The 144,179-nt window shown below is 40.2% G+C and overlaps 3 protein-coding genes and 2 long non-coding RNA genes across 9 annotated transcripts in view; 3 read left to right on the top strand and 2 right to left on the bottom strand.

The window, feature by feature from the left end:
* The window catches only part of DEPTOR (DEP domain containing MTOR interacting protein), a 75,103-nt gene extending 20,819 nt beyond the window's left edge, over nt 1–54,284 (bottom strand). Inside the window, exons 1-7 of one of the 2 annotated variants that reach the window (XM_084511459.1) lie at nt 54,153–54,284; nt 53,648–53,743; nt 25,808–25,986; nt 23,640–23,763; nt 16,992–17,170; nt 3,388–3,573; nt 2,636–2,770 (exon numbers count right to left, since the gene is read on the bottom strand). In XM_084511459.1, coding sequence (XP_084367585.1) covers nt 2,636–2,770; nt 3,388–3,573; nt 16,992–17,170; nt 23,640–23,763; nt 25,808–25,986; nt 53,648–53,733 — 889 coding nt within the window. In that variant the 5' untranslated portion in view covers nt 53,734–53,743; nt 54,153–54,284. Of the gene's footprint in view, nt 1–2,635; nt 2,771–3,387; nt 3,574–16,991; nt 17,171–23,639; nt 23,764–25,807; nt 25,987–53,647; nt 53,839–54,152 lie in introns of those variants that run through there. The other variant, XM_084511460.1, reaches the window with a different exon arrangement.
* Nucleotides 9,749–13,955, top strand: LOC311432880. Its single transcript, XR_014690399.1, has 2 exons — nt 9,749–9,930; nt 13,688–13,955. It is a non-coding gene; the product is annotated as an uncharacterized lncRNA (long non-coding RNA).
* Nucleotides 54,285–67,062: 12,778 nt separating the features above from the next.
* On the top strand, nt 67,063–80,222 carry DSCC1 (DNA replication and sister chromatid cohesion 1). 4 transcript variants are annotated; one of them, XM_084509953.1, is made up of 9 exons: nt 67,063–67,265; nt 68,659–68,827; nt 70,403–70,537; nt 73,324–73,414; nt 75,276–75,414; nt 76,141–76,193; nt 77,438–77,595; nt 78,151–78,299; nt 79,098–80,222. In XM_084509953.1, the coding sequence occupies exons 1-9, from the start codon at nt 67,093–67,095 to the stop codon at nt 79,204–79,206; spliced, it is 1,176 nt and encodes a 391-aa protein (XP_084366079.1). In that variant the 5' UTR covers nt 67,063–67,092; the 3' UTR covers nt 79,207–80,222. The 4 variants fall into 4 exon arrangements, with proteins under 4 accessions (XP_084366079.1, XP_084366080.1, XP_084366078.1 ...); XM_084509954.1 differs by having other exon boundaries at nt 67,064–67,265; nt 77,441–77,595; XM_084509952.1 differs by having other exon boundaries at nt 67,072–67,283; nt 77,441–77,595.
* A 1,576-nt stretch (nt 80,223–81,798) lies between these two features.
* On the top strand, nt 81,799–138,795 carry TAF2 (TATA-box binding protein associated factor 2). Its single transcript, XM_084509553.1, is given in 27 exon segments — nt 81,799–82,450; nt 83,952–84,006; nt 84,633–84,793; nt 90,851–90,969; nt 92,277–92,418; nt 92,779–93,010; nt 93,756–93,940; nt 94,516–94,629; nt 95,973–96,072; nt 97,671–97,740; nt 97,743–97,755; nt 102,260–102,395; nt 103,871–104,025; nt 106,026–106,140; nt 106,240–106,349; nt 106,986–107,051; nt 108,424–108,676; nt 112,400–112,540; nt 113,858–113,968; nt 115,581–115,774; nt 116,262–116,401; nt 120,529–120,598; nt 121,972–122,081; nt 124,374–124,603; nt 127,262–127,414; nt 127,841–127,946; nt 137,125–138,795. Coding segments are annotated over 27 exon segments (3,600 nt in total). The 5' UTR covers nt 81,799–82,397; the 3' UTR covers nt 137,391–138,795.
* On the bottom strand, nt 138,259–141,898 carry LOC311431743. The gene is made up of 2 exons (XR_014689623.1): nt 141,688–141,898; nt 138,259–140,070 (listed from the first exon to the last, which is right to left on the bottom strand). It is a non-coding gene; the product is annotated as an uncharacterized lncRNA (long non-coding RNA).
* Between the last annotated feature and the right edge of the window lie 2,281 nt (nt 141,899–144,179).

Genomic DNA, 144,179 nt, shown 5'->3' with positions numbered 1-144,179 from the left:
TATCTAATGCCCTCATATCCAGAGGTTCCCTGCTACTTTTCTGTATTATGAATTAATTTTCCCCTGAACAAAGTAAATGCAATGTTCTGTCAAATCAGATTGATACCATTCTGCATACTGTGTTTTTCTGTCTGTCAATGCTTTACAATACAGAGGGCAATGTAAAGCTGTATGTTCTTCACTACTTTTGCCTGCTTCACCTTTCAAATTATGACTGCTTTTCCTTTAGTGATAAATGATTTTCATGATGTCTGCCTTTTAAGTCACAGGTGGAATACAAAATTTCTCCCAGATGGTATTCTGAAACATTCATGAATTTCTTAATGACACTCCTGGGAGCGGAAAGAATTCTAGCACACAAACCAATAAGTATTTTTTTTCTTTCCCTTGGATTTTGACAAGCAGTCATTTAGCCAGAGTTACACTTTTCAGAGCATGCCCATTCAACTTAAAAAACCTGGATCATTATGCTCAGTCAACAAATGAGAATCAGATAAACCATGTACACAGGACTCCGTTGCATGCCACCCTTCATTATACCCTCAGAAATTTTGTTTGATGACTTTTTTCCTACATGACTGGTCAAGTCATGACCTGTTTGTTTTAAAAGTCCTTGCCTGTAACAGAACTCAGCTGACAAGATGCCTGTCTCCTGTTTATTACCACAAAATTCAGCAACGTGCTCTGGTTCTGGATAGCAGGAAACTATTGGTGAAAAAATCGCTTTATAGTCCAGCAGAGGTTTAAGAATTCCTCCATAACATTTACATCTGACAGCCTTATGTTAATCTCTGCAAGGTGGTGTGTGGATCTGTAGCTGTGCTACGGGAGAAATTACCCTAGGGGAAGTTGTGTTTAAAAAAAACAACAATAATTTATGGGAGGGCAACATCAGCCTATCCTTTTTCTTCCAGTGTTGTGTAATCAGCTGCATTAAAATAAACTTGTTCTCACTACTCATGGGTTGACACTTCATATATAATCAGAATCATAAATGAATGGAATACCTGGCATACTTCAGATAATGCACACATTTATGGACAGCACATGAATGCTGGTTTATCTGTCCCAGAAAATTTTCCAGGATGCAATTATGGTGTACTGGGGCCAGGGGCTCACCACACCAAACCTATCAGAGTGTCTCTAGGTAGTATACCTAAGACATATTTTGCCAAGATACGATGCTGTGGCACTTTTTATAGAGGGGCAAACACGGGAAGGTGACATTGAGCACCCAGCAGCAGCTTACTCTGAGTGTGCAATGACCAAGAGCACTGAGAGCACTCCCAAAAAATGAACAGCAGGTCCGGTGTATGGGGTTATGCTTCTGGTCATGCAACCACCCTCAGTCCTTCAGATGATTATAATTTAGACCCTCGTCCTCAGTTCCCAGCAGAGCCTAAAGAAAGGGAAGGAAATGTGCTAACAGCAGAAAGAGCATGTCCCTGTAACTACACCTGTGTTTCTGATGGCCACTCTGCACAACGGGGATGAAATGCACTTACTCATCTCCAGAGAGAATTGTCAGCGTTTTGAACAAGTCTCACATAGTGCTTGACGCACTCTCTAGCAGTCACTTGAAATGCCAGCATCCCTTTGAAGGAGAAGCTGACAGTCATCCACTGAAGCCTTCCGCAGATGTACAATGCTGCCCACACCATCAGCAGGGACGCAGCAGCGAGCTCCTTGCAGTGTGCTGATGTCTGTGCAAGATCACTGCTTTCCCACCTCCCTTTAGCAGGCTGGTGCAGGGCAAAGCAACCCCCTCGCATACCTTGCACAATGCTATAGGTTTCCCCTCCTCCAAACGAGCAAGAATCCCAAAAATGACCTCCTGCCCATCAGTTGTACACACCCCTCTACCCAGAGCAGAACTGGGAATTTGTACTAAATCCAAAATAATAAGGAGCACAAAGGGCAACATGGACTTTGAACTTCAGGGATTTTTCTGAGGGAAATAGAGAGGCTGAAACAACATCCATCCCAGTCTGTTTTCCCCTCCACAGATGTACAATAAGAAACAATTTTAACCAAGCTGTGGAAGAATGGGTGTGTTTAACCTTCCGGCATGGGATAGGAAATCCTTTCAAAAGGAAAATAAGCTTCACCACTGCTTTTACCTTCCCAAACAAACCAGTGCAAGACCTAAACAAACGAAAACATTGAAATGGTCTTTGAGAGGCTCAAACAATGCTTCCTCCGGTTTTGGATGCTGCTGTTTTCTGAGCTGTGCTATTTCACAGTGGCCACTGGACAGTTAAACCCTCCCATGACTTACGCTGAAGGAATGTCTCGAGGAGGAGGCTTGTATCGGCCCAGGGCTTGGCAGTGCAGAGGCGAAGCTGAGTCTCTGACTGCATGTCCTCCTCAGAGATAAATTGCAGCTCCAACCACAATTATAGGCTTGGTGCAGAGATTATGGGAGGCAGACGTCTGGCTTGCATTCAGCAGGACTTCAGGCTGGGTGATGCTAAAAGTTCCCCCCCGGCCTTAAAAAACCACGGTGCTGTGAATTTTTAATCTATCCTTGAAAAGATAAACCTAGACGTGACGTTAGGCATTCCTCATATCTCCTTGTCCCCAGACAAATGCCTGCTCCTGTCGCCTGTGCATCAGAAGTGACGCTGGTGCTTACCAGATTTGGGGTTGCAGAGCACGGGGGGGCTGCTGCTGAGCGTTGGGCTGCTGCTGAAGTACCCGCTGCTGCCACAGCTGCTCATGCTGCTCCTCCGCACCGCCGACACGATCTTTATCTCCTTGGTGGGACTCACTGCACGCCCCGAGAAAACACAGGGAGAAAGGGAACCGGTGTCCATTATTAAAGCATTTCTCCAGGTTCTTTAAGACACGAAGCCATGCTTTCACCTTCCTAAGGGGTAAGCGTGTTGTACACAGAAGGGTCACTGCGTGAGTATAACACCACAGCTAACACAACAGCTGAACTGCTCCCATAGCAGGATTTTCTAGGAGGCATTTCAGTACAGAGAAATAAGCTTTCCTACTTCCCATTTATTCTTTCATTTCCTGCTTGATAGCACTGTATAGCAAACACTGCAGGATCCCTTCCCCTCATTTTTCTCAAAACCAGCATAGAGTATATGGCAAATTACTCTGGGTTTAGGGGGATTTAAATCCATTCTGTTGGATCGTGGACACTAATTTTTGACCAGCAAGCGAGCTGTTATTTATACAGGAGCAAAAACTACCACAGAGAGCTAAAGATTTGGTAAACTGAGTGAAAGCACAATCCCTGTGAACAGGGATATGCAATACCCTGCTCTGTTTTTTTTCAGATAAACACTGAAATCCCTCTCACAAAAAGGATGCTAAGGATATTTAGCATCCCATGGAGTCACTCTACAGACAGCAGTAGAGTTGATGAGTCACCTGAGAGAAAACTGGTGTGTTTTCTGTTGTCATGGTTCTGCTTGCGCAGGCAAAAGGGGCTGTCGTGGCTTTCTGGCATCAGGCGAGACTTCTCAGTGAGCAGCTCCATCAGCCGCCGCCGCCGGCGGAAATTCATTCTGCACTGGTAGAGCAAGTTGCTGTCCATAAAATGGTGCTTGTTGGACACTGGAAAAAGAAACGGATAGATGTGATTGCTTGGTGGGACTGAAATCTGAGTGTACCTATCTGCCACATGTGCCCTCCCACCAGGAACACTTGCACCTCTTTCCTCCCAGATGCAGACTCAGAAATGGGGCAAGGTGGCTTCACACGGGTGGCTTCAACATGAATGCTTTTATAGGGTCGGTAACACAGGAGGAACCTCAGCAGCCACAGCTGCAAGGCATCTTTCAGAGCACCTTGATTAATGGCAAGCACTCCTTTTTGTCGAGTGGAAGTGGAAGCACTCCAACACTCTGTGACAGGCCACGTGACGCCCCTCTGGGTGCACGCTGTGTGCCATGCGGAGCTGTGCTCACCAGACTCACATCCCTCCTTCCCCTAAGCCTTGTGCCTCGATCTCAGGTGGCCCCGAGAAGCTGGCCGCCCTGCCTGCCTCCGTCAGAGCCATGGGGCAGCAGAAAAGGGAGACCTGTGCGTTTCCTCTGTCTTATCCACCACAGACACGGTGTCCCAGCCACTTCCTGCATCCCGCTTCCTCTCCTTTGCACGCATATACGCAAGGTTTGGGAACAGGCACCTGGCCAAAAATCATTTCTAACATAACCAGCAGAAGTCTTAATTACAACCTGTTTGGACTCTGAGAGCAGATCCCAGGTTGCTGGGGGACTGAGCGTGCCCACCGACTGCAGCCTGGCCGCAGGATCTGCGTGGCCGCTGTTGCTGCTTCTCAGTGGTGATGTAAAATGCAGCAGTTGGCCCGAGCTCTGTGCCAGGTCCCTGAAGAGCTCTGACTCCTGCAGGGCTGGACTGCAGAAAGCTCTCCTGAGCAGCCCCTGCGTTAGCACTGCAGGATCCTAAATAGCTGCAGGAGACGTTTTGGCTGCGGTCTCCCCGTCCTCACTCAGCTCTGATCACGTTCCACAGAAATGACTTCCCGCGGCTGATCGTTCCCGTGAAGGATCTACCTCCTGGATTTACCCCGTTTAGAAATTGCATTTCTTCCCAGATTGGCTCCCGAGGACTGGCGGGCTGGATGTATTTACAAGTAATGCATAAACAACACCACGGATACGCGCTCAGACAGCAGCCAAGCCTGACGCTTGGCAAACATGACAGGGACTCGGCCTCAGCCTCTGCTGCAGGCGCTGCACCAGGGCCTCGCTCTCAGCTCTGCCCAGCACCTGCGGTCCAAAAGCAGCAGAACCCAGGGTGCTGTGCCCAATCTGCAGCCCTCAACATGCTCTTTGATCTCATCCCTTCTTTCAAACCCCTCAACAGGCTCCTTCTTCCTCTCACCCCTTCTGAATACCTTAGGAGTTTGTAGCAGGAGCCTTGTGTGATAGCCTTGCAAAAAAGGCTGGATTTAAGCATGCACTTCCTCTGTCTTTTGACACCAGTGAGGAAGGAATAACCTCAAAGAGCCCAGACATCTCCTGCAGCAGCTTCTGGTCTCAGAGACCATGTTCATGCCAGGGAGGTGAAGTGACTTACACTTACTTCCTTAGAAGAGGCCAGCCTAGCCGTGATGCTCAGGGCTCAGCCCTCCACACGGGCACAGAAGCTGCCATATGGGGTCAGACTGTGAGTCCCTCTTGCAGAGGAGCCTAGAGAAGCCTGTCTCTTGCTTGCCTGGGCCACTGCCAGAGATGGGACACTGCACAGATGGACCTTCTGCCTTTGGGACACAGGGAATAATCAGGGCACAGGAGCTTCATGAACTGCATGTGCCTGTGCACCCTCCACGAGCCACATGGCTTTGCTAAGTCCCATTTAGCACCGCAAGCAATTCATCCCTGTGTCCTGACACCTTCATTACTGGAGGCACACGCTGCTACTGCGCTCATCGCTTCGGACATATATAGCATACGGTGCTATTAAGCAGCACTCGCTAACGATCACTATTTTTGAAGAACGGAAATCGAGGAGGAGAGATCTGGAGCCTTGCCTACATCCACAAAAGGATTTGCTGTCTGAGACAGAATTAATACGTTGGTGTTCCCAGCCATCACTCTCGTTTTCAGACCACTGCCACAAGTAAAAGTATTCTAATAATAGAATACCACAGGATTATAGAATAACCTGATACAAATAAAAACTAATTTTAAATGAATAAATAAATAAATATACTTTTTTTTTTTTTTTTGTGATGACATCTTAAAAGAGTTCACTGAAACTTAAAAAGAAAAGCACCACTTAGTCAGCATGCTACTGGGGTTCATAATCTTAAATGAAAGGGGACTCCTCAAATACTCACCTTGAAGCAGAATTACTAAATGTTTGCCATATAAGAAATATCATCATGGTTTCTGATTCAATTTAAATATTGTGACACCGCAGCTCTTAAGAAAAACAATTCTGTTCTGTTTGTGCCTTTAACTGAAGTGCCCTGACAGCCTTCAGAAATTATGATAATCAGAGATCAACACATGCTTGATTTGCAGACACCATAAAGCACTCAAATTCTGGACTAATTCTTGACCATGAAACCACAGAATATAACCTCTTTATACCATGATACTGCAGCATTTTAGAATAACAATATTTGTTTTGACTAAATATTGTAACATTACATGCTTGCAATAGTGAAACTTAGGTCTTATATTGAAGTAACTATTTTACTCCATGGAAGGGTGAATTTTTACGCAATAAATGAAGACAAGTGTAAAAGATAAGAACAATTACTGTATGTTGTAGAGTATTTGTACGTGGTTTGCGTGATGAATGGCTTGTAGCCCCAATGCTTATAAGAAGTAGCATTAATGCAGAATTCGGAGTGCTCAATGATTTTCATAGTTCTTCATTTCTCCTGATAGTTCACATTTTATGTGGGAATGTTAGAACAACATTCACAGTTTGAGCAAATAATGTATTTGTAGCATCATGTAAGTTTATGCATATTCCTTAATTAAAAGGTAATACTTATGTGCACTTAAGGAGAGGCTTAAAAAACAAACAGGCATACGTAGCTCAAACTGCCTCATTGTACGTACATCATCAAATGAAATATCTCACCAAACTGATTGGTGTGACCCATGGTCTTTTTGTTTGTTTGTTTGTTTGAATCATCAGCTTTCTGACTTATTCATGATGTAGGATGAAATGTCAAAATGTCCATGCTGGGACTCTGGGAGTGCATCTGGCCTGTTGTGGAAAAAGGGATATCCAGACTACAGATGAGAAGAGGTTGAGGAGGGGGAGACAGGCACCAGTGCAGTCTGTCTCTGACACACTCCTCAGATGGAGATGTCCCTGAGGAAAGCAACTGACACAAGGCACAAGTATGTGACTACTGGACATCAAGCACACACAGAAGTTGGTGTTGTCACACTCTGTGCACGACAGCCGAGAGGTAGCAGAGCAGGCAGTGGTGTTCATTTACCTGCTTCGACAGCCAGCATTTTGCTGAAATCAGCAGAGAAAAGTGGGAGTGAAAACATTTCCAAAGCTGACAGCAGAAAGCTCAGAGGGTTGCACAGACTTGCTCAGGAGGGATTTCTTTAAAGGTAATTCAGAGGTTGTTACCTCGAGTGTTGACTCAGAGCTGCAGCAGATAAACTTGTCGTGGCTGACAAGGCTCGTGCTCCAGGTTCCTGTGCCCCTCGTGGAAGCTGCTCCCTCCAGATGGGGACTGACTGAACTACTTACTCCTCAGTTACCTCACTGCCCTTCACAATGCGGCACAGAAAAGCAAACCCGCACCCATTTCGGTTTCTCTTAAAGTGTCAGGCTGCGGCTGGCAAGTATCAGGACCTGTTTCTATACATGATGAGGGTGATGTTGTAAAGAGGAAGGTGGGGTGATTTTATGGGTTTTTCATTCCAGTTTAATTCACCAGTGCTCATGTGGCAACATGTTCATGTTACGATGTGCACTTTATGAAACAGGGAGAAACTGTACCAAAGAGCACACGGTGGCTGGCAACCTCCAAAATCATAAAAATGCACAAGGAAAGTTCTGGTCCAAGAGGGAAAGGCATGAACATTAACTCCAGGTCATGGATGTCAAGTTTGCAGGTACAGTCACAACCCACCGGTCTGATCTCCCACATACACAGGGCACAAAATTTCACCCAGAAGCAGAACTAAAAAATTACCTTCTAATCTCACAAAAATACAGTTTGCTTTTACTCTGAAGCAGCCTGTAATGTCCGCTTTACTCTTCCCCTCACGAGTTGTCCCAATTACTTTCCCTGCCAGGCAATAAAGGCTTAACTTAAGGTTGAATGTGTTTAGCTTCTAATCTGTGGACTTTATAACACCTTTGTTGGAAAGTTACATAAGGTCTTGTCAGAAACCTTTGTATAGAAGTCTGTGAAGTTATGGAGCCGACTCTCAAACATATCTTTGATCAGCTGAATAAATAATACCCCATAAATTCAGGCTTATTCTTCACACTTCCTCCAGTTCTCCTCAGAGCTTCTTTATCCTTCCTAAAATCTGGATCTCAGAACATGCTCATTGTTATAGCCTCACGCCCCTTCTCTTACTTACAGTTGTCCTTTTGTACACCTCAGCCTACAGTAATAGTTACTACAACCATACTGTGCTAACACCATAAGCTGGGAACCATTTGTGTAGGTGCCTTGGGTGTCCTTCTTCCCCTGCACAGCATTGCATCATACCAACCAACAGGGCTGGTATTCCCATTTCCTAGGGGTGCTACACTCTATTCAGTTATACGAAAACATACCTCTTTTTGGATACCGACCGACAACAACAGGTTAATTTATACAGTCCAATTATTTGTTTACTGCCTCATTTATCCATAGAGTTTGAAAACTTCGTCAGCAAAGCTTTTTCATCAGCAAAGCTTTTAGATGATCATTCCATATTTGCTTTACTGTTAAGAAGAGAAAACTCAGTCTATTTATTTTGGCATTTCCCAGACTGTGAACACCTAATGTTGCAGCTTTGGCAGTTCTTGCGCCTGGCTGCTTCACAGTTTCTGTCCAAATGTATGAAATATAAACTGCAATGTCCACGCAAATCTTCTTTCAGCTTCCGATTCTGCCATAAAATCCTGGGAACTGCACAGGGCTAAAACAGCCTTTTCTTCTGCAAGGAGACTGATGCACAGCAGAGATAAAAATATTAGCTTTACATTGATTTCATGCAACTGAGGAGGCTTTAGAAAGTACAAAAGCCTATTTTAATAAATGGTGTGACTCATGCCTTAAAAATCGAGCCATTTTCATAACTGGCTCTTTCCCCAAATCCCTCCCACAACCTCAGTTCCCCGTGATTTTTAGGGCTGATAATCTGTGCACATCTCCAGCGTGGTGATTAGTGTTTTCTACCAGCCGAATGCTACAGATCCCCGCAGACCCCAGCTGATCTGCATGTCCCCAGAAACATGAAGCCATCATTTGCCGAGCCCGTGGTTATCTATGGCATGGCTGCTTTGTGTCAGGGAGCAGTGGGAAGGAGACAGAAGTTCCCTGAGGAGCCGATGAGCAGTTCTCAAGACAGCAGAAGACAAGATCAAGTGTGTGCTTGTTTGTTTGGGTGAGTGTGTGCGTGTGCTGGGGTTAAGAGGTGAGGTTAGAAAAGCATTAGCAAAGTACACAGAATTCTCAGCGCTGCTGTCAGGTCTTTTCCTACTTGAAGACCCAAGCAGCACTGAACCCTTCCCAGCAGCACACAGCACATTTCCAAGCCCTTCAGTGTAAGACAGCGATCCCAGTTTATCCTTAAGTAGACTATATCTTCATACTGAGGTACTTTGCTCTGTCAAAATAGAGTTAAGCCCAGCCCGAAGCTGCAGGTCCCTTCTGGACCTTCCCCACTACTGGCTGCAGAGGTCTGCCCCTTCCCATAGCACGTCTCAGAAGACCATACCAGTTTTGACCTCTGAAGTGACAGGAATTTACCTCAAAAGAGTTGACATTGTACTGAAAACAAGTGGAGGGTGATGAGAAACATCATCAGTGCTATGTGAAGCCCTCAGACCAGCTGTGGGGAGGGACGGGGGCTGCTGGTTGCCCTGAGGGAGGGCATGGCCAGGCCGGCAGGGCTCTGCCTCTCCTCCTGGCATGGCCTCAGCTCCAGCCCCGCGGCCTTTGCTACCTCACTCCCCTCTCCTGAGCAGAACTGGTGTTTAGAAGGGAAGGAAATAAAAAAAAAAAAAAAAAAAAAAAAAAACAACACTGCAAAACAACAGTTCCTTAAAAAAAAAAAAAAAAAAAAAAAAAAAAAAAAGAGCTTCTCTGCATGGATAGCACACAGCTTGCTGCACTGAGGAGATCAGCGCCTCGGGCCGTTTGCCAGCTTGGTTTCTGCCTCTTGCCAGAAAAGCAGTGGAAGTGCGCGGCCACTTTGGCTCGCGTGGGGCTTGGACAAGCCTGCGGGCTTGGAGGAGAAGGTGAGCTGCTCGTCCTGCAGAGCTTCTCGCTTTCAGCATGTCCTCGCCCCCGCTCAGCGCTGCCACCCCAGTCACACAGCACTACCACTCCTGCCCCACCACTCCTGCTCTCCTGCCCTTCACCAGCGCACGTGCAGCCGAGGGAGAATAAATGACACTTTAATCTGCACTGGACAATGCTTTTCCCACTCCTCTCAAAGGCTTCCTGTTTTTCTAAAGCTAATCTGGCTTCTGCAAATGCATTTTCATAATGGCACCTATTCAGATTAGTTTCCTTTTACACATTGATGAATTCCACCTGCTTGGGGCTCCCTCCCGTCAAGGCAGAGGGACTACAATGCCCAGAGAGCAGAGAGCCTTCCATCTCTGCCTCCTTGCACCATATAAACATGACACTTGCATTTCCACCTTTTATAAATGCGTATGTGCTGCGTAGACCGCAGATAAGCCCACCTGTGAATGCACTCACCCTGCATTTTAAACTCTTGGCACAGCAGCTGTACTATGTGGGATTGTTTTCACATTTGGATTACGAGGAGTTTGCTGGGAGCAGACAATGGATCTAAGTTTGAACTGCTCCAGTTTCCACTGAGCTTCTTGTATAAAACTGTAAGGCAGATCCTGACACTGAAATACGAAATCCAGAGAGCTGTTCCAGCTCATCCCAGCAAAGGGCAAAGCCAGTCAGCATGTCCTACAAGTGACAAGTGTCCAGGAAAACACTGGGATAGAGAGAACCGTGCCTCCTGAGCTATTGCAATGAAATGCAGTATATTCGTGTAGTGAAAAAACAGTCTAGACAACTTTTATTCTGCCTTCAAAGCATAAAGATTACAATACACAGGTGTCAAAAGTTCCTCGGGAAATGAAATACACCGAGTCTCCTGCTCCTATTAAAGCAGTGTGTTCTGCTCAGTGCATTAGCATTTCATTTTCACTGCCTTAAAATAGGTATGCAGAAAAATGTTTCTAAATACACTTTGTCTTTCCAGTAGGTTTGCAATCTATTTGCAGTCTATTTTCAAATACACACTCCTTATTCTAGAATGAAAAGCCAGTGTTGAATCACACTCATTTCAGCAGCCTTTTCAGTTTGTATATGAGGATTTATCATCTTTAATTTAGCAAGTTTACAGAACACAGCCAACTGCTTTTCTCTGCTTCCAAATAAAGTATGGAAAGTACAGTCTGTGGCAAGGGAAGCAGAAGATGAAAAGGCCCATCTGGGTATCTTTTTTATGTTGCAGCTGTTAAAAACTGAAACCCATTCTCTGACAGAAAAATAGAATTCGGTAGTTAATATGAAAAGGCATGTTCATATGTTATTTCCCTAATGTATAGACATGTGTGGCTCTTTCCAAAATAAGTAAATAAATAAAATAAATAAATTCCTGCTTTAGACAAAGACAATTACAAGGAGAGCATGATGAAGAGCTGACAGAATAGGAAGCTGGAATATTATACAGTCTTGTGTAAATTTCTTGCTCTCTTACTTTTCTACTGAGGTGAAATCATGAAAAACATGCAAAGTTGTCTGCAGGTTTAGCATAAGCAGCTGAATTACAGTATGTGAGGTTGCTGTCCATATTCATGGGGACTACCATGGAAAGACTGCCACACAAAAAAAAGCCTCAGTGACACTGCCTGGCATCATCGCAGGAGGAACCTGGTTAATAATAGAAACAAAGTTATGCTGGAGGACTTTGAGGACTAACTAGAGGCTTGTGTTTTACTGAAATAAATCAAGGCACCACCTGTAAAAGTAAAATCTTTTACAGTTTTTAGTACTATAGAATGGCCTATGGGACTATATAGACTGAATGCTTTTTGGACTATACAGAATGAATACTTCAATATCTCCAACAGCTGACATGCTCCAGGTTATTGTTATATTAACAATATAAATGGTATAAAAATCTGTGTGTTAACTTTGGAGGAGGAAATCTACGACCACTTCAGTCAAGGATTTAGGGGATGCTTCAATAACCCTTGTAAATTGCTCACCAAAGTTAGTGTTTCCAAGAAAAGGGTTTCCAAAGAGATATCTCAAATTAAGGAAGAAGTCAATATTTCACATAAATGGCAAATTTTCACTCGTGAAAGAAGAAATGTCAACTAATCATAAGGAATTGAGTATATAAAGTAAATTTAACACCTCATTACAATTTACAGAAATTTTAGGTGAGAAAGGAACACTTTTCAATAAAAGCAAAAGAAATAAATACATAGTTAGATATCTAATCTAATTCCACAATCTAAAGAACTTTCAACTGCATCGTATGTCTCGTTTAAAATTAAATGCAGTGATCATCCTGTTCAGGGCAATTCTGCTTCATAGAGGTATGCAGTTTTTGCAGAGAAGAGGGAAAGTTAAGTACATGTTTTAAGACTTCTCTGCAGAGACAGGGAGATAGCATGTGTCAATATTTACTGTTCTCATTAAGTCACTACAAAATGTTTGTTTTCATCTCTGGAAGTAATTTGCACAGTGGAGTTGTGCTGATAAAGGATTGATGCTTGAGAGGTGGCAAGCACCTGCTTCTGTGCTGAGCAGAACATGCGCATGCCTTGGGCTCACCAGGTCTAGCCAAGAGCAATTAGCTCAATTAAACTTTTTTAAGCTGAAAGATATTGTAACTGGAGGTTTGGGTAGAGGGGAAGGAGGAAGGACACAGATCATGTCAGGGACATCCTAACACATGTTTTCTATCATTATAAAATCCTAGCACTAATCAGATGTTTCAAGCAAGGTATCTGCTAGCCAGTCACTTGCCAGAGAGATTTTCCCACCCCTCAGTCATTCAGGAAAACAAAGTCCATGTCATTTTCGACACTCATCACAGATGTTCCTCTGCTGCTCTAGGGCTAGGAAGCTTCATCTGGAGCCGCTGTTGACTCATGCAGCAGGTGGGGAGCAGCGGGCAGCGATGTGAAGCACCCCTCGCTGAATCATGCTGCAATCTCTGTCTGGGGAAGGTGCTGGGCAGATGTCAGATCCAGCATGTCGGAGAGGAAATAACACAAAGCACATGTGCTCAAGAGCAAGAAGCAGCTTGGAAAATAGCAACAGTGAAAGAGACAGAATGTGACTTGGCACAAGAGGACGACTGCTGCTGCTCCGCCATGCACCTCTCGCAGGCACACACTGCGCTGCGTGCCCTGCAGGACAAGCACTCTGTATCTGCACACCACAAAATGCTGAAAAGGATTTCAAAATGTGTGGTGGCTGCCACAGAGGAAATGCAAATGCTCATCTTGAGAAGATGCTGAGAATGGATAAGTTACTCTTACTGGTATTAACCAGATTTTTAAAATGGGAAGTGTTTATCCCTCGATTTTCCAGACCTTAAACTTTTCTGCAAGACGTGCAGATGTGTCTTCATCCCCCAGATTCTGTACCCAGACAGTCCTGGAAGGAGGATGAGAGGACTTAATGTGTCAGTGGTTCTCTGCTGCTGGGGCTGTAGGTGCAGGGTAGGTGCTGCAGGAGATGCCATAACCAACTAGCATGTGCCAAAAACGATGCCAGAAAGAGCCCTGTGCATACTCTCATTCCTCCTTGGATATCTCGGTATCTCTGATTTCCAGACTGAGCAAGGGCTGTGCCTGTGTGTGGCTGCTCATGCTGTCCTCTGTCTACCCCTAGCCCACCCTCACTGTGGTCTGATCTACCCCAGTGCTGGCAGTCAGCTTTCTTCACCTCTTGCTGCATGTGAATTTTGACCACAGTAGTTAATCTGTCCCACTCTTTCCCTAGGAAGAAAAACTAGGAAAGATCCGGTCTCCATGGAGGAAATTCTTACCTGTTAATTCTACAAAGCTCTGTGTACCTCACTGTACTAGAAATGGGCTTTCACACAGCTGAGAAACGTGTTCCGTGCCCCTTTTGTCCTTGCTGTTCTTGAACGCACATAGCCCTGTTTATAATTCCTCCCACAGTCATCATTCCTATATTCTGGCAAAGCCCATCAGCGTTCACAATGTAGAATAATAACTACTGGCAATTACCCTGCCAATGCAAGCCATGAAGAAATGCGCAGTGCACAATACACTGCTACCTATAATGGTTTTATTCCACGGTACCTGGGGGCACCAGCCCCTAGGAAAGGACATCTGGCTCCTGTTTGTGAGAACAGCGGTTTGTGGGTTATGGTTTGTATGCGCCTGTGGAATTTCTGAAGGAAGCAATTCAGAACTTAAGCACATTTCATCATTTTCATTTATGGCAGGGGAAATATGCATAGTTATACATGCCCGAAGAGATCAGGAGGATTATTTTTAAACTGAAACCTTTGATGTTTTTACAGCATTTACACAATTCCTCTTAAACCAATGTTTTCCTTTTTAAAATTAGCATCAGTGTTTGTTTCCTGTGTGAAACCTGGTTTGTGTCTGACCAATTAAAGTGAAGACAAATGTGACAGGAAACTGTTTTGAATACAGTACCTCAGCTGCAAAATATAACTTTTCTGAGTAATTGAAATGAAAGTCAGTATCAGTAAAAATAAATCGCGCAATTCGGTTGTGGCTGGAAAATTACTACTGAGACTGGCAACTTGATACAACTATTTCTATTACTTTCTATTGCATTAGGTAAGGCAATAAATACTTAATAAGAATAGTAGAGCAAGGTTTATTTTATTCCACATTGTGCATATCAAACAATACTGCTAGCAAAAGATTGCCTTTAGGGCAGGAAAATGTTTCATTCTCTATGCCTGTTCGGTCGAGAGCCTTTCTGCTGGTTCTGCCAACAAGGATGCCAATTAGTGTCAAGTAACATTTTGGTACTGCTGATGCAATGCACAACAAAGGGAACATAGTATGGGGAAATGGACTTGCTGTACTAAGAGATCAAAAATACCACTTTTATTCTGGTAATTGGACCTAGGATTCAGTGAGAGGGAGAACAAGAGAACGCTACTCCTGCTATTTTATGGCTTACATCCCCAGTTTGGTACTGGAAAGTCTCATTTCAAGGTCGCCTGTTAGAGGAAGGTGACATTGTATAAACCTTCAAAACGCACAGATCGTAGCCAGATGCTCAGGTGAATCCCTCACCAGCTGTGTTAATTCAGCTTGCTCCGTCTCCAGTATTCCTAATGCCACCTAGACAAATTGCTTCTGTGCAATCCAGAGGAGAATGAAATCTGTTCAGAAGCGTGCACGAAGCATGTTCACTGGCAGAGATAAATGTCAGGGACATTATTCAGTTTTATTGTACTTCCAGCTTCCCCAGCAGGTCCCACTGATCTGCCTCTGCCCATATAAAAGCAGAATGAGGAAGATGATGGTACCTCAGAGAAAAGGCCACTTCACTCAGCAGTCAGTTCTCAGAATCCCTTTTTGTGGTCACTTCATGAGTTTCAGATCTAACAGAGTGTTTTGCATGTGATGCTGACATCCAAAGAGGATGGGCAGGGTATAAAACTGGCCAGAGCAACCCCAAATGGTAAGCAGGGACAGCATTGCTCAGGAACACTTCCAGAAACCCTGCTTGACAGGGGCAAAACGACTTCCCTGACAATGGCACTGCTGATCATTTGCCATAGTTTAATGAGAACAGTGTTTGATCTGCAATGATCAAACCTGACTTTCTTAGTTTTGCAGAGATTTCAATAGAAAAGTAAATCCAGCTTCACACCATGTATTAAGTTGTGACTATCTTCTCTGCAAAAATGCCAACATCAGCATAAACCTGTCTTTTTTTTTTTCTTTTTTTTTTTTAAAGGGAAGTTTACCATGTGTATAGTACACAGAAGATGCTCAGGTAAAAATAGGAATTAGATCACTGCTGCTATAAAGAGGAGGAGTGGAATATCTTCCCTTCGTCAAGCCCCAAGCAGTTGGCACCCTATAAATCATAGGAAGCACAGGGGTAATTAGAGAACTGGAAGCTGATTACTGTAAACATTCAGAAGTAGCTCCTAGTGAGTGGAAACTAAACATAATGCGAGCATGATCACAACCATGGAGGAACCATACAGGTCACTATGCCCCCAATTTTTTCTCTATTCCTAAAGACTGGGTTATCTCACAAAGCAACAAGCAAGAGAGTCAATCTAGCACCTTGTAGATTAACAGCCTGTTAATACTGTGAATGTTGTTCTCTGTCAGAATTAGTGTTGATTTGACAACACTCTGATCACAAGGATCTGATTACTTTCCTGCTTGCATTGAGCAACACTGCCAGCAGCTTCTGCCAGTAGGTTCTGCCACCTTCAAGCACCTCGTTTGTCACGCTTACAGGCGCTGCTGCTGCCTTTGTGATGGAAAACACCCAGCCAAAGAAGTTCAACCTGCACTGAGAATAGATGATGTCAGCACATGAATTTTTATGTTTTAATGTGGGTTTTAATGCAGGGGTGTTCATTTTGGCACTCTTGGGGCCACAGAGAGAAAAAACTGTCTCCTCCACCCTTAATACAGGGATCTTCTTAGTGAAGGTTCAGCCACAGAGAGCTGGGCCATGACAAAGTGTCAGATTCCTGCCTCAGAGGAGTCAAACCTCCAGGAGCAACACCACAACACTTGAGCTGAAAGCAATACCCTCCTTCTTACCCAAACATACCAGAGTGATTACACAACAGGACCAGGAGGGAAGCTTGTTTTCTGACATCAGATTGTGCTCTGCTCCTGTCCTCAAATACTGTATCTTCTTGAGATACGAGTAGGAAGATACATAGAAGGTGCCATTTTTCCTCAGAGAATGTAGCTTATTTGTGCTTCGAAGCCCTATCTGATCCTTACAAAGCTATTTACCTCAGTTATAATTACTGCTGATAAAAAGTTCTACAAGTTAATTACCCCAAACATAAGAACGTTGTTTTTCATCCATATCCTTACACAGTCATTATACAATCCCAAATTCTAGTTTTTGTCTCTATGTGAGGCAGAATTTTCAGAACTCAGACAAGTTTTGAAAAAGCCATCCTTTTGTCAAACAACTCCTACCTAAAGTTATCAAGAATGTGGACATACAATGCCTAGAAAGACAACATAACTTTACCTGAAGAAGGCACCACAAAAAGCATATCTGTTGCTACCCAGCAGTGTCTCACCATGCTGTATAATCCCATGCTCCAAAAGTCTGCGGCCAAGCTGCTCAGCTTCGGTCCTTGTCGTGGCCTCTCCTTCCTGGATGAGCCAGTCAATGAACTCTGATGCCACAAAGGTCCGCTCATACTTGACTCCTTCCTCTTCCCTGGCTTGCAGAAGAGTATTTTCAGAACTCATCAACCTGGTAGGGAAAAAAAATATATATATATATATAGGGAAAATGATGCTTCAAAAAAACAACTCTACATCTGTTCTGGCAAGTCTCACTGATACCAAGCAAACAGATGTGAACCTAACTTATTAAATCTTCTCTCAAGCTATCAATCTAAACTTACTATGGGAATTACAGCAGCTCAGTCAATAAATGTAGGCTTTATATACCTGTATGAAGTTAAAGCTTTCTCCTGTTCCCTAAAAGAAAACAAGTTTTTTTAGCTTTGCATTTCCCATATTTAGTTATTTAGCTTCCCTAAAAGTTAATGTATAATTGACCTCAAAATAAAATCAGCCTAAAAGCGCCAGGTTATAGTTAGTATGTTCAAAAATTCCTAATTAATTTTTACAGTCAGCAGGACTATGCCCCCAAGTCATTTAGATGGTTTTGAAAACTCTCCCTGTAAGGTTTAAAACAGCTGCAGAAAAATTCAAGGGGAAGGAAAAAAAGGCAGTTCTGTGGTCTGGATGGTGGGTAAATATTTGGCTCCCACCACTCCGCGATGCAGCTGCAGCCAGTGAAATCGTACACCTGGACACATTTTGACATTGGAGATCATCTCTATCTCAGTTTGCCCTGACACAAGAGTTAAGAACATTCGGAGGTGTCTCCAAATCTCTGCACAATTGGCACATGTGCAACTTAAAAACACTAGGAAAATTCTTCTCCATTCAAGGAGCCTAAACAAATGATGCAATATAAAAACAAAAGGAAACAAAAAAAGCCTCAGTATTTTGTTAATGCAAGAATGACGTTGACATTTTGGAGGAGAAGAAATGAGAACCACTCTTTTTTAATACAGAACTGCACTTTTTTGTTGGGAGACTGAGAAACACAGCCTCTTTATTCATTAATTTCATTATTATTCATAATTATTTACTATAGGCTAAAGGTAAGATTTTCAGAATAACAGTTGAAGAATGGCTTGTTTGAGTTTTTTCCCTTTAAGACTGTAAGTCTCCTGCCTCAGCAGCTATTGGGAAATTAAAGGCACAACTGGACCACAACATAAAAATTCCAAAAGCTTTGAATCTTTCCCCTTCTTGTCAGAAAATTGAATTTCAAATAAACCCATACAAAGGTGATCTCTTTCTTAAACTGCCAGTATGTCCAGAATTGATGGAGATCATGGAAAGTGCAATAAATATATAACATCACCTCCTTTGGGGGCTTCTGAATTCTGAAGTCGGGCATCAGCAATAGAGAACACAGAAGTTTCATTTGAAATTCCAGTGAAGAGGTTTGACGGGACCTGCTCCTTGTTATTTCACCTGAAGGATTTATTCCAGTGACTTTAATGAGAGCTAACCAGAAGCCAGGGCTGACTGGATCTGACTCCAGGCAGCAGATCATCAAACCAGTCAAAGGCTGCTCTGCCATGGCTGCAGCTGAGTGGCAGCTATAACGAACTGCTCCTGTCCGTGTTGGTGTGCCATTACCAACACCTCTGAGCTGAGTAAGGATGAAGAAAGTCAAAATTAGCTGAATTCAGGGATGGGGCCAAAAGCAAGAACGTGTATCATGGGGGACAAGATACTGGCTCCAGAACTCTTGCAAAGGTTTTATGCTTTTTCATATTTTGATTTCCCTACGTGTGCATGAAGGTTTAGCTCTCTGTCCCACATTAACCACATCTGATTTGGAGAGAGCTCCAAGACACCACCTTTATATGTCTCTCGTTCACCAAGCTTTTTCCCCTTAAGAAATAAAAAGCAAACCAAGAACTCGTGTCTTTTATACCATCTGCTGCATGGTTACCCAGAACTGGTTACCCAGGCTCTGCGGGCACCAAATAAAAAATCCTGAGGATTGTGTTAATTGTTCTTTGATGAGCTTATAATTAGTTGACCAGCTCACTGAAGCACCAGATAGAGAGGTCCTTGAAAAAGTGATGCTAATCATTACATTTCTACAGCCACAAAAGAAATCTGGAAAAATATCAAGTGGAAAAACACTCAGCTTGACATTTCACACCCTTCTGCATGTGCCCAGAATAGCACTGCAAAGGATTTGGACTTGTGAACAAACACACACAGCAAATTGACAGTTTTACAAACCCAGAAACAGCAATCCACTGCTAACTGAAGTAAATCACTGTAACGCCGCTGCTGTCAACAAAAGTGTACCAATTTCCACCAGCCAAAACCTGGCCTGTCATTAGCCAAAATTGGAAACTGCCTCTCACTCTTCCATTTTCTGTGTGTTTCAAAAAACACGAGACCATTAATGTCAAAACCTGTTATTTGCTACAACTTGTGTTATCCCACATCAAAGGAACGTATTTAGCCAAACACAAAACATTTCAGAAGATTTTTTTTTTTTTACTTTGTTTTATCTAAATAACTGCACCAAAGGATTAATTGAAATTAACCACTGCTGAGGTAAAATGAAAGTGGTTCAAAGGAAGCAGTCTCAAAATTATCTGAATGATTTCCTGAAATTAAAACCAGAAAATCACACTTTTCACTGTGAAATCTAATTGAAAGTTGAAGTTGAAGTCAATGTCATGAGATGACTCGTAGCTCCTAAAACTGACTGCACCAGAAACACAACAATCCTGCACGCCTGACCTAAACCTATGAGAACTGCAAACATAATAAAAATACGGTGCCTGCACAACTTGAATTTAAAAAAAAAAAAAAAAGAAAAAAGAAAAGAAAAAAAGAAACCCAACTATGAAAGGTCTGTGTTGGATTTATGTCAGACTTGCAGGGAGGGTTTTGTTGAACAGGAAACATGCTTATCTTATCCAATCTCTTTGGTCAGTCCTGCAGAGTATGAAAACTGATACCATCCCTGGGTCTAGTGAACTGTTCCAGAACTTTCAGGATGAATTAAAGAAGTAGGGAATCCATCAGGTTTCATCTCTAGTTATAAACCTGAAACTCAAAGCACGTTCACAGGAAGGATTACCAAAGTTTGCACTGATGTGCAGGGTATCTGAGCTGATTGATGATTTTCAGTGCAAATAAAGGGAGGAGACAGAGACTGATTTTAAATCTGCTAATCAGGCATGTTCAACCACCAAAGACATTCACGATAGGTGAGGGAGGTAGTGCCACAGGGAGGAGAGTACAGGGTACAAGGAGCCCTGTGGTCATGCAGAAGGGGGACAGGGAAAGGTTGCTCCTCAGCTTGGGGACAGTCCTGATGGCCCATGGGCACCTACCCCTCTCTGCTGTCTGAATGCTGGAAACTTGCCTAATGCATCCCCTCCTCTGTCCATGCAGCAGGCTGCTGAGCCTCCTAAATCATTTTGCTCCTTTTACCCATCAAGGGTAAAAATCTGCATGAAAGGTGTTGGATAATGTCTGCAGTGTTTGGCAAGGACAAACTACTCCAGCTCCTGAATGTAACCGTACTGCAGCCCTGATGTGATGGGCGGGGAAGGGCAGGAAATAGTATTACAATGCATGTCTTAAACAAGCAAATCCTAGTGAAGACCAGCTACACCTAAAAAACTTAAGACTGAAAACAAGTAAACCCAAACAGCCAAGGTATGCAGTCTTATCTTCTGTGAATACAAAATATTTCCAACGATGCATGGAGAATTTTTACTAGCTTTGACTGTCACAGACCGGTTTTGAAATGCCATGTATTTTTAAGCTACACTATATTTAGCACTTGGGGCTGGTTCTAAAAGTTTCTGAACCCGTTAGATACGTTGCCTAGGAGCAACCACCTCATGAGGATGAGTTATATTTAGATATAGGTGCTGCTTTGGGTATTAACTCCTTTCCCTTTATAAGCACCATTCTGCTGGTGTAGTGTAGGGTGAACTGAACACTAGAGCTTGGTTTGGGGACGGTTCTCCGAGCAGAGAAATGGGGATGGAAGCAGACACGCTGGCAGACAGAGCTTTTCCTACCATGGCTCATTTCACGCAGGAGACTGTTATCAGCCTCACCAAGAAAAAAAAATAAAATGATTTTGCTCACAGAAGCTAAAAACTGAAAACAAGATTGCAGTCTAGACACACCAATCAACTTCCTATAGCATGGGCTATGCCTGAGGGCAGTCTGTGTTAGAGACTAAAGGAGCAAATGCTCTGCTTCATAAAGCACAGGAGATTTCGGAGATGGGCAGTCCAACTATCTTTCCCAGTGTATCCAGTGAAGGATTTTGCCCAGTGGCATATTTTCTCGTGTTTTACCCGATTTATTTTTACTTTAATTAGTCACAGCCACAGAAATGAGCAACCTGATTTAGTGGGAGGTGTCCCTGCCCATGGCAGGGGGGTGGAACTGGGTGATCTTTAAGGTCCCTTCCAACCCGAACCATGCTGTGATTCTGTGACCCTAAATTTTACACGGCAGGTGCAACAAAAGGAGTGGCATTTACAGTTGTATTTTTTATATTTCAGATTAACTGCTGTTTCAGCAAATTGCCCTTTGAAGCCTCCTAACCTTGAAGACTGCATTTATCACCAGCTTTTTAACCTGGCTTTGTCCTGACACCTGGTACAGAGTTCAAGTGAAGACACCACAACCCTGGTTTGGGGAAAGCTGTAGAGCTGGCGAGTTGTTCCAAAGGCGCTTCCAACAACACACCCCGTCCCCTGGCAGCACTGAGCAGAGCAGTTGGCAGCCTTCCCTGGTTTTGCTGATCTTTTGCATCTGCCCTCTTGTGCAGGGGAAGCAAAAGGGATAGGCAATGGCACAGCATTTCGGGAAAACCCTGGGACACACCAGCAATAAGGGGCTGTTCAACAGGGGGTCATGACTGTGTTTTTAGCCTTCAGCTTAACATCTTCCTCTGTGCAGTTGCTGATTTATCACAGGAGGAAAACTAAATGACTCCAGCCAGAGGACTCAACGTCTCTCACCAAGAGGGAGTGTGGGCAGGATTGAGCCCAGAGCAATACTTGAAGCTTTTTGGTAAATAACACACCACAACTTTTGTGTTACTTTGCAGCACAAGCCAACATGCATTTTGTTCACTCTGCTTGAAAGTGCCACGTTACAATCCCTACATCCTGAATAAAATGTCATTAATTATAGATCGGGAAGTACGGTTAAGCTGCCTAGTTATTTGACGGAAGTAATCCAGTGGGATATTCAGTATCTCAGCACAATCATTAATTTCAAATCTTAATTAGATGTTCTTGGCTGGGGTTTATTTTTGCAACTGCTTTTAGTATAAGCTCTGATGCAGAAGCTTTGCAGACTGGAACAGTGAAGATTAATTTCACTCATTATTTAAAATCATAAGTCCTGGTGAAGCTGTAGAGATGGAGTTACAAGAAATATGTAGCCACTTGTTCAGTACATTTTGATGTACTAAGGTTTTGGGTCTTGGGATTACAATTTTAGATGACCAATCATCCGGCTGTGGCTCTTTTTTATAAAATAGAGTGAAAGGACTAAAATTTACATTGGGTTCTCACACAGGATGTGTTTACAAACCACAGACAACGTAACATAACAAATGCAATTTTGTTTTAAACAAAGCCATAGAATCATAGAAACACAGAATCATTTAGGTTGGAAAAGACCTCTAAGATCATCTTTACCTACCTTTAAACCTAGCACTGCCAAGTCCACCATTAAACCATGTCACTAACCACTACATCTACATTTGAACACCTCCAGGAATGGTGACTCAACTATTTCCCTGGGCAGCCCGTTCCAATGCTCCACAACCATTTCAGTGAAAAAAAAAATCCTAATATCCAACCTAAACCTCCCCTGGTGCAACTTAAGGCCATTTCCTCATCCTATCACTTAGTGCTTGGGAGAAGAGACTGATCCCCATCTCCCTATAGCCTCCCTAAAGGTCATTGTCGAGTGCAATAAGGTCTCCCCTGAACCTCTCTTTCTCTAAGCTAAAAGACCCCAGCTTCCCGAGATGTTCCTCATAAGATTTGTTGTCTAGAACCTTCACCATCTTCATTGCCCTTCTCTGGACTCTCTTGAGCACCTCGATGTCCTTCCTGTAGTGAGGGACCCAAAACTGAATACAGTACTCGAAGTGCGGCCTCACCAGAGCCGAGTACAAGAGGACAATCACTTCCCTGGTCCTGTTGGCCAAAGTATTTCTGATATAAGTCAGGATGCTGTTGGCCTTCCTGGCCACCTGAGCACACTGCTGGCTCATATTCAGCTGGCTATCGACCAATACCCCCAGGTTTCTTTCTGCTGGGCAGCTTTCCACCCTGTAGCACTGCTTGGGGTTGTTGTACCCCAAGTTCAGGACCAGCACTTACCCTCGTTGAACCTCCTACAGTTGGCCTCAGCCCAAAATGCTACAAGTCAACATGGTAGGAAAGAACAAGGGAAATGGGAAAGAGAGAAGGGTTACAAAGTCAAGACACAGGATTATGCAGGCCCATTACTGCTTGATTTGAAAATCTCTGACTATTCAAATGGATGAACAAGTATCATTTGCCTCCCATGGTACTATTATTGACAGATGATGGATGCTGAATGCAACGTACTTTTCATAGAGCCTTTGTCCTCTCATGAACACCTTCACCTCATTATCCAGCGGAAATGTCCCATCATCTTTTCTGAAGCGGTAGAAGAGTTTGACATCCTTGAATTCTTTATGCTCGTCACAAACTGAAATGTAAAGTGAAAAAAAAAAATCTTCATAGGGATGCTAAAGGGCTGAGAATCCATTTAGCAGGTATCACCGGTGAACTACAAAGCAAGCATGTGTGAAGCCTAGCCTCCTGTATTTCTTAGCATACAGCCACACACAGTTCTAATAAATGGTAAAAGACTGAAGAAAACTTTCAGACAGGTAACAAAATTTCTAGCTGAGAGGGACTGGTGTTCATCAGTTTCATGACTATTTCTAGGAATAGCAAAAAAAGCATCCTTCTGTTAGATACCTGGAAAACCTTTTGATGTAAACAGTTTGTTTAAAAAGATACCAGTGCAGAGCAACCAGTGATTTAAGGATTGGCAAACTTTCAATTGGCAAACCTAATGTTACTTGTATCATTTAAACAATGCTGTAGGAAAGCTGAGTCTCACTGCAGGAACAGTCAAAATCAAAGGCTTCTGCCCACTTAAAATTGTCTCAATCTCTCTGCCATGCCAGCTAGCAAATAGGAGGTACAACAGGAGCACACTGAGAAAAAATAAATAAGAATTTATAAGAGACCAGCTGATGACAGGTTCCTACAAATGGCAGAAGAGAGCTGCAGCAAGGGCATAAATTAATGGGAAAGCAACCCCAAGCAATGGGCTGTAGCAGAGCTGTCAGCCCACCCACATGGGCTCACGTACAGCAGGAGCTAGTACTGCTTGCACTTGATGCTGGTATTGAATGGATGCTCTGGGCTCCCTGCAGAACCCGATTAAACCTACCTGACTTTGCCCTCTCTCACTTCACTAACGATTTCATTAACTTCAAGCATAATGCATGAAAATTTTCAATAGACACCTGCTTTATGTGTAATAGATACGCACACACACGTATATAATTTGTATGAAAGTTACAGTGTGCTGTTGGATTCTGAGGTAGAAAACATTTAAAGGTTGTTAAAGTTTTAAACAAGCACTCAGAAATAAAATATCTATTGCTCAATTAAATTAAGTCACTCAGGCATCCATGCAACTCTTCACTGACATTTTCTCAATAGAGGATTAAGTAGTCAGATTTGAATACCCTGTAATTACTTTATTCTTTAACTATCTACCCTGAGTCCCAGTTTCCATAACAACCCAGAATTTTAATTTAATACCCAAGCAGAAGCTGTAGAAGAGGCACGCGTTCAGAAAGTGCATTTCTTCCGTTAATTAAGGTGTTGTGAATGCACTGCTGATAGCAGCAGTATCCCTGCACACACAATGACCCTTGCATAAAGTCAACAGTCATCTGTTAGCAGCTGCTTTATTTCCTATTAAAAAAGAAACAAATTGTACATTTAGTGCTTTTGAAATAGGCAATGATACTTCAAATAAAGGACTTGAATCTTCTTTGTTTTTGTGCTTTCCAGCCTCTTTGTACACTAAAAGGCAACTAAATGCTACCACTGATTTGGTAGCCTCCTTTTCATAAGTGTGAATTGTTATTCAAGACGCTAAATGGAACAGGTCTCAAACAGACAACGAGTTTAGGAGAAAATTAATCAGGGCACAGTCGGACATCTAACTTTCTTGCAGCTGTAGCAGCACAAATGTTTGTGCAGCTGGTGCGAGGAACAGAGCTGGAGAACAAATCCCTGCAAGAAAGACAACCTTTTTTTTTTTTTTTTTTTTTTTGCTGGCTTATTTTTCAAATGGGATTTTCAGCTGAAAGAGGAGGACAGGGCTGTGAAGAGGAGAGCAGGGAAGGGGGAGCAGCAGACAGCACCTGATGGTAGCAGCAGAGGGGGCAGGATCCAGCTGAGGATGCCAGGGAGGCAGGGAAGCATCAGCATGGTCTGCAGGGACTTCCCTCCTGTGCCAAAATGGGGAACACAACTCTATATCCTGACTGCCTCTCCATGTCCCTGGGGAAACAGAGGGACTTGTGGAGCAGCACCCTTCAAGCCAAATACCCCATTTCTGGCAAGGAAAGGACCCTACCTGTCCTATTCCTGAGTGGAGAAACAGGAGTGGGATTTCTCTTTGACTTACAACAGCTTTAGCTTAGAAGTGATATTGCACTTACCATGATGGATAATGCTGTGATCCAGTAACTTCTGGACAAGTTTAATTGCTGTCTCTCGGTCTGAGGCCTCCTTATGGTCAATCAGCCAGTCAATCAGCTCTTTGGCAACAAAGCAGTTGGGATACGTCTTGAGGTGGTGCCGCCGGTCCTTAATGACCTTCTCCTCGTGCAATCGGAGCCTGTGGGTCAAAAATCACCCTATGAATCCGCTGCTCAAAGAACCTCTGCTACCAGCAAAACTGGGAAAAGAGCTGAGCCAGTGCGCCCAAGCCTGGCTCACCCTGCAGCTGTTGGACACAAGGGGCAAAGAGCCTTCCACCCATGCTGGCAACCCCCACAAACCGATTGGTACCATTTCAAACCCCACCCTTGGGAAAACTGGCTTTCTGTCCAGTGGAAAAGACCAAAAAAAGAAGAACTGCAGAGCATATGAAGCACATTAAAAGGCTTCCTGTCTGTCAATTAAACTGTCAATAATTTGGAATTAATTTTCCCATGTTGCTGCTAATTTGTTCCATGTCACTCTTTTGTTTTTCACTACCACCGCCATAGACTTTTTTAAACCTCATGCGTTTTTTTAGATGCAGTATCTTCATCAATTGGGTAACTCCATTTTGCCTCCAGCTGCAAAAGTACAGCATTTATGATTTAAAATTCAGTCGCACAGCTGTTTCAACGTAATGTTATCTAGCACAAAAAAGTTGCCCCCTACTCTAAAGAAAAGGAAACCTATTCCTCACTCTGCAAACTCTTGGTAAATGTAATCTGCAAAATTCCCTCATCATAATGCAAGCAAGGAGGCTAGCTGATTTTGAGACACTTAGGTCAGAATGCAAAATCCTGGCTAGGTTAGTAAAGGCCTTTGGGTTTTGCATCTTTGTTTTTAGTCATTTTTTTCCAAACAAATATAATGAGTAACATCTGTGTCAATAAATTAATGGATAGTTGGTTTTTTTTGAAGTTGTTTAGCTTTCTGCTTTCTTGTTTATTTCTTTTTGGTTTTCATTAATAAATTCATTCATCCCATTTTTGCAGTGCCAGGTATGTACACAGCAGCTAGGAAGAAAACATTGAAGCCACAACTCTTGGGCTCCTACCACAAGCAAAAATATTGCCGTTCATTTCCAAGTGCCCTGGGTCCTACCATGTAAATACTCTCACTGACTTCAATGAAGTTCTGAGTGATGCTGCAATAACTGTAGGAGCAACAACTCTATTTTCTTTATGGCACAGCAGGGTGTTAACCAGGGCCACGGGAAACACAGAGTAGGAGTCCAGCCATGAGACCAATTGGCCTCTCAATGTGACTCCAGTGTGAAACAATTATTTCTCTTTAGAATCAAAGAAAGGGAGAAGAGTTGGCTGAAACTGGTGAAGACAGTGTTATTAGGGCAGTAGACAAACTTCTACCTAAAAATAGCAGCAAAGCAATGTTTTCGTTTTGCAGTGTTCAGCCTTGAACTACACTGGAATGTCCAATCCGTGATATGAATTCAAAGCCAGCTTCTGGAAGCATTAAAAAACGAATACTTTTTTTATTAAAAACATTAATAAATCAGATTAGTATTCTGGAAAGAAATACTGGTAAATATCACATGCATTGTGAAAATCTCTGAGCTAAAATATCTTTGCTTAAAGCATATTTTCCAGATGTGCTCTAGCAGCTGTTGCCATACTTCGAAAGAAAAGCCCACACAGCTCTAATTATAGAACATGCAATTATCAGTATTTCTGACTGTGCTTTACTTTCAAAACATATTTCGGGTTTTGCTAATGTTCATCAAGTCTTATGCTGCACAATGCTCTAGAAGAACAAAGATATGGAAAGGGCATATAATACATAGGTAGACAGCTCAACCCACCTCTCAGTCAAGTCTTACTGAATGGTGTTCATCTGATACAAAAGGGAACCCCGGTTCTATGAAATCCTTTGTACAAGCTCCATGCTGGGGTGTGCCAAGAGGGGTACGGTATTCTGTAAACAGGCCAGGAGCCAAGAGCACCAAAACCGAGTACTTGTGTCTTAAATTCTGGCTGAAGGCTTCCCTGCACTTGGTAGTCTCACGTATTTTAAGTTCTTTGTCCTGTCAAAAGATATGGGGTCCTTCTACAGCCTTCTTTCTTACTCAGAGCATTATAGGGTTTCTCTCAATAACCTTTTGCTTATATTCATGTAACTCGTAGAAATTTCATTATCTTAACTGTCTCCACCCACTGACTAAAGTGGATCCAAATTTGCTAAGAGGTTACAAAGTCATCAAGTCAAACAGAACATTATCACATAAAAGCTTCAAAAAAAAAAAAGAAAAAAATCTTTACGTACAATTTCCAAATGAAAGTGGGAACTTACTCTGCAGTGTATAGCCATCGTGTGCATACTGAATTATTTCCAGCTAATTTATTTGAAATAAAGAATGAAAAGAGAATTTGTTTTTTCTCCCCTGTGGCGTATGCTCTCCTCTCCGTCAGGCTCCCTCACCTCTACGAATCTGCTAAAAATCAGATTTTATGGAGGCGAAGTAGCTTAATAAACTGAAATTGTGCCTACAATTTATGCAGTACATAAATCAAAAGTTTAGGCCAGAACTCTAAAAACGTGTCGGTGTTCAGCCATATTTATCAGGAGCCAAATCAAATGGGATAAAAAGGGGAGAAAATGTAACAGAACACGATTATACACTGGAACCAAGGATCAAGTGAAGTGGTAAATTCTTTATCCCTTGGCATCTGGGAATGGGCTTTTCATCAAAAGACCTCAATGTTTTCCCTGAAAGTAATGTTACTCACTTTCCATCAGCTAGTCCGCGTTATGACTGGAATAGATATCCCTTGACACTAGGCACATTTCTCTCACTACAAGATGTTTCTCACAAGAGCTGCTCAGGAAAATCAGCTCCCTTACCAAACCTGAGCAGTCGGAGAGGAGAAGAGGCAGAAGAAAAAGGGTGAACGACAAAGGGCTATGGGGGAAACCTTGATTCAGCAACCCCTTGGACTGGAGTTGAACTCTAGAAAGCAATCTTGTGTACACCAGCACATCATCCATATATCATTCCCTACATTATTCAAGGTAAAATGCTGAATTTTGCACTTGGGACCATGGTCTCTGCTACCTGCGGGATACGATGTGAGAACTAAAGCACCTGAGCCATTCTCTGTGAACTGGAACAGGCACACACAACCCTTTAATATTTCCACCTTGATATCTCTGGCTCATATTTGTTCTTACAACAAACAGAGGCAGTCTGTATTTGCATGTGTGCATGCCAGAACAGTTTTCTTGGGGCCTTGTCTAAACAGGAGTTGGTGCTAATGAATAATATGCGGGGACTCTTGCCCCAGATAAAAGTGCCTTCCTCCTGTGGAGTGTGGAAAGGGCTAACCCAGAGCACTGTGCCCCTGTTTCGCAGTGAATGTGCTCAGGGCTAGTCAGGAACAACGTTACTTGGTGAGAAGCCATTAGGCATTTTCTTTACCGACTGTCAGAAAATCATGAAAATGGAAAAATCAAATTTTTTGCTTAAGGAACAAAGAATCAGGACCTCATTTGGGAAGAAACTGCTCTCACAGCTATATGGAATTTGTGTTTTGTTTTCCTCTAGGGAAAATAATGCTTTTTAAAGTCTGTTGCATCTTTCTCCGAACCAATGGGTAAGGATTTCGCAAAGGCAGTGACTGCACAAGAGTCTGAATTTGCTTTTAAAACCCACAGAAGGCCAATGTGCTGGCTAAAGACAGCACTGATGTCACCGACTGGACCACAGCTCAGATCTTTCACCCAGCTACTTCCCTCTGTTCAGTCTAGTAGTGTGTGCTTGGCTAACATCTGCCTTGCAGAACACCATCCAGTCCTGATTTCTACGCATGAACAGACAAAAAGCCTACTGCTCTTCTTGGTGGTTTTCTGAATAATTCATCTGCCATTCCCTGGTACATCCTATACTGTCCCTATGTTTATTGTAGCAAAGCTCAGTAAAAATGGGTAGGGAGTAGTTTGGATCCCGACACTTAATGGGAAGCATGGTATGAAGAGGAGGCTCAGGGTAGACCTCATTGCTCTCTACAACTGCCTGAAAGGAAGGTGTGGGGAGCTGGGGGTCGGCCTCTTCTCACAGGTAACCAGTGATAGCACTAGAGGGAATGGCCCCAAGTTGTGCCAGGGGAGGTTCAGGTTGGAAATGAGGAGACATTTCTGCTCAGAAAGAGCAGTCAGGCACTGGGATGGGTTGCCCAGGGAGGTGGTGGAGTCCCCGTCCCTGGGGGTGTTCAAGGAGAGGTTGGACGTGGTGCTTGGGGACATGGTTTAGTGGTGACATTGGTGGTAGGGGATGGTTGGACCAGGTGACCTTGGAGGGCTTTTCCAACCTTAATGACACTATGAGTCTATGATTCTATACGGCTTTGACATTGTGCTCTGCTCATTTACTTTTAATCAGTAAGAAGCAATCACACATATACATATGCACACACATTCAATCATGCACACCTATATGCATACATATATCATATATATATGTTTGCACATATATTTGTGTGTATATATACCTCATACGTATCACAGAACACATAATTGTAGAACTACTCTTTTTTTAATGAAAGAATACCAGTGAAGAGACCACTTAAAATGGCTATTCTTCGCAGAATTTACTAATTACCGAACAATGTACGCTGATGCTCTAATTAGCCATGGCATGAGGCACGTCCTGCCGCAGCCACGGCTGATGAGTCCCAGCACGCTGGCACAGTGCAGCTGCAGGACGCCCTCCTCCAGCCCAGGCAGTTGGCTGCAGTGACCGTGTCCGTACAGCCCAGCCCCGGCCCTGGCAGCCAGGACGTGTTCCACTTCTGCAGCTTTACCACCTCCAGGCGAACTCTGAGCTGAGCCACATCAGATCCCTTGGAAATTAATGGTGATGCACAGAAGGGAAAAGCACGGAAGGTGGTTTCTGCCATCTTCAAGCTCATTCACCGGTTTCATATGTCTGGAATTTCTGTCAAAGGAGATTTACTTATTTCCAAGCAAAGCAAGTCACAGCATCCTCTGGACTAAGTGGATAGAAAAAAAACATCTTGCCAAAGATGAGGATATTTGATGACAGTTCACGATGTTTCCACACCTCTTCTCAGATGACATCAGAAGTGCTGCACCAGTAAGTCGAATATCTCTTTTCTATTGAAAACAGAGCAGTTTTATATCCTCACAGAGGTCACAACCTTTGCTTTTTTTCTAAAGGAGTTTTCTCCATGTGTTTGCATGACCTGTCTACAGCACGAGGTAGGTCCTTACCAAAAGATGGCATTAGGAGCCAAATTCCCTCTGGAAGTTAACACACAGGTCAGCTGCAGGCTCAGTTCATTACAGACTAAGTGAGCATATGGCAATGTTTGCGCACATATACACACATAGGAAAATATAGAACGACGTGAAATACTTAAGAATTGTAATTCCCTTCACATTAAACTTCTGCCTTTTCACTGCCAGCATTAAAAAAAAAAAAAAAAAAGTAGGTCAGTGATGATATAAACTTTGTACACAGAGGCAATCACGAAGGTACTGTGCAAATGTGAAGTGTGTTGCTGGGACAAGCATTTCCAGATGGGCTTGCCAAGTCTCAGCTGAAGTGTCAGCGGTTCACTGCTGCTTGTTCCTCTTTCTATTTATGCTTCAGCTCTGCAATCGCCGAGTTCTGTTACTTGATATTCACAGGAGCTAAAACACCCTTTACAACACGGGGTCATACTGGAAATAGGATGGAGATATTTCTGATTTGGTGTCTGTGGTGGAGAAGAAACTCTACCATCTGAAATAGGGCTCGAAAGGGTGTCTTCACAGCATCTCCGGTTATCAGTTCTCATCACTGTGTCTATCTCTGTTTCTTTTTGCCCACAGCCATGCCGTCAACATGAGGAGATGCCAGAGCACTGAGCCAGATGGAGAGATTGCAGTCAAACCGCCTCTTGGCACATGGAGGAAAGCCCAAAGCTTCCAAAGAAATGACGATCCCACAGTGCTTCTGTGACTTCCAATAAGATAGCGGGGATGCCTCTTTTATGTCCTTGTTTATAAATTTGGAGGGTAATGAGGTCACTGAGCATGCCCAGGGAAGTCCTGAATACTCATAATGCCCTACTGACTTGGCCAGGGGTCAAAGCAAGCTCTGGAGAGCAGACCCAAGCATGGCGTAGGGTCTAGGATGAAATCAAAATGACATATCTTGGAGAGACTCTTTCCACTCACAAATTCAATCCAGAAATTCAGACCCATAGCCTCTGTGGTGATTACTCCAGACTGTGTGTCGAGGAAATGTGATCCGTGTGTTTGCATTGATCTGTCACAAAAGTACAGACTGCTTACAAAACCAAAGTTGCATTCTTAAGACTCAAAGGTGCAATTATCTGAGCTTGTATCTGGTCTTCATTTAAAAACAGCACATCATAACATTGTCGATCTGTTTAAACAGTGAATGCAAACAGGATCTTTAGACAACATTTACGTCAAGTTTTTGAATGTCTACGTAGGCATTTTTCTACGGTTTGACTCTGTAAGGGAAAGGAATGTGTGCAGAGGACTGCTGATGCCCTCCACTCTTGTCTTCGTGCTGTGATATACCCATGCCTGACGGTAGTCCAACAGTATCACCAGATCTGAACAAGATTTCGTCTCCTCTCTTCAGAGAAGCAGGGAAAGTCAGCATTTCACAAGACTACAGTACATGACACTATCCCCTCTGTCCACATGAAGCTGTAAAGCTGCTAATCTCCCTGCCTGCCAAGTCAGCCACTTTCATTTCACTTTTAATTAAAATGTACATACAAACATGACTAATACTTCTAACTGCCCATGCACTTTAACCTCCAGTGCTTCTGCCTCACTGGAAAGCATAAATCTGGGCTTTGCAAAGAAGAAAACATGAACTGCAGGCAAGTTCTTATTTCACCTGCCCCAGTCATAAGGAAAGTGGAAGTCTGCCCACTCCACCCCAGCTGGGGTGGAAGCTCTCAAAACTCAGGAGCTCACACTTCTCCTCCTCCACAAGCAGGTCAAATATAGTTGTGTGATCACAGAATCACAGAATTGCTTAGGTTGGAAAGGACTTTAAGATCATCAAGTCCAACCACCACCTAACACCACCAATCCCACCACTAAGCCATGTCCCTAATCTGTGTGTCAGTGCTATGTGGATCCCCAAAGAACCAGCCCACTGCAGTTTCAAAGTGCAGACCAGGAACCCCAGGACAGCTGTTTTGTTACAGACATCCCTTGTCTGGATTAACACGGTAACCAAAAGCCTAACAACTCTCCTGGACTTTTGCCAAAAATCACTCTCAATGAAGTATTTCACAGGCAGAACAGAGGAAGAAACAGTGTAGGACTCCTGGAAGGTCAGTTAAAAAAAAAAAAAATAATACTGAAATCTGTCAGAGAATGTGGACTTGTTATCTCAGTAGCATGGCCAGCAGAAGCAAATGTTCCTCTGAAATGCTGACTAGGGCAAATATGGGTTAAAAAGCCTAAGCCCTACAGCTATTACTGCTGTCACTGCCACTTGGAAACCTGGAGAGACTGACAGGAGAATGAGGATCAGGATGTGGGACTGCAGGGCTGTGGCACTGGAGTCAGTAGGAGAGGCTGCAGCAGGGACACGAGGGATCTGGGTGCCAGAAAGCGTGGCTGGGCCATAACCTCTCTCTTGGAAGCACGTTGTGTCCTAAGGGCTAAGGAACCAAAAAAAAAAAAACAACAGGCTGACATCCCTTAAGCACCAAGGCTGAGGTCTCTTTTACATTTACCACAGGGCAAAGCTGAATGTGACTGTGTGCAGGAGGTTTCAGAGCTCCTTAGGAACAAACTAGGCCTTCCTACCGCCCATCTCCCACTGCCCTAGGGAACAGCAGACCTGTAACACCCTCAAAGCCCAGCAGCACTGCACAGGCCTGCACTGCAGCCAGACATATTGCTATCTGACGACTTAACCCAAGAAATCAATGGGAGAACTGAAATTAGGTTTATCTCAGGTGCAGCTGTGGTACTTCTCCCACCCTGTCAGAGTGACAAATAGTTTTGCCAAGATGTTTTACTGCTTTGGGTACCCACGATCCCAAAGTCCTTGCAGGCCCGGCTGCTCTCAGCCTGAGCACCACAGATCTGCAGGTGGTACAGTGGCACAGCGATGGCTCCCCTAAATTTTACCCTCCTCAGAGGGGCACCATCTGTTTGCACCCCTCCCAGCAGTTACCAGCAACCCCCCGAAAGCAAATAAAAGATTTTTTGCCTTCATCATTAATAATGCTGCAGTGAGATCTCAATTGCTTTTAGCAATTTTTCTTCCCTCTCTACACAAAACTGCAACTAGCAGCTGGCGAGGTATCCAATTACTGGGCTGTGTAAGCATGAACGTCAGTAAGCATAAATAGCCAGTACCTGACAGGTAATAAAATGAGTAATAAACTACTTAGTGCTGTGTATCACTGATAGCAATCAGAATGTTATATTCGGGCTATGATTCAAGACTTTTTATTCACTTCCAAGAAATATGAAGTAGGTTCATCTTAAAATTATTATAGAAGCAATACTCTTTCACTATGTTGTATGAAAAACTTCCCACTTTGTCTCTTCGTGTTCTAAATGAATAGCCTCCTTTTTCATGTTTGGTGTAACAAGGCTTTATTTTTATTTTGAAGGAAGCTGTGAAAGCACTAACTGAAAAAATACTGAATAGAAGAGGCACTCTATACCGAAATGCTTTAAATAAAAATAATCTTACCGTATTTTGCTACTGATTCATGCTTTTTTTACCTCCTATGTCTGGCAATTCTGAAATACTGCAATATATAGGTTGCAGCCCTGACACAAGACATGATTTGGGTGATTTTCTTCCACTGTCACCCAGAAGTCTGTTGAAATCCGGTGGTTGACCACTAAATTATAAAATAAAGCTGCAAATGGTGCAAATTTTTAAACACAAGAAGTGTTTACATTCATTTGAGTGGATCACCCAAAAGTGGTTAAAAATGCAACTGGATGACCTTCATGGTGCAAGAAATTAAGATGCAGGTACAGGTAAGACTATAAAATGCAAGGTCATGAACTAACAGCAAAAAGTTCAGCTAAAACTGTCAACTTGGAAGCTGAAGGCAAGACAGAATAAGAATCAGTTGAGTATGCAGTAGATGAACTACCACCAAATACAAGCTATCGATGCCCTAAGACCATGCAAAAAACAAAGGCATTCATAGGTTGTAGTAACTGAGACGTTTCCAGGAATAATGGGAAGCTGTTCCTGTCACCGTACATGTACGTGATACTGCAAGAAACCATCTAAGCACTGTGTATCATTTGTGTCATCCTCATTTAAGAATGATAAGTCCAAAGAGACAGTGAAGCAGTGCTGTGCTGGTATGAGAAAAGATGAACAAGTCTCAGAAGCTGGAAAAAAAAAAACACACTGGCCTGGGAGTCTAGCCTTACCTAAACAAAGAGTAAGAGGAACATAACTGTGCCTATAATCTTTCAGGTCAGTTAAAAGCCAAGGGCTTAACTGATGTTGAGGGATGCTAAGATTAAAACTAGACAAAGTTTTTGAGCAAGATTTTCAGTTTGTTACTTGACGCAAGAACTCACCTAACTTTTAGAGAAGTGTGATAAATACATTAAAGGCTTCTGTATTGTAGCAGTCTGCAGAAGACCTTCCTGCATTTTATAATTACAGGACTTACCCTGATTTCTGTAAACAACCTTAGGAACACTATGGGTAGAATGAATATCAGAGGCTAGCTTTCGAATGCACTATACCAGGGTTCACCGACTTTTCAAAGCCCTCTTTCAACTGAAAAAAATAAAAATACAAATAAAATCTTGCCTTGTTTAAATTAAGCAGAAGTGATTATGCAGACAGAAACCATCTTAAAAGGGCTCGCTAACATTTTTATTAGTTTCCAGGAGATACAAGGGTATACCATCATAGAGGTCTGGCTTTCACATAAGAAAGGGCATGTGGTTTTGCTTAATGGGCTGATAGATGCAATTAGCCTTGTAGCACATTAATTTCGAAGTGTGTAATGTGAAGTGTGTATGCAGGAGGGTCCAAGAGTATTTGTGCATCAGGGAAGTATCTGTGAGACAGTGGGGGAGACAGGCTCTATCGACACCAAGCCCTGTAAGGTAACTGCAAAGTCAGATGTTAATAAGGCATCACGTCGTCTTAATTCCATTCTTGATAATGCACAATGATGTGAATGCAGCGTTATTCAATAGACTAAGGAATCCATATACGTGAATGTAAAGCACAGGAAGTTATGGCTCAATATGAGGGGGCACTTCTTTACTGAGAGGTGACAGAGCACTGGGACAGGCTGTCCAGAGAGCGTGTGGGGTCTTCTTCTCTGGAGATATCCCAAACCGGCCTGGATGCCATCCTGCACAATGTGCTCTAGGTGACCCTGCTCGGCAGGGGGGTCAGACCTCTTCAGAGGTCCCTGCCAACCTTGGCCATTCTGTGATTCTGTGAAATGCATATTTTGAGGTATGTAATCACACTTGACTCACAAAAAATGTTCTTTGTTGTTCTTAAAGAATAAACAGGTTATGTTTGAGGGTTTTGCTTGGGAGCTTCCCCACAAATCTGTGACACCTGCCGTTCTTCATCCGCTTGCCAAAGCACACGAGCTGTCGGTATGACAAGAAGCGTCCACATCTGTGAACATGTTTTCTTGTTTTTGGAGCACAATACTACTTGGTTTTCATTTTTACTGTGCAAATATACACCGGTCCTTATGTGGCTGACTGGAGGGCAGCTATTAAACTGGCCCATCACTAGTTTATAGTCAGCACCAAACTCATTGCATGTTTTCCAACAACATCTGAGGGAAATCCTACAAGCTTAGTGACAAACAGCTGTTTAAAAAAATGGTGTCTGCTGTGAGAAAATCCCATCAGTTGGCCAGCAGCACATATACAGGCCAGGGGTCAGGTCTGCACCCTTGCTCAATCAAAGCACAGAAGCCAGGAGGAACAGCCACGGCAGAGGGTCACTCTGCCAGCCCAAACCTACATTTGGATAAAGTCTCTACATGTCTGTACACTGTTGGCTTTCCTGTCTCCACATACAACACCCACTCGTCCCACTGAGACCCAAATCTTTTCTAGTTTGCAGGAACTTCCCAGCGCTCATCTGAGATCTCGAGAAGCTACCACAAACTGCCTGCCTGTACAGTCATTCTCACCCGGCTCTATTTAAGTCTGGAATTTGTCTCATTTTATATAGTGGCATATGATGTTTTATTTTAATTTATTTACTGAAATAATATAAAGTATGCAATTATTAACATAAATAAATCAAAACGTGACAGAAGCCTAAGTAGACTCATGTTACAGCCTTTTTCAGTTCCCTTAAGTTGTCATGTTTGCTTAAGAAAAACATTGCTTTAAGTGTAAAATATAAGCCAGTATGACCTTCACTGCCAGCTGGAGGCAACAAAGCAGTATAATCCTAATTAACATTCTGCTCATTTATATATGCTCTTCTTAAAGAGAAACCTGTAACATCCACTAAGGCTCAACAGGAAGTGACAAATGAAGAAGAAGAAATTAATCTCCTTCTCCAGAGAAAAATAAAAAATGTTTCGGAAAACTATCGATTGCTCCAGAGTACATTAAATTAGTTCCAAATGCATCTCTGCCAAATGGCAACAATGGTTTTACTCAACAATTCGGCAATATAACATTACTGCATCTATTTTTTTAAACAGAGAAATGATCACCCTCTGCCACAAATGTTTTAATTATAAAAAAAGATCCTATCTGCTTTAAATCCATTACATTGTATAGGCCATACAGACATGTAACGTGAACAATTATGTTACAGGAATTTAAGTGGATTAGTCAATGGCGTGCAGTTACTCATCCTTAAATTCTGGCACGCTAATGAAGAACTTCATTGCTAAGGAAAATGTATCAATAAAAACACATTTAAAGACTAATTATATTCAAAGGATTTCACTTTTACAAAAATCCCGGGAATGGTTTCTTTGGTTGAGCTCAGCGGTTTTCTACATCTGATATATGATATGAAAAGATACACAGCTGCTGCATAACCATTCCACGAACAGTTCCTTCTGTCAGTCTGCTATCAAGGAACTTGTCATGTTTGATTAAGCCTTGTTAAATGTTCACAAGTAGACGAGCTTTGAAAAGATAAATATTACAGAAGCATTTTTCCCCTGTTCTTAAAATGAAATGAAATTTTTTCCTTTAAAATAATAAATAAATAAGGAGCCCAGAGAAGTCCTGCTTGCTCCACTGAACGTCCTGCTCCCATTGCTGGACCATGTGTTTACCACTTCTCATTCTAGGCAAAATTATCTCTTCACACATGCAGAAAGCTCAGTGAACAGGTATTTATGCGCTCTGACAGTAAATTCAAGCCGTGACTTATTATTGCTTTAATAGCTCAGAATGTGCATCCTGATCCTTATTCACCACATCACAGCACTGGCTTTACATACAAGATCAGCCATAGCCGAATGCTGGTAGGATTAGATTACAACAATATGGTCATGTTTATAGAATCACAGCATCGTTAGGGTTGGAAAAGCCCTCCAATATCATCTGGTCCAACCATCTCCCTACCACCAATGTCACCCACTAACCCATGTCCCCAAGCACCACGTCCAGCCTCTTCTTGAACACCCCCAGGGACGGGGACTCCACCACCTCCCTGGGCAACCCGTCCCAGTGCCTGACTGCTCTTTCTGAGCAGAAATGTCTCCTCATTTTCAAGACTCTGGGTCAGGCCTGAATGTGAATCCAGAAGACATGCTGATCGTTCGGGACAGGCTTCACATGGGCAACATGAGAAGAGCAGGCAAGAGGCCAAGGCCTGCACTGTGCCTTCATGCAGACTTAGGTATTCGCCTCTCATCAGCATAAATGGTCCAGTGCTGTGTGTTACTCCTAAAACCAGTTTGTTTATTCATGAAAAGCACTGGCATCTCCTGTCCTGAAGAAAGGCCAGATCTGCGGGGAGCCAGGGTATGGTCCCTACTCAGATTGTAGGCACAACCACAGCAGGGCAGGTAGGCCACGGGCACCTCTCACCACAGCCACCCCAACACAAGGAGGCCTGCCAACAAGCCTGCCATGGTTTAGTCCTTTCCTCATCCTGGCTATTAAAGCACACCACAAACACTGCCAATTAGGTCTTCATTTGACTGTAATTACAATGGGCTTTCTGAATGCAGAATAATACAGGATTTTGGTCCACACGTACGTAGACTATATATGAACGTAGACTCATATATGAGCATATATGAACTGCTGAAACTGCAGAAGGTTTGTGGGCACTGAAAACATGAAATCACTGATCAGGTGGCCAACACCCCTCTGGGTGGGGGTTCCACAGGTCTATCATTTTCTGAGGTGAAATAATGATTTTTTGCCTGGAAAGATGTGCTGTGTACAGCCTTCAGACTGCAACGAAATGTCACAATACCAGTCCACTGGATGTCTTCCCCAGCCACTATATGTTTAAGGAAATTTTTCTTTCCATATTTATTGTGTTTCTCCTGAACAGTTTACGCAATCCCCTTTTCTTCCTCCTTTGCTCCAGTAATGTGTTTCCCCAGAGTACTGCTGTTCCTGGCCTCATACAAACTCAGATGTTCCATATTCATCAGAAAAGGAAGCAACATGAAGCACAAACATATTTCATGAGAAATTATGTAGAATACACTGTTTCAGCTGGTGTTGATTTACAGATTTAACAAAAGAGAAAAAAATCATATGCAGTTCTTAATATATTAGTTTGGAGCAGCTCTAGCCCCTCTGCAGCCAAACAGAGTGAATGCAAGCAATTATCTTGCAAACACCACTGTCTGATTCATTAGAGTAGGCCCACAGGATAGCATTTGGAAAAAACACTACTTTATAGAAAGCCAAAATAACTGGATTTCCCCCCATTACGAAATATTTTGAAGGATCCAGGCCTTGCAGCATTGTGATAAAGCAAAACAGTAAAACAGTACAAAGAGAAAGCATCACATCTCATTGCTTTGTGCATGTTTAATGTAATTATTAAAAAATAATAATAAAATCAGGATAATGATAGTGCACATGACTGATCTATTAGTATACCCTTCACCACATCTGTAAGGGCAAAGGAATACATCTCTTCACCTTCCAAACAGATTATCAGATGAGGCATGCCTCTCCAAGGGAAGAAAGCGTTAACAGCTCTAGTACCCTCCCTCCTTCCCTTACAGTGATTGTAATTCTATTTTCCACATGCAAAGCTGGAGCCATGGGACTGTGGAAAGATTGGGATCTATTTATGCACACAAATAAACAGCCGAATTGGGCACTTTGCACCACGTCTATGTGAGATGATCTGAGAGCACTCTAACTACTTGTCTCATCACCATGCAGGCAGTGAGAAAGGAGAAGCAGGTGGTTTGCCCTGGCATTACTGTTCCACTCGTAATGCCAACATGACATAGCCAGAGTGATTTCTGGCACTGAAGTGATCGACCAGCCTTCCAGCATGCATTACTCTGTACACAACCCCCATTCTTTTCTCTATTCTCATCCTTTGAGCACTGATATAAAACCTGAGTACAGCCTAAGTACATGTATTTTGTTTCTAATCCTAGTTTCTAACCCCGAGTTCTTCATATATTCTTTGTATTCACTTCAGAAAGCTCTCTTGGCAGTGGCGTGAGTTGCAATGTTGGCCCCTCATTAATCTCACGTGATCTGAGGAAAAAGTTCTGGTCTGACTTAAGACAGCGTGGTCAATGGAACCACGTTCTCACCTTCACATTCATCATTAAAATCCAGTTTTGGAAATCAACAGATTTCAAAGGTTCTTGGCAATTCATTTGGAAATAGGTATATTTCTAGTCCTTAAATTTGCCTGAAAAGCTGGACACAGGGAAAGAAGTGGTACTGTCAACCACCACAGCTGTTGTACAAACCAACCTAGCTGATGTTGCACTGAAGAAGGTTAGGAATTATTCTCACAAGCCCTCCCACCAGCACAACTGAGTGGATAATGACCGCTGGTTATCAGCCAGTAACAAAACCTTGATAGTATCAGTCACCACAGCTAAAATCGTATGACATGACACCATGTCTTCACAAAATAGAGAATAATTCAGGTTGGAAGGGAGGTCTGGAGGTCATCTGGTCCAACCTTCATTCAAAGCAAGTCAGGTTAGTATGTAAGTTACATATGTGTAAATCTTAGGTCAAGTCATAAGTTGAGTCAAGACTTGAATATCTCTAAAAATGGAGACTCCAGAGCTTCTCCAGGCCCCTATTCCATTTTTTGACTTATCCTCATGGTGATTATTTTTTTCCAGTTGTCTAATTAGACATTCCCATGCAAACTGGGCTCACTGCCTCTTGTCCTATCCCTGTGCACCTTGAGGTGGACTCTCCCTGTCTTTCCTACATTCATTCATTTACATAGGTAAATATATAATAATTCTCCAAATTGTACAATTTCTTTTGGAATTTGTGCATCATAACAGTACTTTTAGCTTCTTCACAACAATCTTGCTCTGTTTCCGCTGACCGAGCACCAAAATAGCAATTTAAGCAAGGAATTACACATTCCACATCCTACTAAAAATAGATTAATTTCAGCTAGAGGAAAGTATAAGTTAATTACCTCCTGAGCATCAGGAAACAATCAACAGCTTTCTATTATATCACTGTGATTTCTAAGCTATACAATTTTACACTTCTGCAGAAAAGGATGTGTGATTATCAAGAGAAGGATCTTTTCTGCAAGAAAGGAAAGGAAATTGTTCTCCTGCAGACAATCAACACTATAAATAATGCTTTGCTAGTATCTTTTCAGAAGTCATTTCCTTTATTTGCGATCCTAACGTTGAGTGATGTGTTGGCCACGTGCTGTCAGATTCTCTTCTCAAAGTGGATCTGCGTAATTGTTGGACTCTCTTTCCTCAGACAAGCTCTCACAACGTCAGCTTCCTGTGAATATTCTCGCAGCACTCATTTGAATTAAATTAAAAATCATTGTTTTTATGAACCATGTTGTAATTATGCCTCAAGTTTGGTGTGCCTGCTACATCAGAGCTGAGAACGGTTTGTGAAAACACAAAGGAATACGCAGGCCTGCTGTAAGCAGCCCCAGTGCTTTGAAGACACGGGTAACAATGTGAAGACCAACAGATCTGACAGAGGAAGGCTTCTTTTAACTGCTGCCAATAAACGCATTTGACCCAATATGCAAGAAAGTGGTGCAAACACAGAGCCAGCAGATTGTACAACAATTCAGCTGAAAAATAATGGGAACATTATGGCAATATACCAGTTTTGGCAATAGCTCTTAGCAAGAGAAGTGGTGAAATAAACACACAGAAAACCCAACGACTCAAGGTGAAAGACCTCTGTGCTAGATGGCAGCTGTGCTACTGAGGATGGGAGAATCTCCCCAAGCCAAGTAGATTTTATAAGATCCATAAAAGATAAATATGATAATGTGAGTCCTGCTTACAAGCAGAAGAACTTTGGTCTCTGCAGATTTCTCCTGCAATGCACCTCTAGGACAGCTACAACTCTCCCCCAGAAAGTTCAAATTCTCTTCCGAGTTCTCCTTCCCTATTATCTTATACCTCAAGGCTTGTTCTGTGCTCTGCCCTCGACAAACATTGTCTTGTCTGGCTCTTATCTGGCTGGAATGCCCTTGGAAAGATAATTTCCTCAGCTCTTCATCTCAATCACATTGCCCATTTCCCTGATTCCTTGCACTGCCTCCTCCTCCTCTTCTGTCACATCAGACATTATATTACTGTGCTTATCTTCACTTTCAAGCTTCCACCTTTGCTATCACCATCTCTCAGGCACTGTTGGCTTTTGCTCTCACTGGCCATCTAGCTCCAGCTTTGCCACTACGTTTTAAACCTTCAACCAAGCAGCTTTGTGCCTGTTGCCTCAATACACTCTCACCCAACCATCCACAGAGCTATCTGGATGTAGTCCCACAAATCCTGCCCAGCATTGCTGTCATCTCCACCAAAAACCTTGACAACTAAGCAGGTGGTGTGCTGAAGCTGCAGTTCTGTCACAATGACCAGCACTGATTCAAAACAATCATGTTGTCTTCTGGGCCGGTATTCATTTGCTATCTCTTTGTTTTACACTTGGACTATAGAGAATTTGGGAGCAAGGCCATCTTTCCATCTGCTGCATAGTGCCTTGCAATGCTCTGGGATGTGATCTTGGGGATCCCCGCTATAGAAGGGTTCTTTATTCTTTGTACTACTGAAAACCAGCAGCATGACTTTGGGCAGCCCACTAATGAGACAGGCCAAAAGGTACATTGTCCATCCAACCAGCAGCATATCATGCCCAGGGGATGTCTGTCAGCTGCAGGCTTATGTATAAAGTATGTGGATCAGGTATGAAATCTCTCATGTCCAACAAAAGTTATGACAAAACAGCTAGAGAAGCTGAGACTACACAGTCTTGAAGTATATTAAGTTTTAATTGTAAGAGGGGTCTACTACCAGGGACTGCACAGTTGTTGTTTTTCTTTTGTCAGTATAAAGATAGGAAAATACAGTCCCACTGTGATTTCAGGTACATCTCCAGGTTCTTTTGGAAATGAAAGCTCTGTGCAGCCTCTCAGGTTGGTGGGATGTAAGCTCACCCTGCCTCATAACCCACAGGAGTGTCCCATGGGCTCCCAGTCCTACCAGAGCAGCATCCCAGCTCTGGGCACAGAACTGAAGCTATACTCTAACAGGCAGATGGATCCATCCAACATCTCCGCCACCAGAAGGAGAAGGCCTTATTCCCCTTTTTTCTTCCTCTTTACTCTTTCTTTCTCCTCCATTTATCATCATTGTACAGTCCCAATCTCCCCCTTGTGCTGGCTCTGGCCCTCTCTGTGAATCATTTCAACTCACTAACCAGGCAGGAAACAATCTTTGCTCCTTGTTCAGTCACTTTTCTGCCAAGCCATTAAGTTAAATGCACTCAGGGAGAGGTTTGATGAGTTCTGGAGATGGCACAAGGTAAATAGAAGACAGATAGCTGGGGAACAAAAGACAAAAAGGGTGAAAAGGGTCCCCTGGTCTGACACAGCTGTATCATGGTGCAACCCCATGAGAAGTCTATTGGACTGTGGGGTCTTTGGAGCTCCTCACCCCTGGCCACAGGCCAGCTTTCTCTTTGCACTGTCATTGGCATTAGCGTGACACCACTGTAACCTGGCTGAGCTCCCCAGACTGCTCACCATGGAGTGAGATAAGCACTAAAGCAGGTCCACCAGCAAAGCAGAAGCACAGCTCCCCTGCCCTTTTCTGCTGCAGCAGCCAGACACACCAGCAAATGCTGCTGTAGGATCCACAGCATGACTGATAGCCCCTGGTGCTCTATGTAAGCCATAAAGCTCTCCTCTGCCTGCAAATCCCTGTGCCATAGTTGTGATACCCCATGTAATCACCCACACTGCTGCAAGGAAATGAAGAATTACAGCCTCACTATGCAAAAACCAGCTTCCACGTTTACTCTGAATTAGCAAGCACAATCAGGCATATTTTTTAATTATTTGTAAATGCACCTTTGAGATCTGAATGCACTTACTGGATTGAGGCACTCATAAGAAACAAATGATGAAGACTGTAAAATTACAGGGCTGGTAATTAAGATGGAGGTTGCACTCTGCAGCAGCACTGTCAGAGGTAGCACTGTGGTGTGCTGGCCATATAAACTGCACTGCCCAAATTTCAAAACGTATGAAATGCACATATCAGTGTTTGCCCCTATTCGTGCACTACACACTGACAGGAACACAGAAGGAAAAGTAGAAACCTTGAACAAGAAATAAACAGGTAGTTGCTGGGCCTACCCTGTAACACATGCATCAGGCTTTAAACCCAACCTTATTTTTACAGTCTTCTATTGGAGTTGGGAGTTTGAGGTGGGAATCAAGCAAATATCTGACCCACATTGTGTGTAGGAAAATTAGGCACTGAGAGGGTGGCCAAGCAAACCAGCAGCAGCTGCTGCCCTGTGCCACACGTCCCTGACCAGGCATTTCTGTCTGGTTCCCTCACGGGCACCGGCCTGACCACAGGCTGGGTCTGTTAAGAGAGTTAAACTTTTCTCCCCTGGCTTCAGCTGATGCAGTTCCCTGAACTTCTGATCCCGTGAATGCCAGCAAGAAGTGCAAGGGAAGCGATAAGAGTAGGGCAGCAGCAGCCTGCAGTTGGATCTGCTGTATCAGAAAACCACAGCCTTAAACCGTAGCAGGGTGAAACGGTGTAAGTCTGTTCCTCCGCCCGTACTTCTCCAGAAAGGGCTTTTTTGTGGTCATGTGGTAAATCGGTTTGTAAAACTGACCCAACTGAAATATCACCCATCAGAAAGCCCTGCTGATCACTGCCTTGGTGCAGGCCACCCTGTGGTGTTGGTTCAGAGATGCTTAAGCCAAAGGAAGGGAAGCACCAAGCAGGGAACCAGCAGGCAGAAAGAAATAAGATAGTGGTGACCCCTGCTTTCGTTGGCAATACCAGCTTGAAATTTTAGCCTTCATTATTTGCCTCTCTCCACATCTGTAGCTGCAGAGCTGTACCATGAAGCAGGGCCTAGCTAAGGAATGAAAAAATAGATGTCAGCAGTAGGAGAGATGAGATTACTGCTGCCTGAGGAGGCTCCTCTGACCTCACAGGTTTCGCCAGAGCCCGAGTGAGCCTGTGGGTTATCTTGTCCCTTTCTTTCAGCTCCCATGCAACTTATTCTCTCTACGCATCAGCATTTTCCAAAAATGAAGGAGCATAGCTGTACATTGTTATCACAGAATCACAGAACTGTAGGGGTTGGAAGGGACCTCCAGAGATCATCGGGTCCAACCCCCCTGCCAGAGCAGGTTCCCTAGAGAAGGCTGCCCAGGTAGGCGTCCAGATGGGCCTTGAATATCTCCAGAGAAGGAGACTCCACAACCTCCCTGGGCAGCCTGTCCCAGTGCTCTGTCACCCTCACCGTGAAGAAGCTCTTTCGCATGTTGGTGTGGAGCTTCCTGTGATCCATTTTGTGGCCATTGCCCCTAAATACACTTCCACTATATGTTATATTATACTTCCACTCCCAGTGTAGAGCACTCTCCTGGCAGTGCAGGTTTAAATATTCTAGCTTTCTTTAACCCAAAACTCATTGTTATTCTTCCTGCTGCAAGGAACAAAGGCATATTCACAATGCAGTCATTTCTCCTTAAGGCCACAAGAAAAATGTAAGGCAAAGGTCAAATCCCCAAACCATTACAAAAAAAAAAAAAAAAAAAAAAGTTGATATTTACAAAACTGATTAAGAATTCCTTCTCAGCTGTCCTTCTGCTGGCTGGCTGAGGCAAACTGCCTTCATAAAACTGTCTCACCATTATCTTTGCGGTACTAATAGTCTTAGTCAAACCACTGTAAGTAAGGATCCTTGTGACATTTTGCCTGAACAGGTTTAAGCTGTATTTAAATCCAATGGTTTACACATCAAAATTATTTAAAATATGTGGTTTACATGTCCTGCTCTTGGTTAAAGAAGAAAAACAATAGGCCGTGGCTACCATGAAGTGTGTGCTTCACCCAGTGAATGCCCATGGTTCTGCTGAGATCTCCAGCTTTGTAGCTCCTGTCATTATTTTAGCACCTCAGTGCAGTTTCTCTTGAGATTGTTTCTGTACTTTGTTTTCTGTGGCATTTTTATGGAGACTATTCTTCTTTCAAGCCCAGGTACAAATACCAAACCTGCTTATTTCTCATTTTTTTCTTATGACAACTTTCATTCCCTTTGCCAGTTCTTCATCAGTTTAACCTCTCCCCACAAAAGTTTGAGTATTCAAGCCCTGTATTCAAGCCTTGCCTTCAACACAAAAAAAATTATCTTCTAGTCAGCAGAAGTGCTCATGCAAACATGTGATGCCAGGAAGAAGGAGGCAAAAAGAGCTAACCACAATACAAGGGTTACAAATATTAAAAAAAAAAAAAAAAAGTGGCAAGAAGGGTCTAGCTTTTTAGAAGGGACTATCCATTTCTCAGAGCAGACCCTAACCTTTTGGTACCACCCAGGCCAGTGCCTGGATGCTTGGCTATGGGGATACAGAAGCCAATGCCAGGATCTCAGCTGGACTGTGAAGAAGGTAACTTGTGCTGCTGTGACAGCACCCTTCAAGTTCTTTAATTTTACATCAAAGAAGGCACGGAAATTCAAAAATGCTTACAATTCAGAAAGTACTGGCAGCTACAGATAAAAGAAATACCTCTCAGTTAACTCAAGATGCACAGGTTGCTGCCTGCTTCTTGTCCAATTCTCCATGAGGGAAAGCTGGCTGACCTCCCTCCTGGCTTCAGCCTGGGCTCTCACCCAGCAGTGGGACTTTGGAGGGGGAAAAGAGTATGTCCTTTCCTGAACACCATGCCCAGAGCTCCCTGCCATCCCATCCCAGCACACACTGTGTAACCTCTGCATCCCCAGAGATTATTTTTCTCTGCACTTTGGGAATGTCACTCGTGGGTTCCATGTCTGCTGCAAGAAACTGCCAACCAGCTGTGGCCAAGATTTGTGTCGCAAGGGCTTTATCTTTCCTCTGAGCACACAGTGCCTGCCCCTGCAGGGACTTGATAAATAGTTTGAATTCCTAGGCGCTATCACTACACAAATAGTAAATAATAACACCAAGCGATAGGAGCATTTCTCTGTCACGTTGCCAGCCTATGGCCACTGCCCCCACAGGAGCAGGGGTTGTGTAGTAAGTGCAGGATACGGCAAAGCCAGGTTGCCTGGGGCATATTAATCCTGCCCTCCCTGCATCAATATCAGAGCAGTTTCCTTCACCTGTTCATAGGCAGCTCCTCTAATCTAAAATAAATAAAACCCGCTCTTGCACATGGTTCAAATACAGTACCCTTGGCTTGCCTGCTGATCTCTGCTAACCTGAGACAAAAGTTAATGATTCACTCCCCCTGGAATGGAATACATCAAATATACAGCAGCAGCCACTCTTACAACATCCGCCTTACTGTGGACATAGAGCAAGAGATCGCTGTTTGCACATGCATCATTAACTGCTTTAACTCTGAGCTGTGTTCCAGGAGAGCTGCTGACTGGAGTGGCTCAATTAGCAACAGAGCTTAAGGGAAAGACCTGAGCAAACGGAAGCCTTACGTCTGGATTTCCAGAAATGCTGAATAACCAAAAATTTTACTGGAGAATACGAGAAATGGAGATTCCTGGCACTTGAACCATATGCATATATATATATATCATATATGTAGATATATATACATACATATATAAGCATGCACACATGCTTGATTAAAATTCCTTATATTCCTTATATATATATTATATATATATTATATTATATCTTATATTCCTTGTATATATACATATATATATATATATATATATATATATATATAAAACCATATATATATATATATATGGGAATATATATTCCCATATATATATGGGAATATATATGTATATATATAAGGAATATAAGGAATATATGGGGATATATATATATATATATATATATATATATATATGGGGCCTGATATCATCAAAATTAGCACAAATGGGCAACATTTCAAAGACATGAGAAGGTGCTTCAGGTATCAAAGATTCTAGAAAAAAAAAAAAAAATATCCATTTGAAAAATATCATGCTGTTTAAAAAATTACAATTAATTTACATTAGGCAAAATGCATAATTAAAAGTGTTGTGATAGCACAGAGATAGCAGGAAACTTCTTGGTGTCAAAGCACTTAATTTCACGACCTTCCTGACCTTCTCTTTGAAACCTTTTCTTTCAGCGTATTGCTCTGGTGGAATTTCACAGAGAAGACTGCCAATTTTTTGCTTGCTTGATTTTTGGAAAACAAATTAACGAAGGTGAAATTATTTGGGCAGAAAGCTTTGAAGCACTTCATTCCACAAAGATCTGATGATATAACCTCCTGTGTCCTATCTGCCCTCAAGTCAGCAGACATGAGCCTTCTCGAGTGAGACAAATGAGAAATATTTTGTTAGGGTTAGTTTTGAGGCCAATCATTAAGCTCTTTGCTAATGGAAATGCAGCTACTGGTGGAGAGCTAAGGTAGCTGCAGGAACATGGTGCAGGTGGGAGAAAAGCACATACAACATTGGATTGGCTTAGGCAGATCACAGAATCTAATCTTAATGAATTCTGTCTAAAAATACCGTATAAGTTTGTTTAATATCTGAAGACTGGTCTGGACCTGACTGCAGAGGAAGTGACCTCTAGGCAATTCTGCATCTTAAATCCTCACGTTCCTTTTAGTGCACAAGACCACACAGTTGCAGATGTGCATCACTACGATGTTGATATACATGTAGTTTCAAGCACAGTGACAGCACTAAACAAATTGTGTAGCTATATGATTAATACTGATATGATTAACTTCTGTGTTATAGCAATACATTAAAGGCATGGTTCTCTTGACTGCATTTCTCTTACTGCTATGCACCATGGGTGTTTTGCATCTTGGAATGCCAATGAACTTTTGAACCCTTCTGCAGTGAAAAAGGTTGACTATTTACTGCTCAGAATAAGAAAAAAATTTATGGACCTGTAGGCGCTATCATACTGGAGAAGTTAATGACTGTGAAAGTCATGCACTCCGATTTATTAAGAAGTTTTCTTAAAGCGATAATATTCCTGAAGTGGGACCCTTGGAACACCAGTGAAAACTGGTTCTGGCTTTTCTCAGCTTCAAAACCTACAGCTCTTCACCACATAAAACCTCTTCTGTAAAATGGAAGTCCTATACAAATTCTGATAATAAGGCAAACAAGTTTCTGTTAAACCCTTATCTTACATTTTGTCTTTCCAGGAAGAATGTAAGAAGAAAAGATTTTAAAGCATACTGAGTATACTGTACACTTCCCTAACCAAAAGCAAAGGAGATGAGAAACTATAAGTCTTACTTGCAGGAAGTCATTGGCTCTTTTTAAAAGTTTCCTAATTATTTACTAAAGCACTTAACAGAAGTGTGAATTGGGAAAGGTGTTGCTTCTCATACAGGCTGGTATCCAAAAATCTGCAGAGAAGAAACATTAAATGTCATTGAAGATAAACCTACTTCTGAGACCTGCATCATACATCCAATGGCAATTTCTGGTATACATAAATAATTAAATAAATAAATAGAAATAAAAAACAAGTGCCCTTTTAATAGTGCTGTTTGGTCAACCGAAGCCTGAAGACGCCCTGGATGACTAGGCACATTTTCTGTGAGAAACGAGGGACTCTTGGAAGACATAACAGATTTCAGTGACAATCTGGCATCGAGAAGCAATTAGCAGATGAGTGAGATATCAGACAACCATGACTTGTAAGACAGGCAGCCAGCAAGTATATCAAAACATGCCTGTTGAAACTGCTCTTGGTTGCCAGCTGTAACCAAGTTTATGCTCAAACTCCAACAGTGAGACTTCAATCCTTCCGCCGACCAGTGCCGGAGTGGGCACAGCGTGTTGCCTTCTGCTGGGAGGGAAATGAACGGGGAATTGCCCTGCTTCAGATAAAATTCCTCCTGACTTCAGTAGTGCCGCTGTACATCCCAGCTGTTACACACCTGTGACCAGTCAAAGTACCAGGGCTGTGACACTTCCCTTAGTGCACACCCATCGGGAATCTCCAGGGCGTTCACTCCCTGGGGTTGCACTTGGGCAGGTGTCTGAAGGCAAGGACTCAGTGGGATGGAGGCTTCCAAGCCCCATGCTCCTCCTGAGCACAAGTTTCTGCAGAGTAGAGGTCCTTACGGGTCACTTGTAACCTCTGGAGGACATCTTCATCACAGCCATCCTCTAAAGGACGAGATCACCACTGAATAGCTGAAGGGTTTTCGAAAACACAGCATAATATGGACACAATAGCACAGCAGAATAGGGACAAAAACTTATTTGGGTCTGTGGAAGCTCCCAGAGGGTCCCTTCTGAAGTGCCACACTGCTGAGATCAGGGAGTCTTCAGCTTTGTTTCACAGCCATCTGTCCAACAATTAAAAGGCCTGACAAGAGCCAAGCTTCAGAAGTCCTTGCTTTTAAAAATATGTTCCCATTAACGAAAAGGAAGAGCTGGTTAGGTATTTGCTTAGCCAGATACTGCCTTTAGAGGCAGAGGACCCTGCTAGATATTAGAATTTATCGTATTAGCTAACATGGAGCTCTGAGTCCAGCTTATTTTCCCATAAAAAATGCCACCAGGATTTACACCACAGCCTCATCTCCCACAAACAGCTAATGACCAAAGCTGGTGCATGAAAGCCTCATGCCAGCACCAGGCACTGCTACAATGCCTCCAGCCCATGCTGCATGAAGAGATCCCAGCCAGGGGGGCACAGACACACAGCAAACAGGCCACGGGAATGGGGCAGCACACGAGGCCGGGGCAATAGGAACGTTGTAGGGAATTTTAATCAAGCAGCCACCCTAAGCATCCGGGTTTAGACACATGCTATTTGGTCTACTACAAGAGAGCTTTCAATACTGATATTTTCTTGGTTCTGTGTAAGCAACACCGTGCTCGCAGTCTCATCTTACACTTTTCCTCCCAAGCTGTGTTCATCTTGCAGCACGGACACTTGCCCGCGTGCACTTTCACCCAAATGCACACGCAATCACCTGTCCCCCCGCATCACTCCCGCTCAGGGCTTAGCGAGCACGTGCAAGCATCACTAAGAATAGAGCACAGTACGTTTCCTTGAGTGCATGGGCGTGTTGGTTTTCTAGCATCTGTTTGTCTGCCCCAGAGGCTTCTGAGATAGCTGGTCTTTGATCCTGAAAACCTCCCATGGTTTCATTTGCCATTAACAATTATAGCCTTATTTTGGACAGAAAAAGGGGAATTTTAAGACATGGTCAGCTAAGACTTGCATAGTAGCCAGTTTTCTCTTATATTTTGCAGCTTTTATTGTCTGAAAAACTGAAGAAAACCAACCCTTTGTACAGAGCATCCCAACAGAGGAACAGAACCAGAATTAGGGGAAGAGAGATGATGTAGGGTGCATCCTACAGCTCGGTCCTTCCAGAATGGGAGATCCTGCTCCTTCTCCACCACCTCCTCTCCTTCCTCCTGGCTCCCCATGCCCACCACCTATCTTCTGTGGATGTTGGCAGCCATCAGATCAGCAAACTAGCCTGCCTGCCAGGTGGCCACATCAGATCCTCCCCTGGAAAGGTGTGAGAAGTATGCAAGCTGGCGGTGTGTGGGAGGTGGCACTGCAGAGCCAGGAGTGGGCAGCAGGAAGAGGGAAAGGGGGAGAGCAGATCTCCCCTTTTGGCAGCAGTGCGTGGGATGAGCTGCTCACGAAACCACAGTCCAAGGAGACTTCCTACGTATTTTTGAAGGAATGGCCACAGGTAACTTCATGGGTCGGGGAATAATTGTGTCTGTCGATTATCCTGCCCAAAAATAGCCCCATGTTTTATTACTTTAATAAATACAGTGACAAATGACATCCCTAATTGTGATGCTAATGAGCTGATTGTAGGAGCCAGATTTGTTGCAGTTCCTCAGTCTGCTCCTTAGGGGAAGATTGCAAAGCTTCTGCTTTTATATTTAACTACAAGAAACACAGAAAGACTTAAACTGACCTTACTAGCAGGTTTTTTGTATTAAAACTGAACAGTCAGCATTTAATGAGATAAACTAGAAACAGTGGGATTCTCACCAGGCACTTTGACAAACAACTCAGCACTAAGTCCACCCTGCAGAGCCAGCATGCCGATACATCCTTTCACCCAAGGTTTCATTTCAAGCTACTTTGATGAAAAATCGGAAGCTTGGAGGAGGCTCTGGTGTGTACTGGAGCCAGACCACAAAGATGCTTACTGCCTGACCACGGGTATCACTGGTGTGTACCACAAGGTGCCTGTGGTGCTTTCCATGGAGATGCCACCAGTAACAACATCAGTGTCTGCACTAGGAGCAAGGATGGCATCTTCCAAATCAAGCAGCGTTTCTATCGTTTTGCAGTGTTTGTCTGGCACCCGAGCAAAACATTTAAAGGAAAGTAAAGCAAAAGCTACTGATAAAATATGTTTACAATCTCTTTCTAGTGACACACACAGCACACGATAACAACGGGCTTTTTCCTCCTGAATCACAAGACGCTGCACCAGCGAACCGAACGGCTGAACATCTCTTTTCCCCTCCGTAGTGCACGGGTACAGATGGCACACTAAACACACCACAGAAATTACAAATTAACTGAGTCAGGCATTTCTGTTAACAGTTTCCGTGCTGCGCACAGCTCCGGGCGTGCAGCACCGAGCGCTGCTGCCGGCGGTGCCGGCGGGGATCCCCTTGCACCCGCTGGGGTGCAGGGCAGCGGGGGAGCAGAGAGCAGCCCTGTGGGGCATGGGTGTTATGGGACCACCAGAGAAAAGCAGGGGTGGTGTGGGACCACCGGAGAAATGCAGGAGTGGTGTGGGACCACTGCAGAGGTGCAGGGATGGTGCGGGACCACCGCAGAGGGACAGGGACGGTGCGGGACCACCGGAGAAACACAGGGGTGATGCGGAACCACCGCAGAAGTGCAGCGGCAGCATTTGACTCGTGATTTGGGTTTTCCTCCCTCCCCACTCCCCATTTCTCCCAGGCTGGGCTGCCGGCAGAAGGTGACCCCGAGGTGGGGGTGTCCAGCAGCAGCCCCCCGAGCCCCTCCGCTGACAGGGCGGCCCCCGGGATCCTGCAGGCAGCAGGGCAGGTGCTGGACTGCCGGACCTCCCCCGTCTCCCCCCTTTTGGGGACGCCCCCCCCGGCACCGGGGAAGGGGACAGGGCGCCTCTTACCGCAGCTGCTCGCCGGTGAGCAGGACCTCGGCCATGTGCTCCAGCTCCGCCGCTTTCTGCTGCATGCTGCTCATGCCCTCCTCCATCGCCGCCGGCCTAAGGGCACAGCACCAGGGCTTCAGCGCCGGGTCCCCGCAGCCCCCAGCCCCCTGTCCCCACCTGCAGGGGACAGGCAGGTCGCCGTCTCGCCTGGCTCCCCCCCCGGCAGTCCCTACACACACACACACACACACACACACCCAGCCCGCCCCGCTTTCCGTGTTATTGTGTCACGGGCGGGGAGAGAAAACGCAAAGGCAGCAGCGTCCCCCCCCGGCTGTCACACGGCGGGGGAGCCGCGGCTTCGTCCCCACAGCAAAGGGGACGGGCCCAGGGGGCTGCCAGCACACCCACGGGGAGCCCCCGAGCCCGGTTTGGCCCCTCAGGGGGCGATGCAGCCCCCCAGGATTAGCCCCATGTGGGTTGCTGACAGGACTTCCCCCCCCCCCCCTCCTGCTCGCCTCACCTCTTTGTCCCTCGGGCGGCGGAGGGGGAAAAGCCCTGAGGGGGATGAGGAGAATTTGCTGTCAGAATTCAGTCCCGGCGGTGGGAAGGCAAGTGGCAGGTCGTGAGCACCGCCGGTCAACATTTCTGAGAGAAAAATAAATAAATGAAGCACGCCGGGATGGACCAAAGTCCTGGATCGCTCGCCTCCTGCACGCCTTCACACACTGCGTGTGCATGGAAAATTTGCATGTGTTCGTATTACTGTCATCATTTCAAGACCATGACTACAGTTTCAGAACCAAAAATTAGGAGGGAACCAAATGGACCTGGTACAAATCAGGCTGGAAACAAAGAGGAGGAGGTGGCTCTATGCACAGCCCGCAGGAGACTGGGAGCATTTATTAGCAAAGGAGGCTCTGGGTATACAAGAACAGACTTGCAGTCAAGGAAAAAATGGACAAGTACTTGGAAAAGAAATGTACAGAGGGTTAGTAAGCAGACAGCAGCCACATCCAGCTCAGGAAATTCTCTGTGCTAAAAATAATTGAAAGCTAGGCAAAGTTTCATGTATGCTTTTTCTGCTGTTCCCTAACAACTGCTAAAGCCACTTGTGAGATGAGCACTGGACCAGATGGACCTTTGGTTCAACCCCGTGTTGTCATTTCAGTGAACGTCTTATCATCTCTGAAAGACCCCAGTGATCTGTGGATGGCAAAGGGAGCAAACCTGAATCTGCCTTTGTGCCATCTGTGGGATGGGCCAGGGAGGGAGGACACCTTGGGGTTGTAAGCACTACAGCTTGAACTTGCCTCCTGCGAATTCAGAAGACATCAGTTTAATCTGAATACTTGCAAATTCCCCCTAACTCCACTTAATCTAAAACATATAAAGTACACATTCACAGAGCTGGAGACAAAAGGGAATTGAAACAACCATCTCATCTGACCTTATCTTTAAGAAAAAGAATTTGCAGAGTAATTTTTATCAAGCGCTTGATCACATGACTGAGGCGAAGAAATTTCAAGAGAATGCTATTGTACATTGCAGACCATTTCTATGTATGCCCTCGGCTCCATCAGCTGGGTTTGGCTGATTGAGCTGTTCTCCACCTCTAAAAGGGGGAAATGCCACCTGCTCTGCTCTGCCTGCTCATCCTTGCCTGGTGCCTTTGGCTAATTTTCACACTTTTAGGACCTCTGCTGCAGTTCAATTCACTAAACAGGCAGCAAAGTCACAGAAAGTGGATTGCTCCTTCTGAGCTAGCGAGCAGAGCTGTGCTGTGGGATCCCAAGAGCGCTGGAGGTGACACAGGGACAGGGTAGGCCTGGGCTGCTGGGAGCAGGAACAAAAGAGGAGGAAGAAGGAGAGGAAGAAGCGGAAGGATCTGACCTTAGGCAGTGACAAGCTACCAGCTTGATTCAGGGTGCGTGTGGAACTGCAGCCTGAAATGTGTATCTCTCCTTGCATTTCGGATTATTCTTGCAGGTCAGTGCAATTTCCTGTACTGAATTATTTAATGGTTATACACTACCACGTTTGCCTTTGCGCGCTGATGTCCCCTTCGTAATTTGTTCCACATGTTCACACTGAGACTTCTTACAGCTACAGTGTGCTTAAGAAAAAGGGATTAGGCATCAGTCACCCCAAATCTGATGTCACTCCAAAACGGCTGACTAACATAAACCCAAAGGGTCATGGTTCAGTCAAGGGCCAGTAATAAGCTACATAAAATAACCCATTTGGGTGTTTGTAGCTTGTATGTTCTTAGTGTACAGACTGCTATAGAAACATAAGATTAGCAAAAGATTAAACTGTCTCGAGCCTCCCTCCCAGGACAGAATGGCCACCAAACAACAGCATGCACTGAGTCTGACATCCTGGCAGCAAAGGTGCTGAGCAGGGGAAAGAGACATCCCTCTGAGGGAACCTCCGGGAACCAGGTTGATTTTTATGTTTTATTTTCTTAATAAACATGGGAACAATTTCAGGAGTTGCTGTTTATTTTAGATATGAATGCATACTTGAATTTTACCTCAGCACGGCTGGAATTAAGTGATGTTAAGGTAGCAAGCTAACACTGAGGCGTTCCTCACCCAGGAGCATGGCAAAGCTTTGAGCTGGAGCCATGGGACATTTTAAAAGTCACCCTCCACAATATCAAGAGTAACAAGACCTGCATAGGTCTGGTGGAAAGTAGGCACCACACACATCAGGGGAAACTCAGGTGTCTTCCAGTGACGTGAGGCTCTCTGGAAGGCAGCACGGTCCTAGGCTGCACAAGGAGATGATGGCTTTCTGCAGGACACGATGTAGAACAGGGACTTTGTATCCGAGTCCTGATTTTAGAAAGTATCCTAGTCATTTGTATCAACTTTCTTATCTCATTGAGTAAATGTACAAATGGTGAAACATAAATGTTTACAGAGCGAAATAAGAATATTGCATACAGAACACTGTTTAAAGAATATTACATCTGTGACCTAACTTTTGACCTGATAAATTAATCTGAGATTCGATAAACTAATTCTTTAGTCCCACTAATTATTTTTCTGCAAGTTTAATTTAAAGCGAGACCTTCACATTAAAAATTTACCAATATTCATATACACACTTCTCATGCCTGCTCTAGCATTGTTTGCATAAGATTGTTTGTCTTTTCCTTGCTGGGATGAGTAGAGCTTTTGAAACAGGAAAATAACAGACAAATCATTAAGGCATTGATTATCTCATGCAAAAGATACTAAACCATTTCAAGGAGAAAAGGCATTAGCAGGTGAGCTGTTCGATTGGTTTACAGTTTGTTGTTTTTTTCTTCCTGACATCTTTTGTGTAAGAGCCAGCATTATGTAAACCTCAAATTGAAAAATACTTGGTTCTTCTCTTACTGAGGAAGACGTACAAAATCGGGTTTTGCCCTTTAAGTAGACCTTTTAATTAAGTAGCTCTTGCAACACTCCTGGAAAATGAGTGTGGGGGCTTTTTTCTATATTCCCATGCTTATTTGCAAAGAGAAGTCACTTGTCTTTGTGTTTCAGTTGGTTAACTTCCTTAGTACCAGGGGCCTGGCAAGGGAAACCAGAGGAACTACCAGGTATTGTCCAGCCTGCCCTCCTCTTTTCATGGTACGTACAATAGTATTTCCCATTCTTGGCAGTGCATAGATTACATTCAGTGCTGTTCATTTGCTGCTCCAAGTTCGAACAATTTAACTTGTCTGCTAGAAACTGGTCAGAAGAATCAGTGCTTGTGTGATTCAAAGGGCTGAATGCATCTGGCCAAGCTAATTTTAGTCTTGTGATAAACCACAGGAAAAGTTAGTAAGTTTTCAGGAAAAAAAAAAAAAAAAAAAAAAAAAAAGGCATGTTATAAACTTCTCTTTTTCTAATATAACATCCAAGTTCCTGCAAAATCCACCATGGTGAGATAACAGGAGGGTTGTATCACAATCCATCTAACATTTCCGCACTAGAGTGAGGCTTGTATCTGTTCAGATTCTTACATTTCATGTGTCACTGACTGTGCAATTGTTATAATAACAAGCTGAAGTGCACAGAAAAAGGCATTCTGATCCTGAGATATGCAGAGATGATCTGTAAGGGGTTTTCCAAGCCTGTCCTTGCTCAGTTTTTTAATTTTGTGGTAAATGTGCAAGTAGTGACTGGGCCAAAGACAGTGAGACCCCAGTGCAGGCTGATGGCTAAAACACTGCCATGAGATGGATGCACATTCTAGTGCTTGCTTCTGTCAACAGAGAAATATTTTATGCAAATGAACAGCTTTGAGAAAAGGAAAGAAAGAAAGAGAGAAATCTATGTCAGACCTGCAGACTCGATAACTCTGTTGATAATACACTTTGCTAAACTAGCTTTTTTTTTGTTACCCAATGTGTAGTTGTTTTCTACACTCTCAGTGATGCCATTTGTTTGTTTTTTTTTTTTACACTAGAGTCCTTCTATGTATCTGTTAGACCTGGAATTGTTTCCATTTTCTCTTATTTTGCATGTTTAGTAGTTTTGTAACAATTTCTAATTTTCAGCTAATTTTCTAATTTTCAGAATATTCCCCTGTCAAAAAGCACCCGTAAAACTGGTGGAAATCTAAAATCTTTGAAGATTTCATATGCATTTCCTTTAGTTCTTGTATTGTTTTTGTTTTGCTCTCTCTTATTTTATTCTGCATTTAACTGACAGTAATTGTGAACTCATTCAGCCTGCACTTTGCCTACGTCACATGTGTAGCCCAGGCTGTAGTACAAAACTTTTTCAGTATCCAGGTTATTGCACGGGCTGGGGGTGTGACTCAGCTGGCAAGTGCGCCTAACAGCTGAGAAGAAGCTTGTTTCTAAACCACATCCCAGGCATGAAGACAACACCTACTAGCTAAATGGTAAGAGACACCTTCTTAAGCTGTCTCCCAGCTGTATCTGTGCTGGTGTGCTCTGATATCTGGCTGCAAGATCAATAAGGTTTGCCTAAACCACCGTGGCCTGAACTGACAGTTTGACTCTGCACTGTAACCACCCTTGAACCCAGGCACTTTGTTTTTTTTCTCCCTTGAGAGGCAACACCTAAGGGCTGAGATCCAGTCTACAACATTGCTCCTTACTAGACCTTTTCTACCTTTTTCTGTTTCTCAGCCCCAGTTGCTGTTGGCTAACTGTTGCCATCCCTGGGGTGCCCATGATGGAGCACACGCTGCTGTAGGCAGCCTGGCTCCTCCCTGCCTGAGGGAGAGCACCGCAGGGATTAGGGGAGGTGGTGGCTGCAAGCAGGCGGCGTGCACCCATCTGTAGAGGTATTTTTCTGGTGGCTGGGACAGATGCAGACAGGCCGATGGGCTGCCAAACAGCTGCTGCTACGAGGTAGGTTCCTACCCCCCTCGGAGTGGTGAAGCATATAATAAAGACAAGCACTCTTTGTCGAGCAGTACTCCACAGAGCAGAGGTTTCAGCGCCGTCTCCATCGTTAACCACATCACATCCTGCCGTTAGGTAAGGCCGTGCAGCACGCAGACAGCCTGGTGCTGGGGAGCGTCCGCCAGTGAAGCTCTTCCTTGGGTTGGTGGGCCTCAGGCACAGGCACAGCACACTGCCCTCATGCCACCACCACCACAAGATGTCCAAAACGCTACAAAACCGTGGTGGCCCTCGCCTTTTCTGGGCTGGTCACCACCAGCAGCTATTCTGGCAGGCCTAAATCTGTTCTCTCGATGTCTGCGAAATAAACCGTTTCCAGTAGGTATGTGTATAATCACTCTGCCACCCAGTGGTCCTTTCAGGAAATTAACTGCGAAAATGCCACCCAAGTAACCGTGAATTGATGCTCGACAAAGGAAAAGGACTGTTACATGAAGCTAATAGCAATTGTAAAAGGGAAAAATCTTTAGACAATACAATATTTGCATAGGATTGCAAACACAAAAGCCCTTGACTCCATCATTTATTTCTTTCCAGAGTGAACTGGAGAGAAATAACTACCCAATGTAGTCAAAATAAAAAAAACTAAAGCCAGTAAAATACTAGATAAGTTAATATTCTTTTACAATTGTGCCTTGCAAGTAAGTGTTTGTCCTGTGTTCTCAAAGTATTTACTGATCTCTTGGAGTGCTGAAGCAATGAGATAAACTCACTAGAGCATGCCTCTAAAATAAATCAGATACTGCATTGTACTGAGATATTTCAAAATGACCAGATATGACCAGTCCTTTATTGCATTAAAAAGAAGGCACTTAAGGTGCTACAGAGCACCAGAAATGTTTACAAAGAAATAGTTTTGCTGCAGCTCTGCGTCAGGGAAACAGTACCAAAGGAACTGGTGGAAGGAGAACAAACAGACACAGCTGTGGTGAAGCAGAACCGTGCCAAGGTTTTCTCATAAGAACAAATTTTGGGCCTATTGAAATACAGGACCTGTTGACAATATTGCTAAAGCTGAGCTGTAGTAGGAGCATTGTCCTGCTCTCAACATCTCAGCAGGAAAAAAAAAAAAAAAAAAAAAAAAAAAAAGGCAAAAAGCATCAGAAAATCAGTCTGTAGTTGTTATGCCTGGAACAAAAACTTCACCAAGCTATGTTCAACTAGGAAAGTGGTGTGAAACAAGAAAAAAAGATAGGAAATAGATGTGGAAAGGAATGGGGAGGAGGGATAGTAAGAGCAGAAGTGGGACTTGAAGAAAAGAGGGGGAGAGAATCAGGCAGGGAGGAGAAGAAGCTGGAAGAAAGACAGTAGCAACAGAGCCAGGCTGAGACAGGAGGTGAGAAATACATTTCTTTATTTCCTTTGATATTTCTGTCATTCAAATCAATCTGGGGGGAAGATTCATCTAGCCCTCCAAGGAGGGCTTGAAGGTCAGTATCTCAGCTCAAGCCTCACACAGCATCTCATCTCAAGCAGTTCAAGAGGAGACCAGCCTCATTATCCACTTACCAATTTCCTGAGGAAATGCAGTCGTGTTAGGTAAGGTCCATGCCAAAAGTGGTCACACAGCTTCCAACACCTAGATGGGAGAAGATGAGATGACAAGGATCCCTCCTCACTTTATAGGCACTGAAATTATTTTCTGAGTCAAGAGTTATTGCAGATCTGGGAGGCCAACACATCTGATGAACAAAAACAGAGTTACTTCTGTTGGCCCAGTTACAGCTTATCCCATGATGCCAAATTGTTCAGTATCTCAAGACACTGGCATCCCTTGTGATACATTCAGTGCTAATCGTTACTCACAGAGCTGTAAGCAAATTCCAGTTACTCATTGGCACAGTGATTAAAATGGAAAAAAAAATAGCCCCATGACAATCTCTAGCATTTTGCAGCAGAAGAAAAAAAATGCAGATAGTTCAAATTTTGCGAATAAAATATTTATTGCAGAGATGTCCGCAGGGTTTTTTGTTTGCTTGTTTGTTTGTTTTTTGCAGTTTCTTGTCAAGCAGTCAAGCAGATGGTTTGGGACTAACAAGGACTAGGGACTAGATGGTCTCCTAAATATTTTGGGGCACAGGATGGGAAGAGAATAGCCTGCTCCAGAAAGAAAGCTGAAAATGACAGAATTGGTAGTTTTTGGAAGGCTACTCCCTGAAGTTTAATTATTCAACATGTATGAGGGTGATGCTAAAATACCATTATGGTCCTTGAGGCCACTGAGGATGAGGAGTGCTCCAGCAGGTGCTGCAGCTCACTGCCAACATATTCAGTGGACCATCAGAGGCAGATAGACCACACGGACGGTGATGTTAGAGAGTTGGGATTATCGTATGAAACAGCCACATGTTGCGTACAACGTTGTAAGGTAGATGAGAACCAAGGTTACATTGGATTAAATTCCAAGAATGCTTCCAAGTAATGAAACAAGATGTTAACAAACTTCTCAGCCTTTGATTTTTGAATTTCCATCCTGCTGTTTTTCACTGCTATTTTCCTGTGTCGATGTGCTTCTCTTGCATACTCTTCCATGAATGGAATATTGGATGCATCTTCCTGATTTATTTATTTATTATTAGTTTGCATAATACACTGTATTTCACCTATGTTTTTTACATTATTTGATATTCCTTTTTAATTTTAGACTCATACAGATGTAGCAGACCCGTTGTCTGCAGAAGTTTTGCTGGGATATACTTGTAATACTCAGCCCTAGCAGTGTCACAAAAACTAATAACACGTTAAGTGCAAAAAGCCACTTTCTGAGATTACTACTATGCAGATAGCAGTTAATCAAAAAGCAAAGCAATATAATAACTTGCCAGATGACAGAGAATTATGTTTATTATGTCACTATTACTAAGGTCTCCAGACTGAAATTTAGCCATAAAACACTCTATACAGTATTTAAAACAAAACAAAACAAAAAACTAACAAACAAAAAACATTTAATTCCATTTATCCATTATACTTTAAGTGTTATTGCTTGCAGCAACTTTTCTGTTCATGAATGCCAAATAAAGAGGTATACTGACCTCCTAGATACCAGTGATAACACTGTTCCAAATAATTCTAGAGGTGAGTTCATTATGTGATTAAATTCAAAGGGTACATGATAAAAGGATTGCTCTTAATTTTGCCAACAAGCAGTTGACCCTGAACAACAATTTTTGCAGTGGCAGATGTTCTCTGAAGATCTAGCCAGAAAATATAGATGAAGCAAAAGGCTTTCATGGTGTACTTATACAGTAAATGACATGTACACTTGATTTAAACTCTGTCCCTATAATTAATATGTTCATGAAAAAATCTGCCATGTTCTTTCATGCCGATGTTAGCAGAAATCACAGCACCTTGCCACCCCTTGCACCGGTGTTTACACTGTGAGGATGCTCTCTGTAACTATGAATGTCCTTGCTAGCTGGCTGAGACTGAGGAGAAGCTGTGAATGCTGGTTGGGTACCAACCTGCCCAGGTTTACCCCACCTTACCATGAATGACATCAGTGTGGCATGACTGACCCTCTTTGTTTGCAATTATATAGGGCTACGCTGGCCTGGTGAAGAAATAGGATAGCAAGGAAAGAGGTGTGTGAGCGCTAGCTGTCTTGTAAGCATGGGGTATGTGGGTTTTATGCTTGTTGCAGCTATGCACAGTGAACCTCTCAAACTGATTTTCTAAATGTATCAATGGTGTTCACTCCCCAGGTATTTCCGCATGTGCTCTCTGGCTTTCTGCTTGGCTGTTTATTCTGCAGTGTTTCCAGCACAGAATCAATTTTATGGCAGTGAGATACTCCAGGCCACTGTGTGGTTTACACAAATATTTAGGTTCGATTACATCTGTTTGTTCTCTCCTAATTTGAATGTAACTGTTTTGCATCTCCCTGGTGGCTTGTTAAGATGGATGAGAAAGTGCTTCTCTGAGTTAGCAATGAGCTACCTGGTTTCTCTACTAATTGGCTGAAATTTTCCGCTAGAGTCTTGGACTTCTCTCTTGCTTCATGATGCTTTGCTGGCTGACACCATCTATGACTGTTTTAGTGGGAGTTGATAATAGACTTTAATCAATGCTACAACATAGTACATGCAATTTTACACTGCAATTTTAGCTATTTATTAATTAAAAAGGAAAAAAATGAAAAAAAAAAAGGAGTAAAAGTAACTCAATAACCAACTACAATGGAGAGAGAAGAGTGGTTCAAGGGGTCTGAGTTTATTTAGGGTCCCAAGTTATAGCTAAAAACAGAATCTCGTGGTTAGTAGGGACAAGCATCACAAAAATCAGCCTTTGTGAATTTGTCCAACTCTTTTGTGGATCACACTCATTTTGACCTTCATAACATCCCACAAGTTCCACGATGTGTTCTATAGAAAGGTCTTTTTGCCTATTATCCATAACTTGTTCATTTCAGTGGTATTCCCCAGTTCTTACATTTGAGACAGAATAGATAGATTTTTTTTTCATTCATTCTCATTTGCATTCTTAATTGCTTATACATGTCTTGTATCTCCTTTCTCTATATTTGTCAAGCTGAACTGATCTAATCAATTTAATCTCTTTTTCTGCGAAAACCTGTCTGTACCTCTGATGTACTAGGAGGCTCTTTTCTTTATCTCCTGCAGTGGCTTACAGAAGACATGCTTTATTCAAGATAGGTGTGCACCATGGATTTATACAATGGCACAATTATATTTTGTGTGGTTTTCTTTGTTTGCTTGCTTTTCTTATTTTCCTAAGAAGGAGATCTCGTGCACTCACTGTAAATGGTTATTCTCCCAGTGTCTCAAGGAAGTTTATGACAGATGCTGAAATGGCATTCAGGGGTCTCCAGTCACACCTACAGATCCAGCACCCACGACCACCTTCTGTGTTGAAACATGATGGACGCATCCACTGACAGATATTTCAAACAATGAGAAACTGTTGCTTAATGGGCAAAAATGTAACATGCACACTAATTTAAAATATTGCAGATGGCATTTCAACCGAAGATATAAATCCTTGATTTAAGTTTTGTGAGGCTTGAATAAAGCAGTGCCTCTCGTGGAGTAATTCCTAGCAACTGTAATTCTGAATTGTGTAATTATCATCAGGCTGATAATTTGTTATGGTATTCAACTTCAGCACTGTGCCAGCTTTTCCAGTGCTGGCTGTTATCCTATCATCACAGCTACCTATGTTGTACTTTGAAGGTCACTCAGAAGTTTCTACTGTGTGCATCTTTCTTTGACATTTAAACACCACATTAATATGTTGCCCAATTTTCTCACACATTTTATTGTAGTTTCCAAGTTCCCAAGAAATCACACCTGGGATGCCATCCTCCCGATGCAGTGCCTGATAGTCTGACACTGGTGATGTGTAGTGTTATAGCAGATGTCATGTTGTCTCACAGTTCATTGTTTTATATCTTAGTTGTGGAGCTTTGGAGTTATTTGAACTTATTTTCTTCGCTTTGTCACAGCTGTCCTTGATTTATTTTGCTGTTCACATCCTTGACGTTTCAGCCCTGGGAAACATTATACAGTGCCAAGAACTTCAAAGGCAAGACTGTAATAATCTTCAACAATCCATTTAATGTTTTGCTAACTTCAGTCAATGCTAGTCAACCAGATTCTGTTAACACTAATTTCCATTAACATTAGTCAGTTGAAAAAGTACACCAAAGCTAATGTTGCTTGGTACTTGACTTACAGGCAGGACACATTCCTGCCTCCCCTCCCCAGCCCAGCTGAGGATGCAGGATGTTCAGCTCTTCAGTTCTACTTCTCTCTTACACTGAGACCTGTCACAAGAGGTGTACCTCTTGGCTGTAGACACACAGCAGTTACTTAAAGCCTCAACTGTGCACTGTGGAGGACTGGTGTGAACTGGTGATCAGTAAAGTAAAGGTAGTGATGATAGGTGAATTAATAGCTCTTCAACTCTTCCATTCTGCTACAGGTGAGTCTCACCTCTGCTTGTAATATCATAGAATCATAAAATCATTAAGGTTGGGAAAGACCTTCAAGATCATCTGGTCATATTTTACATGCTCCTGAACCTTGACAATTTCAGCTCACCATAGCACCTCAAACTGAAAACAGCACTCATTGAAGCTGCAGCAACTCCAGAGCAAGTAAATAATCCCACAGGACTGTTATAAAATAATTTCAGGATCCTAACAAACTCCCTTAGCATAACATGCATTTTCTTATAAATTGACAGCAACATTGACTATTCAGTGTCTCCTCATTCTCTCTTCAATCCACATTCATTAACTGATTTGTCTTTGTTTCAAGAAATTAACTTCAGGAGTTCAAACATAAAAAAAAAAAAAAAGTTTGTAATTCAAATATGAAAACTCCATAAATTTGTATGTAAGTTTCAGTTCCTTGATTTCTCTTGAATCTTTTATTATTATTATTATTATTATTATTATTATTATTATTATTATTATTATTATTATTATTATTTTATTCCACAGAGTGAAAAGTGAAAAGAAGAAGAAATGAGCATGCAAGTTAATTGAAAAAAGTTACACAAATTAAGGTAAAAATTAAAACCAACTTAACTGAGCAGCTATTTAAGCAGTAACTGTGTGAGCATTTACTTCATAGAACAGTGATTTTCTGGTTTAGCTTAGAGGTGTGTAAGAACAGACTTATATTGAAGCAAGATATAATAGGGGAGATTTAGATTAGAGGTTTGGAGGAAATTCTTCACTATGAGGGTGGAGAGGCACCAGAGCAGGCTGCCCAGAGAGGTTGTGGATGCCCCATCCCTGGAGGTGCTCAAGGCCAGGTTGGATGAGACCCTGAGCAACCTGATCTAGTGGGTGGCGTCCCTGCCCATGGCAGGGGGGTTGAAACTGGTCTTTGAGGTTCCTTCCAACCCAAGCCATGCTGTGATTCTGTGATTCTATGAAACTGAATTAAGACTGTACACATAACAGCTTGCACCTATCATCACTCAAGCACGGGACCTTCTGAAGGCAGACAGCGTCCAACTCTGTCATGTGTAACAGTCATCACTATGTGCCAGCTGGGTTCCCAACCCATTGGCTCTGTCCCATTGTCCGGGTCATTTGGTTCAGGCTTATTCTGAGTACAGTGAGGCTACACAGACAGAAGCATGAGTACAAAGGAGTACAAAGGAGTACAATTTCCAGCTGGATATGAGGGGGCACTTCTTCACTGGGAGGGTGACAAAGCACTGGAACAGGCTGCCCAGTGAGGCTGGGGAGTCTCCTTCTCTGGAGATATCCCAAACCCATCTGGATGCCATCCTGCACAACGTGCTCCAGGTGACCCTGCTTAGCAGGGGGGTTGGACCAGAAGATCTTCAGAGGTCCCTGCCAACCTCGGCCATTCTGTGGTTCCGTAAAGCAGTCAGTTAGCTAATGGACACAGTGCCAGAGGGGGGAGGCACACTGCCAGGGCATTAACATGCCCTGCAGTAACACCTCACCCAGCACAGAAGAACCAGGTGGTCCTGGGTGAGGTGGAGATGTGTCAGCCTCTGCTGCTCCACAGCGAGTTCCCAGTGTTGGTGAACAGCTGTCTCCTGACCTTTATTTTTCTTACACTTTAGGGTTTTCCTTCGTGCCACAGCATGAAACCCAGCTGGAGCTCAAATCGCAAGGGTTACACGAGCTGACCTTGGGTTGCCATGGTCTTCCCTGAGGGACAACTTGGCCACGGGAGAACTGGGTGCTTGCCCTCAGCAAACTTCCAGACCCCACAGCATGCGGGAAGGAGCACGAGTGGGTGACAGCAAGCCATGGGGCAGGATCGAGCATTCCCTCTGACACTGTGCCAAAATAGGACATTTTATGCATTTTTATGACATTTTATAGGCACAGAGAGAGAGATTTTACCTCTACCACTCAGTTATTGGGTGGGTTGAGTGACTTCCCTTCAGACCCGCCCGCCCCACCGATCGCTCCGGACGCGCCTCAACGACAACCACAGCATCAACCACCCAGCGGGCTCAGGGCGCCGGCTGCTTCCCGCCTCCCGCCGCTGCGAGAGAACGAGTGAGGGCGGGCGCAGCCGGCGCCATGCGGAGCCGGGCGGAGGTGGAGGCCACGCTGCGCAGCGCCAAGCTGAGCCCCGCAGAGCTGCTGCCGGCCGCGCAGTGCCTCAGCTTCGGGCCGGGCACAGCCGGCCCCGGGGAGTGCTGCCTGCTGCAGCTGGAGCCCGGCCTCTGCGCCCAGCTGGAGGCCGGAGCCAGGTACCGCATCCCCCTGAGGCGAGTGGGGTTGGGGGGATGGGAGGGAAGGGGGGGAGGTGAGCTAAGTTGGGCCCCCGGTGCGGTCAGGGTGGCTGAGTTAATGACAGAAAATTTAGGCAGCATTTGCTTTTTTTTTTGTTGTTGTTGTTGTTGTTGTTGTTGGGGAGTGCTTGCTTCTTTTGTTTTCTTTCCGCGTAGAAAAAAGTAGGTTTTAGGGAAGAAACGCTGCTGAGATTTTATCTGGAACAGGGAAGGGATTCCTGCCAGACGGCTAGAAATTTGGAAATCCTTAAAAGAGTCCTGCTGACTTCCCAGGTCCTCCTGCTGGAGCTTGAGGTGACAGAGCAGCTACCAGCCCCACAACCAGGCCAGCGAGGGAAGTTTTGGCGCATGCTGGGGTGGTTTTGTGACAGCCTCTACCTCGGCACCAACACCAGCGAATCAAGTTTTTGAGCCAGTTTTAAAATTTCTTCATCTATCAACTGCAGTACTAACCATACAATAAAAAATGTTTTAGGTGATGCAACGTTAGAGCTCCCCCTAAAGAAAAAGGTCCTCAGAGATGCCCGTCAGTGAGGCTGCTGGTGCTGGGTGGAAGATGGCTGGGGTGTGCCTGCGGTTGGGGGACCACTCGGGGCATCGCTGGGCTCTGGTCACACACCCAAGCTTTGGGAATCAAAATTAGCAATTCACTTAACTTGAAAGTGAGCACTTAGCTCCCCCAGACTACACTGAATTGTGGTCCTGCTTTGGTATTATCATGCCCTCACTAAGAGTCTCATTGTAGTCAAGTATGAGCTGAAGAAAGGGATTTGCCTTGATTCTTTATCTGGAAATTTTATAGAAGTCTTTTTTTTAAATTATTTTTTTAATTATTTTTTTTACTATTATTTTTCTTGTGTGTTTCCTGCTTGGAATCAGTTGCAAGAAAATATGTATGTTTGTCTGAGGGATATCTGAAGGATACAAACAATTTCTGATTGCTTCTTGTTTCTGTCCTCAATAAGGAGCAGCTCAAGCTATAATCTGTTTTCCGAGGTTAGTGAGCTGGTTCAGGCATTAAGCATTGCTAACTCAGTGATTTGGGGGATTTGTGTGAATAGGCAGGTGAGGAGGTTAGGCTGTGGTCTGCATAAAAGCGTTGAATACCTGTCTTTCAGAGTGGGAAAACTCAAAAAAGGAGAGGTAATGACAGTGTTAAGATATTTTAGATAAATTGACAATTATAACTTTACATTTTGGTACACTGTGACTGCTGCTACCAAATAGAACTGTAGTTTATAATGTCTTTACCAATGTTTAAATATAAAGAAAAAAAATCACGTGTTTAATAGGTGTTCATCCAGAACTAGAGGTAAAAATACATCTTTATTTTTGTGCTTTTTTTTTTCAGCCTGGTAATCCGTGGTGAAAAAGATGAACAAGCAGTGTTGTGCAGCAAAGATAAAACTTATGACATGAAAATAGCAGATACCTCAAATATGCTGCTGTTTATTCCTGGTTGTAAAATTCCAGAAGAGCTGAATGCAGATGAAGCATCTGGCAGTGTTATTCATTCACAAGTATGGCTTTCTGGTTTGTTTGTTGTTGTTTTTTTTTTTTTGTTGTTGTTTTTTTTTTTCTTTAATTCTCTAAACCCATATTCTCCATATTTTTTTGTATTTTATACAGGAGGCTTATGTGGAACCCTGGGTGGGATTCAGTTACCTAAACATAGACTTCCAATGCCTCTTTAGATGCTTTGTGGTCTAGCTACGAGCTGCCATTCCAGAATGACATGGATCTCCTGTACGTTCTTTGTATATCCACCAGTCTCAGGAGAATGTCTTCAAAAACACGCTTTATACACAAGGGGCATGCTATACCTTCGGGTGTCCAAATTGGCTCTAGGGCCCTTGTTTAGGCAACCAAATTTTATCTATAATATATGATAATTATTGTTTCTAAGAAGGTCAAACTTCGGTGTATTTTGAGTGTATAGTAATTACTTGTGGTAGATATTTAAATGTTATTAAAATTTTTCAAAGAATAATTAAAAGTTTTCAAAGAATATCTGATTTCTTAGTGTTAGCAGCTCTTCTTAAAATAGGCTGTTTGTAAACTGATTCTTATGAATGCTTTCCCCAAAAGGCAGATTATACCGTGTCACGCTTGAATATTATTTTTTAAGTACAGAAATATATTCAAAGGTTACTCTTTTTCAACTAGCATCTGGAAAGATTTGGTGGAGTGGATGATTTTGGAGTTCTGAGTTTAGAGGAGCAGAGAACAATGAATTCTCTAAAGTGTAGTTAATAAAATTCTGCCAAAAAAATAGTTAGGAAAACATTGTTACTAGTTCATTATTTGCTTTAATAGACATAATGACATCACTGAAGAGTAATCCTGCTTGTCCTTGGGTGAATGTAATAATCAAAACATCACCATTTCTTCTGTGAAGTCAGTGTTATTTCAAAGTTCAGGGGTCTTTTGCTGTTGTATTTTTAATGGTGAGCTCTTTACCAAATAAATAAATAATCTGATAAAGCATTCAGATTACTCTGAAGGTAAGGATTTATTAGATAGTGTTGTTGAATCAATTACACCCGAGCTTGTTGCTGGGTACTTTACATCTGTGTGTTGAATCAGAGTAAGAAATAGAGGTGTTCTGTTAGTTGTATGAAAGTGCAGCCTCCTGTCTCATTAATGTCTGTTTTACTTGAGCTTAATGATAGGATGAGTCATTAAGATAATAATAAAAAAAAAAAAAAAAAGGAAGTAGATCCCAAAATGGGAAGAATAAGGGAAGATGGAAACAGGAGGGGTTTTACGGCAGTAACATAACTTAGCATTAAGGGGAAATATTGACAAGGATTGTGCACGAATATATCCCATTATGACAGCCTATCATTTACATGCAGAGATGAGCTGGTCCATTTGTCATATGCACTACAAATATTTTTTATCATACAACTGTGGACTTCTATTCTTTGCTTCTGGTGGTAATTTTCTAAAGGAAAATATTATGGTGATGTTTCATTCACTTGTTAGTAGATTCTTTTTCTCAGCGACTAGATTAAAACGTTTTGATGATAATGTTTTGGTGAGCTCCTGTGAATCCAAGTGGTACATTAAAATGTCCCTGTGTTTTCCTGTAGATTGCTGGCTTCTCCAATAACTACTGGGAGTTGCGGAGATGTCGGCCTAAACTGAAGAAGCTGAGGAAGCTTCTGATGGAAGATCCATATGAAGGACCAGATAGTGGGAAAGATCAGACTTCAACAGTGTCACATGTAAGTCACTTTCTTGAAGTCAGTCATGGGCAAATAAAAGTAAAGAAACATTGTTAACTAGAAAAACAGCTTTGATGTTTCACAGTGCTGCTTTGAGTTAAGTTTTTAAGCCTACAAGTTGGTAATTATTAGCACTTCCACTGACTCGCAGGTAAGCTATCAGCTTTTCAGTAAGAAGAGGAAAAGGAAGGACACTGGAAGAGACTGGCAATTTCCCTTGTTATGTGGAGAGTTTCTTGAATACATTCTTCTGAACCTTCTCAAAACTCAGAGAGACTTATAGGGCTGCTGATGTGTAATATATAGCTTTTCCTTCTCTGGGGCTTCATGTGTGACATGCCTTGTCTGACCTAAGTATGAGGTCCAGGATGTCACGTACAAGTCATTGGCCAGTCAGTAGTTTATGATGACAAGAAGCAACAGGGAGTAGCAGAAAATAACAAAGATGATAAAAGGCAGAGAATGAGACTGATGCTAAAAAAAAAAAAAAGGAAAACAACTAAATTTTTTTCTTGCTCCTCTTTTATGTTTCCAGGAAATCCAATTTAAGATCGAACTAATGGAGATACCCACACCACTGTGTGCATGCACACAAACAGATGGTAGCTTCGATGCATTTTACACTGAGGGTTGGCTGAAGCTGATGTTAATAAACCATCTGTTTGTGCTTGAATGTACAAACACAAGTGTTACTTTTCTCCTTTAGAAATGGTGCTTCTCTTGATTTGTGGACTAATTCCTGAGCAGTTACAGAATTGCTCCTCCAGCATTGCCTTCTTGACCTTTCATTTCCCCACCAACTCTGTTCTAGGAAGGGATGTCAGAAGGGAAAATGATTAAATTATCAATATTTGTAATTTCTAGACAAAGGCTAGCAACACAAAAAGACGTTATATGCAACAATGTGTATTGGTAATATTAAATGAATACCATAAAAACACATCACTGTCTTTCTGAACACTAGTGCTCAGTTTGAAAACTGATCTGCATTTGTTCTGAAGGAGAATTTTTCATATATCAGCTTACTGGAGAGTAACTGGATGTATCAGATAAATGTAGAAAAATTTCATCTATGCCGTTGATGGAGCTGTAAATGAGTCAAAGTTCTGTATGGGACTGCTTCTGACTGGAATCCCAAAGAATCATCTAGTAAAGATTTCCATTCTGGTGTTTGCTTACACTTAGTGTTTTCCATCTGTTGGCAACAAATAAGCCACCTTTAATTTGTCTGAAAACAAATTGTTCAGTTTTAGTGGTTTAATGTGAACTTCTTATGGCTTTCAGTTGTTTGTACTGTGTCATACATGGAGAACTGTGGAGCCACTGGTTGTGGAGCCAAGGAACTGGTAGCATTGTAAGGAGGTACTGTAAGGAAGCCTGGCACACGGTGATGTGATTTAGCAAACTACATGAAAACTTAGAAACAAGCTAATACACAGTTTGCTCAGGATGCACCAAATCAAAAGCCTGGATTTTACAGTGAAGTAGCAAGCCGTACTCAAATGGTTGCATGTGTCTGAGTTAATGTATTTAATGTGTGCCCTAACCTTATCTGGAAATGGCTGTAATGGCCGTGATCCTAACCTAGTCCCTTTTTTTGCAAGAGTGATGCAGCTGATAAAAGCATCCTAGCTGAGAGCAGTGATTTCTTAAAAAGGCTGAGATAACGACTCGTAGAGCGCTAGCCTGGCCTAAGTGGACCAGAACCAAAGAACTGTGCAGGGTGTTAACTGAATGGCAGTTTTGAACTCAAACACCCATACTGATCTGGGGATATATTTGCCCTGAAGTGCTGTCAGTATTTATTTAAGTACTGCTTAACAGAGTAATCCCTTGCTGCAGTACTGATGTAAGTTCAGTGCTGCATAGCTTAATGGTGCTTCAACATGCTGTCTAATAGGAATGGCATAGCAAGAAGAGGAGACTCTTCTGTATTAAATTCTTTCCTAACGTACAGGGTATGTGCCAAACTTAGTGTTGGTTTGTTTTATGTGTGTTCCGGTAGCAAGTACAAATTCCAAATTTTGTTTTTCTGATAGGAAATGTTCTTAGGCTATAATTAATAAAATTATAATATTAATAAAAGTAAAAAATAAAAAAGACTGTCAGGTGAATAAAGGAAATAATTAAGCCCTGTTTCCTATGGGCTTATGCCTGGTGTTCTTTCCCTTTACTTTACTCCTCACAATACCTTCTGTTCCTCCCACATCTCGTAAATCTTTACCGGTATCCAGAGTGCTCTCCCATTTCACCAAGTAACTGGTTTCCAAGAAGCTGCGTGTGCTGTGGCTGCTTCTGTGCTACATCTGCTAATTGGCTGGCAGACATCAAAACACAACACACAACTCCTGAGGTCACACTGGGGGCTTCTCCTCAGTGGAGGTACTGAGTTCTGACCTCCAAAGGTGACGAGAGATTTTGAGTCTCTACACTTGTTTGAATATCACAGATTAAAATGTGATTTAATGAAGACAGAACACATTCCATTTTCATTCTTGCTGTGTTGCTTTACTTCTGATACCTACTTAAGCTAGTTTGACATCCTGGGAATACTTACACGTGGCACAAAGGCTTCCCTGTAGTTAGGCTGTTTTTTATATTGAGTAACTCATTGAGAAACTGTTGGAAGTGACAGGAAAAGTGTCAGAGAGTGGTAAGCCTTAGAAAATGCAGTTTTGGAAAATTGATTTATTTTTTTTTACCCAGTCTTTTATTATTTTGTATAATGCATTTATCCAAAGATGGAGTAAGGATAACCTGTTCTATCCTTTTTTTCCTTGTTGCAGTATACAACAGAAGATTTGTTAAGCGTGGTTCAAGCAAGTGAAGAAGAAATAATGCACCAGTTGGAGGTTTTAGATGCCTGTAAAATTGAAGGTATTTGTCTCTAAACAATATTCTTTACTTATGAGGAAATAACCCTGCTTTTTCCCCAAAAATATCTTCTTTCTCTAATAAGATAGATCTTTTCATTCCATATCCTTGTTTTTCTGCAAGTTAGTTCAAGGTCCTAAAATCTGCTTCCATATTTCCTATACCCTCTGCTGCTGTGAAAGTGATTAAAAAGGTAAAAGCGGGCAGGCATCAACCAGTCTGGCTCTTCCTCGGTGTTTAATCCAGCAGGCAACCAAGCACCGCACAGCTGTTTGATAACTCGGCCCAGCAGTGGAGTAGGGGAAATAAGTGGGGGGAATGAAGAAGTGAAACTTGTGGCTTGAGATAAGGACCTCTGAACAGAAACAAAAGGGCTGCAGAGTACACAAAGCAGGTTGCACAGTGCAGCTGCTCACCACCCACTGACCAATGACCATCCAGTCTGAAAGTACTGGCAGCCCCCAGACCCACTGCCCCCAGCTTTACTGCTGAGTGTGACATCAGGTGGTGTGGGATGTCCCTTTGGGCATTTGGGGCCAGCTGTCCTGGCTGTGTCCCCTCCAGCTCCTGGGGCACCCCCAGCCCCTTGCTGGCAGGGCAGCACAAGGAGCTGGGGAGTCCTTGGCTCTGGGGGAGTGCTGCTCTGCAACAACTGAAACAGTGGTGTGTTATCAGCATTGTTCTTATCCTATATCCAAAACACAGCTCCATACCAGCAAGAAAATAAACTCTGTCCCAGCTGAAACCAGGATACGAGTGTAGTTCCTTCTTTGATTCTACAGGCACTGTGATCAGTTTCCCACCCCTAGCATGAATATCTTTTGGGTGGTTGCCCCCTTCATGGATGAATGTGTACAGCTTTCTGTACATCTAGAGGCAAAAATAGTTGTTCCCTAGGTATACTCAGCCCTTTGACAGTCCTTTCTTCCTCCCAAACATGGCTGATTTCAGAAATCTCCCTGCTGTGTAAGGCAAGGGTGGAGGAGCAGGTGACTTACTTTGGGACAGCTCTTACTTGTCCTGTACTTGGCCAAGTCCAAACCTTCACCTCTATGCCAGGTGAGAACAGTCCTAGAGTCAGTGGGTCATGGTATGGGGTGGAACTGAGCTTTGGAATTTTAAGGTCCAAACCCCCAGTTTGGAACACGGACAACTTGCAGCAGGTTGCTCAGGAACTCACCTGTTTGAGTTTTGAGCATTTCCAAGGACAGAGATGACACAATCTCTCACTCCAAGCTGTTCTGGGCTTTGACTGTCTGCAAGGTGAATTTTTTTTCCTAGTACCCAGCTAGGATTTCTGTTATCAAAACTCGTGCTTGTTGCATTCAGTCTCACCCCTGAGCACTGCTTGGAAGCCTTCTGCTCTGTCTTCTCTATAGCGTCCCATTAGGAAGTTGAGGACAATCTCATGGATAACTTTGTCATTATTACCGCACAGCACTGTTGTACCAGGTCTGTGCTTTGTCTCCTCTGGTTTTCTGTGCTCTTGGTTGGACCCGAGCTGACGCTTCAAAGAACCAGCGCAGTCAGTTCTGTTCATACAATTCTGAGCCTGAATAATTATTTTTTCCAGCTCTGATCCATTTCAGGGTGGGATTGGTGTTGTTGTATCTGTGGCAGTTAATCTATACAAACAGCTACAAAAAATGAGTTCTTTTTACTGCTCCTTTACATTTAATCTTACTTTTCTGTTCTTCCTCTTAGACTGATCCTGAAAAGGTCGGAATGCTCTGTAGTTTGTAAAGGTGTGACCTAAACATCCTGCCTCCTGTAAAGTATCATCAGGGAAACAGAGCTAAGGTGTTAATGTTTCCTTCTCTCTCTCTCTCTTTTTTTTTTTTTTTTTTTTTTTTCTATTTGGAAGGCTTTTGGAGAGTTTTAGAATTTGACTATGAGATGAAACTCTTGAATCATGTGACTCAGCTGATAGACTCCGAATCCTGGTCTTTAAGTAAGGTTCCTTTACGTACATGTCTTGAGGAGCTTGGACCTCTGGAGCCCACGTAAGCAATTACTTTTAGTCCTTAAAATTGTGTATAATCATTATTAGTGAAATCACTATTAATTATTTATTAGAATTACATGTTTATAACTCTGGTTTCCAGTTACCAGGGTGTTAATGATAAACTTTCTTTGGCTCTAAAATACATAAGGGCATTAATAGTTCTCTGCTGTATCTACCCAGGAAAACGTTACTGTTAGCATTTTTGGAGGCATAGATTAGTTCCAAACCCATTGTCTAGTTAGTTTGCTGATTGAAGTAAGCCGCAACCATGATCTGTCTCCTTGTTTCTTTTAAATATGTTTTTGTGATGTTGTATTTCTAGTGTAATACTAAATTCAGTTTGTAAGAGCTGACTTTTAGGCTGACATCAAAAGTCATGAAATAATTTAGGGTTACCATTTAAACCAAATCTCAGGTTTACAGTAGGGAGTGTTCTTACGTTTATTTGGCTTGCAAAAAAAAAAAAAAAGCTTTTGGTGTTACATCTGCAGTTAGGTTATAATGTCCCATCCTCCATTCTCCTTGTTTTTTACTGTAATTGTTTACAACTTCTTGGTAACTGTTCTTACTATGTCCTAATGAAACTGGTTAGGCAAACTCAGAAGAACAGTTCAAAGTGTGTTCACAGATATTTTTGAAACTGTATTGGTTTTGATATGAATAGGAAATGGTGACATACAAAGGCAAATGCAAGTTTTAAAGCTTTTTTTTTTTTTCCATGCAGAGAGATGATAGAACATATCCTTTTAAGCTATGGAAGGAAATACACTGATGATGGTAAGGTTGGGAAATCGCATATGTTTTAATTTTAAAAATAAAATAGTTACTCTTTAGTAACTGAAGATTTTGCAAGGATGGCCCAAATATTAATTTGCTACAGTGCCAGTAAAAGTAGGAGGCAAACAGTGAACCAAAAAATAAAAAAATAAAAACAGTAAAATTGTTAAGAGAAATATCATAGGAAAATGGACCGATGAACTGTATGAGACACTAGAGGAAACTTAGGAACTAACAGAGGTACCTAAAGAGATATATTAGGTGTCTACAAGCAATACTTTAGTGACTGAAAACAGGTTTCTTGCAAAATTTAGGTGGAATTTTTCTTATATTCTGTCTAAAGATTCCATTGAGAATTTATATTCCATTTTATATTTATAAACCAATTTATATTCCACTAGGAGGTCTTGGATGTCCTGTGTTTTAAGCAATTGGTTGTGCTGTTGTGAACAGTCCATAGAATGTGAATTTGGCTTGCCTGAAGCAGACACTTAGACTTAGTCCCCTGAACTGCACAGCAAGATCCATTGCTTGTACTGCCTACATCTCCACTGCTTGTCTCACATACATACGTAACAGTTCAGTGCCTTCACCTAAATTCTTCCCTGTAGCTGTTTTCATCTCACCTTTGACTGAAGTACACAGGGGAGCAGTTGTAGCGATACAGATTCTTTTTTTTTTTTTTTTTATATTAAGGCACGTTGCACAAAGAATAGTTTTGAATTACAGGGAGTGCAGATGACTGAAAAGGTGGAACATAGTGTTCATGCCTGATGTTCAGAGAATTTTAGCCAAGAAAATGAAAATAGATTCTCTTCATTCCCTTTGTCATACCATAATATAAAGATGATTAAGGAAATAAGTTTTGTTTAATTGTTCAAGTACTGGCAGCAAACGCTAATACAAGCCAGTAGGAATGAAAACTGTAGGAGAAAGTGTCCCTGTGGAGAAGGGAAAAGATGATGATGGTGGGGGGAGGTCATAAATACAGTGAGTGATATGAATGAATGCAGCAGCCAGATAGTGCTGCACACACACACAGTGATCTGCATAATTTGTTCTCAAGAATGGGAAGACAACAATCATTTTTCTGAAGTAATACAGAGTCAGGTTACTCCCCCAGAAAAATAAAAACAGAATAGCTGGTTTGTAGAAGACTGTAGAACAGAATGGATATTTGAGGCTGTTCTCTGTTCTGTTATCAAAAAGCAAGAACCCACCATACTGTGTCTTTTGTTTCTCAGCAGGGGAGGTTTATTTTGAAATGCGTGAAGATAAAATATGCAGAGCCATAGCACAAATGCTTTTGCAAAATGCAGTTAAATTCAATCTGGCCGAGTTTCAAGAAGTCTGGCAACAAAGTGTCCCTGAGGGGATGACAACAAGGCTTGATCAGCTTAAGGTAAAAACATAAAGAAGGGTGGAGTCTTCCATGAGTAGGCACAGCCAAGTGTCACATCTAGATTTTATCAATTGACAGGGACTGGTTGTATTATTTCTGCCAGCTTGTCAGTATTACTTCTGACATCCTCTGTGAGTGTCAATAGTGTGGAATCACGGTGATTCAGGCTTCTGTAAGTCTAACATGTTTCGCTATTTGAAGAGAAGTTGCAGCTGTGCAGTTACTACTGGTAAATGTAACTAAAGCAGAACCTGTTGCAGACTAGACTCTAGTGATGGCCTCTACGGTGGCAAGCACTAGGAAAATCCTTTTGCTGAAAGGAGGTGGGGAGGTGTCAGAATTAGATGGATTTCCTTGCCCTTCTTGTCATAAGGGAAATGAGAAATATTGCCAATAAAACAGCACCATTATGGTATTTTTTCACTTTGCTGCTGTCAGTGCAGTTCTAGAAGACTTTGGAGATGCAGAGGGCAACTTGTTATGGATTGTTGCTAAAACAAATAAATTAAATTGTTTTGATTTAATTAACACTTTCTCTCTGGTGCTGATCTACAGGGCTTGGCTCTTGTGGATAAAAACTCAAGACCAGAGACCATCTTCTTGCTAAAAGTAGAAGACTTACCTGAAGATAATCAGGAAAGATTCAACAGCTTATTCAGCGTACGGGAAAAGTGGACAGAAGAGGATATAACCCCTTATATACAGTAAGGATTCATTAAAATCCGATTGCACTAAAAAAAAAGTGAGGTAGAATTATTACGATATAAATAGTGTTAATATTCTTCCCTTTTTGCATGGCTGATTTCTTATCAGCTATGACTACCTTAAGTACTTTGTTTTGTTTTAAACTACTACAAGTTTTATATGAATAAAATTCCCTCTCCTGGGAACTGGTAGCTATATTTATTGGATTTTAACTTTTTAATCTTACCAAATTTAAACAGGAGATAATTCTGACCGACTTGATTGAGACAAAATTAACTTAAAGGATAAGTATCCTGAAATTTATAGTTAGTCTCCATATTTACAAGTGAAGATCTACAGAGCAGGAGAGCTTTGTATACTGCATCCTTTGCTCTTTTGTCATCAACTACAATACTATCTGGAAGGCCCAGTCAGGATACACGTGAGCAGACGTAGATGATAAACCAGATTTAACTGTGTTAATTCTTTAGGAGGATCTCTAAATTTAGTCTGACTTTAATAACTAGTTCAAAAACTGTTTTGCTAGATTGCAAGCCTTCTAGAGAACAGCAGTAATAAACAAAAAAAAAAGAACTACCAAATCCAATTCCTTGTTTCTCAAGTAAATCGTGTTTCTTCCTGCTGATTAAATTTCACAGTTCTAAACTTTAGATAAGCATTGTGACAGTTACTCCTGTGCTTTTTTTTTTCTTCAATACCCTAGTCCAGCTTGTTCCTATATTTACAAGCATTTCATTGAATCATTGTGTGTGAGAACACCTCTAATATCAATACCATCTGCTTTATTTCCTTTGTAGAGACTTATGTTCAGAGAAGCAGACAGTTGGTGCGCTTCTGACAAAATACGCTCGCTCCTCAATGCAGAATGGTGTTAAAGTTTATAATTCCAGAAGACCCATCTCATAACAAACACTGTTTTAAAAACTGAGACTTCTGAGTGGAGTAACAACGCTGTTTCATCCTGCCTTCGGGGGAAGGAGTTGTCAGCAAATGTTATGTCGCATTCTTGAGTTGAAGCAACTGAGTTTCTGTAAAAAGTTCTGTTTTCTGCACAGCTATGTAGAATGTGAAGGAACTTGCCTCTCCTAAAGCATAGTGTCTGCAGCCCATTCCTACTTTACTTCTCCCACCTTCTTTTTCCTTTACGTTATAGTTATGGCAGGAGCTACTTTTTGAGTGTACTTCAGCTGTCTATCCATAAACCAAAGACTATCATTAAAAATTAAAACCATATTAATAATAATTGAATTAATTGAATTGTATCACATAGATTTCAACAGCAAAACAGAATGCTTAATCTTTTGTCCATTACTGAGCGTTCTTAAACATGCAGATTTTGTTGCTGTGTTGACATTTTGTGTACTACATGCCTTGACAAGCTCAGGAATGAATTATTCCTGACTGAGGCTACGCTGGTCATTCTTTTGGAAACTTGTTCTTTTGTAGTCATACCTTTGTGAATAAGATTGGCACAAACCCTTGACATTTTAACACTTGGCAAAATTGCCTTTTAAATATTACAAAGAAAATACCGCATAACAATCAGGTTTGTAAAATCAAGTTTGAAGATGTAAGAGAATTGTTTTGTGAAGTTTCTATAAACTGCTGTTAGAATGTAGCTGATCTAAAATTATTTTTTTATGGAATACTACCTTTGCTTTAAAAAGAACTTGTAAATCTTTGTAATAGAACTTTTTAAAATTTTGATAGGGAAAGTAACTGCACATAACAATTGTGCCTTGAAAACATAATGTTTTGAATATTCCTTTGTTTGGAACGATGAAACAGAAATCTGCTATGATATTTGCCATAAAATAGAGTGCCTGAAATTGAAGTTTCTTGATTATTAAAAAAAAAAAAAAAAGTTTGCATTAGTCAGTGAACCAGTTTAGTATTAAATATTTTTCAAATATTTTTAACTATTGTGGTGTTTGTTTTTTCACACAAAAAATTTTCTGCATCAAAATCAGATGTAAGGTATAAAAAAAATCTTGGAATATATAGCTTACTAAATGTATGGTGAGCAGTGGAGGGGGAAAGAAGCTAAAAAGTATAAATGCTAACATGGATTTTGCATCCTTGGGATTTTGTTACAGATTAAAAAAAAAAAAAAGCTGAATAAAAAAACTACTTGATTGATTCCCTGTGTTTCGCATTTCTGTAGTGTACGTGTGTGCTGTTGGCCCAGCTGCACAGAGACTCAGCTGGGCTTGCTTCCTGGAAGAATTGCCTTGTTCACTATTTGGTTTCAATGATGTGGTACTTTCTGTTAACAGCACCAGAAGGTTCCTTCTCAGAGTTGAACAGAAATATGAACTTGAAAGCTTTTGAAATAACTTCAGTTGCATCACTTAAGTTGTTTAGTTGAAACACACAAGACAATTAGTAGGTTCATAATCTGTGATACAACAGTATATATTTACAATTGATCTTGTGAAATTTATAAGATTAGAGGTATTACATGAGTAGTGCTGTATCATAATACTTAGGGTAATGATTCAGTTTTATATAAATTGGTTTTCCATGTGAGATTCACAATGAGTTGATGCTTTCTGAATTTCAAGAACTCCTACTAAAGAAAGGTGAAAAGAATAACCTAAATAAAATAGCTTCTTTGATATAAGAGCTTACTTCAACGTAAAATAAATGATGCAAAACTTGCTTATAATAGAACAAATGTAGGTTATGGAGAAGTTTCATGGTGTGTCCAAATAATTCTAACTAAAAGCCCTCCACAGTACCAACTGGAGCATGAAGGAAGACAGTGCCAGGAAATCTTTTTTTTTTTGCTCTGTGGTAAGTCTGCAAGTTTTCAGCAGCATTGTTATTGTCTTAAACTGTTTGTTTGTTTGTTTGTTTGTTTTGATTCAAAAGCAAGGACTGCAGTGCTTTATTATCTTCCTGTTAGTGTTGGGTATACCACTGAGTGGTTTAACTTAAGTTCACCTTAAATAAATTAAGTGCAGCTATACTTTGTGCATTTCAAGTAGATTTAGATTTCTGTCAAGCGTTGGAATTTCCCTAGTGAAAGCACAGATAGGGAGAGGTTTTAGCAAGCAGCCAGAGTGTTTGGAGGGTGATGCTGCTGTTTTTGTGCGGCTGGAGCTGTGACCCCGGGGAGGTTTGGCAGTTGCAGCTGGCACCTTACTGCCCCACAGCGCTGCCTCACAAAGCTCCCAGCCAGCATCACCTGGCTGTGGATTTACAAGAGAGGAGCCAGACAACAGCTATAGGCTCAATTTCTGTTGCAGCACACCCCACGCTGCGAGTCGGAGCCAAAAACAAGCCCCATTCTTGCTGTGGTGATGACTGCAGCGTGACGAGCCCTGTGTTGGACAGCAGGGCGGGAAAGCTACGAGCGGGCGCCGCCATCTTGCGGGGCAGGGCGAGCCGCTGCGCATGCGCTCGCCTCAGCCTCGGGGCTGCTGAGGGGTGAGGGGCAGCGCGCATGCGCTGTAGGCCATGCCGCGACCCCCCCCCCTTACCCCTCTGGGGTTATTTCTCGGCTTTTGTTCTCTTCATTTTTATTATTTTTCTCCTTCAATAATGTCCGTTTCCTGCAGGCGCGGCGGCGCCGCTTCGGGAAAACGAGCCGCTTTTGCGCTCGCGGAGGGAGCCGGCCGTGACCTTTCAACCGGCGGGGGTTAAAGGCTGCCGACAAAATGGCGGCGGCTGCTGAGGCGGGGAGCGGCGGGGCGCGGCGGCGGCGCTGCTGAGGGGGCTCCGCCTGCAGCCCCTCGGCTCCCTCTCGGCTTGCAGCCCCCCCCTCGGCCGTGTTCTCTCCACAGAAAGGTCCCCGGGTCCCGGCTCAGCTCCGTCCTTCTCGTGGGAAGCAAGCAAGCGGCGCCCCCGGAGCGGTATCGGTGTGCGAGGGGTGCGTGTGCCGCCTGCGGGAGGCTCTGCGGGCAGGCTGGATGCCGCTCGGGGGGTAACCGCGCTGCGGGGGCCGGCCGAAGATGCTCGACTCCGGAGGCGCCGATCCGCTGCGGAGATGAGCCCTGGGGAGCGGCGGGAGGCGACGAGACGAAGGGCCCATCGAGCGGGGATGGTGCTGCTGGCGGTCTGACAGCAGTGTGCGTCTGGTGCTGCTCTTCAGGATGAATAGGAAGAAAGGAGACAAAGGATTCGAGAGCCCGAGACCGTATAAATTATAAGTATCCGGTTTTAAAAAATTGTTGTGCTTGAGATCAGCGTGCGTTTTGAAGCAGTCCTCAGGGTGCTTGTCCACCTGAAAAGGTTGGAGCTCTGGCTTACAGCGTAGCTTGCTCTCAGAAAACATGTTGTGGGTTTATGTCCTACTGCGTGATCTTGTAGCCAAAGAATCTGTAAGCCCCCAGTCTCACCATACAAACATACTGAACTTCTGCTCTTCAGAGCTTAGAGATCCTTCCACGCAGCGTCAGCACTACAGATCATGCCGTCAAATTTCATTCTTCCTGCTGTGTCAAGCCGTAATAGTCTTGCAGGCCTTTTCCATATACGAACACACTTACATTTATAAATAAAAGCAAACATCTGTGCCAAGCAAATTATTATGTTTACACTGTTGTTATTTGGTTTGCAACCTAGCTGTAAAGAAATTGGTTGCAGATTTCAGAGGATCTTTGCCTGTATTTTATAAAGGAATCATGAAGTTATTAAATCTGCAACAGGAACGTATTTTTAAATAGAATTACTGATGTTAGTGTATACACTTTAATGGGTATGTAGGCTATTTGAATCCATCATTGGATGCTGGCTTGTTTTATTTTCTTGTAGGATTTTTTTATTAAGCTTTGTTAGTTGAAGCCAAGTCATTTTTTAATACATAGAGTACTTGAGTATGTTCATCTAATGTGTGACATGGCGTAAAAGTTGCGTTACAAGGTTATATCGTGAGTCAGTACTCTGAAGTCCTGTGAAGATACCATCTAGTACAGAAAAAAAATTAGCAATAACTTCCCAAGTTTTAAAAAAAGTTGGAATTACTATTTTATCTCTCATTTGGAAAATCAGTTTTATTTACCAGTGGTTCTAAAACACAATTCAAAACACAATTCACAACTTAAGTAAATGCATTTGACTTGTTTAAAATACTATCTTGATTAATATATTACCTTTATTTAAAATATTATCTTTTATACTAATAGTAAAAATGCATGCTTTTTTTTTTTTTTTTAATGTATAGTACCCACTTATATGAATTATGTATGAGAAGCAGCTTCCCAGATAGATGTTCCACACATCTCTGATCGCAAATGTTACGGCTGCATGCCACTTCCACTGCTGAGCATCACTGAAGTGTTAGAACTTGATTCCAAACCATTAGTAATACCATATTTTTGCATACTGCTATGTGATGTTCAAAAGCCGTGCTGTTATCTTCTATTATTAGTAATGTTCGTTCTTACGCTACATTTTGATTTTATTGTAATTCTTCTGACTTTGCGTGTTACTTATATTCATTATTTGTTTTGGACCACTTATGTGAGAGACCTAGGCCATCATTAATTCTCCTTTTACAAGTATATGCTCTACGTGGAATAGAATGTATCTATACATGCATGTATACCATATGATCTCCTGTTTTTATAAATGGGTTGAAAGATTATTTAAAATACTTGTAATTATGCAAAACCTTACTTATTTACTTTTTTTTTTTCTTCCAGCACGACTCACCAGGTAGTTTGTATCAACAACATAAATTTTCAGAGAAAATCTGTTGTAGTAAGTATTGTTTTTAATAAAATACAGAAGTAGAAATGGAAAGTCTGGATTTTCTTCATGATTTTAGAGAGAACAACTGCACACATAAGCTGATAATGTTCTTCGGCTTCTTTATGTTTTATGCTTTCTCAACTGGTGCTTTTTGTAAGTCTGTCATTCCTAGAGGTGCCTAAGATTGGATGCCTTGTAATAGTGAATACTTTAACTTCTGTGAGGAAGGGTCTTGAGTTGCTGAGGCTTTTTGTGAATTTAGGTGTATGACTACATAAATTCTGCCTAGGTTTTAAGAGTTGTTGTCTCATACTTAGATGCCAAAACCTAAAACATGGTGATGGAAAAAAAGGATGGTAGTAACTTGAAATCTAGGCAGTAGAGGCAAATGATTTCCTGTAAAGTAAGTATTTTGAAGTTCTATTTTTTTAATTATTTCACAACTGGGGAAATTCACCTGTTAAATTATATGAAAAAATATTTTTAGACATCTACAAGGGAAAGACAATTTCATTTTTAAATATAGCATTAGCTTTTACCTGCGATTTTTCTCTGAAAACGCATTAGGTTTTTAATATCTTTACATTGTGAACTGGTAAAGTCTTTATAGAAGGTTTTGATTTATGTTTTCATAGGGTTATGTGGAACTGACAATATTTCCCACGGTTGCAAACCTGAATAGAATCAAACTAAACAGTAAACAGTGCCGCATTTACAGAGTAAGAGTCAATGACTTAGAAGCAGCTTTCATCTATAACGATCCAACGCTGGAGGTTTGTCACCATGAGTCAAAGCAGTAAGTGATGTATTTAAAACTTTGCAGATGGAGTGTTTTCTCTTGTTGTGAAGCATGACCTATTTTATACTGGCTAGTTTTACCTGGTGATTTCCTGATAACAACATAAGTTTCTATCAAAACTTCTGTTAGTGTGACTTATTTTGGGGGAAGTTTTTTGACTATAATTTTGACTCTTAAGTTATTCTTTAGAATTTCTTTCTCTAATGTTTCTTTGTATGGTTTTGTCAAGTATCAGATTTTTTTAATTTTTTTTAAGTACTTTATGGGAAAGAAGTGGTAGGAATCCACTAGTAGTCTCTCGGTGCTTTATGAAATTGTCTTTTTTTTTTTTCCCCCCATGGCAAGAGAATATCTTTGGCTGAAATGTTTTTATCTTTGATAGATTTCAGATATAAGCTTCATCTATGGACATCTTATGTGCTTATTTATTTAAAGAGAAAATGGTGACATTATTGTGCCAATAACACCTGTTCATACTCTTGTAGAGAATGTTTTACAGTGGTGTGAGAACATTCATACGAGAGTTGCGTGTGATAAGACTGTCTTTTTTTTTTTTTTCTAACTTCAGCACAGTTGGTTAGGTTGCGGCAGTATAATATTCTTTAGTCAAAAGCTACTATATTCTGATAAAAAATCACAATTTTTGCAGGAAAAAATTATCATGTGCAATGTCAGATTTGGATGGTCTTTCCCATCTTTAAACCAGTGAATATGGGATCAAAGTTCATGGAAATATTTCCCAATTCCCTAACGAGTTTTTCTAAACATTGTTTCTGATGTTACTAAATATCTCCAAGTAATTTTGCATAGCGTTAGTTTATTGCTTTCAAACAAACAATATGAATAAGGCAAATCATGCAACCATATCAGGTTAATTACTGGATTACTAAATTAAGAAGCTTATTACTATCCATCAGACATTTCTTGTGTACCATGGTGTCCCCAGAGTGATTGCTCTGAGAGATCTGCTGGCCAAGAAGATAGAGAAAGCTCAGTGAGCAGCTTCAGAGGTGATACCACCTTCATTAACTCACATGTCTGATGAAGACAGATCTGAGCTAGCTAACCTACAGTTCTGCTGCTTGGATTTTTGCAAACAGTGATGTTCTCAAACTATGTAGCTATACTTATGTATCTATATATGTATCTAAACTTATGTATCTATAAGAGGGTTGTCTACTCATTGCCTTAATGACTAGAGCCTTTGAGATGTTTCTCATCCCGTCTTATTTTTCAGGTTAAGCCTGATTTTTAAATCTTCTGAAAACTAGAGTATTAGGAGAACTTCTGTTCTTAAGTTCTTGGGGTTCAAGTGCTATTTTCTCGTAGAACTGTAAAATATCTTGAGTTGGAAGGGACCCACGAGGATTATCAAGTCCAGCTTCTGGCTCTGCACAGATCACCTGAAAATCAAACCAAGTTTTATACCAAGTTACCCATCTATGGACTAGAACTGCTTACATCTGACACTCTATTCCTTTATTCATCGTATATGCAAGAGTTTCAGAAATTCAGTTTGCTAATATAATGTTGACTTACATAAGACACTGAACTAGATCTCAGTTCTGAAATTTTGTCCTGATGCTGAAGCACTTGAGTCTATTAAGTAGCTCTTGTCAGTTTTGTGACTTGATTTTGTTGTTGCTGGTTGTATTATTAAGTCAGAAATTTAAAATCTTCATCAGGCAAAGCAGGGAAGATTCTAATTGTTCTGAACAGCTAGAAGGTAGACATCAAAAGTTTAAAATAACCTCGGTCAAACATTCTTTATTAGTATCATAGATTAGGGTCTAAGTCCTAAAATGTTATCAGAATTATAACTTGAAAATTTGAAAGAAGTTTCAAATTTTCTCACTATCTGATATTGAAGAGCAAATTTAAAAACATAGTTTTCCACTTGTTTTGAGGAAATTATATGGGAAGAAACTGATAAAAATCTGATTCTTTTGTTATTCAGTAAGAGAACATAATGGCTAAATGTGTTCACAAAGTTAATTAAGTCTTTATTGAAACTTACGTTCGTGTTTTCACTTTTTTGATTGGCTCAGTTGGGTGAAGTTTGCAGAAGCATTAAAGGACTTTCATTTGAAGCACTCCATTTTGTTAAGTAAGGGGCTGGGGGCGATAACCAGTGAATCCTGAATGACATACTAGGACAAGGCATGCAAAGTGAAACACTCACAAAGGGTGAGAGCAGCCCGTGGTTTTCACTGGTGCAGGTTTTTACATTGCCATAAGAACTTGCAGAAAGACTCTATTAAATAACTCCAGTGTTATTCATAGATTTGAAAGACAGAGGTCACCAAATGTTCTTCACAAACAGCTAGTATGCATCTTGGCAACCTGTTCATTTAAAATCAGTAGATTTAAAACTTTACTTTCCTGTGATGTGTAGCAAATAAAAATTAGTTTAACTGTTAAGGTTTTATGTCCAAATACTTTCTAGTTTTTAATGATGCTTTTGGTTTGTTAGATGCTGATTTCTAGAAGAAAAATATAAACTATGTAGAAGAAGTTCTTACTTTAATGTTCTTACCTTAATTGTCAAAGATAAAGTATTTTGAAGAAGTCTTGCTCCCCTAATTAGCAACAGAATTCAATTAAAAATGAAAAATTCTGTATTTTAAGCCACTGTAATTATTTCTATGGGAAGACTTGCTCCAGCATCTGTGACTTGAGATGTTATGCTCACTGATACGAGGTGAAGGTCAAGTGAAGTGGTTAAATGTTTGTTGTTTATGGTGTACGAATTTAGGCATGCAAGAACTTTAAGAGGGTTGAGAAAGTCAAGATTAAAGAGAGCTTTATCTATGAAATACAGTTAAAGCCAGCTGAAATTGTTTCTGACTCATTATGAAGAAATTCTCTGCTGTTTTTGTGTGACATTTTCTGTCAGATCAGTTTTGTGTTCTAGATCTGGAATCCAACTTTTTTTTTCAGTTTAAGGTATATTGTTATACTCTGTTATCTCCTTCTGCAAAAGTTATTGACATGCTTTCTGTCACTGTATAGTGTTGGTGTAGTAGAAGGTGGGACAATTTTTTTAATCTTTTATGTTGTCACTTCTGCTGGGTAACAAAAACTTATTAAAAAGATAATTAGAAGTTAGTAATTTTTGTAGAAAATGTTAGAAAACTTCAATGAGTACATTAAGTATATTTTCAGCTTTGATGCCATTGCTAGTTTGTCCATGGGTCCCAAAACATCATTCAGGTAACATCTGAAAGCCTTTTAAGTGTTATGTGTCAGTCTTCAATCTTGTAATTTCTTCCCGAGTTGTCAGGACATCACAGCTTTTGATGTTGTTATAGATGGATGAGCTTAAGATGGTCAGTTCTGGCCTGACTGAACAGAGTCTGGATGGGTATAAAACACTTGGTATAGTTTTTCCTTGTGTACACAAGGTGGCAGAGAATCCCGTTTAGCTCATACATTTAAGGAGGAGTTGGAAATCTTGCAGAGACTGCTTCCAGCCTGCAAACAGTGTTAGAGCATGTCTGCATGGGTCTCTTCTTAGGGCTGTTGCTGTAGTGTGACACATCTCTTGTCCTCTTCTTCCCTCTTTCCCTTGTAAATTTTCGCTCTCTTGACTCTGTCAATATAAGGAAACCGTGGTAAGCTGTACATTTGTGCAGCATAACGTTACATAGCGTTGCTGCCACTAGTAGGAGGGATGCTATAAAACATTAATGTGGAGGTATTTGGAATCGATGAGTAGCTTTAAAAAAAAATCTCTACAAGATCACTCCTTTCCAGTCAGTCAACTAGCATGCACTTGGGCTGTAACTAATAGGCTTTTGTGTCAATTCTGATAATAAAATGCGTCTCTACCAGGAAAAAACATGAATGCATATTAGTTTTTCATTGTTGATCTGTGCTTACAACTAGGAAAACTTACGTTTATTTCTTGGACTGTAACTTTTGGCTTGTGCTCTGTTTTTGTTAAAATGGCCACATGCGGTTTGTTGAGAATAGTTTTACCTATGAAAAGATTAATTCGTGGTACTGAGTCTTTAATGGATTCCTTTTACAATGAATCACCCCTTTGAACTGGAACACTTCACGAAAATAGAAATATCAGAGTAGACCATTTCCCATTAAATGTTAAGCCCTGTGGAGTCTACCTTTTGTGTCATAAAATCATAACCTTTTCCTGTCTATGAACCCATTGATGTTTAAAATATAACCACAAGTTCATCACAAGACTTAAACTTGGAAAAAATTCTTACAGATATATTAGAAAAGGAGTCCCGTAGAACCAGTTTACATTGAAATGAAAAACTTTGAGACTGGAGAATCTAACAGAAATGTTACTGATGTTTTCTGTTGCTAGTTCTTTTTAATTGCTAAGATAGTTTTCAGTCATACAGTGTTTTTAAAGACTTTTTTTCCAATGATAATTGTTTGCCTTCCTAGGATGCTGTTAAAAGTCAGCTTAAAGCCGCATCGTTTGGGGTGGTTCTGATGTCCCTGCCAGTGTCCTGTGCCTCAGCATGAGGACTCCTCTGAGCCCTCAGTATATCAAATCAGGGAGCTAGACCAACCCAAAGTGGACTGCCAAAAATGACTTTTTTTTCCCTGTTTAGCACTTCGAGTTGCATCACTTCAGGGTCAGATGAACTGTAGTATCCTTAATGAGGGAGGGAACAGGAATGAGTGGCAAAGATGGGGAGACAGAGCGTCAGCTTGAGTTTCATCTGGTTTGAATTGTTCTGGAACCATACTCAAAGCTACAGCAAGTTCAACCTTGTGTTTTTAGAACTTGTTGGTGTTACATTGTCTTATACCCTATCTTTAGGTGCACTTCAGCTATGAAAAAAGAAATCATGGCTATGTATTAAAACTTGGGATTTGGGTGTTTCTCTGTTAGCATGCTCCCATTTACTATTAATGTCCTATTTTCAGCAGCTTCCAAGCAAAGTAGACAAGTTTAGTGTTCCTGACATTCCCAGTCCTGGTAGTGGTGCCAGGGAATGTGTGCGCTATGATTGCCAAAGATCAAGAATTGCATGAAAATATGTTCTCAATATATTTCAGTACTTAGCTACATTTTTCAGATGGGGAAGGCTGGGAATATAAGCATGGCATTTGACTTACCTAGCCTTGCAGGATGATCCTGGCTTAGTTAATTACCCCTTACTCTTCCAAGTAAGGTAACATAATTTGGGTTGAACGCTGTTCTCTCTGTGGGTGGTGAACAGAGAGTGGTTAGATGAAAGAAAGTAAAATCCTGAAATGAGATCATGTCTGCTCTGCGTGGACTTCAGATTCCATGGAAGGATGGAGCCCACAGCCACAAGTTAATTCACTCCATTGTGGTGCAGCAGTGCCGCAGATAGCGTTACACTTGATTGTAGCTCTGCCCTCGCAGTTGCTGTTTTCTCCTGTGGTACACAGCTAAATGCTCAGGATTCTTCTGAAAGGAAAGGTGATGAGTAACTGAAACACTTTCTCCTGGGGTAGAAATCAAATTTTTGAAGAACTGTTTACTAGAGGATTGGAGTTAAGATAGATGTCATGCCCATGTTTTATGGAGTTTAAAAATCCATTCTGAAAAACTATGAAAGCGCTTGCATAAAGATAAAAAAGCGAGGTTATTTCTGAGCTTGATGGTGAATCTTCCAGTATCTGAATGTAATAATACTGAATAATAATAAGATAGCATTCTGCTTTTATCAGCTGCAGAAGTGGACACGTGCATTTTCCTGCTCATTTCAGTAGAAAACAGTTCGAAGTCACAACTGAGGTAATGGTATTACTTTGGAATGAGATGTGCAGTCATTTAAGAGCGAATAGTCACTTAACGAGCTGCATCCTGACTACAGAAGTTTGTGTCTGCATCCTAAATAAATGAATGACTGTAACTTCTTAAAAATTGTTTCTGGGGGCTAAAAGGTGCTTTTCCTTTTACCCCCTTCTCCTTTAAAAACAGAACAAAATACTTAGTTAAACATGCACCGTGAAATTGCGTATAGAAATCATATCACTTTAAAAGTTGTGGGGTTTTCTGTAGCTCAGCGTATACTTTAAGAATTAAATGGCTATTTCTGACAGGAGGAACCTCAACTATTTTTCCAATGCCTATGCTGCCGCAGTCAGTGCTGTGGACCCAGATGCTGGAAACGGTGAACTCTGCATTAAGGTTCCCTCGGAGTTGTGGAAACATGTTGACGGTAAAGTAAAGAGACCATACAGCGAAAGCTGAACTTTAAGATGCCACAGAACTGTTAGCTATGAGTTTCCATAGAAGGATAGTAGATTTAAATAAATAGAAATAGCATTACATTATTTTATGAGATGGTGATTACTGTTTTCTTTTTCCTCATACATCTTTCCATCTGAAGGCTGAAAAATACCTTCATGCTTCTTGGTAGTATGGAGAAATAGTTGCAACACCCTTTACAAACAAACTGGGGTGGTCATGAGCCCAAAAGTATACATGGGGATGTGGGTATAATGGAGTAAATTGGGTGCTAAATTATAACCATTTAAAGCTGCTTACAATATACATGAGTCAGCAAAGAAAATAATTTACAAGGATTTGTCTGCTTACATGTTGTTTATAAAGCTGTGTTACTTTTTCCCATCTCACTTTCAAGAATGTTCTTTTAAGATTGATTCCATAGTGACAAGGGATCAACTTTATAATCTGGCATACTGGAACAACTGTTATAATAAGTCACTCTCCAATTAGTTTCTTATATTCATTTTCTGTTGTGGTTTTTATCTATTTCTCCTGTTGATTTGTGGGAATATGGAGGAAAAATCAACTGTCACAAAGCTGCATCGTGCAGTGTTGTCAGTTATATCTTACCAGGAAAGACACTTTTGTTACTTTAGTTTATGTTTAAGTTCCTGTTGTGTCACTTGCAAGCCTAGAAGGGAAAAATATTCAAACAGGTTTATTTTTTCTTTCCCAAGCTTGAATGTCAAAATATGGTGAGACTTGTTGGCTAAATTTCACCATATGCTTGAATTTCTTTTCTTGCCAATCTATTCATAGGTAAGATTTCTGTGGAACTAAACTAAAGCAAGGACACTTCAGTTACAGGAAAAGCTTTAACAATACTGAGAAGTTTTAAGAAACTGCAAATGGCAATAACATGTCTTTTAAGAATGTGCCTGTTACGTGCAGTTTTTGTAAAGAATTATTTCAGCAAGGTACAAATGAGATCATGCTAAGGGTGTAATAAGTGTATAAAGATTCTTCATTATCCAGGAATAGGGAGATTAAGTGTAACTCCAATTGCCATTTTTATCAAGTAATACAAATTCTTATAAATTCAAATTCTGTAAGCTAAGCCTAAGAGGTCTCAGTTTTGTAAGGTTGTCTTTTGTGCTCTGTAAAGTGAACCTGTACGCCCATGAGAATGAAGTAAACATCAACTCGAAAGACCAATAGTCTAAAACTGAATCATTATTCTAAAATAACTTTCATGAAAGTTATATATTTACTCTCATTTCTGTCTTGGTGCTACAGAGTTAAAAGTCCTAAAGGTGCATATAAATTTTTCTCTGGACCAGCCAAAAGGAGGTCTTCATTTTGTGGTACCTAACATGGAGGGCAGCATGGCAGAAAGAGGTGCTCATGTCTTTTCATGTGGTTATCAAAATTCTACAAGGTAAGAACACTGAATGCTAGGCTATATTTCCTATTTAATCTCAAAGTGTAGAAAATAGAGTTTCCCTGAGTTCTTGTAATGTTGAACGTTCAAAAACTTAATTTGTTCTTGAAGGGAGTTCACCAGTGTGAAAAGGCATCTAATGATTAGTAGTAATTAGGATTTCTAGTCATTATAGCTCAGCAGGAGGTAGTGGCAAGGAAATTTGCAGTGCTCTGTAAAGTTAGTAATACTGCCATGTAGTGGGAGTATGTCAGCATTCACAGTGTTTGAGGATGTAGTTTGGAACCTGAGAGAAAAATTATCTGTGCAATAGAAACATAATTGTTAACCATTTTTCCCCCACCCTGATTTCCCTAGGTTTTGGTTTCCTTGTGTGGATTCATATTCTGAGCTGTGTACCTGGAAACTTGAGTATACTGTGGATGCTGCAATGGTGGCTGTTTCAAACGGAGATTTGGTGGAAACTGTATATACCCACGATATGAGAAAGAAGACTTTTCATTACATGCTGGCTATTCCAACTGCAGCTTCTAACATCTCCTTGGCCATAGGACCTTTTGAAATACTTGTTGATCCATACATGCATGAGGTAATTGTCTTCAGTGAGGTCTTCTTGTTTTGTAAAGAGCTAGTTACTATTTTTATGTTGATACCTGTGCATATTGATCAAATACAGTTATGTCTAGATACTGTCTCTGTTCATACAGTTACATAGTAAAACTTGTCTAGCAATGCCTGTATTTAAATTTTTCCAAAGTAAAGCCTTTGAATGAATAATTCCTGAATTCATGGGGCTGATTTAGTTGACGTTGATAACAACATACATCTCAAAATAGGTTTAAATCCATCCTGTTGACAGTAGATGAAAATGAATTCTACACAGTTAAATAGTCTTCTGAACTGAGTTGGACACAAGGTTTTCATTCGTACCAGATCATTGCCATAATGCTGAAGTCCAGTGACTGAAATTTACAGCTGTAGTTTCAGATTGGGTAGGGATGGACTTGGTAAGTTACCAGGCTGGCATAAAGACTCCCCTTTTGAAAGCATAATAGGAAAATATTCGGAAATAGTTATGCTTTATTTGATCCAAAGGCAAACATTAGATTTTTGTCGTCAGTCGTGGCATTCTGTTAAATTTTACTGGTGGGAAATGCTCATTTGTGACAGATAATAGCTGTTTAAAAACAAAAAAAAAATCAGTCATCACATCAATTATCACAGCTTGAAAATACTGTTGTCTGATTTGTGGCAGCTGTATTTTTTTGTTACATAAATATCAAGTTCATTATGAACATATTCATCAATCCCATACCAAATTTTTTCCTTTGTAGGTGACTCACTTTTGCTTACCACAACTACTCCCATTGCTCAAACATACCACATCATACCTTCATGAGGTATTTGAATTTTACGAGGAGATTCTTACCTGCCGCTATCCGTACTCCTGCTTCAAGACTGTTTTTATTGATGAAGCATATGTTGAAGTAGCTGCATATGCATCCATGAGTATTTTCAGGTTAGTATTTGAGAAAATTACACTTTCTAAATCCACAAGCTTAGAAACTGTAGGTCCAAGACTGTTGAGAAATATTTGGTGCTCTTTTTGTTTTTATAGCTTGAGTTTTGGGCTCCCTAGTTTGAAAAAGCTGGATTTTGTTGACATTACAGGCTTTTAACACCATTTCCAATTACATGTATTATAAGGATGTTGGATTTGAATCTTAAATTGGCAGAGGTTTTCTTTCTGAATTCCATGCATGAAATATTTGAGATTGACCTAAGTGCAGACGTTTGATAATGTTCTGTTTTCCTTCAGCTGAGAGAAGGTACTGTGAACCATAAAGAGTTTCACCAGCTCAATTACTTTGACTCTACAGAAAAAGTTGTGTATATGCATGCAAATAGCAAGAGATCTGTCTAGATAAAGGTTATTAAATAAGGATCTTGATATGTCCTTGGAAAGCTAGTCAAAGAATTATTTGTTTTGGCTCTTAAAATAAGGTCTTTGTTTTGCTGTAGTTGTTTTTTTTTTTTTTTTTTTTGTTTCTGAGCTTGTGCTTATATTGTGTTACTCTTTTTATGGCGGTCCAGCACAAATCTCTTGCACAGCGCAATGATTATAGATGAAACTCCACTGACGAGGAGATGCTTAGCACAGGCCCTGGCCCAGCAGTTTTTTGGATGTTTTATATCCAGAATGTCCTGGTAAGTACTTTACTTTTGTACTCTCTAGAAAATGGGGAAAAATTAGGAAACTAAACTTTTAATTTGCATGTTGTATTTTAGCAGAATAAGTGAAAAAGTAGCTGTAGAATAAAAGGAAGAGCAATAAAGCCAGCTTAATAAATGAAAATCCAAGAGGATGTGGGGTTTTCGTTGTGTTTTTTTTTTTTTTTTTTAATTATTATTATTTGAAAGGGGAATATGAGATATAGGTTCAAAAGACTGTAGTGGTTGAACTTGTCTTCTCTTAGAGGTTGTTGTTACTGACTGTCATAGTGTGCTATGCCACCTGTAAATTTATAGAGGAGACTCTTGTATCATCAGTGAATTTCTCAGATACTCTGGATGAAGAAATGTAACCTGTATAGGAAGTACTTGTTGGGCAGAGAAGTAATAAGTAATGGAGAAGCACAGGAGAGGGGAATACAGATGTAGTGCCAAAGGGACAAATTCACTGGGTTGGTAAACTCCCTGTAACTCCATCCCTCAGAAGGTCGCCCACAGTTGTCTCATGTAATTCTGATCAGTATTTATTTTGAAGTCTTTTGCATACACTTTATATTTCAGGCACAAGGGGCTTACTACTTTTTTGTGGTAAAAGCGTATGTTCCAGAGTATTCTTGGCTTCTTAAAAATAAAAAAATAAAGTTAATTGATGCTTATACTAGTAGAATTTCTCTTGCTCTGATGCTTATTACTGGTAATAAGCATCATACATTACCATGTAACCATGGTTAAGACAGTTTTGTCTCTTGACTCCATTTTGTGTCCTTCTGTTCACCTTCCTCATCAAATGAACTACCTGTCATTTTTAAGCTTCATTTTCTAGCTCATGTTCATGTTCTGTTTTTTCCCCCTGTTTTTCTCTCCTTTAAAGAGGTATTTAAAGAGGTAATTAAATGAGTGTCCACCAAATTGTGAGATACGTACTTTGTCCACTTGCTCTCCACATGTTCTCCATTGCATTGATATGGTTATCAAGAAATTAAGATAGTCATGCTAATCGTGTAGATTAACAATTGTTTTACTTTAGTATCTATCCACTTCTACCATTTAATTGTTTCTATTTCAGCTGAAATACTTTGCTTTTATGTTTTAATCTGGGCTTCTGTGGTACAAGTTCAGTTTTCACTGGCTCTTCAGTTTTATCGGTCCCAACCAGATGCCAAGTTACATAAATTGGTTCACAGCTCATCAGATCTCTATTGACTTAGAGAAGTTATATAACTTGATGAAACTTGTGGCTTTTTTGAGCTGGTCAAAAATGCCATCCCTTACAAAATGCCTTCTGAAGTGCCATAATTCCTGCTGCTTTCTTATTATAGGTCAGATGAATGGGTGCTGAAGGGAATCTCTGGTTATATTTATGGCCTTTGGATGAAAAAAACCTTTGGTGTTAATGAATATCGCCATTGGATTAAACAGGTAATAACAGTAGCATTTTCTAAATCTTTTCACATCAAAGATGCATTATGAAAATAGAATGTAACATAGTTTTGCGTTACAATCTAAAGAAATTGTAACAAAACTTAGAGCTAAAATATTTTCACTACTTGCTGCAAGGAGAAACACCAAGCATATTAACCAAAATATGTTTCCATGACTGGCTTACCAATAATAATTTTCATTGTCTCTCTCTGCAGTTAGTTTTCCTATTTTTCTTTTGATTTCTGCTCAAAGACAGAAAAGGTCAAAAGGAAGAGTACTTCTTTTTTAGCACTCACAGTAGAATATGGGATTCACGAGGAGGTCTGTTTGGTGAATTAATGTTGCTATACTGTGATGGCCTTTTCCTATACCTCAGAAGGGCTCTGGTGTTAGCTTGGAGTAGTAGTGGATCAGGTATCTTTAGCCTTGTTTAAGTCCTAGCTTTATAATAAGCTTTTGATGTCCATGGTGACATTTTCTTATTTCCATTAAGATTTTTGTTTTCCATTGAGAGTCACCTATCTTGAAAAAGAAAGTTCTGTCTATAGCTTACATTTCTAAATGTAATGCTGTGAGACAGGGACTCATTAGCCATAACGGCAGTGAGTCCCCATTCTTTGTCAGTGACACTCATTCGTAGAAAGATTTTCCTCCTCTTATCACATTTTCTTACTGTCCCTCTTTTCCAAATTGGAGTCCTAGCCCCATGGGCTTCATTTATGTCCCTTCCTCACACAGGAACCCCATAAGCCATCCTTATCTAAGACATTTATCCCAGCCCTGCGTTGTGCTATAGAGAACAACAGAACTGGATGTCTTAAAGTCCAGTGCTGCATGTTGGTGTGTTTCTGAGTATAAGTTGCTCACGTTCTTTCCCTGTGGGTTAAGTGCTTCCATGGAGAACTGAGAGGTGCTGCTGTCATAAGGGTGCCAGTTGATACAAATCAATACATGCCAAAATGTCAGCACTTGGGAACTCTGTGCCTAACATCGGGTTGCAGTCAGACACTCTCCCTGTGCTAAAACCGACCCGATTCGATCCAAAAGCCATGCTGACTGTTGGATGATAGCGAGCCCACGCAAACATCCTGCCTTGAAGTGTGCTTGTTAACATGGGCACAGCAGCACACAAATTCAGACACAGAGCCTGCTTCTGTCTGCCTTGGATGTACTTCAGGGTGAGGTGAGCTTTTATACATTGCAGTCTACTGCGCTGGTATAGCCAGTATTACTTTGCACTGCACGTAAGTGGTGAACACTTCCATCAGTCAGAGGAAACTTACTCAGTGAGCAATAATATTCTTTAGGTATGTTATAGTTAAATATTGTTGTGTGTTGACCCCCTATCCAGACCCAGAACAAGTACATGTATTAATTGCTAATTTCTACTATTTTGTTATTGCTTGCCATGCTGAGGAAGATCTCTGATTTTAAAATACTACTTTGCATTTGTAAAAAAAAAAAAAAAAAAAAAAAAAAAAAAAAAGTTTCTTTATGAGGTATGGCTTGAACAATGATGTTACAAGCTTTCATGTTTTCAACTAATTTCTCTACTTTCCAAAATTATTCTCACTTACGTATGTTGTACTTTTTAGGAGTTAGATCAAATAGTGGCGTACGAACTGAAGACTGGTGGAGTTCTGCTGCATCCAATATTCGGAGGAGGAAAGAGAAAGACAAGTATGTTTATTTAAGCAGCAAGTCATTACAGGGTATGTTTTTATGGGGCCATTAATATATGCCTTGGGTGTGTTGTGCGGCATAAGGCCAAAGGCTGAAGAACTGCAGCTGCCCAAGGCATCTATTACCAGTCTCATAAAGTACATCTTGAGTATATTGGGTCACTGTTGTTTTATTTTTCTTTCGCTTTAAATCCTGAAGGGAATAAAATACAATGAATGTTTTTAATACTGTTATGAAACTACTTTTTAGTAAGAGGATGAGAGTGAAGATGGAGCCAGAATTTTGGCCTGAGCTATTTATAGAGTAGTTAGTAATCTTTAGGCTGCTTAAGGTATTACCAGTTTTCTTCTTTTTTGCTGTTTTTGTGTCCACTGTCAGTTACTACCTCAGTTACTACCTTAAAATCTTGCATGAAAATTGTCTTATCAATTGGGGGGGGGAAATATTAGATCAGTTGTCCATGAAGCACCACTGATAACTGTGAACAGTCTGAGTTGGTGTTTTCATTAGTAACTGTAGCTTCAGTAGTGCTAGCTTAGGAACCTTCTCCTTACCTGTTCTGTGCTACTCCTGCACTACCCACTCAATAGCATTGGTCAAAATTGGAAATTTTGGAGTTTGGAAAGCAGATCAGTAAGTTGGTCCAGGTGTCAGTGACACATTTTTGTCGTGTTTTCCTTATCTTAGATAAGTTAATCTAGTTATGACACAGCCTTACAAAAAGGTGCTCTTTGGAAACTCATGAGCAGCATGTGCAAAACAAATGGAGAATGTGTAGATGGAGTGCCAGAATACATCAACTTAAGTTCTTACTGCAGCAGAAGCCCCCGTTAGGAAAATCTGACCTAAATTTTTTGCAGCAGTGGTTCTCTTGCTTTTGGGTACAAATCCTGTTGTGTTTTTTCTTTCCATTCAAAATGAAAACTCTGGATTTAAGATTGAACCAAGTATACAGATAACCCACTTAAATATGAATAACGATCTGGTTTAGGGAGAAGAAGAAAGAAGGAAATGTTCTTTCAAATCAGGAATAGGTGTTGGCCAGTTTCCCAGCCAGGTGAATCCTCAACAACTGCTCATGACAGATCTTGATTTAGTTCACTGCCCTATTTCAAAGCAGTGAAGCAGACAAGTACCTAGGTGGCCTTGTTGCATATACCACTGAAAACTAAGTCACAGCTAATGGCATCAATTTTAGGCATATTGGTCATGATGTCCTTTTTTTCTTTCTTAAGGAAAATGTGGGGTAATGAGTTAGGTCTTGGCAGACTTTTTAATTGGCAGAGTTACAACTTGGCAGCGTATTCCCTCACAGAGAAACTAAATCTAGGCTAATGGGATCAGAATAAACTAGGGAAAAGGCTACATTAATATAAATGTACTATAAGAAAAGTTACTTTGTAAGTGTTAATTTTAGTATTTAATTGTATTTAATTGGAACCAAATAATTGACCAATTCCTGTTCTAATCCCCTTAAATTTATGTTTCCTCTGTGTGATGTATCATGGTTAGAAATTGTCTTCCCATGTGTATCTTGCTGCTTCTCTCTATTATGGCTTGATAATTGTAACATCACTTAAATATAAATTACAACTTGCTGTTTCTTATAGATTGCAAAGTCTCCTTGCACTTAAATTAAGTATGTGTTCCTGCCTCTGGGAAATGATTCGTATTTAGGGAGGAAATTTTCATAATGGTGATGTCTAGAGCATTTTTCTTCAACATATATTTTGCATTTCTTTGTTCTGATTGTTATGATAATGTTTCCTGCCAAACATATTTACATTATAGCAGTCCCAATTCGTAATTATATAAAGATAAACTAGATTGGACAATAATCTCATTTTCACCTGAATTAGAATATGGAAAGAAATCATTGGAAAAAACTTTTCAGGTAAATTAATTTTTGTACAAAACAGGTATCACAAATTCTGTTTATATATGTACTGCAATACAAACACTGCTCTCCAGAACTTTGGTGGCTTTGTTTGTTTGTTTGTTTGTTTTTGAGAAAAAAGTCCCAAAGCCTGGGAAAATGAAGGAACGGAAACTGCAGGTTAACTGCTGTATGGCATTGAAGCTTCGAAGTGAAGTGTTGTGCTTGTTATCTCTTCATTTGGTGTTCTTGCATTTTTGGTTGTCTTCAGTCTTTGACTGTGATGGTACCACCCTGCTGTAAAAAAAATAAAAGCCTCAAGAAGTGTATAAAGATGCATTTCAAGTGGAAGAAGCAGATTGACAGGTTTGCACTGAATGACTGGACTGTGCTCAAGAGCACAAGGGTTATAAATTTCCATGGAAGAGCTACTAGCTCGCTTGTCAGTTTGAGAAAGGTCCTAGGCCCATATTGCTAATTTGAATTCTTATTTGTTGCCAATCCAGTAACAGCTTTAAAAGTCTAATGGTTAAAGAAAAATACAAAGGGAAGAAAAGTATTTAAACTGAATAAACTACAAAACGCAACTCTCAAATGCAATCGAACTGGTCTGTTTTAATCTGCAGTTAAATAATGTGCCGAAATCAATCAACGCTTAGTGAATTTAAGAAGGCCAAGAATGTGGTCCTGGCTCAGTTATAATTTTTAAGAAAAGAATTTTACCAAAGTCAATCAAGTGTATAATTTGAAGCTGGATACAAAGTTTTATACTGAGACCAAATTATTATATAATGTCTGAGCCACAACCTCAGTGCCATTCTTGCATTTCAATTTCATGGCTGCTAACCCTTCTTTACCCTAGAATACAGAAGTGTCCAAAATTGCAGGACAATTTTGATAAGGGAGACTTCAATAATTGCTAACCAAAAAGAAACAGCAAGTAGTAATGTTAACTTTGTTCTTATCCATATAGTGAGTGTACCTGATATTCATACAGATGTTCACGAGTAAAGTAAAGGGAATCTCCAAGTAAATAAAAGGGTTGGAAAAAAAGGCTAAGGTGTTACGGCTGTCTTGGTCCATGCTATCTTCTGAAACCTTAACAGTTGCAGACAAGAATCCAGATACTGATCTTCTCTGTTGTTAGAAAGCTTCCTACTGCCATACGCCTTACAAGTGCATGGAAAGGCTCGTCAAAAATACATTTTTAATAGGTCTATGAACTTCCTGGAAGATCTGTCTTTTTCTCAGGTAGCTGAGCATACCTACTCAGGTAGGTATGAAAGATCAGGATTACACCTCTTGTCTTTGATAGTTAAAATTCACAAATTATTTAATTCTGTCTTGCGATGTCTCCTAAAGTCTTTGGACAAATCTCTTGCCTTGTCCATCTTAAAATGGTTCCTTTAGGTAATCTATAAGTGAGAATCCTTGGAAAATCCCATTTTGAACCCTGGAGTTTTAAGTGGCTGGCATTTGCTACAGCACAATGCCTAATTTGTCATTTACCAACCAGCATAAAATAAGTCTGGATTTCTGTTTCTTAAGAAGTTGGCCCGGCATGGTGTGGGTCCATTTTTTTTTTTTTAAGGTATTTGTTATTAGTTCATGAGAAAAAAAAACTCAAGTGTGAAGAAGAAAAGAAAAACTACAAGGAAAAAAAAAAAAAAGCAAAACTCAATACTGTTTCCACAGCCTTGGTTCATCACTAAAATAAACTCAGAATTATCTTCTCAAATAATTGAAAAAGGGCAAAAACATCTTACTTTTCTAGGGAGATGCAATATTAAAGTTACTTTTCTACTTTGAAACTGAGCTAAAGTTTGGAAAGTTCTTGTTCTGAAGTGTGAAACTTTTACTTTATAGTGCATCAAAATTAGGTCATTTGGTGCTTTACTGCTGTACAGCCACTAAGGGTATCCAGAAATCAGTCCTGCTTTGAAAAGTTTCAGGGTGTCAGTGGCTGTCTTCTGATATGGAATGAAATTAGACTGTTTTAAGTATTTTGCTTATAGACACAAAGGGTATGTATGAAGGAGCACCACAGGAAATTACGGAAATAGTGTGGCAGTGGTAGCACGATGCTCTGCATAGTCTGCCTTGGTATGATAGCTAATTTAGAAGGCATCTATTTGCCAAACTATTGAAAGCATAAAGTTGCTAACTAAAATTAAATGTGATGACTCAGGGCAATTGATCATGAAAGTCTTTTTTGAATCTTAAAGCTCCTACTGTATTTAATTGCAAAAGTTATTTGCTTAAATGTAAAATATTAACTATGTACAAGCACTTGAAAGTGGAAGTGGAACAGGGAGAATGCAATTTGAGTAATTTCCAAAGTCAAGTCATAGATTCCCTGCTCTGTTTTTCAGTGCTACCAGTATTTTGAGAAGTTACTGTGCAGCGTGTATTACCTGTCATTATTCTCTATACAGTACTTACTGTATTCCAGCTACATGCACCCCAGTAACCTTTCTTGTGCAGTCATTTCAAGTGTCAGAATTTACATCTTTAAAGCAGTAGAAGAGATCTTAACGTTGGTGTGCCTGTAATCTTAGTTTTTAAGTTATATTTTAGTTTTCATTCCTTAAAATGAAAAAAACAAAGTTGTTTTTTATTTTTCAGCCCTGCGTCACATTTGCACTTTTCTATCAAGCACCCTCATACACTCTCCTGGGAGTATTACACTATGTTCCAGTGTAAAGCACATCTTGTTATGAGACTGATTGAGAACAGGATCAGCATGGAGTTCATGTTACAGGTAGGTAATTAAATGTTTATGAGGAGTATAGATAACTTGTCTTCATTTGCAATTTCTATTCATAAAATAAAGTTAAGAAAGCAAATCAGCTTTTCATAGGATTCCGTTTATATTTTAAGTAGTAATTTAAGCAGCATGGAACTAACATAAAATGTTGATCATTGTGTTAGGATAAGGTAAGCTATTATTCTTAATCATAACTAGTAATATTAGGGTATTTCATTGCTTTGGGTAAATGACTGGTTATTAACACTGAGAACCCGTTTAACTAGTAGTTTTGCTACGGTAACTAGTGTCACCATAAGCTAATGTAGTCAGATATTAATGATGAAAGTAAAGAGAATCTTGCTTCTGTTCTTTCCACTGCATAACATTTTCAGTGCTAGAGGGAGCATAGATCTTTGTATTAGAAGAAACAGTTGAATTGAAGATTGTCATTTTATTTTGAAATATTAAACTTCTGCAGAATTGTAGTTTCTTTAAATGTTTTGTGACATGCCTTAAAAAGATAGGGTGTTATGAAGAAGCACCAAACTAGATACTAGGTGACACTTCTTCCTTTCAGCATCTGATTCCTGTTTTTTAAAGATAACAAGTATGTGGATGTGCTAAAACTTCTTATAAGCAGCTGTTATCAGGTTGAAAATACAGCAGATTTAAACCTTTCCTTGGATAAATTTTAATTATTCTTTACATTATTTTTTTTTGAGAAAAGGGATACTAGGAAGTTTAACAGAGAACCTCATGACTTCTGTTTCTAAAAAGCAGATTTACTTAGTGATCTGTTTTGCTATAGATAATTATTAAAAGCTTATGGACTTATAATGGACATTGTGTAAGACTATGGTAAGGAAGTGTGTGAAGTGTTGGCTTAAGTTATAAAAGAAAAAAAAAAGGTATACTTGTAACTCCTAAAAAGTTGGTTATTTGAGAAAGCTCAGGTAAAAAGAAGTGATTTAAAAGTACCTTGCTAATTTGGTAAATGAAGGTCACATGTGCTTGCAGTAACTAACTTCATAAATTGCCTGGTTTTTGAAGTGTAGTTCATTAGAGATGGGTAGAACTAGAAAATGGCTGCCAAAAATTGTTTTGGTACACTTCATGTTCATTTCTATTTGTGAAAAAGCTGCCTAAATTGTACCTGCAGCAATTATGAGCAAAGATGACATTTTTAGTTTATTTTTGTTAAAACACCCTTCATGTAACGAAGCTGGGGGTTCATCTCTTTTCTCAGCATCATGGATAGTTTGCCTCAAGTAAAGATGCATTCATGTCTGCAAATCACAGTTTCTGATATGGACAAGCAAATAATTTTCTGAAATATTTTTATTTTGAAAAATTTTTTTTGAAGTCAGTTACCAAGGAATGAGTTTTATTGGCCTTTAGTTACAATTCAATTGCAACTAATCAGGAAAGAAAGGCTTATTTTGTATGTTGAAGAGCTTAATGAAAGAAATTACTTTTTATCATTTTAGGTTTTCAACAAGTTGTTGAGTCTGGCCAGCACTGCTTCATCTCAGAAGTTCCAGTCACACATGTGGAGTCAGATGTTGGTTTCCACATCTGGGTTTTTGAAATCTATCTCAAATGTCTCTGGCAAAGACATCCAACCTTTAATAAAGCAGTGGGTGTATCCTTTTTATTCTTGGTTTGGATTGTTAATATGGAGAATGAATTTGTTTTTTAATTGGCACTACAAAAGGAATGTGAAGAAAGATATTTCATGTCTTTGCTTTAAACATTTAAGTACATTATTCTTTGAATTAGAAATAGATCTGAGTCACAGGTTCATAGTCCTTTTATAGTCATTTAGAGTTTGCTAGCTCTTTTGGGTGTTCTTTACCAGAAGGAATTGCTGCGATTTTAAGTATTATTTTGAAGGAAGCACAAAAACTCTGGTGGAATTCAAGGCCAAATTACACTAAAGGAATTCCAGAGGACACTGCCCATAGAAATATGCTGAAGTCTGACATGGAAAATGCTATAGTCTGGTGCATTTTTAGATGTGATTTCCAGTAAATCACCATGGAATGCGTAACCTAAAGCACGGATTGATGGTTTAAAATAAACTAGTATTTAACAGCTTGGTAGCTTGTGTTGGTGTTAGACCTTCAGGTCTAACTCAAATAAAAATCTGAGTGTTGATGCTTCAAATTGCAGTGATGTTAATCAAGAAATAGGGTTTATTGTTTTGGATTGATGTGAAGGTAAACTTAAATTTGCTTCATTTAACAGGTTTAATTGGCACTTTTAATTAAAGTGACTGCAGGTTAAAACAATACAGGACTGTAGCAAAGCCATACCTGACTTATAACGGAAAGCAAAAATAGATATTTATATGTAGAGTGTTTGAATTGACTTTTGCCATGCATCACATTCATGAATCTATCTAACTAAAAAAATCAATGTATGATTTTTATAGAATAATAGGAGAAGTTAGTATTATATCTAAAAGTGTACATACAGTGTGAATATCCATTATGCTAGCTTCCGTACTTAACTGCTGTGCAAAGCACTTGCAGAAAATAGGTATTTTATCTGTATACATTCACGTTCTACCAATTTTACCATTACTATCTGAGTTGGGTGAGTCTTAGATTTCCACCTTGTAAGCCCTCAGCTGCTGTTTGCATTGTTTGGGAGGATATCTTACTGCTGCTAACTAATCACTGTCTTAGCTCTGCTTACTGCTTGCTGTGTTGTTGCTGAGTTCCAACTTTCTGGCAAGGAAACCACTAAAATGCCTTAAGTTGTACCCAATGGCAATGTCACGGACCTTTATGAAGGCAACCACCATGAACAGAACCAGTCTGTCTGAGCTATCTATTTAGCAAAATGCATGTATTTGGGAAGAAAAGTTAATGTGTGATAGGAAACCTCCTTGAAACAGAACAGGTTTCTTTCCTTGCTTTTGCCATATGTCATCAGGCACTTGTTGGGAGCATGCCCTAGCCTAAAACACTTCTTCCTAGTGTTGTAGTTTTATTATAAACAAACTGTAGTAATGGCTGTCAAAATAATAATGAATGGCGAAGCTATTCAATGAACAGTTTACCTGAAATTATTGCCTGTAATAAAATTTGGAATGAGATAACTATTTTTTATTGGTCACGTTGTGTAGCTTCATATATATGTGACCTATTCTGTATACATCTGAACAACATGTGCAATGACCCATTTTTGAAAAACTGCAATAAAATAATTAAGTGCAACACAGGTAGAAAACAGAAGATCACTACGTTTTCCTCTTAATTTGGTTTAACTGATCAAAACAAGTCATATTGAAATTACTAAACACTTACTCAGTAACTTTCTCTGAGAGCACCTCAGGGACATTGGAATGGGGGGAGGTCCAGTGTAGTTTTTCATGATGAATTTTTTCTTCCTAGATAATTTTCACTGTACTTTTTTTTTTCCTGTGTGTACATGAATGTACATTAAAGAACCGTTTAAAGAAAAAAAATGGAAATGCTTATGAAGGAACATATTTCCACTTCCTGTTTTCTTGGGATAGGAGATTTTAGAGTTAAAAAAGCATAAAGCAAGTGTAAAAAGTAAATGAAAACCTTGGGAGTTATATTTGTTTATAGTTACTGCATTGTGCCGCAGAATTCCTATACTGCTTTTTAGAGATCAGAGTGGAGTGGTCAAATTTTACGGCAGCTTTGCATTTAATAGAAAACGGAATGTTTTGGAATTGGAAATAAAACAAGACTACACATCTCCTGGGACTCAGAAATATGTGGTGAGGTCAATTTTCCATATTTTACCTATACATCTAAGTGTGATATGAACATTAATAAACATTATTTTTAACATTAATAACAATCTTTTGAACTTTAAGGGTCCTCTTAAAGTAACAGTGCAAGAACTTGATGGGTCATTTAACCATACATTGCAGATTGAAGAAAACAGTCTTAAGCATGATATACCTTGCCATTCTAAAAGCAGAAGGTAAGAAATACATAAACTGTAAACATTTTTACTGTGGATACATGAAAATGTGTAGGGCATTGATAATAAATAGTTGCTTTTTAAATTTTATAACTACATTTTGTTGATTCTACTGAATAAGATTTACCTGTGATGTAAGGGGAGAGAATAGAATTTACTGCTTTTTGTGAACAGCAAGAAACCTTATGTTTTATATGCAGTTCTGAATAAAGGTCTTAAATTTTGTAAAAAGTTTTATAGAGAACTTGTTTGTAAAGGAGAACAAGTTCAATGAAGCCCTTTGCTTCATCAAATTTTTCAAAAAGCCATCGAATGGGATTTCTCTCCAAGGGGTAGACAGGGAAGAGAAGTATCTCTTCTCTCAAGAGAAGTATCAATAGTATCAATCCTTGATAGTGAGGATATATGGATAAAGCACATACATAGTTTTCCTTTTCTGTTAGAGTCCCCAGTGGATTATTTTCTGAACTAATGTACAGCTTAACTTATTTTTTTTTTTTACCTGTTAAGAATTTTTTTTTTTGGTGTGGTAAAATACACAGTACTCTAGCAAACTTAATCTCCATTTTTAAGCATATCTTAGCTAGTATGGTAATCTCTAAATACTGACTTTATTTACTATTTTTTTCTATATAGAAATAAGAAAAAAAAGATTCCACTGATGAATGGAGAGGAGGTGGACATGGACCTTTCTGCTATGGAGTAAGTTAGATAGCTGAAGTTTCTCAGTGTGACACTGAGCCATATCACCCTTATCTGAAGCATGTTGTTTGAAGAATTTGACAGTAAAGTTGGACTTTATTATATGACTGGCAGATTTCAAGACAAAAGTCAGTGTTTTTTGTTGAACCTTGATGAAGACCATTTAACTTAACTCCATAACTTCTTTATCTCAGTACTCTTTGGTTAATTTTAAAGGAATCTTTTTAGATTACAAATGAATGCTGAAATGCTTCATATCAAAAAGAATATATTTGGGGTAGACAGGACATTAATTTCAGAGGAACTCTTTAGCTCTATGGAAGCAAACTCTTGCACAGAGTAAATATGCATTTTACCCTCCTTGAGCTGGAGCTGGTGTTTCTCAGGAAGGTGTTTGTAGGTGTTGGTGCTTTGTTTGCTTGCTGATGAAAGTAAATTATCTTTTCTTGAAAACTAAACGGTGTCTCATTGTAGAAGGATAGTTTGCTCATCTCCTTTAAAGTGCTGGAGATTACTAGTAAATAAAACCTTATCTAAAAATGCCCAGAAATAATTTTATAGAGGGGATATAGTCATTGAGCAGGTCACTGTTATAATTTCTATATTAACAGACATGAATAAATGATTTTTAGATTGTTTTTAGGAGCATTTAGCATCTAGCTCCTATTTGTGCTTCCTGTTCCCATGAATGACTTGTACTGTAATGGTGCTGTCTGAATACTAAGTATAAAACACTTGTGCAGAATACAACTGAATACAAAGAATGCAAGAAAATTCTTCTTTGGGACTAAAATTTTAACCCTGCTTGATGATACTTCTGGTTTTATGATTGTTTGTCCTGACAGTTGTCTGCAATTGCATGGTTACCCTTGTCAGCTTTCAACACGATAGCATGTTTGTGTTTGTAAAGTACTTTCATGTCTGTTGATGAAAGCCTTATGCAAAGCTTTAGGTGGTTACCATGGGTTTTTGATTTTTTTTTTTTTCTGGTAGTCTTCAAGTGTAGAAGGTGATAAAGTGTGCTGCTCAGCCACGACAGTACCTGAGGAAGAAGATTTAAGTACACTGAGATTATACAATAGTTTACCATGAACTCACACCTGTTGTTTAAAAATAGTGAAACTACTGCATTTACTGACATATTTAAGTTTTGGACAGATTGCCCTGGAGGGCTGTAGAGTTGCCATCCTAGGAGTGGGAGACTGGATCAGGTGACTTTCAAAAGTCACTTCTAACTTAAATTCATGTATGGTTCTTGGACTCTAAATAATTCAAACATAACTCATAACAAGTCAGAACATCTAGAACATCTTTTTGATTTCTGGAGTCTTGAAATGCTGTAAACTATTAATGTTTCTCGTGTCTGTCTTAGTGCTGATTCCCCTTTGCTCTGGATAAGAATAGACCCTGATATGTCAGTACTGAGGAAGGTAGAATTTGAACAGTCTGATTTCATGTGGCAGTATCAGCTTCGATATGAGCGAGACGTGGTTGCACAAGAAGAAGCCATTCTGGCATTGGAAAAGTTCCCCACGCCAGCATCACGGCTTGCACTCACTGATATACTAGAACAGGAACAGTGCTTCTACCGAGTGAGAATGCTGGCCTGCTTCTGCCTTGCAAAGGTGAGGTTGTGTGGATGGGAATAAGGAAAGAAATGTGCTAGACATTGTAAACATTTGAAAATGGGTCAAAACTCACCACAGTTCTTAAATTGGCTTGATATTTAGCCTCTTAAAAGGGTTTGCCAAGTATTTTTAACTTGACTGATTTGAAAGGAAAGCTGTATTATTTTAGTCTGTAAATGGAGACTGCAGAAGGCTTTCATAATTGTCAAAATTGAGATGTCAGACATGAAAACCACAAGGGATTTTTCCAGATTTCATTAAGTGGCAGAAATAAAAGACTTTTGTTCATTTTTTTTCTGAGCCAAAATTCATTTTTTTTTTTTTTTTATTTTACTGGGAAGTTCCTTGGCTTCTCTGAGAAATTTGAAGTTTCAAAATTCATCTATCTGTCTAATGCAAATTCAGATTACTGCTGTATGTTGTTTCAAGTTGAATAGGGGCACAAAGTAAACAGTGTTGGTCTGCAATTAAATATCTATAAAGCCAGGTCGTTGCCATTAAAAAAGGAAGATATTTCTTGTTTAGACACAAAATTAGTATTAAGAATTAAACATAGAGATCCCTGTAAAACACTTGGATGGAAACACAAAAGAGTAAGAAATTTTGAAAAGGCATGTTACTAACATGCTTTGCATAAAGGCATGCTACTGACAGTTTGTAGAGGTTGAATTGCTGGTATATAGCTTCCTCTCTGCTGGGTACCTGTTAAGAGTAATTCAGTACCTGTACAGAAATAAACGCTTTGGGAATATTTTAAAAATCAAAATCCAAGAAATGCTTGTGATGGTGTATTTTAATATTATGAAACACTGAATATGAGCCAGCAGTGTGCTCAGGTGGCCAAGAAGGCCAACAGCATCCTGGCTTGTATCAGAAACAGCGTGACCAGCAGGGCTAGGGAGGTGATCGTCCCCCTGTACTCAGCTCTGGTGAGGCCGCACCTCGAGTACTGTGTTCAGTTTTGGGCCCCTCGCTACAAGAAGGACATGGAGGTGCTTGAGCGGGTGCAGAGAAGGGCGACGAAGCTGGTGAGGGGCCTGGAGAACAAGTCCTACGAGGAGCGGCTGAGGGAGCTGGGCTTGTTCAGCCTGGAGAAGAGGAGGCTCAGGGGCGACCTTATCGCTCTTTTTAGGTACCTCAAGGGAGGCTGTAGCGAGGTGGGGGTTGGCCTGTTCTCCCACGTGCCTGGTGACAGGACGAGGGGGAATGGGTTTAAGCTGAGCCAGGGGAGTTTTAGGTTAGATGTTAGGAAGAACTTCTTCACTGAAAGGGTTGTGAGGCACTGGAACAGGCTGCCCAGGGAAGTGGTGGAGTCACCATCCCTGGAAGTCTTCAAAAGACGTTTAGATGTAGAGCTTAGGGATATGGTTTAGTGGAGGGCTGTTAGCGTTAGGTTGGAGGTTGGACTCAATGACCTTGAGGTCTCTTCCAACCTAGGAAATTCTGTGATTCTGTGATTCTGTGATTCTGACTGATAAATAGTGCTGCCAGTGTATGTACTAGGAGCAATACTGCTGCTACCTGACTTAACATATGTCATAATGAATTTATTTGGAATAATTAAAAGTTTAGGTGCCTTCCACCGGTCAATAATAAAAGAGCAGCTGTTAACAATGCTGAAATGTTTTCTTTCTTTGAATTCACAGGCAGTTGGGCTACAGATAATTATAGCTATTTTTTCAGTTGTATTTTTATGAAATTGTATGCAAAAAATGGAATCTAGAGATAAGATGGTTGACTCAGAAAATAATCCTAAATCTATGTGAACACTACAGTTGTGTTATTAAATCAATGTGAAGGGGTGTGGAAGGACATGGTTGTTTACCCATGCTACGTAGGAGAAAAGTGTAAAATATTCTGTTAGTGGTTCCAACGTCAGGCTGTTAGTAAGAATCACTTCCTATTAACTCAGTTTAATTTTCACAGCTTGTAAATATTCAAGATTTGTAGTCTTTATTGGAAAAAGTCAAGTCCTCCATGTTTTGTTAGTGGGAGGGTTATTTTGTGTTAATTTGCAACTTCTGGCTGGATAGTGGTTATTTAGGTGAAACGTTCTTGGTGTACTAACATGGATACAGAAAAAGTGATAGTGTAATAAATTCAGTTTTATGATCTCATTTTCTAATGTACGACATGTAAAACAGCACTTCAGTCAGGTGTCCATGTAAAATATTAAATCCTCATTGATGTATAGATGCATGTGTGCATGTGCAAATACACGCATAGACCACTGAGAAGTTCATGGCAAATGACCCTGCAGAGAAAGGAGAAAATAATAAAGTTAAGATATTAAGTCCTGGGAGCATACAGGCTGATTTTCAGTCTATAGGTTTGGGTCTACTGCAGTGCCAGTGATGTTCTGTAAGGTTTAAAAAACAAATGGGGAAAAAAAAAAAACTCAAAACAATGAGGAGTTTTGTAGCTCTGCGTTATAGTTATATTTTAGGTCAAATAAGTTGCTAGTTCTTATGATATACTGAATTGATAGATGCAGCAATAGAGTATACCTTTTTAAGCAATATTAATGCAAGACAGGCTTCCTGCTACATAAATTTCACATTTTCAATTCTAAGTTCTTCTTCATGGTTTCTGAGTAGCCTTTAGAATTAAACTTCCTTTGTAGGAAAATTTGTTATGTATATTACACAAGAAGCTATACTTGCATCTGTAGTTAAAAGACTTCTGTTACTGCAAGTCTAGTCTGCCTGCACTATTTTTTTCCCTTTAACTTTCCTTTGAAGGCTGACTTAAAAGGAAAATGTCTTTCAATAATGAAGCCCACATCTTACATAAAAGAGAAGGTGAAATTAATTGCTGCCCATCTTTAAGTAGCCTCTAGCTTTTCTTTCTCTTACTGCATATGTAATAGTCTTTGGAATAAGGTAAACTAATTTAAAAGGAGATAATCACATTCATTTTCATTCATGTGAAAATGGTATTTTCTTTAGTTTGTGGAAGGTCTGTAACACTGGAAAACCCTAAATTTTAGTGTGTGTTGGCCCCATTTGTTAAAAAGCACTCAGATATTCTTCTCTGCACGCTTGCATTGTTCCATACAACAAATATATAGAATCCCCAGGGTGCTAGAAAGGCAGAAAGACAGTTTTGTCCTTGTAGAACCTTGCTTCCTTACACCAAAACAGATCATAGCAATAGATTTGTCACCCTGCAGTCTTGCCGTGAATTAAGGTTATTTGAAGAATATTCTATTCTTCGTTCTATGAAGATTAAAGCTGAGAGATGGCTGACTTGCCTTTCGCTTTAGGGGTGGTCTTTTAGGCTTAGGGTGGCTGAGACCTAGTTAAAGTCTAGGCTGAGGTTACTGGCAGGGTAAATTTGGGAAGTTGGTATTGTAAAAGCTTCTTCCATCACTGGCTTCTGTAGAGTCAGAAAACTTGGCTTAATAAAAACAGAGTATTTGCCTAAAATATAAAAGAGAAAATAATTAAGAACAGAAGCTTATCATGGAAAGGTAATTAGTTGCTGACATCTTCCAAGTGAAACAATTTTACAAAAACTTACCTTTAATGTAGACAAGATGTATTGGGGATGGCAGGGAAAACTTAGATAATGTATTACGTTGTTGAAAATAGGTACACGTTTGAAGGGCAGTATATTTTTGGCAATTGTTTTATTATGGGAAATTTGTATTTCTTTACAGCCAACCCGAACTTACAGTGGTGATGTTAATGTGACTTGCCTTTTCTCCTAATTATATAGATTGCAAATTCCATGGTAAGTACATGGACAGGACCACCAGCCATGAAGTCACTTTTTACCCGAATGTTTTGCTGTAAGACTTGTCCAAACATTGTGAAGACCAACAACTTCATGAACTTTCAAAGCTACTTCCTGCAAAAGGTAAAATTTATTTTTCTGATGAACTTTTTAAATTAAATGTCAAAATACAGAAATGTTCCTACAGATGACAACTGTAAGAATGTGAATAGCACAGTCCCATTTTACCCAGTCATTACAAACCCCAAATAACTAGTTCTTTCTTACTTGGTATCTGTTCGTTTCATCTTTGTCAAAAAACACTTAACAAAACTTAGCAATTTTTTTCTGAGTAGCTGAAGTTAAATTAGCAATTCCTTCAGGAGAGTGGAGTACATATAATAATTAGTTGTATATATTTGTGAGCTCGTTCTTGCATACAATTTATTGCACAATAACAAAGCTAATCATTTTTAGGTGAATTGATCAACTGTTTTCACTATTGGCATTTGTTTCATACTACAAATAAAATCTCATAAAGCTTATCTTAAATTAGTTGGCCTTTTAGCTGAAGGCTCTAAGGCTCTACATAATCCTTCTTGCCCTCTCCTTTCCATTAGTTGTCAACATCAAGTGCAAGTGTTGCTGCAGTTTGCTTTTTTTTTTTTTTTTTTTTTACTGGGACCTGTAGTTGTTAGTTGTACAGTGAGTAGCATTTAAAATAAGTGTCAGTGGTTTTCTCTCAAGGTTTACTTTGTAATTATTGGATGATTGAGTTACAGACCTCATATTTCTGATTATGGAGACAACCTAAATTTTATTTCTCTGTCCAAAACTGTTTCATCCTCCTCCCCACCATGTTTGTGCTTGGATTGCCTTCTGTGTTGTTCTGCTCCTTGTCTCATTCTTCATTCTTTACCACTAAATCTTAGGCTTTTCTCCCGAAGACATCTAATCCCATGTCCCAAATTTATAGTTCAAGGGTGCCTAGAGACCTACTTAGATATTTCTTTTAGAATGAGCTAGTGAGACTAATATCTAATAATTCTTTAGATTCCACTGACTGTTTTGGGTGTATACCTCTTGATGGTAATGGAAGCTTAGACATCAGGTTCACATGTAAACACTCAAATGAGGTGTCAGACTCAGAATGAATTCCACTGTCATTTTCTCTGCTTCACTGTTTTCCAATTCTTACCTTTTAGACAGTGCCTTGAATTGAGTCATTTCTTCCATATACAGCTTTTTCTGTCTGCTATAACTAATTATCGAGCAATAATTGCATTGATTTTGATCTGAAGACTGTGTGCAGCATGTTACAACTTTTTCAAAACATATTAAAATAAAACTTTTTAGAGATTTGGTATTGCAAAAGTAATTGCTTGTTTTAAGGGTGTAGTTCTTTTCAGGGCATGACTGTCATTTCATTAACATAAGAATGATGTTAATTTTATTACACAGACTATGCCTGTTGCCATGGCCCTTCTGAGAGATGTTCACAACCTCTGTCCTAAGGAGGTTTTGATGTTTATTTTGGATTTGATCAAGTATAACGATAACAGAAAGAATAAGGTAAAGAATGTGTTTATTTTAATCTCTTTAATCTCTTTTTTTGTTGAAAATAGTCTTAAAGTTAATATAATATATGATGTGTTATGCCACTAGTGTAAATACCTAGCAAGGAGAGTTGATAAAAGCTGATCTGCTAACTAAACAGTAAATGTTACAGAAGATTCTCTAGCTGACATTTGTAGTGACGTTTCTTGGATGTTTTTCTTGGAGGAAGCACTGTGCTTGTTGACTTAACTTAAGGACCTGCCTGTCTTCATTTGCATACATAGATCTATTTTTGAGAGAATGTGCTTGAAGGTTAACACTTTCTGAATAAATGTAGCATGCAAAGTTAAGCACTTGTTTCCACTTTGAGAAGATTGTCTGAAAGAGCAAGGAAATTATCTTGGTTTTTACGATATATGAGACTCTGGGTTCTGAATAACAGCTCTGGCTTACAGAACTGAATGGTATTCCTGTAGTCAGATTACAGCTGAAACCAAATGTAAAGTTTTTCATCAGTAAACTGAAGCACTTGAATTGGAAATGGCACCTGAAGTTCCTTCCAACACGGAGCACCTCTGAAGGATGGTTATGGGACCTCTAAGATTCTGAGATGATACAAGATTCCACTTCCCCAGCTTTAGAAGAAGTCCACATCTGCTAGAATCCTAACATAATCCTCCAAATTAAGTACTCAAAGTTCAGTGGAACAAATCTGAGTTCTCCTAAATCTCATTTTCTAGTATGTAGAAACACTAACAAGACACTTGTTGAAAAGTACTAAAATAAGGGGATGATAGAATGTGAAGTGGTAAAGAGATAACGTACACACCAGTTTTCACAGGATGTGCTGAGTTGTGCTGACATCTCTCCACCACTGAAGGAGAGATCCCGCTTTGCTTTTCTACATTTCACTTGTGAACATGTGTTTGATACCTTCTGTGAGATCTAGCACTTCTTGGGTTTGTTTAGGTTAAATTAACTAACATGCCACCCAGTACTTTTTTCTGCTTTTATAGTTGTATTTCTCTACTTTTTGCTATGTAGTAATTTGACATGACCAAAAAGTGCTACAGTTAGCACAAGGGAAGGGGTGAAACTGTGTGCCTAGAAAAAAGGAGCAAATAAAGAAGCGAGATTTTCCTTACTATATAGCGGAGAGGCATTAGTTTACCTGAGAAGCACTTGAAGTGGCTATCTAGATGAAACCTCTGATTTTTCAGAGGAGTAAAGCACCCATTAACCTTGGTAACCTTGCAACGGAATATAGAAAGGGACATGTAATTTTAGAGCTCACGCTAGGAAATAATGGCTTTTATTTTACAAATCTGGAAAATTTTCAGTACCTGATATTTTTTTTATTATTATTTTTTTTTTTTTGGAAACCAGTGTATTACTATTGATATGCTCTTATTTCAGAGTGAAAATTAATGGCTGATAGAATATCTGCTTGCTCAAGCGCTCTCAAATCTATATTCAAAACACATTTATTCAACTGTTTTTGCTTTCTTACAGTTTGTTTTATGGTTTCCGTTTAAACATCTTGTTGTATAACAGTGCTTCAACATTACTTGCTGTATAACAATATATATTGTTACGTTGCTTGTGTTTTAATGCTGTTTTTATCTAGTTTTCAGACAACTACTACCGTGCTGAACTGATTGATGCCCTGGCCAACTCTGTGACTCCTGCAGTCAGCGTGAACAATGAAGTCCGAACACTGGATAACTTAAATCCCGACGTTCGACTTATTCTTGAGGAAATTACACGTTTCCTAAACATGGAGAAGCTTCTTCCCAGCTACAGGCATACCATTACAGTCAGGTGTGATTTAGTAATTGTTGTATGTACAAAAAGAGAAGACATGTTAACACTATTTTTGTGTTTATAGTTCTGTAGTTACTGAGATTTTAGCTTACCTCCTTTAGTCTTACATGGCAAATTCCTTCTAATTTCCAAAAGTTGGTAGTGTGAGTTTGTCTTAATTGTTCAGTTTATGAAAGGCTGACAAAAGGTAGTGTAACAATTTCTGTAGAGTACACAACACTAATCTAAACTGTTTTCTGTGAAAATAAGTGCAGTTCTACAAATCAAACTGAATTTGGCACAGCAGAGAATCGTTTCAGTGTTCTGCCTAATTCAGAATTAATGAGTGCTACGTGTTAATACTATGAAAATAATTGTAACATGGTAATTAGGTTAATTTTATTCTAGAAAAATGACAAGACTAGTTGATTCTGAAGGAGATAACTGTGTCCTTTGTGCCTGGCATTTTGGAAGCCTCATATAAATTTCTTTTTACCCCATCTAGCTGCTTAAAAGCTATTCGGGTGCTTCAGAAAAATGGTCACGTCCCAAGCGATCCTGCGCTCTTCAAGTCATATGCAGAGTATGGACACTTTGTAGATGTCCGAATAGCAGCATTGGAGGCTGTTGTTGACTACACAAAAGGTACTTTTGCATCTATTTTGACCCTTTGTAACACTTGTGATATAGTAGAAAAAGTGAAATAATTACCTCGTTAATATTATATTGAAGCATTGTCTACCAGAAGAGCTTGTGTGGTGACAAATGTATTGATAAGAGAAGCTGTGATTGCTATTAATGTTTTGTCCTAGAGCACGCAAGTTTTATGAAGGTGTGGTGAGCGTTGTTTCTCAGTGTTCTGTAAAACTGAATCAGATATCTGGAGTTTTGAAATAACGAGTAGACAGCAAGATAAGTAGTGATAAGGGGTGCTGGTGATTTCTTTAAACGCCTTATTTTCAGTGATTTCTATTCAGTGAGTTCAGCCATAATGGCTAGTCAAAGCTCTAGGTTTTGATTTGCCGTCTTACTAATCACTTTTTTTTTTTTGCCTTTTTTTCATGCATCTTATAGCTATAAGTTTTGCAGACCTAGTTTATTTTAGTGCTTATTGGTTGATTCTACTTTGCCATTCCTTATACACAGCCTTTGTTTGTGAGACTTCTGTTCCTTAACATTTTCTTTATCTTAGCTGACTGCTGCAGTTCCTTGAAAAAAAAAATAATACAGGGTGGCTTTCTTAAATGATATTTAAATTTGAAATTCAATCCTGACAGTTTTTCTAGGGAGAACTGGAAATTAATGATTCGCATTTACAAAATTAATATATTCCTAGATAATCTGTTCCTTTACTTGAATGAGTCTTTCTCTGTTCAATGGATTTGTGACAGTTCTTGTGTTTGAAGGGTTATTCCTATCAAAGGAGCTGCATCCTTTAATCGTTTCTCTGTGAGAAGCTTGGTGATTCCAGATTTCTAATTATTCCTTGTCAAATTTCATGTTTTCATTTTCAGGACAGTAGCTTTTCCCTTGCTTTTCTGCATGAGTTGTTGTTTCCACTTTTTATAAGAAGCTTATTGCTTGTCTTTCTGCTGTCATTGTGTCCAAAGACATCTCAAACTAGGTGCGTAATGGAGGGTTTTAATTCAATTTCAGTGAGTATATCTGAGAGAATTCAGACCTATCCTTACACACTGAAACCAAAACAAGTGGTAACTTCAAGGCATCACCCTCGGGCTCAGTTCTCTTTCTTGTAATTCAGCAGGCATTCTGGATCCATAACCCACTGCAAATGTACTGTTTTGTAACCCTGTGAGTGATTACCCAGCTAGAATTCATAACTCTGCTGATACTGGGCATATCTCTTTCTGTTCTGGTGCTTACTTTGTTTTCCTCCCTTCATAGAGTGTTAGTGGAAAGATTTGCTGGAGAATGGAAAGCTTACTCATCAGCCAGCTTCCTTTAGGATAATCTCAATAATTCATCCCACCCTTTGGAAAGACAAACTGATGGAAATAATGTTTTCTCATTAAATTCTCGACCTTTTATGGGTGTTGCTTACACCTAATGATTGACTTGGGTAAGAAAGTGTTAGTATTGCAAAGTAATATGTTACATCTTTAAAAAAGACCTCCTCAGATGAGTTGCTGTGTAAGCAAGGTAGGGTATGTTGCTCAAAATGCTCTATAGATACAGGAAGGGAAAACTTGAGTGGTAAAAAGTAGAAGAAAGATTACTTGAAGAAATCAGTGATTGAGCTACATATATATTATGATTGAGCTCTCTGTCAGGTCTGGAAGTGATGGGTTAGAGTATTACTGTACCGAGCTGCCTTGCCAACAGCTTTTTCTCTGACAAGGGAGTATCAGACACAAATATGTATCTGCTGTAAAGTCAACACAACTCACAACGCAGCCTCCCATGTTATTTAGCCATCCGTGTCACTTCTCAAATACAGCCTTCCAGCACTTAACACACCAGCTCCTGTTCCTGCTGTAAGACTGGTGGCTTATGTTGTAGGGGTAAATCTGAAAGCTCAGTGTGCTAACTTCAGCTAACCATATAGAAGTCAGAAGTGCTTGTCTTGCAGGGCCCTAAGTCTCTGGCTTTGGAAGAAGAAATGATTGGTCGTCTGTTGCCAAGAGGTCTGATTCTCCTTGTTCCCGGTTACCTGGTTTCCAGTTCATATTGGATGTAAAACAGCAGCTATCAAATGCCTGATGCTTGTGCCAATGCTGGCTTTTTAACAGTTCTTGTAAAGGAAGCTGACTGCTTTTTGTTATTTCCATAAAAAGGAAAGTCTGTGTTTTCTGGGGCAGTGTGGAACTCCCATGTTTTTCTATCAACTCTCAGGGCAGGAATAGTGCTGCCTTTTTTTAAGTTACTTTAAAAGAAATCATTTCACCGTGGAACAGAATAAGTTGTTTTCTTTGCTGTTAATAGTAGGCTTTTTTTGAGACACTCTAACTCTAAAATGCTTGAGGCAGCATATAAGGACTTGGACAGTTGATCTAAACTGGCTTGAAGTGAACAGGAATTATCAACTTTTTAAAGGTAGCTTTTGGTAGTTATGTCTGCTAGATGTCGTGTATACAACAAAGCAGTTGCATATTTGAGGAGATAAAAACAAACTTGTAAGTATCCCGACCTACCTAATTGCACGAATGAAAATTCAGTCTTAGAGATGCTCTGTTGTAACTGAGAGCTGAATACAATCTCTTGTAATTTGAAAAAATGTCAAGAGGATTTTTACTTCAAAAAACAATCACTTTTATGGCTAGCAGAAATATGAAGACCTACACATCATTCTTCAGGCTAGTAAGATCTATTCTGCTAAAGGTCAGGGTTAATTTGTCATTGTTCCCCAAAATGTCACGTTGCTATACAAATTTGAAGAGATGATTAAAAGCATTAGTAGCAAAGCTTTGGAAGTCCTGCAGGGCTGCTTTACTCTACCAGGTAAATGGCAGGGAAGAATTACTTTATTTCAAGCACAAATAAGATTAGGAAACAACAAAAAACTTATTTAACCACAAAAATATGATGTTTCTTGGTTCTGTTATCCAGTACTATCAGCCTAAAGGATTCATCTCCCAATTTGCTCATTCTCTAATCACAAACCATTTTAAAATCCATTTTGTTAGCAGTTAAAATTATTTAATCTTGCTTACTATTATGATTTAATTTATTCACACATGTATAACTATGCAGCAAAAACTCAGAACAATATTATTTTTCTTCCATACAAAACAACTTCTTTATGCACTGTTCTCTCTGCCTTCTGTCTCAAGCAAGTAGCTGCCAGGAAAGGCGCTGTGCACAGAGCATAGGCAGTCACTGATACCTTGAAAGCATGTCCTAGGCAGAGGTTTTTAAAGATTTCTCAGATTTTTAAGGCAAATCTGTAATTGTACTGGTCTATGCAGGTACAAATTTGCTCTGGCATCATTCCGATTTGACCTATGCTGTGTACCTGTGGTCTGAATGGGGCAGAATGTGAGCTAGTGAGCCCCTTTTAGAGGCAGAGGATGTCAGCCTGGTGCAGTGCCTCACCAGTGTAACCACTTCTGATGTGGCTGGATTGCAGGAAGTGCAGAGCTAATTTTCAATCTGCCTGCAAAAACCTATGTTCAACAAAACAGACTGTTTAAATTTTCAACTAATTAGATGATTTTGTCTTTGCGTCAAGCAGCATTTTCTAGAAGCATGTGCTGATAAGACTCAAAATATATTTTAATTACAAAGTATACTGACTAAAAAAAAAAAAAACTAAGGAAGACTACTGAGATGAGTACTCTTACAGTTTTGTGCAAGACCACTGGTCTTCCTCTTTCTGTTTTATAGTTAATGGTCTGTCACTCATTCTTGTGTAAAAGAACTGTCTATTCTCAATTCCCTGTGAAAAATGTAATGTAGATTCTTGAGGGGATATTTGGATGTACTGATACCGTGTGCTTCCTAAAACAAAGAAGGTAATTTTCTCAGTGACTTTTGTAGTCAGTGCTCATGGGCAAGCTATGTGCTAATAGTCATGTTGGTAGTTACTGAATAACTCAGGCATGAAGGTATTAATGTGCATGTTTCTATTTTGGTGCAAAGTAAAATAATGTGAACTTCCTTATGTTTCGAATTTGCACTATAATTAACAAAATTCCTCTTCAGTAGCAGTCATTCAAGCTCTTCATGTGCTAATTGAGGAAGCCGTGTTCATCTTGATCAACCTTTCCAGTTTGTGAATAATTATACCAGTTTTGTTATTTTATTCTTTGCAGTCGATAGGAGCTATGAAGAACTACAGTGGCTGCTCACAATGGTTCAGAATGATCCTGTACCCTACATAAGGTTAGTGAGCAAATAAAGAGCCAGTTAGTTTTTACTAACTACTATGTACATTCTTGGCCTGGGCTTGGTAGAATCGATCAAATGCTTAGCTGATTAATACTTCTACACAACTGTTTTTCTCCTTGTTGCTCCTAAGTTGAAATGTGTTGTGATTTTTCAGCAGTTCACATCTCAAGAGTTAATATACTTGCTTCTTAATCTCCGTTATTTTTATGTTCTGCACCTTTAAATGTCTGAAGTCGGAGATCATTTCCTAATCACAAATGATGTATACAAGTCTCATGTTGAGTATGGCACAAACAGATTGTATGATATTTATTGAAGACAAAGGTTGAGACCTAACACACATGATGCTTTGCCAGCAAAGAATGTAAAGCAATTGTTAGACTGTAGGTGGGGTGAAAGGATAATACATGAAAGTGCAGTGTAATTTCTAGTATTGCCTGCTTCAACTTTGTTTTCACCAGTGAGCAATCGGGTAAAAAAGCTCATCGTTGCAAGTTTGTCCTCTTTTTTTTTTTTTTTTCCTGCCATTCTTTCTAATGAAAGTAGGTACAGTTAGAAGTCACCAAGGGAGGTGTAGCCTCATACTAGGTAGGAGGTAGCATTTCATTTGAGTCTCTTTAAGGAAGAGTTTGTTTACATTTTGGATGAAGTGTTATATGTAAGCCTCTTCTGAAAAGAAGAAGAAAAAAGGAAAAGGTAATTTTCTTGTCCCAGATGTGTAAAACTACAAGGAGAAAGCTTTCTATACAAAGAAAATACTTATAATAAGCAATGGAACACACAATTATTCTCATTCATAAAATGTTTTCAAGTCCAAGTTTAAATAAAGAAAGTGGAAAAATGCATCTGCTTACAGCTCAATGCATAAATATTGTAAGCAAACATGGTAAGTGTGGAATTTTTATACACCAGTGTAACTTAAGAGGTGACAGTGTTCCTTTCCAGACGGATGTGCACGTCACTAGTTTTGTTCCTGTCATTTTGTATCAGTCATAAACATGTTAAATTATTTTAAAATTCTTTGATGTCAGTTTGTAAGCTTATTTGCCAGGCTAGCTCTTTCTTTGTAATTACCAAGTCAGCGTGCAAAAAAGATTGCTGTTAAACCAAAGAGCATAATACAGCCTACAGTTTTGTATCTAACTGTTCAGAAATAAAAATCATTTCTAATAATACACACTACAAATAATCATTGTTGTGCTTTACTTTTTAATCTTTAAATTATATTACTGGTGGTGAATCTGTGTCTGTACATACTGTGTATTTGAAAAGTAGAGTTCTGTAAGAACATTGCAAATTGAGTAGACTTCTTATTCTTAGTCTACTCATTTGGATTTAATAAAAAAAAAATATCGTTTATTTTTTAGGCATAAGATTCTGGATATGCTGACTAAGAATCCGCCTTTTACCAAGAACATGGAGTCCCCTTTATGTAATGAAGCTTTGGTAGATCAGCTTTGGAAACTGATGAATTCAGGTTGGTTTTTATGTTTTCTATATTGTAGGATTGCTAGGACTTGAAAACTCAGTCTCTGAAGTTCTCTTTCAAATATCTACTGAACTTGCCTAGTGATGTACTAGTGGACTCCTTGTTTTTTGTTACTACTTCCTTTACTCCTGTAGTGTGCTTTGATACACTTTGGCATAAAATCCTTCTTTGACTCAGATGTTCACATTAGACATTTTCCCAAATGATACTGTATGTTACCTTTTCCTTTACAGTTTGCTCTAAATTAGGCAGTCTCTCTTTGTCCTCCTTTATCCAACTCTGAGAATATGAGAGGATAACATTTGTGTAGACAAACTTCTAAAACTCTCCAGTAAATTATTTTAAACCTAAGGCTTAATTTGCCTTGTATGATTAAGAAAGATCCTAATGAGAGGAGGGTTTGCATCTTTACCATTGACCTGTTTTTCATTACTGAAGCAGTTTTATCCAGTCCTAACAAACTGCCCTTTAACATCTGGCACATTTCTGCAGATTACATGTAAACGTTTATATAGGTTTTTTAGGTCATTGAAAGCTGTCTGTTTTCTGTGTATCATTATTTTTAGTGTTTGAAAGTTTACAGCAACACTCCAGGGGCTGAAGCTGGGAGACTACTAGTAGTTCAGTTTTGCAGGATTTGCCAAGTGTCAGGCACAGAAAATAAACAATTTTGATGTTCCCATCAGAGAGTTTGTTTCTGCTTTTTCTTGAGAGAAGAGTGTGTGCAGTGTTACTCACAACCATTACTTCTTCTTGCAAGTAACAAATAGGGTATGCATTCTTATTATTATTCATGGGGCTTTAAGGACTTAAATTTCTATGTATCAAGATGACATAATGTTTCAATTTATTTTCTGTAAGGCATAACCTTAGCATTCCAGGGTGCCCAGAAAGACATTTGTTAATGTGAGACAAGTTAGTAGCCAGGTTTAAAGCTGCATGATTCTAGAATCATGAGTTGCTTTCATTTCAAATAATCAAATAATAGAAAATACTCCGATATATTTTTTTTTTCTTTTGTGTTACTCTACATTAAATAGATAATGCTTACAGTTTGCAGTGACTGCAGAGAAATTCAGCAACCAGTTGTATTTGAGCTTTTTTGCTGGAAAAGAGGAGAGATATTGAGTGAGAATTCACCATATTTTAAAAAGCTTTAGTTTAAAGCATTGAGTAAATTATTTATTAAAATGCTATGATAGATTTGAAATTAATGTTTGTGAACGTGTCATTCTCTGGAGAGTATTTTAGTGCTAGAGATGTCCAGATCACTTTCTTATATCATATCTTATATCACTTTCTCCCAGCTGTTCATGAAATTTATCAGAGTAGCTTGTAACTGGGTAAGTGTAGGTACATCTAAACTTAGACAAAATGCAATTTAGTCCCCTGAAACTTAGTACTTACAGGGACAGATCTTAAAATTGTATTTTGTGCTGTCTTGCAAGGCCCCATTAACATGGCAGTTGGCACATCTGTGTCTTGTTTACCAGATACAGCCCTATTCCTGCTGTGGAACAATATGTCCAATAAACTTGCAATCAGTCAAGAGCTGGGCCGAGTTAACATCAGAATCGCTATATTTGCAGCGTTGCACCAGATGTTAGATGTCTTGCTGTTGTGAATGGTGCCAAACACGCTTTGACTATTTGTGTATGAAGATACAAAAGCAATACAGAGTTTGTAGTGAAAAATAAAATCAACGAAGCGGTGCTTTTTGTGCTACGCGTCTACAGCTCGAATGCAAATTAAAGTATTTGAGTACCCAGTGAAGTACATGACACAGTAGTCAGTAGACATCAAAAAGCCCATTTATGCATCACTGGTTTGTGCTGTCCATCAGGGTGGTTTCCAGAGGTTATAGATCTTAGTCATACTTAAGACTCCTACTGAATTACATAAAGTAAATAAGCAATTGTGACCAAATCCACTGATGTGGGAAGCCAGTTTGGTAAGAAAATGTTCTGTTTTACTTGTCCAATACTAAAACCTAAAGAGAAACTTTAAAAAATAAAAGCATTTTATTTTTTCTTATGTTATTATAACTCGTAGTTTTCCAGTTAAGTATTGTACAGTCTATAATTTAAAGCTTTTTAATTTAAAGCAGGATCTAGCAGGTGAGTTTGAGTAGATAAAAAGGAGGCTGGAGTAATGAGGGAAGTTGTCTTAGGCACAGCAGATATGTGCATACTTTGATGGATGCAGATTGGCTAAAACCATCTTTTTTGTGGAGTAGGGAAGATTGTACCTCTATTAACAGTAATCTCTTTGGGATTTTAGGAACTTCACATGACTGGAGATTACGATGCGGAGCGGTCGACCTCTATTTCACACTTTTTGGCCTCAGCAGACCTTCGTGCTTACCGTTACCAGAGCTTGGACTCGTTCTTAATCTGAAGGAAAAGAAGGCTGTGCTTAATCCAACGATTATCCCTGAATCAGTGGCAAATAATCAGGAACCTGTGAATAGTACTAACAATCATGGACAGTCAGTAGGATTTCAGAACACCGTAAGCACAACCCATCTGCGCACATCCCATTCAGCTGGCTTGGAGGCCTTGCATTGGTTACCTGTTTCATCTTGTATCGTGTTAGAGCTGCTCATGATTTATCTAAGCTGTGTTTCCACCTTGTTACTTTTATTCCTTCCACTTGAAAAGCTGACACATACATTCCACATACCTCTTCTGACTTTTTTTAAACCGTTTTGCATAGAAGCTTTTGACTTCTTTTTTTTTTCCTACTCTTATCATTTGTATTCCTTACAAAACTTTATTTTTCCTGTATTTTTTATGAGACATGAAGTGCTTCACAGAAATGTTTGATGCTGTTAAGAAATTCTCTTTAATTAGACTAAGAACATTGCTTAAAGGCAAGATATGCCATTTTCCCAAACAAAACCTTTTATCAGTAATTCCATTACATCTTAAAATGCATAGATGAACTTCTGTAATCAACTTTGAGAAATGAAAGTTGAAAGTTCAATGTCTTCACTGAACACTTCCATCTGATTTCGTAGTACTATGCTCTGAAGGATTTGTAACAACTTCTGAAAAGTTGCATGTTCAGTTTGATATCTTCCAGGCTTCTGAGGCTTCAGCCCTAACACGCAATCCATTGTGTAGTTAGAAAATGGATCTGACAAGCTATTCAAGTCATACATTTCTTCAGAATAGCTGCCACTGCTGCAGAACTAAGTCTTTTTGCTGGGCAAAGTTAATTATGAGGCAAAAAGCTCAACGTATATGGAAATAATAAGTTATTTCCTTAACAGATTGAAAAACTATTTAACTGAAACTGCTTAGGAGTATATCCCGAAAGAGGATGTGAACATGTGATTAGCATGTTTGAAAACTACTTGTTCCGCCCTTCTGAATGGGATTTTTTACTGTTACTATTTCAATCCCATAGATAACTTCTGAATTGCTTTTATTTCAGAGAGATACCGAGAGTGCAAATTATCACAGTACCTTGCAGGCTGTTACCAGTAGGGGGAGAAAATGATGGTGGAGTCATACCCGTAGAGCTACCCTACATATCCGCAGAACGTGTAGTAAATCCTTATTTGTTACACACAGACATCAGAATTAAATAACAGGAGACATTTTGTTGCCAGATTTTTAGGCTGCAATTCAGTGGACATCCAAAATTTCTTTAGCAGTCTGTCTTAATCAAAAATATCCTCTCAACTCTTCTTTTTCCTATACTGTCCTCTCCCTCTTGCTAGTACAGTTGTTGCTACATAATGAGTTGGATCAGGGGAGGATCTGGTTGAAAAATAGGATTTTATGAACAGATATTTCCTGCTGAATCAGTTTCCTAGTTAGTTCATCATGCAGTTATACCAATGCTTGTGGTGGCCCAGGACAGAAACTTGAGAAAGGGGAAGAGGCTGCTTCTGTTAGCAGCAGCGCTGCCTACGGCATTAGTATAAGCCTCGATGCACACTTCATCCTTTGTGTCTTCTCCTCGGCCTCATCTCCATTCTCCTACGACTTACTTTGCTTAGGTGATCTTTTTCACTGTAACACACCGAAAATTCAGGGAATCGAGTTTCCTCATAGAAAAACAAACCAGAAATACAAAACAAAGGCACTCTCTTGCATCAGCCAAAGCTTAAATCAAAAGCGTTTCACAGCAGCAGTGTGTTGGGTTAAATAATAAGGAATAAAAGAGGGAAATGCATATTTGAGGTTAAAAGAAGAATAAACAGGTGATAGAATGCATCAGGCTAACTAGGTTCTTTAAAGCAGTATATTCTGAGAGCACAAGCGAGCTAAAATCAGTCTAATAGACTGCTTTGATGCTGAACGTGCTAGGGATGGTGAGAGTCACCCACTTTATAAAATTTCAGTTGCTCAGGGCAAGAATTTGTGGGGTTGGAATACCCTTTGTGTAATAGGGGAAGAGCAGTTGCAGTTGGGCATCATGTGCTCTTTAGAGACCATTATAAGGTTTTTATCTAGGTTTTAGTGCTTAATAATGCTTGCTGCTATGGGCACTTAATCTTCCATCTCTATTTTGCGTATTAGACTTGTTGGAACACCTGTCTCCTGTTTTAATGACTACTTGTGTAACTTACTAGACTCTCCTGCTATTTTTATATTCCTCTGATCCTGTTTGTGTTGTTAATCTAAGCAGTAATGTACAAAACAGTTTAACTCTCTTATAAATATTGCTGTGATATCAAAAATAATACCAGGCTATAATCGCTCATTCTGACTTGTATTCAACAAAGAAAGCATTGGCATTTAAAGCTAATTAAAAGAAGATTTAGCTAAATCCCATGCATAGATCAGAGGCTATCACAGTTTTTCAAGAGATTTGGAATGAGGAGAGTCTGAGAGGCACAGATTTATAGAAAGGCTATTCAGAGGCAGCAAATGTTGTTGCACACCAACAGTACCATGATTGTGAGAAGGGACAGAAAAGATGCCAATGCTAGATATGCAGAGGGAGCAGGAATAGAAGTAAAGAGAAACCATGTTTGTAGGAGAGGTTGGCACAAATCCATGCAGGGTTTTAGAAAATACTTCTTGCCAGAACTACAGGGAAAACTTTGTTCAAATCACCCACTTACTCAGAAGTGTTTTCAGCTATCAGGGCTCTTTTAGGCTGAAACATGGCTCTTGCTATCTTCTAATTTTGATCTTTTAATGCTGCTTCAGGAGGATGATCATCTTATTAAGGAAACAGCATCCAGCATTTCTGGTCATCAGCAGGGGGTGAAGAGGAAGGCTGATATGCCACTCGGGTCTCCATTGGAGCCAGGGCAAATACTAGAGAAGAATGAAGACAGTAAAGTCAAACTCAGAATCAGAGTAAGAAATGGAAATTCAACTTGCACAATATGCAGAGTATTCGGAATAACAGCAATGGCTTCTGCTGACTTTCCTTAAAGCTGTGTTCAAACAAAAGACATGTTGTGTATGTGTGTACAGTAGTTGTTACGCTTACTTTGGCAAAATCATTTCCCATCAGATTCTTTATTGGCTGGCAGGAACTGAAGTTGACAGTTAATGTTCTTGTTCACACAGCTTCACGGTAAATTAGAAGGGTAGACATTGACGCCTTTTAATTTCATTGAATTTTTATTCCTTAGCAGTGGTAGATATCACTTCTTTCCCTCTCACCCCCAGTTTACTTCAAAAAAAAAAAAAAAAAAAAAAAAAAAAGAAAATTTTATGAAGTGATGTTCCTAAGAATTAATTATTAGCATCTGCTTATTTTTTTTCCTGATACCATAGTTCTCAAACTCTCAAGAAGAGGAGGAGATTGATATGGACACGGTTCATGACAGTCAAGCCTTTATTTACCATCATTTGAATATGTTGGAGAGACCGTCAACACCAGGTATGAATAAATTTATTGGCAAATGATAATAGGAATTTTTCGACTGTTTTGGTTGTTGGTAAGAGTTAAATGTTAGCTGAATTCAAGGAAATACGTAAAGGGTGCACAAGAACATTCTTTAGCTTTCAGTGTATTTATAGGTAATTATGTACATGTGTGTTTTCATGCATATCTAAGTCAGGTAAGTATTTGTCAGGCTTATAACAATGAAAAGCTAAGGAATTAATAAAATAAAAAAGTGAAACAGAACCTCAAATGCTTGGGTGAAATTTATTTTGCAGAAGGTATGATTTTTAAGAAGAATGATTTTGAGGATTATCTTAAAAAAAAAAAAAAAAAAAAAAAAAAACAAGACATCAGGTAAAAAAAATCTTATGACTTGTAGCTTAACATCAGTAGTTTGAAAGAAATTTGCAAGCCTCAAAGATACTTAGAAGGGCTCTTTAAAGCTGAAAATACAGTTTCATTTCTGAACCTTGTTGTTATTCCTACCTCTCTTTGTCATAAAATATTTGACAAAATTACTGCTCAAAAAATAATGTTTCTTAGAAACCTTAAGGCAGACCTTTATAAATTAAATTAATTTAATATTTATGTATTGTGTATATAAGCAATTTAATTAAACCTTCATTAATGAACTTCCACCTTGTTTTCTTACCTGTCCCAGCAAAGAAATGTAGTAGTTAGTCTTGGTTTCTGAAAACCTTTTGACTATGTTTTTAACTTTAGTTCCCAGATGTACTGGATGTAAGCTGAGGTAGTGTGACCATGGAACAAACCTTTTGCAACATCTTGGGTGCACACCAAAAATGAGGTGTTAAGATTTTCAGATTGCAGTCCCCGCAGGGTGTAAAAGCTAAGTGTTTGGCCCCAGAAGTTGGATTCAGGGTACTCTACCCTCTCGCTTGTTTTTCTGTTTTTATCCAGTGGTTGCCTAATGTCCAACACAAAAAACCTTAACAGCAGGATCTGGAACATCGGTTTCCTAGGGTCTGAGCACTAGGTCCTTAGCTATGCTGACAAGTGACCTCATCTGCTTTCCCTGTGACCTGAGTGTTCCTGGCAGTTCATGGCCCCGTTGAAGAGGAGGGCTGGTGGTGGTTCTGCTCCGAGTATCCTGCTGAGCCTGGTGCCTAGGGTGCTGGCCAGGGATGTGGAAGCTGTAGGTTCATACTCCCATAGGGCCTAGAACTTCGATTTTACTTCCTTGGCAGATGCTCTAGCCGCTAAGGTTTGTTTTTTCTGAATAAAAGGTAACTGCTGTCATTGCTCAGCTAACAAATTAAGTTCATATGGGGACACAAAACACAGGGAGGTCTGCTGTCTGGATTCCAGATGGCCTTTAGTTGATATGTGCCTGTCCAGCCAGCTCCACCAGGATGGATTTGCTGTTAGGTATGGAGAATAGGAAAACTCACAACTTTTTCCCTAAATCATAGCCATCCCAGCAGATTAAAGGAGAAGGGGGCAAATGGGTTGCTCTCAAGAATTTAGGAGCTTAATTTTACAGAACCTTTACTTTAAACCTCTCAGAGCTGCTTTGAATTTTGTCCTTGGTGTTACGGACAGCCGTCACATTTTCTGTTACGGCAAAGAATGACACATCCAGGGCATGCAAGTGTGAAGCTGATCCACTGAGGATTAGTATTTATAACTCTTACTTGATATTTTGCAACAAATTTCTTTACTAGACTTACACACTCTACGGGATATAAAGTCATAAGCAAAACTCAGCCAAATACGTCACAAATAGGACTTACGGGACCCTCTGTCAGCCAGCTCTGTGCTCGGGAATTCTCTGTGCTGTAATTCAGAATGGGTGAAGTCTGATCAGGAGGGGAGTAATGGCCAGTTGACTGCTGCATTTGTAGATCTACAGCAGGCAGAAAAGCCACGAGTGTCATCGAAGTGCTGAGCCACCTTGTCACCTCTGCCTGTTAGGCCTTCAGGACACTGGAATTCATTCTCTTTCCTAGCTATCAAATGAGACAAATGTTGTTTTTTCCACAGAATTCATTTGAAGCAATAAGCCTTTGAAAAGTATTACTTTAAAACATTTCAGATTAATTTCATTTTCTTTGGTTTGTGCACTTAGAAGCAGTTCCACTTCAGATACTCCTTGCTTCTAAAATTTCACCTGTTTCTTATTCGTGGCATTTTTCTTAGAAGCAGAGATGTATGAATTTCAGGCTGAGTAAATAAAGGCAGTTCAGTGTTTAGGAAATAGCATACTCCTGAGGAAAAAATGTCAAACAGATGGAAGAAAATAAAAGCATACCTAAATAAGATAGAACACTTGTCTGCGAACAGTTTTACAGGGGGATCGCAGATATTGTTTCCTGAGGACCCTCGGATTGTTTGCAGACGTGACAGAGGATGGATGCACTTCAGTGAGTGATTATGGTGAAACAGATCGGTACAGGTTCTGAAATGTTCCCAGAATCTGGTTACTAAATCTGTGAGATCTTGTATCTGCCCCGATTCTGTGACTTTTACTTGGAAAGCAGCGAGCTCTTGGTCCATACTTAGTTTTCCTCTCACAGCTGTGGGTTATGTCCCCGCATGTCACATGAAGTGTTAGGTCATCAGCCAAGCACAGCCTGTGAACCGCAGCTGCAAGGAGGAAGTTCGTGTTGGCTCTAAGCGCTGCTCTATCTGCGTATTCTGTTTTTTACACTCCCTGTGCCCCTCTCCCTCCCGAATGCTAATTTGGATTTGTTCAAGTTGATACAACCCCTGTAAAGCCAGGAAAATATTGTTTTCCTTTAAAAGCATTTTCTCTGTGGGCTTCTGCTCATGGATATGAAAGGTTAGGGGTTGGACATGCTGCAAGGGTGGTTAAAAAAAGCCTTGCAGTACAAGTCTTTCAGGATCACAGGTTTCAGTACAGTTTACAGCACCTTTGTTCATATAGAAAATGGTTTTAATCCTACTAAAGCATCCTGCCTACGATAATAGAATTGTGGACTCTAATAGTTAGATGGGATTCGAAGTATTTTGCAAGAAGTTACTAAAACAAAACAGCATTCTTCAGGCAATTCACGATTGAAGTTGTTTTGATTATTGTCTATGTACCAGAACCATGCTAGCCACTTTTGAACCTCTAAAACTTTGTAAGGTCATGTTTCTAAAATGAAAACAGATTCTTATTTGCTACTAAGTCATCAAAAATAGTAGCAATATGCCCTACTCTGTCTTAAGATCAAAAGAATTTTAAGATTAGGTTTCATGTATGCAGTAGGTTTAACGTCTTATTGCAGGCTGTAAGGTGACTCATGCATTGTTGACTTCTGTGAAATTAGATTAAGATGATACAGTTCTTTATTTACTTTAGTATTTCACTCCTCTCGCAGCATTTCACTCATCTCCAAGTGCAGTGCTACTTGCAAATGCTGTGAGTACAGTAGTAAATAAGCGATGTTCTCTTCATGCGCTGGCAGCCCTTTTTCTGATTGCATTCAGCAGCAGCGTGGTTTGAGAACACATCCTGAGCATTCAGAGCTCAGATCAGAAAAACGCTTTGACCATTCTTTTAATTCATTCAGTGCTTTTACAGAATAATCACACTTGAAATTTCCACTCTCTTTACCATGTAAATATACGTAAAACTCTGAAGATGTAGGCCATAGTCATGCACATTGTTTGGATTGTGGTCTTTCTGTCTGAAGCTTCAGGAAATAATGGCTTAGGTGGATTTAATTTTTCCTGGAATGATTTGAATAGAGCAAATTTTGCTGTAAAGTATAGAGGGAAACTACTTCAGTGACAACCTGCTGTTGTAAGTATATAGTCTAAATGTAGGAGCCTGTGGTGCACATCACCACGTGTCCAATAGAGTAGTTAATAGGAATTCAGTCTAACCAGTAGAAATATTTCAGTCCTCTGCAGCTCAGCTAAGTTATCCAAATTAGCTACATGTATACCTGTACCTCAAAATTCAACCACTGGTCAGTGGCTTCCTGTCAAAAAGAAGTTACTGAACATCAGACTTACAGACAAATAAGTAAATTAACTTTGCTTCTTGGATAAAAGGACAACGCTGACAATGATAGATTTTTGCTTTACTCTTCAGGGAGAAAAAAGCAGTTATAACTGTGTTGTTAGAATATCCTTTACTAACATGAATATTATCAAACACTTACATTTTAGCTAATAAAGTCAACGTAACTGCTTCCAGTCTGGTAACTTACCAGTTTTGAGGTTCTCTAGCTAATTTTGCCTCACTGAAACAACTGTGATTAATTTTGTGCTTCATAAGGAAGGGTGTTTTCAAGGGCTTTATCCTAAAACCCATGAAAGCAGCTTTAATACAAACAAGCCCTGTAAGATAAAGTGACAACATAAATGAGAATTGCATCAGTGTGTGGCTGCAGTGTGGTAGCTACATTATTTCATTAAAAAAACGTAATGTTGGAGCTGTGACTTTCTGAGAAAATAACTGGCCACTCTCAAACCCAGAAGATGGGTAAGGCTGCCAGCTAAATACTCAAGTGAACTACCTAAGAGCTGTTAGAGGCACAAAGTATTCTGAATTTACTTACTGATAGAAATGTAGTTTTTCTCTTGTAAGTTTTCTAGGATGCTAGACTAAATATGGTAAAAATATCACCAGAGTTGAGCTATTTTTAAGGACAAATAGTTAAGCTGTTTTATTAAGGACAAATAACTTTTTTTTTTTTTTTTTTAAGTCAAATGAGGAAATTAATAAAACAATTACCAGTTTCAAAAGTATTTTAGTTAAATCACTGGCTTGTCTTTATAATACTTCAGTAGAGTCCATAGTTTTGGTACATGCATAAGAAGGAATGATGTCTGCTTATAAATCCAATTAAAAATTCTATGAAGTCAAATGAATCTGTAAATTTGAACTAGTTAATTTTTTTTTACCTTGGAACCAATTTAATCAGTCATGTTTAGCACAAGCTCAGATTTTTTTTTTAGCTAAGTCAAACCTTCTCAATATCAAACTCTTTAAGTTTTACAGTATGGCCACTAAAAGAACACTCGACTAGACAAAGTTGGTAACTTTTTTCAGAGATGCACGATTTGAAAATTCTGCTTCTTAAGACAAAATGACAAAACACTTGCAGCCTGGAAGCTTGGGATATTTACACTCGGTGATTGCTGTGTGCCCTTCATTGATGATTCAAGGGATGCATAAACACAACATTAAATTAAAACACTGTGTGTCAGATGTTTCCAGGGCAATACTAAACAAGGAAAGTAGAAATGAGGAAAAACACAATACTTGTCAAAACAGTTTTCAAGATCTTTTCAGCATTTTCAGTCTTAGCTCTTTAGAAAAAATACTTGCCAGAGCTGCAGCCCAACTGCTAGTCAAAGGGAGTGCGTGATTTTTCTCATTAGCAAGCTTTCTTTGGGTTCTGGGAGAGACTTATTAAGTGCTAGCATGCTCATGTTGATGTCACCTTCTTCCCAAAGGTGGTCAGTGTCAGGTTGTGGAACACCAGCCTGTCCTCAGCCAGAACACTGGACCCAGGGGCCTTACCCTTTGCTGTGATTTGTGAAGTTCTTTTTTTCCTCTGTGACATTTGAATAAATCAGGATGTCAAGGGGGGTCATTTTTAACAAGTGTCAATTTGGAAAAGTCGTATTTAAGCCAGTGGTTTTAAATAGATTGTAAATGCAAAGAAACAGAGACTGTAAGTCTGTGGTGTCCCACCCTCTTCACAGAAATGCAGAAGTATAGGAGAGAACTTCTGGAAGATCTAAAGAAAGCTTGTTAGCATGTTAAAGTCTCAAGTTACATTTTACCAAACTGTACAGGTTCAATACAAAATAATCTAGCTAAAAAACTCTACATAACAATATTGTTCACTGTTTGTGCACCGATGATCCTTAAATTAAAAAACAGAAACAACAACAACAAAAAAAACCCTTGCTCTAACATAAGTGATGAACAGGATGTTGTAATTATCTGACCGCAATTTTTATTCATGACAGAAAACATCACTTAAAGCCTATCAAGATCTAAAACCCTTTCGTTCTAAAACTAAACCATGAGATGGGTGTTTTTATATTCTGTTCTCCCTCGTGGTATCTCCAGCATTTGTGTAGTTCCATGTGACAAGGTGTATACAAAGTTTATGGTCATTCCCCCAGGGGATAGTAATCCTGTCTGGTTTGAAGCAACTGCCCAGCCCAGCTCGCTGGAACACCGAGAAGCCAATAATTACATTGGAATATGCACAGCCAAAACAGAAGGAGATCCAAATGGACAGACACATGGATGTGCGTTTCCTTCCAAGAAATGCTACTAACCACTTCAGAAGTGAGCTCGTGGGCTTGCCCTCTCCTTATTGTGCGTTTCTATTATTTGAGAAACCCGGGTTCCCATCCCGCTGCCTGTGCCAGGAGGAAGTGGGCTCCCTGCAGGAAGAGGGAACGCTTTGTGCCTCCTTGCAGCGGTCTCCCCCCTGTTGATAGGAGAATGGTATTAATGCCCTTTAAAGCAACTCCTCCTCAGCTTTGTTTTCCTACTTTGGCAGGTTCCTAGCATGGGCTTTGAATAGATATTTAATTTAAAAGAAATCAAAAAAAAAAAAAAAAAAGTGTTCTGCAAGTTTAAAGGTAGTTTCATTACAGAGTGAGTTTGACAGGTACACATCTGTAAAATGTTTTTTTTCGAGCTTTTTACAGGTCTTTTTACAGGTCTCTCCATTTTACAGAGTTCGGTAGTCTGCATACATCCATTCTGCATACACCCATACATCTGGGGCTGATGAATTTGATTCCTGATTTCAAAGCACTCTTTAATAAAAAAAGGAGGAGGATGTTTTCTGGGTAGCTCATGTTTTTCAATTAAAAAAAAAAAAAGGCAAGCACAACAGATTTTGGTCCTTAGTGATCTCTGAAGAAAATGTATGTGTACTAACTACTGGCTCAGGAAAAGCAGATTTCTGTAACAACACTTTGTTACTGGCATTTGTACCGTATTACCAATGCTGATTGCTTCCTTCAGTGTCAGTAGCCCTCAAGTCACAGTTGGATCAGATTTCCCTCCTTTCTGAAGGATCTCCTGCCTTTTTCAGTTTCCAGGTGTTCATCACCACCTCTTCAGTCCCGTTGTCTTAAAGGGCTGTTGTATATTTGCTCACTCAAGATAATATTTTACGTAAGGGCTTTAAATACAGATTTTTTATAACCTAGCTGAAATAAGTTATGAAATGATAATGCAGGCTGTTTCTTAGCAGAGCTGGTAGTGCTATAAACAGCAGAAGGTTTGCACAAGTATGAGCACATGTCAGGAGGGTTTGTTAGCATCCTTGTGTCCACTGGCAGTTGGCACTAGAGCTGCTGCTGTATCAGAGGGACAGGGTTAGGTACAGGTAGGAGCTCGTTAACAGAAATATAATTAGAAATAATAGTTAAATTATGAAGCAAACTTTTTGCATCAGTACAGTATGTTTGCATTGTTGAGAATTGCTCCAGGTAGCAAGCAAAAAAGTGCTGTAATGCAGTTACTACAAGCAAGCAAAAAGCAGTTACTACAGCAAGCAAAAGTTTGAATTTGTGTGCATACCTCGTATCTGCCATAATACCCTTCAAAAAGTAAAGGCAGTGCAAGTTCTAGCAATAAATCGTTGCGTCAATAACATGCACTTACTGCATCATTCTTATGAATGCAAAATTACAGCTGTCTAAAAAATATTTCCATATAAGAGATTTAGGTCTATAGGAAACTTGTAACCTAGTCTGACCTCCATAACATGAGCAGAATTGTATATAAAAATAAACAAAATGTCAGTGATTATCCTTACAGCATAAAATCTGTCATATTTCTATTTTGAATTTTAAATGCTGCTCACAGATGTAGATTTTTTTCCACCTCTATTCAAAAAACACACAGCTGTACTGTGTAAAAACTTCCCCGTGTGTGTACTTGATTGAATCCATTCTTAATCTTTGGATAAAGCTAGGAAGATTGCATGGAAATCTTTCTCAATGCTTGCCATAATACAGTGAATTGGCTCTTCAGACTTCCAGGATTAAAGTATTACCACAGAAGAATCATTCTTGCTCTTAAAGTAAGATATTAAAAAAAAAAAAAGCACTGGAAAAAAAATGTGTTTGCAAATATACAGGGAAAAGGCAATTATAAAGTATATAATAATTACCTGTTATTGACCTGGGATGTTTTCTCTGAAAACTGGAGGGGACAAAAAGAAAAAAAAAATACTCAAGGGAAGAAAATCTACTTCTGTGAAAGTTTTAAAGGAGTAATATCCTTCAAAAGTCTGATGGTGCTTTCAGGCATACCGAGTAGTTAAAGCATGTACTTTCAACGTGAATGATTTGATTCAAATTCTACCTAAAGGAATTCAAGCCTTCCCACCCTCCAAGTGTTTCCCCTCATTAACTATATTATTCTTATATTATTTCGCCTTAGTTCCTACTCTTGAAGCTATTGCAGTTTGTGTGAAATAACGAAATACCAAATATTCTGAAGAGAGAATGAGGAAGTGGCTCAAAAAATGAGAAGCCAAGGATCAATTTTTTTCTACTCCAGTTCAGATATTGAGTTTACTTAACATATAAGTAGTTCTAGTGTATTTGTGAAATACACACTAATAGAGTTGGTGTAATTGTCTTTGTTGGAATAATTGTTTAAGAACAAAAGTTCATATAATCTTTAAAATAGGTGAAAGTGATTGTAAGATGCAATTCTGAAATATCAATTAATTTATTTTGATGTTCAGTGTCAAAACTGTTCATATGTTCTTGCTGGGAGCTTTAGTTCCTGACTAAAAGTTCACATCCCAAAACTGCTCTTCAATGTATGTCAGTGTGTACTTCATGTGGTAGTTTTCATGAACAGTTAGATTTTAATTGCTCACGGTATTGTGACCTCCTTACTGTGTTTAAAATGTTATTTCTGGAAGCCAATGTAGCTTGCCATTGCTTAGCTCTTTGCAATTCCTAATGATCTGGGATACGTTTGTAGTTCTGAGGGAGGAAGGAGTTACCTCTACAGAGCTGTCAGTACTACAGGAGCATTAATGGCGTGTTCAGAACCTTCTCTGAAAAAGCAGGAAACCAATGGCATCAGTATAGTAATGGACTCTGTTTGCACACTGAAATGATAAAGTAGGTCTAACAATTCAGAAAGTGCTGTAAGTTAAATATTTGTTAATCCTATTTTATTAATTTCTTTTAGGTAAAGAACAGTCTTCAGGAGAGGTGAACATGCACCCTGTCTCAGCAGCTCCACTCTCTGTGTTTAGTAAGGAATCAAACTCCTCCAAACATAGTGATCATCATCACCATCACCACCATGAGCACAAGAAAAAGAAGAAGAAACACAAGCATAAGCATAAGCATAAACATAAACATGACAATAAAGAAAAGGAAAAGGATCCCTTTGCTTTCTCCAACAGTCCAGCCAGTGCACGATCAATCCGCTCCCCGTCGCTTTCAGACTGATACCGGTGGCTTCTCTGGAGTTCAACTTGCAATATTCTCTGAATACTTAGAAGGATGTATATAACTATAGCTTCTATCTTTTTTTATGGAAGTAGGAATATGTGCGTTGCCTCAGCAATTCAGAAGCTCTGCCACCACCCTCGTTTGAAGCCTTCTATTTGCATATGCAGTTGTTGAAATAATCTGATTCAAAAAATATGTTTTATGATTCTGAGTCATTTTGTATTTCACTGTTCTCCACACCTCCCACTCTTTTTTCCATTTTAAACAAAGAAAACAGCCCTTTATGTAAGGGCCCCATGTCCACTGGCAACCCCCTGCACATCATGCTGACCATGTGTACTGCCAGAATCAATTATGTTTTAATCCTTTGAAGAATGTTATGAGGCAGAGTATGTTTTAAACAGAAGCCAATTGCCAGACCTTTGGTGAAGTGCTGTTTCCAGACTAGTATTGTATAACCAAGCATAGACCTCCTGAGAAGACAAGGTTTTTCTGTAGTCTTCAACTGAGTTGTTTCTTGCTTTAACCATTGCGATGTAACACCAGAATTTTAAGAACATTACACAGAACATTTGCCTTTTTCAGATACTAAAACACTTGAAAAAAAAGTCTGAGCTGCTTTTAAGCTGCAGGTATTTATTATGGACATGACCATTTGAATATAATGACATTCTGCAATTATGTTTTTGTAATTTTAGCAAAATGCTTAATGCATGTTTTGTCCTGTAATCAGGCTTTTAAAAATCCAATAAAGTGTGCAAATTATTTTGACAAAGGCAGATTTTTTTTCTTCAAGCTCGACATTGGAATATGCTTTTGAAAGATGTCTTTGTTAAAATGAAAGAAATATTTTTGAAAGCTTAAGAATTAAAAGATTAAAGTATATATATTTCGTCCTGCTGACAGATGTTTTCTTGGAAGTATTCTATACTTCAGGGATTCACAAGATTCATGGATTCACAAGAACAACACGTTATTGGGTTAACCTAGGTCTGGGACTTTAAATGATGGATACATTCAGATCTCTTCAGCTGTGTTTTATGCAGTGTGCTATTCACACTCAGCAAATGTTTTATTTAAAAGCTACAAGTTTTTAGAAGTTCTGGTAATAGCGATAAATCATCTCTGCCCCTTTTTATGTGTGTTCTTTCTTTGTTTATAGAGGCAGGGGTTTTGCTTCCATGTACCAGTTGACTGCTGTTGTCCAGGGTTCATACCACATTTGGTTTCTACAAGATGGTTGGTTTGGGGTTAAGTATTTTCTCTAGAATTTCTCCCAAATTCCTGTGAGAGACTGATTCTCCTTTTAGGGCAAAAGAGAGAGCTCGACAGGGACCCGTGAAGATTTTTTTTTAAAGCCATATTCTGTTTCATGAAAGTTAATAAATGCTTTTATATTGTATACTTGCTGTTGAATCGTGTAGTTCTTGTAATAAGTTCTCTGTACAACTGTTGACAGATGCATTTTGTAATGCACATACACTGATTACTTAGACAAACACCATATCCCTTTAGTACTGTGAGAATCATTTTGGTCATTGCTGTATTCAGAGCAGGCGTTGAAGTTTGTTGGGGCTGGATTCGGGCATGGTGAAGCTGGGCAGCATCACAACCTTTCTCCATGCATGATTTGGCCGTTTGCTACCCTGCAAGTAGCCCTTCACCTCTGGAGCAGCCCACCTTGGCGTCACTTGTGTCCTCCGTAGCCTGCCAAGGCTGCACACCCCTGCGATCTCAATGAAGTAAATGCAACAGGAAAAACACCAAGCATGGGTAAGACAAGGGACCAAGCCTGTTCTGGGCAGGCCAACAATGCACAGTTCAGCTTACCGCCTGAGAGCTGTTACATTAGCATCGTGAATTGTGAATCGCAGGGAGAGCTTCAGGAGGCCATAGGAATAGCTCAATGGAAATATTTTTAGATGTTTTTTTCCCTTGGCTAAGGAGTGAGGTAACAGTGCCAAAGGTGTTTGTGGGAGACCTGGGCTAATAAGCAATGAAAGCTGGCATTGTTTGGCAGAGCGAAGGCAGATGCGTTTATGTTTTAGAAATGAGGTCATGGATAATTTAGGTTGATGTTTCTACTTTCGGAGGCATGGATTTACACTCCTATGCTGTGGGGCAATGTATTGTTTAGTGATACAGGCACAGAACTGAGACAGAGCTGCAGTAATTCTCGCGTCATTTATTTGGCTGAGGGATTCGAAGTGAATTATTTCATACGGTAAGGAAATGTGGTGAAGACACAGTTACCAGAAAATTAGAGGGGGAAAAAAATAAAGAGACTTTTTTCCAGTACGGTTTATGAGGTTATGTCATGCTGCTGGTTCAGCTTATCCATTGATGTGTTTGATGGGATACAAAATAGGTTTGAATTCAGGGTGTTGTGCTCGGTGGACAGGCGTGCTTGCCTGCTGGTAGGCACAGTTGGAGGTCAGGACAGTTCAGCAGGTGGCACAGGTCGCCCTGCACCAGCACATTAAAATGAATTCAGCAGGGGTGAATGTGAAATAGCGTGCAATTGGAGACTATTGCAAAAAAACAAATCTTACCTGATGATTAACAGGATTTTATGTAAAACATGGCAATAATTATTCCATCAAGTGCCAATGATTTTGAGCAGCACTTTTGAAGAAACAGGTGGGCAAATTCCCCCAAACGGAACCAACAGGTAGCACTGTGTATAAGAAGAAAATAAAGGGAACTGAATAATGGTCTAGAGAATAAAATAAGTCTGAGGAAGGAACTCTCCTGTCTAATACCTAAAAGACTGCTTAAAAAAGAAGAAGAAAAAAATGTACCTGCTGTTCTTGGTATTTCCTCTGGGAAGGAAAGGATTAGCTTTATTTGTAAGAAAAGGAATTTTTGCAGAATGATGAAGTTAAGATGGAAAATAAACACACACCTCATGGTGAAGTGAAACTCTTCTTGTAGGCTTTTAAGACGTAAATTGGCAAGTATCTGTTGGGGATGTTTAGGGGATGCTTTGCCTTGCCACAGTGCAGGCCTTTGGATTAAGATATTTTGTTACAGTTTGTCTTGATGGTTTCTTACATCTCCCATTTTTCAGACAATGAAATTTTTAATGTGAATTCGATTTTGTTCATTATAAGCATAATACACAAGTGTAAGGTAAATATGTAACATGAAAATACCTATATGCTGTTTTAACATAGACTTTACATTTGCATTTGTGTTTTTTGTTTGGTTTTATTAGCATAACTATAAAATGTTCACAAAATGACTGCTGCATTTCTTAGATTTGTAGAAATGCTCAAATATCTGATTAGGATATAACTTCTGTCCTTGGTGTCTAAGTAAGCATTCATTTCAGCTCTGCTTGGTCTTGTCACTCTGTCCTGATGCTGTGGAGGAAGGACAGCAGTGTACAACTCTGAGCTGTTGGGTGAGCTGGCACTGCCTTTCCATCATAAATTGTGCCGTCCCATAATGTACTCAACCTGACCTCTGGGTTTGTGTCAATGGTAGCAGCATATCCTTACACTGCCTAGCTTTTTAGGATATAAAAGCTATTTCATTTTACTTGATTTTGTATTCATAGAGATCTGATCATTTGTGTAAATTTTAATCTAAGGAAATTTAAGGCATGCCTATTTTAATTTCCTTAAGGCAGTTTATTCACAGAAAATTAAGATTTTTAACACAGTGTCAGTATTGCATAAGGGTCCTTAAAATATACAAGGTAAATATAAATGTTTTTGAATGAGATTTAATCACTTTATATATTTATAACTTACATTAATATAAATATGTTCGTAAAATATTTATGTATTTATTTCCTGATTTTATGATGTGAAATGGCAATAATAATATACAAGTGTTTTCATACGCATTAAGCCATAGCAGCTAATCCATAAAGTCTGTTATTCCATAATCATCTGATATCCTGAATGCAGTTTCGCTAAATGCATTTCTAAGGTTTTCTTTTATTACTGTTTTATTTTGTGTGGATAAATGTGCAATGTTAGTGACCTTTGCTGATGCAGATGAGATGGGATTTCATTAGGACTTCGCATTTTACTGAAACATACTTAATCTCATATGGTGCTTAGGAAGAAAAAACAGTATTTTTGTGGTAAACATCATAAAATGGCAGCATGAAATTTAAGTGCACTTAGCAAGATTTTTTTTTTTCCCACTTCTAAGTAGAAGTGCAGCTGTGTGGGGTAGTTTGGGCTCGCTGCTGCGGGGAGCAGGGCTTCCTGCCCCAGCTCCTGGCCCCATAATCTCACCTTGGACTCGCTGGGCTCTTCAGTGGCTTGACTCTACTCACCTATGGACAAAATAAGGCTGATTTTGGCTGCATCCGTAGCTCCTGGGGCTGAGGATGGAGAGGGGAGCGTGAAGAGCGAGCCAAACAAACCCCTCTTGGCACCGCCGCTCCCGGTTTGGCTCGGCTCCTTCCTGCAGCTCCACTCAGGGGAAACGAAACGAGGCTGGATTCGAGCGCTGACATCTGCTCCTCGCTGGGACTCCGAATTCTGCTGTGGCTAGGTTTTGGGGGGGGGTTTGAACCAGATTCATTTCGAAAGTTTTGGAACGGTGAAGTGAAATGAACTTCTGTGACTGGAGGTTATTTATTTTCTATGCTGGGTTAAAAATAAAAAAGGAACGGTCTCAAGAGTCAGGGTCAAGAGCAACTCCCTTCAAAAATGACTCCAGAGGGTGACTTCAGGTCAAGGCGATTTTTTTTTTAATTATTATTTTTGTTCTGCCTTATTTTTATCCCCTGAATTGAATTGCAGAAGGGGTTTAATAAAGTATTTCATTCTGAAAATGTCCTTTTCGTTTCCTAAAGGTTCCTATTTCTTATAAATGTATAAAATGTATTGTGGAAAAAAATATATATTTGATAAATGAAAACATATCCCTCATATGTCCCCCAGAGAAAGTATGTCCCCAAGCTTGAGGGCACCACAGAAGTGAAAGCGTGTTTCAAGACCCGATCAACTCTTCCCCTTTTTTTTAAAAAAAAAAAAAAAACTTACTTCAGGAAAAACCCTCTTTTGGAAGTTATCTGTTCCTCACCTTTCCAGGAAAAGGAGGGATGGTGACTCACGGCTTTGAGGCAGCGTGGAGCCGTGTGAGTGAGCCTCTGTTTGGGGCCATGCCGGGGCGGCCGTGCCAAGGCTGCTGGCCCAGCGGGACATCACAAGGTGCTCACCAGCTGCACTGCGTCCAGAAGCACTTGGGGACCTTTTTTTACCGACTACCATAAGGTGCTGCTCAGCTTCTGGTTGCTTATTTTGCTAAATCTTCAAGCTTTTAACCGCATTAAGCTTTGGCACTGTCAACAGGCCTTTTGGTGGCTCCTCTCCCATCCAGGAGGCTAATGGAAGCCTGCGTGGGAAGGAGGTGTTTTTAGCAGTTTTGGAAATATTTGAGTACAGCTTTTCAAATTGGTACGGCAGCCATGAACCTTCATAACAGTGTGCTATTGTCTTGCTAGTTTTAGTTGTTTTATTCCTAATTTTTCTGTACAAAATAAAAATGGACACAGGGAAGAAGAAAGGGGAGGGGTGGAGATTGCTACCACAGTGAAGTGAGGCTTGGGGAGATCAAAGCTCTCGTGTCAGTTCGGTCGCTCACCTTCCTAATGCTGTTCCTACTGTTCTGAGGTATTTGGGGTTTGCCCATGGGGCTGCTGAAGGCTTCACTTGTTTCCCTTAATTTATTTATCTTCAGTTCTTCTTCCAATTTGTTGAGGTAGTGGACACCTGAGAGTTGTCCAAGCTTCAGGAGGAGCAGATCACTCAGACACCCACCAAAGCTGCTTTGGAATAGGATGATATCCTGGCATTGGAGTGCCCTGTTTCAGTTTTCCATCCTCTTTTTCCAGCTATGTGGCCAGCAGGCTACTAACAGCTTATTGTCCTTCTGGAGGATCAGGCAGAGATGATCCCCATCCCCTATGGTCAGTGCAAACATGCTTCTTGTCTTCCTGCATTTGGAGCAGTGTGTGTAGAAAAAGTTTCTGTCTCAAAAGCTTTTATCAAAGGACACGATCATTTTAGAATGCTGGGATTCATGTGTTTGTTATTGAGCACTTGACTGGTTTCAAAATACTGAGCACTTTCCATTGTTTTAATAGTCAGATTTTTAAAAACATAAATTTGTTTTTACAGCATGGAAAAACTTCCATGTGCTTAATAAAGCACTCAGTGCTTACAATACAGGATAAGACAGAGGAAGAGAGAGAACAAAGCTTTTTTGTAGGTCTCTTAATTGAAGAGAGAGAAGTAATGTTGGAGGACTGGTAAAGGACTTCAAGAAATCAGTTGTTGACTACTGCCATGATGTAGATGATGCGAAAACCTAAATGAAACTATGGAGAGAATAGTTGAAAACACTACTCTTATTTTTCAGTTAAAGCTCAACAATTTCATTGGAGAAAAAAAAAATAAATGAGGAAAAGACACTGATAACGTGTATAACATAACAGCTTAATTTTGACCATTCTTCCTTGAGTGTTGTATTCATCAGTGATGAGAGCAAGGGCTTTGTGTCCTTTGCGGAATTGAGCAGCTTCTTGTGACTGAATGCCTGTCAACCATCTGAAACTAACAGCTCAGATTTTCTCTTTTATTTTTCCTTTGATTGTTTATGCTATTAAAAATAGAGAAAGCTTGTAAATATGTCATTTAAAATTGTTTTTTAAAAAAATTAAATATATACTTTGAATCTGATTTACCTGTTCTATAGCTACATGTGTAATATGTACTCATGCTGAACAGAAGTATGACCAGGAATTGGCCTTAGTGTACA

Source organism: Aythya ferina (genome assembly GCF_964211825.1).
Source record: "Aythya ferina genome assembly, chromosome: 2".
NCBI lineage: Eukaryota > Metazoa > Chordata > Aves > Anseriformes > Anatidae > Aythya > Aythya ferina.
The sequence above is the reverse complement of the archived record's forward strand: the minus strand, read 5'-3'. Positions and strand labels throughout refer to the sequence as shown.

Coding starts and splice junctions, on each gene's coding strand:
- DSCC1 (XM_084509951.1), top strand. CDS start 67,093: ATGCGGAGCCGGGCGGAGGTGGAGGCCACGCTGCGCAGCGCCAAGCTG. Junction 68,828..70,402: donor GCAGTGTTATTCATTCACAA/GTATGGCTTTCT, acceptor GTTTTCCTGTAG/ATTGCTGGCTTCTCCAATAA. Junction 70,538..73,323: donor AGACTTCAACAGTGTCACAT/GTAAGTCACTTT, acceptor TCCTTGTTGCAG/TATACAACAGAAGATTTGTT.